This window comes from Eucalyptus grandis, chromosome 1, assembly GCF_016545825.1.
Source record: "Eucalyptus grandis isolate ANBG69807.140 chromosome 1, ASM1654582v1, whole genome shotgun sequence".
NCBI classification, from domain to species: Eukaryota; Viridiplantae; Streptophyta; class Magnoliopsida; order Myrtales; family Myrtaceae; genus Eucalyptus; species Eucalyptus grandis.
The window spans coordinates 12,792,078-12,935,180 of NC_052612.1; the positions used below are offsets into that span (position 1 = coordinate 12,792,078).

Consider the following 143,103-nt stretch of genomic DNA (forward strand, 5'->3'; position numbering starts at 1 on the left):
GTAGAAGGAAAGGGAAGCGGCGTTTCTGAAGAGTCGAGAAGAGCAAACAGAAGGGAAAGGAAGCGGCGTCTAAAGAGTCGAGAGTTGCTTGGAAGAGTTAGGGTTTTTTTTAAAAGGGTCACACTTGGAATTTTAGTAAAATTTTAAGGGTAAAAAAGGAATAACGAATTTTTTTTTTAAGATTTACTGTTGCTTACCGAGAATGCTAGAAAGCCAAGGCAGCCAAGGGGCTGCCTTGGGCTTTTAGCCTTCAAAAGGCTGGCATTTGTGCAATGGGCATTCAAAATTTTTTGCCAAACACTCTTTATTTGGCCTAAAGGCCTTTAGGAGCCTAAAGATCCTTAGCAAAGCCGGCACTAAACGCACCCCGAGTAAATTTGTCACAAGTGTACTGGTTTGAGGTTTTTTGTGGTCAAAAAATTAGTTTTTTGTAAATTTATCACGGGTGTACCAGTTTGGGGTTGTTTAGATATTAACCTTTATAAATTTGATGTAAGAGCTAGTGAGCTTACAATTTTCGTGAACTATCTTGATAAAACATATGAGTTGTTACATAAAGTGATAATTTCAAAATGACCAAATGGATAGTGAGAAGTTGCTCAAATAAGAGTTGATGATTTAATGCTAGATGGTAAATTTTCATGTTATGGTTTTTAAGGAGTTAGCAATTGCAACAAATTAGTAACCTTTGCAAATAAAATTTAGTAATTTATGGGGACAATTTTTTAATATGAAACAATCAAGTCAACCAGAGTAATTTCAAATCAAAGTTGATAGCTTACTAATAATATATTATACAAATAATTTATGCCAGTCGCATTTTTTTTCTCAAACATTGTTATTTATGACCTAAAACATTCTAAGAAATTCGTTAACATGGAAAAAAAATTCTCCTATTGTGAGTTAGTATATCTATTGTAATTAACCTGGTTTTCCCTAGTTCTAAATATAAATCCCCTCACTAGTATCACAAGAGCTCGAAAGCTTTGTTGGGGCCATCCCAAGGGTAACTTCCACAATGAAAAGGTTATTTGGATTGTGAAAATGTTTTCCACTTTTTGAAAAGTGGCAAACATTTTTCCCACCTTTGATGTTGTTTTACCATTAGCCTTTGACGCTATAATTGAGCCTACAAACTCTAAGTTTTCCGGCCATACCCACATTTTCGCAGCTCATATTGGAACAAATTAATTTTGTGAAGTATTCAACATCACGTATCATTTACTACCAATTCCTAGTAGTTGAGCAGATTAAAATTCTCTCTCTCTCTCTCTCTCTCTCTCTCTCTCTCTCTCTCATGTTGTAAAAGCTTGCAATTTTTATCACATATCCATTTACACTTTGATATGTTAGGATTTGCCACACAATCACAAAGAAAATAGAGAATAAAAAGGAGAAAAGAATTTTAAAAATAAGTTTTTATCCTAGTTCACCTTTATACTAGGCTATGTCCAGTTAAAGATTCCATTGTAATTAACACATCGCACTCTTTGTTATAAATATATGTATATGTATGAATCGTGAGAATTCTTCTATTGCTATATTAGATGGAGTAGCTCCGGTATGATATAGTTCTTTTGGATTTTTCCATGACAATTTATTAATTTTGGGAATAGGTTCATCATTTGAGTCATTTGTGACCTTATCAAGGGTATTAATTTGATTAGGTGAATCTTTTACAGCTAAATTTTTTAATGTTAGTGTATCAAAGGTTGAAGTTGATTCCTCCATTGGGGATTTTAATAATTTCTTTCTATGTTCTAAGGCTTTAGTAAATTCTGGAGATAATTCTTTTGGTAATTCAAAAGTCTTGAATATAGGTGATCTTAAAGTTTTATTTTTGGATAAGTAGCTACTTATGAGTCCAAACCCAAACTACTAATAAAATATGAAGTCAAACTATAAAAAGCCTTTAGTATTGCAAGAGCGCTACCCCCCAATGATAGAGAGTATGAACCACACCCCAATATTATCTTATTTGGTGAATATTCTACATGCTTCTTTAAATCTAATATAGTAGTACACAATTCAAACTTTTCTACACGCATTGCCTTGGTAAAAAAAAAAAATTGTTCATCTTTGTGTCAATTTTTTCCAACACTACAACCTTTTGTTCCACTTTCTTCGGATGAAGTAATATCAAATGTTGATATGCTTTATTCTTTGCTTGAAATTCAAGATTCTTAGTCAATAATATAGCACTTTGGCTATCGTATCCAATCTTCACTCCTTCTTGTGTAAAACCAAGTCCTTTACACAATCTACGCAGCCACATCATTTTTTAGTAGGATGATTAAGGGCCATGTGCTCTGCCTCAATAGTAAAGCAATTGTGCTCCATTTCTTGCTCATCCAACTCACGGCTCCATTGAATAAGGAAACAACATGTTTGTAGGTTGATCTCCTACTATCAATGTTACCTTCCAAATCAATGTTGACAAAATACTTCAGTTTTAACATTTACGGTCCTTTGAGATTTTCATGCCTTCATAGCATGGCTCATAATCAAATAAATCGTGAAGATAACAAAGCACTCGCTTTGCCACCATTCGATGCTCTTTCCCCAAATTGGACATATATGTGCTCTTTCATAGGATTTACTCCTCCTTGTGTATAACCAAGTTCTTTACACAATTTGTGTAGCCACATCACTTCCTTAGCAACATGATTAATGGCCATATACTCCGCCTCGGTAGTTGAAAAACCAACCATGCTTTGTTGCTTACTCATCCAACTCACAAATCGTCAAATAAGGAAACAACATATTCATTGGTTGACCTCCTCTTATCAATGTCACCTCCCCAATCAGCATCCACAAAACACTCAGTTCTAACACTTGTTAACATTTGAGCTTTTCATGCCTTCATAGTTAGCTCAAAGTCAGATTACCATGAAGATAATGAAGCACTTGCTTTGCTACCATCCAATGCTCTTTCTCTAGATTGGACATATATCTACTCAATACTTCATTGCTTGAGCAACATCTAGATAAGTACATACCACGTCATACATCTAGATCCTAATTGCACTTGCGTATGGGAGTGTTGTCATCTCTTTAGCTTCCTTTTCAGTGTCTTAGGACATTGAAGTGCCAATAACTTGGAACTTGTGGATATGGGGATCTCATGGATTTACAATTGCCTATGTTGAACTTTGTCAACACACTTTCAACATATTTCTTCTAACTTCACCACAACTTCCCATTTTCATGCTCCCTTTTAATCTGCATGCTCAAGATGAAGCTTATTGGGTCTAAATCTTTCATCTTAAATTGTTTTGTCAACGATCATTTCATAGTGTTAATCATTCTTGAACTATTCCCAACTAGCATCATAACATCAACATACAAGGTTATGATAGAAAAGTCATTATCTAAACTTTTCACATACACCCAATGATCAACATCATAACAAACAAAGCTAAACTTCAAGACATAAAGGTCGAACTTCTAGTACCATATCCTTGAAGATTGTTTTAGGCTATACAAAGACTTGTTTAATTTGCAAACAAAATCTTTTTTTCCTTTGATCACAAACCCTTCTGGTTGCTTCGTGTAAATATTTTTGTCCAAGTCACCATGGAGGAGTGATGTCTTCACATCAAGTTGCTCTACCTCCAGATTGTATGCATCTGGTACAAATAAGACAAGCCTTATAGAATTTAGTTTTACAACGGGAGAAAAAATCTCACCATAATTGCTTCCATCTATTTACAAGTATCACTTCGTAATTAAATGAGTTTTCTATTGTTTTATCTCTCCATCTGTAGATATTTTCTTCTTGAATACACACTTGCAATTAATTGCCTTTTGATTTACGGGCAGTTTTACCAAATTTCATGTCATGTTATTTTATAGTGAGTCCATCTCATCTTTCATAGTTTTCGCCTACTGCTTGGCATCCTTCACGCTTCCTTCTTCCTTGTTAGTACTTGGATTATCACATAGTCAAAGCACAATTTTAGTATTTAAAACAACATATACCTCTCTTGTGGTCTTCTCAACCTTGTGGACCTTCTTAAGACTAGTTCAGGTTGTGCTTCATCTTCAAATTTAGTTTCAGAATCTACTACATCATCCATTACATTAGGTTCATCAACATCACAATTTGAATTTTTTGTTCCAACTTGTGTAACATTTGTCTCTTCTTTCAAACTAACATCTAACTTAACCATTCGTGATTTTTCAGGATCTTGTGAAACAATTTGATTTCACATCCCTACTATAGATGATACCATTAGACACTATTTGCTAGCCATCCAAACAGCGCATGATTCTGATTTTTTGTTCCTGGGAGTTTAGAACAGAATCGCGTTTGGTAAAATTTTTGTTCCTAGGAACAAATTTCTATTTTTTTGTTCTCGAAGTAGATTTGGAACAGAATCAAGAATAATAAAAAAAAATTGATTCTTGTTCCGGAAACAAATCTAGGAATCAAAACCAATTCTTCTTCTTCCATTTTCTCTTCTTCTTCTTCTCTTTTCTTCTTCTTCATCAACCGTCATCCTGCAGTTGCTGTCCGCCGTCGTCGCCGCCAATCCGGCGAGCTCGCTGGAGGCAAGCCTAGCCACTAGCGAGCTCACCAGAGGCCCACCTAACCACTAGTGAGCTCACCGGAGGGCTCGCCGAGGCCCACTTGGCCACCGACGAGGCCCGCCCGGCCTCAGCCCGAGGCTCGCCTAGCCACCGGCGAGGCTCGTCAAGGCCGGGCAAGTCTCGCAACCGGTGAGGCCGAGCTCGCCGTGGCTAGGTAGGCCTCGCCCGGCCCAGCGAGCCTCGCCCGGCTTGACAAGGTCGACCGGCCATCGGCAAGGCTCGGCCAACAAAGGTCGGCAACGCTCCGGTGAGGTCCCGACCCTCGTCTGGCCGATTGCCGGATCGACAACCAGCCACCAGAAGAAGAAGAACATGAGAGAGAAAGGAAAATAAAAAAAGAAAAGAAAAAAATATTTAAAAATTAAAAGAAATTGATTTGAAACAGAATTAATGATGACGGTACTAAACGCAATACTATTCGTAATCGAAAATTTTGGACAATTACTAAACGACTTAAAATGCTTAGAAATTATTCTTGGGAACAAAATCAAAAGAATTTTTTAATAAACACCACATCCCTACTGTAGATGATACCATTAGTATCAGGACTCCATAGTTTATACCCTTTGACATCATCCTTGTACCCAATGAAGGTGCACTTCTTTGACTTGCTCTCAACCTTGTTCCTCTTTTCTTTTGGCATGTGCATATACGCTTCATAGCCAAACACTCTAACATTGGATATGTTTGGCTTTTCCCCCACAATGCCTCAAACAACATCTAATCCTTCAAAGCTGTTGTGTAGGACCTATTCTTCAATTAACATGCAATAGCCATTGCTTCTGCCCAATATTCAATTGCTAGCTTGCATAGCATACTCTTTGCCTTCTACACAAGAAACTAATTAGGCCTCTGCCACCCCATTCTGTTGAGGTGAATGGGGCATTTTTTCTACCTTGCAATGCCATTATTCATAGAGAATTGATCGAATTTCGCTAAACAAAATTCTTCTCCGTTATTAATTCACAAAACTTTGATTTTTCTGTCCAAGTGATTTTCCACCAAAGTTTTGAACTCGCAAAATTTTTCAAACACATTTCTTTTCCTCTACAAGAAATATATACATACATATTTGAAATAATCATTAGTAAAAAAACATAATATTTTAATTTTCCAAACAATGCTATAGGTATAGGACCAAAGACATCACTATGGATCAAATCCGAAATCCCTCTAGCTCTCCTTTATGTGGAATCAAAACATACCCCATAGAACAACTTGAGATTCCATTTGCCATCTTCTTTGAGGTAATGGTCATTAGTCCTTTCTCACTAATATGACCCAATCTTCGATATCATAGCATCGAAAGATCTTCTTCCACCTACTTTGAGATACAATTGTCTCCACCAATCACTATGCTTCTTAATAACTTCCATAATTTTCCACATTGTTCACCTTTGGCAATCACTATAGATCCATGGGTTAGCTTGCATGAATATTTATTGCTAGTGAAAGTAATGTTAGCATCTACCATGGTTTCCACAAAAATAAGATTCCTAGTGAGACCAGAATATGCATTATATTCGGAAAGATTCTTAATTGTCCTATCTTTCATATTCAACTCCACCTTCCTACAACCAACAATATCAAGCATCATGTCATCTCTCATTTGTATTGTGCCTCTTTGATGTAGCTCATAACAGCAAAGTGAGGCATCATGTAGAAAGATACTCTGGTATCAATTATCCCCACACTACAATCACCCTTCAATGAATTGCAAACGAGATATATGTCTCCTATTTTGTTGTCATCATCCTTCTTTGTACTAGAGCATGATGCCTTCTCTCACTTCTTTGGACTTACACTTTTGCTTCTGCAATCTTTCTTCAAGTGTCCAAGCTTTTTGCACCTCTAACATGTTATATTCGATCGATGTTGGCTTTTAAATCTTCCTCTAGGTTATTCCTACCATCAATTTTAGATTTGGATCGTTTACTATTCCTTCCTCTTATGAAAAGAGCCTCTTGCATTGCATTGTCAGAAGTTGCTCTCTTTATCTCCTCATATATTAGAACAGCTACAACACCCTCAAAAGATAACACATTAACGCTAGCATCAATCAAAACAATGATATGGTCCCATGAGTTTGACAATGAACATAGTGAAGTACATGTTTTATTTTCCTCATCTAAATTGACATCAATCGATGCAAGTTGCCCACAAATAATATTAAATTCATTTAAGTGTGTAGAAAAGGAATCACATTGCTTATCCGAAGGTTGTACAATCACTTCCACATAAACAACCTATTTCCAAGTGACTTGCTCTGGTAAATGTTTTCCAACTTCATCTAGAGATCCTCGCAGTCTTGAAGGAGTGGAACATCAACCATCGAAGATGTTATTAGCAAGACATAGCCAAATCAGCCAAATCAATGGATGTGGATTCCTTCGACTCATCCTCCATCGACTTCCCCTTGGTATTGTCCTTGGGCTTATCATCTTCGATCATGTGCCACATATCTCTATTTACAAGTAGAGCCTCCATCTTTAATTTCCATAACTCGAAATCATTTCTTATGGATTTCTCTACTTCAATCCATGATTGATCAGCTGATGATATCTTCCAAAGATTTGTTTTTTCTTTTTCTTTTTAATCTCTTTTCACCAAGAAACCTTAGCCTCTTTGCACCCTTCTGTGACATCTCTCATTTTCAAGAGAAAAAGAATATATATACATACACATATATCCAGTAGCTATTTATGAGTTCAAGCCTAAACTACCAATAAAATATGAACTCAAACTATAAAAACCCTCTAACATCACGAAAGTGCTAACCCCAAACGGTAGGGAGTATGAACCACACCGCACAAAGTACTTTTTCCAATTATTTATTTTTAAATTATCATTTCAATTTTTGGCTTTTTTTTTCTTAATGATATTTATTAATTTGATAAAATTTAGGACACAATGGCATTTGATAGAAAGCTTTTGATAGCAACTGAACTTTACCCCTTAAAAGTCATAGCCGTGCATGCTAATGGAAAAGAGGCTAGCAATTGCGACAAAAATGCAAGTTTGGGTTTATATTGGCATTTTTTGATTTTTCCATTTCACTTTTTACTTAATTTGGATCTTGCGATTTACGTGCTTTGACTTATTTTGAAACCCGAAACACTTTGAAACTTTCGCAAAATATGAATATCGATACGTAGTTTATTTTATTTCTTCATAAGTTTTTGAATTTTGTACAACACTTTAGACTTTTGGTGGGAAATTTTTTTCGTTTATTAAGAATGAACAAATAAGTTAGGTCCGTGATTGATGTGTACTTACATTAATATTCAAAGTTCTAAATGGAAGCCCACCCCCCTTCTTTTTCAGTAAAAGTTCCTTCCATTAGCATGTGCCAGAAAATTGTTAAGGTACAAGTGATTTGGAGCCCTTGATCACGTACTCAAATCCCCTAATTGAACACAATATCAGGAAATCTTGATTGGTTATGTAGGTTTGGCTTATGTAGTAGCCGTAGAAATCACTCCGGCCTTTTATTCAACTTGAATTCGATGCTGCGGCGGTCGCTCAAAATGAGCGCTAGTTACGCTCAAACTGAAAATTCGGATCAAATGCGTAAAATTCTATGGTAAAATGGAGTGGTGTTGCCAGTGCTGATCTACTCCACCCTTTCACACCAACAAGACGAGGAGTCATACTCCCAAAATGGATGACCTAGCCAGCCCGAAATCTTATATTTTAAACAGCAAGAGAACAAACAAACAAAAGAAAGGTAAAATTTCCCTAAAGGAAAAAGCAAATATTGTCATATAAAGTGCATGTTGCAATAGCAGCCAACGGCACCTTAACTGAGTAATCCTCCATACATCTCCTTTTCACCTTCACGGGAGCCCACCCTTCATCCTTGATCGTCAGCGACAGCACAAGCTCGGGACACCTATCGCGGTCCTGCATGTAGATCTTGAACCTCTCTAGCACAGTCGTCGCACAGGACCAGCGAGGAATACCTGGCCCAGCGAGGAATACCAGGTACTTCAACAGGCTCTCCACCAGGCATGACCCATTGTCACTGATCCACATCGTGGGCAAACACTCGCGGCAATCCTCGCGCCACGGGTTCTCTATCCTCTCCCGTCGCGTTCGTGTCCTACGAGACAAATTAGCCTTTCTTGACCGGTGTGCTATCGAGCATGTTAGGATATATGTATAAATTATGTTAGAAAAATCACATATCAAAGAGTTAATATGATATTAAGTTGTTAATATATCTTAATTAGCTTATAATTTATTGATTTAAGTTTTTAAATAAAGGTATCTCTAACTAGATATGTTAATTGGCTCGGACTTTGGCTCTCCTTTGCGATCTTCTTAAGTGAAGGTATTGAGCTTCTAGATAAAGACCATAGACATTTGTTTGAGGTGAAAATTGCTATCCCAAGTTAGCGATTGATGTAGTTGAGATATATCGTTACTATTGATACTTTGGGGGAGATTGGTAGGATTCGTATGGTGTTTAACAATTAATATATCATAATTGACTCATAATTTTTATCTCTCAAGTTTTGGGCTTTTGTTGATCTCCTGTGTAATATTGGGTGAAGTTATTGGGCTTTTGATTTTGCACAAATTAGAGGGACTTAACTTTCAACACAGCAGTATGTCATTAACCACAGTAGTATGTCATTAACCCGGCACACCTTCATGCCCGTATAAATAGGTGGGTAGAGGAGCATGGACTCCGAGATCACCGCTTGTAAATAGTAAATGTCCCTCATCTTGTCGATATGACATGTCGTAATTAGTAAATGTCCCTCAGCTCCTGAAGCTAATGTAAGTCTCCTTGATGTTCTTGTTGCGTTCCCGGATCCTTTCGAGCTCGGCCCAGATCTTCCCCTTTGCTTGTGGTTATGCGAAAGTACCCAGAAGAACAAGCTCAGGGCTAGCGATGTCTGGTGATGCCTCATGACGAAGAAGCCGATCACGATGTCTTAGAAGAAGAACTTCGTCAGAGCCATGCCATCTTCGTAGGCTTGTCTATTCGAATGTAAACTTTAAGGGGTGAGTACCGGTCTAGAGTCAACCTTGGACTAGCCCAACTTGGCCAGTCTTAGTCCGGCCCAACTCAGCTAGTCTTAGTCCAACTCCTAGAGAGGTTGAATCAATCCTTAGTCCTAAAACGTTTGGATCCCGCGTCACGTGAGTTGGTTATCGGTCCTGGGAGTTTAGGATTGATCTTGTATATAAAACATATTAGATATATTAATTATCTAATATATTATATATCATATGCTTTTATCTATTTTAAACCCTAGCATCTCCTAATATGTTCTCTTCTTTCTTATGCAATTCAATTTGCCATGTAAATTAGAAAGTAGAAAAAAAAACTGCTATAATTTGACCAAAAAAAAGTAGAAACCCTCTTCACTCGATTGCCTCTTGCCTTTATTCGCTCACTTCACTGCTCACCTCTCTTCACTCACCTTGCTGCTTGCTTTTGTTCACTCGCTTCGTTGCTTGCCTTTGGCCTCTCCTTGCTTGCCTCATGTGTTCTTTTTATTGTTTATTGCTTTTAGCAACTATGGAATTCCTATTGTTTTCTTATCTTATATTTATGTTTGATTTGTATTGGTGTTGATAGTTTGGTTGTCTAATATCGAGTTGTTGATTGATATGTAATTTGAAATAGTATGTTTGTCTTTTCAATGAATACACAAAATGAAATAAAAAATAATCAGTTGGTCCTGACTTTGGCCTTGGAACTAGACTGACTTGATCCAATCCTCGGTCTCAAGCTTAATAGAGTCAGTCCTCATTCCCAAAAATTGGGGACCAACATTGTGCAATTTTTTTCTAAAATTCAACTAATTTTTCAACAAACTATTGACGTGAGTAGCACGTGGCCGAACTTTTTGTGATCCACTTTGTTGATAATGAAAAAATTTTCATTAATTAATTATGAATTGCAATTAGCAAGTACTATAAGAAAAATGTTTTTGGAATCACTCACTTTTAACGAAACAAGCAGAGTGTTTTTTGACTTGAGCTGTAATCACTTAGTTAATCTGTGAGAGAACATGAGCCTAGCCGCAATGAAAATGGATGCAAAACCAATGCAAGGCACATTCACAATTCTCAAATCAACCATTCAATAAAATTAGGGAGCGCCTCAGTCCATTACACTGAAAAACTCGGCCAGAGGCCCCACCGTAGCAAATCCCCTCTTTCAAGAAGAGCAAGGGCCAGCTCGCATTCGTGCCATCCCCACAGCCCACGGGCCAACCTCACTAGCGTCTCGTGCTTCACTTCTCGAACCCACGCCGGTGAGAAGCTCACGACGAGACCCACCAAGCAAGAGATATAAGCCTTCCAGCTGACCGGGTCGCACCCGAGGGTCACGTTCCCGACCAACACCCGTGCCATAAAGTCCATGTGCACCCCAAAGATGCGAGATCTCCGGGCATGCGCGCATGGGGCTGCTTTCACCCTACTACCGAATAAGAATGTGCCCATCAGGTACGCGAAATATGCCATTGCATATCCCTCAAACATGCGGGATGCAAAAGTTTCCTCACCATGTTTCTCTTCCCGAATCGTGAGGAGCCAGGTCGGAATGATCCCCCGGAACAGGTCTTGGGCAAGATGCAACCCGCCCGCCGAGGCCAAGAGGCTGGCACCTAACAAACCCACTTCCTTTATCCGAGCAGCCGCAATGGACAAGGATGCCTGACCAGATTTCAAATGGGAAGAACTTGTCTCGGCCCATCGGGTGGCTAATTTGGAACCATATTCAACCACTAGCCTCAAGATGGTTTCACTTAGGTGTTGCTTGTCTTGGACGAACCTACAAGAGCGTAGATAAAGAAATCCCGGAGCCATGAGGGGAGGAACACCATGGGCTGAAATCTTGCTGCCCAGCAGCCTATTTATGCAAGGTTGATTAGTCAATGGACTGCTTAAATCATCGAGTGGTCCAAGAAAAGATGTGAAGCAACTCCTAACGAGCTGGGCAAGGGCTTCTTTGTTTTGTCGGAAAACAGACTGAGAACACATCACAACAATGAAGTTATGCCACCGTCGAACCTTTTGCGCCCACAGGGAACCAAATATGGGGATGCTAGGCCAAGGGCAATATGATGCGCAGTTCTCCATAGACGGTCCAGCAACAGCAAGGAGGTACTCGAGGCTCTTGTCAAGTTTGAAAGTGATGGTCAAACTAACCAGAGCTGCCATCGGAAGTGGAAGCGTTGTCGCGACACCTACAAAAGCAAGCAGTCAAAGAGTTATAAAAGGCGTGTACCAAGCAACCACAAGATGCAAAATACTCTCTTAAGAGATAGTTGGAGGTTTGAGTACACTCGCATAACATGCATTCATACTTGTTTTCATGTGAATTAATGAGGACCGCCAAAACCACCGAAAGAACCCCCAAAAAACAAGAGAAAAGTTTGAAATAAAAAGGATGTTGAGGAGTAGTGTATCCACAAATCACAAACATGGATTGCTATTTACCTGAGAACTCCATGGGGAGCACATAGCTGCCAACACGAAGTCGAAACACCCCTCTCAAGTCGCAATAATCAGCGAGTAAAAATATAATTTTATCTAACTAATTAATGGTGTAATCAAGTATGTAACTATTAATCATGAACAAAAAAGTTTCCAGAACCAAAGTAGTCCCTCCTCTCCACTTAATAACTGGATGAATGCATATGACAAGCATGAACATCAAAGCATCTTGTACGATGTTGACAAATGGTAAAACACGGTTTTCTACCGGGGTAATAGCTTGGTGTTTGGACGCCTGCAGCTGCAAGGATTTCCTTTATCTCGGATTCAACTGATCGAATAGTCTGTGTTGGACTAGGCCAGTCGATACCATTCATTGGAACTGGCCCCCAAATACCACGGGTGACTTCTGCAGAGAAATAGCTAATAATAATGGCTAGTGATGCAGGTAGAAAGTCAATAAGGTCCCTGAGACCTGCAAGCAAGCAATCATTCCTTCAGAACTGATTTATTCTATTCCCGTATTTTCTACGCAAAGTTCACGACTTTAAAGCTAACCTGTGGTCAGGTCCCGGGAAGAAAGCTTCCCATGGGCACAGGCAGTTAAAATTGCTTCCAGGACAAAAGGTATTGCTTCCAACACTTCCCATGCACAAAGCACAGGTCTCTGATAAGGTTCCTCTCCAGCAGATGTTGGGGACCCACCCAAGCTGCTGCTTGTCAGTGTCATTGAAGAATTACCAGATGAGGAGGTACTTCCAGTCATTTTCCAGTAAATCATACTAAGAATTTTGTTCGCAACCTGATGGACAGGACTACCACTACAGAGATTGGAAAGTGGTGAAGCTACACAACTTCTGTTTTGATTATACCAAGCTCGTAATCTCGGGTAGTTATCAATATATACGGGTTCATCTGATGCATAAAAAGTCTGATTCATACTGGAGTTCACTTCATTCTGAGGAGCAAAATCTTGTGATGCTAACGATATGTGACTGTTGTGTAAAAGCATAAGATGCTCCAAAGTTAGTGCAGCTTCAATAGTTCCTCCTCCTTCAAGCGGTGGCTTATAGAATTTCCATAGACGGAGAAGGAGGAGAAAGGCGGCAGAGAAAACCATGTAGACTGAGGGCTCCTCGCTGGTTCGAGATTCACTGCTTGACAAGGGATTTAGTGAACCATATACCTCACAAAAAGGCATCAAAGCCGCAGCAACTTCAGGAACCTGAATTAATGCAATCAACTAAAGCATCTAGATTTCAAGTCGCAACAGGTGGCTTTGATAAGTCAAAAAAATCCAGTGTACGGGCGAATGGATAATTAGCAGCGATGGCAACAGATTAATGGACGACTGATCATGGAACAAATGCAAACCTGTTACTACCACCCAAAATATCCAGAAACTGGACCCACACAATATACATAAACCAATGACTCTAATTCTTCAAAAACCCGAAACACAGGCATAACCTTAGTGAAAAAGAAAAGTAATAATGAACTCTAGGATCAGAATTCAATCTTGAAAAAAAAAAATGATTGCTGAGTAAAGGGTTATTTACAACGGGAAAGTTTAGAGCTGTTTGAATCTAGGTCAAATATTATCTTTGACTGAATATGTTTCTTTTTTTCTTTTTCTTTTTTTTTTTTGGGGGGGGGTCTTGATTTGACTGAATATGGGAAAACTAGTAAATATAGTAAAAATGAACTTACTTGACCGGATATTCAACATCGATGATGAAATAAACAAGATGAAGATTTTCTTCGGTATAGAAGATGCCATTCAAAATCAAAAACAGAAACTATACATTGTCTGACATTCATTCCGATGTAGATGGCATCAACGTTGCAAAATATTGACAAATCACAACCTAGAGAATTGTTTGAATTACGGTGCCAATTGCTCTGTCATTCATAATATGCACATAGGACTATTATAATTAATATATATATCACAGTACGATGCAAAAATAACACATGAATCAGAGAATCAGAACTATAACTTACCGCCCCATGCAAAGAAAGTATATGAACAGTATCAATTGAGGAAACTCCAAATAGAATAGCACTTAGCATGGGCATAGAATCCATGAAATAAGACTGCGGTCCATTATGACGCACAAGATGAGAAAGAAGCTTGACCACAAATTTCACCACGTGTTCCTGCCAAATAGAATAAGAAACTTTCATATGCTGAGAAATCAGCTTTTCATGGAGAGTTGCGTCCAGTACAATCAACTGGATTTCTTCCTAGGTTCATAAAATAGTACACTGATAAGGTTCCAACTGCAGAATCTGTAACTTAAAAAATACACAGAATGAGGTTCAAAATGGAGCTAAATTTCTTCTATCGCTTTTACTGACAGCAGATGTTCGCACTCCATAAAGCTCAGGGGAAATGATTAAAGGACGGAATAAAAAAAGGAAAAATGAAAAAAATATATATTGTCAGGGTTGGCAATTCCACAAACTTCTCCTTGCTTCAAAGCAGATGCTTAGTTCGGTCAGAAGGATATAAGCCAAACAAGTAAAACAACAATTTATGGAAGCCACCACTGAAGAAAAACAGAAATCTCGACATAATTTGGTGAGGAGAGACCTGAATGTTCCATCCACGACTGAGAGATGCACCACATATAATCCTTGCAGCTGCTGATTTCTCCTCATTTGACCCGTTCAACGCAACATAATATAATTTCTCTATCTCTGAAAAACTTGAACAAACAAAGCAAAAGAGAATTAACCATAGTACCTGACATGATCTCCTTTTTTATTTTGTTTCACATGACATCAGTTCCTCTATTTATTTTCTTCCTTATATGAAGTAAATTGCAACATGTTTTCTTATACCTGGTAGCTGGAGTTGCAACTAGTGAACTTATTAGAGAAGCAGTTAGTACACCACCTTCCATAAAAGCTGACCAAGGAGACATTTCTTTCATTGATGAATCAGGGATTGACAATACAGAAGTGTGCACATAACCCGGCCAGAAATATGCAGATGTGTCTATTAGTCTTCTTGCAATGCAAGCTTCCACTATTAAGTGCCACATATTACCACCTGAAAAGAACCAGAAGTGAGCACCAAAATCACTGGTTGATATTCTCAAAATAGCTATTAGACCATGAATGTGCAGCATTACCACATTTCACCAAAACATCATGATCCCCTACACTTATGCTGTCACTCCCATTCATTTGTTTGGAAGTAAAAACTGCTGCTTTTGCAGCTGCACTATTGGCTGAATCTTGGACAAGTTCTGGCGGGTACAAGAGACCAGAAAATTGTCCCAGCAACTGAAGGGAAGATATAAACCCATTTCTCCTTAGTTCATGGACTTTCTCATCTATCATGTGTCCATGCCCTGGATCCGAAAGAATAGAAGCAGACAGATCACAAGAGGAGGTGTAACTCAAATCGATATCATCCATCAGAACACCAGGGATTGCCAAGGGGACAATACACAAAAGGATGCAAAGACGGGTCTCCAGATGCGGAATAGGACCTTCAGGAGGATCACGCTCCTATAATTATGAATGAAATTTTGAACTATCAGCTGTACTGCACGTTAGAAGGGACAGAATTAATGAGATCAACTTAACTCTTTGCACAAGCCGGAGGGCAGAAAGCCAGAGCGCTAAGAATGTTTCCTGCCAACTTGCCCGATTTAAGGCTTGGAGAGTAACTGTTAATTCTGCAATTTGATATAAAGAGTTGAATCCATGAAAATCCTTCCAGTTTTAAAGGATGCTTCTTGTCCCTTTAGTTGAAGAAAAAAAATAATGAACCACTAAAAGTACAAGTTTAAGAAAGAGTCTTTAAGGGTCACCTGTAAGTATAGCAGTCGCTGAGGTTTCAGGAAGTAGTCTTGCATCCATTGCAGTCTCCATGTAAAGATCAAAAGGCACCCAACATGCAGACAGCGCAGATGGAGAGTCAGAGCAGGGTACACTCTTGTTCGATTTCATGTCAAGAAACATCCCAATGAAACTCCTCTTCAAATCAGATTCAAAAGCCAAAACTTTGTGGATATTGGAAGACAATCTTGCCAGAACCTCCTTCACAGATATTAAATTTGGTGATGGTAACTTGCAGGTTTCAAGAAACTGCAGCCTCTGAAGGAGCCCATTGAATTTATCAGGCCTATCAGAGAAGGGGGGGGAAAAAAAATTGTCAACCAGACAGACAACCAAATCCCACGGAATAATAAGATTAGTAGCTTATGTTTATAACAGGTGTAAGATCATATGAGATCATTAAGCACAGCCACATCTACAACACCACCAGGATACTCACTTGGTCATCCATAACCATCACAAATCAATGACCCATGGACATTATATAGTAAAAAATAAGGTGTCCTCATCCGATGCATCAAAGAGTAGAGAAACCAATGTGCCATCCATAAAATGGAAGTAGATACGCACTATGTGGCTATGCGATTAGACGAGAACAATGGAACTAAGCACATCGTCATTAATCCAGTATTCCATCAGAAACATTGTCTTAAACCACATTCCCGCAAAAAGCCTTCTGTGTTCCACTTTGGTTATCTAAAATTTAGGAAAAATCTAGAAAAATAGGACCTGTTCATAGTAGTAAATTTATCAACATAAATATACTATGTTCTACTAGTCATTGTGGAGAACATATACACAGAAATAGCAGCTACTAGAAGACACCATCACCAGTCACAGATTAACAGTTATGTCTCATGAAACAGGCTGAAAAGTGGTATGGACTAAAAGGCACACATTGTGAATAATGCGCATACTGAGAATTAAAGTGTACACTAAAAAGTCTAAAGACACCAACAAATTTTAAAGGGTATGAAGCTGTTACAGAAAATAAAAGACATAGATCTCCCTAAAATTGTTTAGAGAACATGAATGGAGGAAAAGTTAGAGACAGATTACGAAAAGAATGCCAGAGCTTACATATCCTTGTGAACAAGGCGAAGTAAAGCTAAAGCCTTCCTGCTTCGTGTTAGGTTCTCTAACACCTCCATTGCAATAAGTGAATTCGTGTTCCTTATGTATTCACGGTGTCCACTTCTCCTGTAATCTCTGCTGCCTCTTATATCTACATTCCTTTGGTGGTGTTCCATGCTTCCAAATGAGCCACTCAGTCCGCCCACAGATGCAATTTGTAATCCCCAATCGTCCATAGTGCTATCTATCAAACTAACTATAGTGCTGAAGAAGAAAATCACTAATGTCTGTCCAAGCTCCCCAACATTGATCCCATAAATTCGGGAGAGCTGAAGATTGGCATCAATAGCTCTTACAATCCTGCACACTTTTATAGGTATTCTGTTAGCATTTCCCATGCAACAAAAACCACTATTATTGGCACTACTTTAACAAGTCAAAAACAAGTGAGCTGATGACAAGCGGCAAAACAAGCTGGAAGACAATGATTTTGATTTTCGTGGAACCCTCCCAATTAATGTATTCAGCAATGGCTGGAAAGCAATATGGTTATATAAAACAACTCGTACTCCAAGGTTGAGGAAAATGAATGGAACCAATCCAGGTCAACCTTTGCTTCAATGTAGAAAGCTATGTCTTTTCTTATGCATCCAATCATTATCTAGTTCCACATTCTCCTTCCAGTCTTTAATAGTAGAAGCAGAAAAACTAGGGAGACTATGCTGAGGAAAAGAATCGGCTGTTCTGTGAAGGAAACTTGCATAACGCTCCTAGGAAATCTAGATATTGAACAAAAGGCCTACATGTGAAGCTATACATAAATACTGAGAGTACTGCTTGAAGTAATGTCTTCAAGCATCTCATGAACATTGAATCATTATCATGTACAATCCAAAAAGTCCCCTCAGTTACATATCCATGCAATGAAGAAACTCAAAGCATGTTTAGGGTGCATTTGGTTGGACATTTGGGAAAGCTTTGGGAAAATGTAAAGGATTTTAAGTTAAAAGGAGTTTTTTAGAATGCAAATTGTGTTTGGTAAATTGTAATGTAAAAGTCCATTGTGAAGTATCTTTAGGCAAAATAGTGTTGGGAAAAATTTACATTTACAAATAACTTTTGTAATAAAAAAATAATAATTGGCCATCGAAGGGTAGGCGGCGACCACAAGTCCTTCTCCCTCATCTGATGTTCCTTCTAGGCTGTTGACCTGCCACCGCAAATCCCTTGGCCTCCTCCATGCCGAGCACCTCCCCACCACCCTTGCCCACTACCCCAACGCCACCACCCTCGACCTCTCCCTCTGCCTCTGCGTCACCGATGCCTCTCTTGCCGTTGTTGCCGTCACTCACAGGAACGTCCTCCATTCCCTCGACCTCTCCAAGTCTCAATTCTTCACCGCCGCCGAGCTGCAAGCAACCCAAATGAGGTCGCGCGACCTCGCTACGACCCATATTTGGGTCGCCGGAGGTTGCACGGCCTCGCTGCAACCCAAATCTAAGTCCACTGAGGACACATGACTGGCCGTCGACAATCGCTATGACAACACCGGCCTCATGCAAACCTTTGTCCAGCTCGTTGCCAGCCCCTTGCAACTCCACACAACTTCGCCGGCCAACCTCAACGAAGAAGAAGGTGAATAGTCATGAGGACAAAACCGGAAAAACGAAATGTTAGTGAGGATATTTGTGGAAGAAATTTTTTTGACTTATTCTCCCCGCAGCATTCCGAGAAGGCTAAATGCCCAAGGCAACCCCATGGCAGCCTTGGGCTTTCAGCCTTCCAAAGGCTCACTTTTCCCCAAATTTTTTTACAAAAGAAATTTCCGGACACCATTTTTTAGCCCAAAGGGCTTGGCAAAGCCACTCCCAAACGCACCATAGGGTGCGTATATTCAGCATGACAAAGTAAACACTTCAAGGGCATGCTTCCATCTTAATCATCAACAAAGTGTGCCAAAGCCATTTCGATGTCTCCAACTTGGAGTGCTGCAAAGAGAACATTGAGAAACCCTACCACCCTTCATCTAAACACAAGTGAACACTTCAAAAAAGGGACAAGTATACCAAAAGCTCTAAATCTTATAAAAGTGCATAACCGAGTGCTAAAACTTTCAATTGCTGCAATCAAGACATAAACATTTTTTGACAAAAAGGCCATCAAATTTTCTGATATATTCAGCGTAAAGATCTTGAAATTGCCATATAAACAGTTTTTTTCCACCAATAGAGACATTTTCCAGCATGACAACAACGCACTTTTTCAATTTCATGAAGTAGTTGCGTAAACTAAACAACTTAGAACTCGATCACATTGAGCATGTGAGACGAGGACTTCCCATGAACTTTTTGCCTAATAATAATAACAGTTAGAACTACTTCTGTCACGGATTCAGCAAGTGCCACATCATGAATGAAGGTAATAAATCTAGTATTCCACTAAGTAAAATTGAAATCAAGAAACTAAAACTTACTTGTCCCTAGAAGCCTTTGAGGGAAAATCTTCAGGGCAAAATGTATATCTAGCTAAGAGATCGAGATAGAGTCTGTATGCTTCTGGTTGACCCTGCCGACACGAGAGGACCCTGTTGCAAAATGTGAGGTTGGGGACAAGAAACTTTTGTGGAAAATGCAAGATGGAGCAACTCTCTCATACATAGGTCACAAATCCAACTTAACAATCCATCGAATTAGTGTCTGAGCAAAGCCATAGAGCAAAAGGCCTAAAAGCCGAGATAATCAGACAACTGCACTTACTTCTTAAACCTCCCCTGAACTAGCCATCAAACCTGTCGAAAAAATTAAATCGCAAAGCCGGAGCCGAAATTTGGGAATCAGTCATTTACAAGTACACGCAAAAAAGAAGTCTCGGCATTCATTCTTTCCAATCTTCATTGAACTGTATTAACATGACATCTTCCTAGAAATCACCAAATCTATTGCCGATTCATTTGTCATGACATTGATCCATCACAAACAGAGTATTGCTTCCCCTTGCATGCGTCATTTCTTCATTCACCGTGTCAGATTCTTAGTTCCACGCCATTATAATTCAAAAGAAAAGCACCACAACGTTCACCATTTTCCACTCCTGATCTCAGGCATTGGAACAAATTCTCCTGCACTCCTGGATCGCCATTCTCGCAGTTTGTTCCAACTCAGCGCTCAGCGTCACGAAACCAGAAAAACCGATCGCAGGCACATAGAAAACACCGCCTCAGCGAGAGAGAGAGAGAGAGAGCAGGCGTACCTGGGAGTGAGAAGACAGAGGACGTGGAGGGAGGAGATGAGGCGGGAGGCCATGGCGTAGTCCAGGAACTTCCAGAGGGACGGTTCGCCAAAGTTGGAGGAGAGGTGAGAGACGAGGACTTGCCCCAGCTCGGCGCTCGGCAGCTCCAGCCCCCGCGAGACGACGCATTTGGCGACCTCCGCCGACCACACGGCCGGAGCCTCCCCCCTCGCTCGGCACTGCTCCATCGCCTCCAACACTAGCCTCTCGAACTCCGCCGCCTCCGCGCCGCCACGACCATCGCCGCCGCCCTCGCTTCCCATCGCTCCGTCGCTCTCACTTTTCGGAGAATGAAGCGTCGGAAGAGAGCCAACGGAGAAGAGGTTGGTGAGTCGGTGCATGGGCAAGAGTGATGCTATTCTGGAGGTCGTTTTGTACCGTATCCGACAGTTGCGGGAAAACAGAGTAATATTGTAGAAAATCTGTTGCATGTCGATTTCACGGTCACAAATTATAATCTCTTGCTGTATCACTACTAATAAAAGACAGACACAAACATTAAACATATGTATAAAATTTAAAAAAAAAAAAACGGTTGAAATTGTTGTGAGATGAACATAATTCGATTTAGATTTTAAAACTTGCTAAAGTCTTATGAGATAATAAAATTATTATGTTTGACCAATCATTCTATTGATCGATTAAAGTTATAATGTTTATCATTTACAGCAACTAAGGATATATTAGAGAATTCTTTTGGCCAATTTTTAAGGTCGAAAGTTGTTTCGGATTTTCTTCAACATATAACTTGAGGTGATTAATGAATTAAAACTATCAAATCTATTTGGTTAATGAACTTATCCAATACAAATTATGTTCATTTTGGCTTAAAAATTCTAAAAGGAGCTTCTTCTTCTTTTTTTTCTTAACTTTTCTATCGAAATAAGAATATTAGCGAAATATAATGGGAAAATTCCAAATAAAGACCTAAAGTGAATCTATTTTCTCAAATAATGACCCAAAGTGAACTTTGTGCCAAATAAAGATCTGAAGTAGACCCATTGTTTCAAATAAGGACCCGAAGTAAATTTTGTGTTAAATAAGGATCTAAAGTGATCAAGTTAATCTCTATTGAAGACCTTAGCTCGCAGGCATTTTCCGGTGATTAAAATAGGGGCAATTTTGTCATAAATTTGTTATTGGAAAAAAAAAGGAAAATTCTATATTAATTAAGTTTAGATTATTCATTTAGATGTTTACGTTTTCTTCTTTCTTCTCCTCCGCTGCTCCTCAACCAAATCGCTACCCAGTCATCGTCGTGACTCGATTCTCATCGCTCCTCGCCTTGCTCAAGGCGGGCGGAGAATTTGGGTCTCCACAAACAAAGAAATAAGCATCTGGTTTTCTTCTTGTTTTTGAATTCATGCCTCAACCAGCAGAGAATTTCGACTTTGCGAAGGATGGGTACAAGGAATGGGGAGACTGTATAAAACCTAGGGTTTTTTTTGTTTCTATTTTAAGATTTGTTAATTTTCCCTAGATTTTTTTTTTGACAAAATTGCCCAAACTCTAGTCATTGGAAATGTTGCATGCTTGATAACTGGCGAATATTTGGCTGACTAACAAGCTCAAGTCTTTATTTGGAATTGATTTAACCACTTCGGGTCCTTATTTGAGACAATAGATCCATTTTAGATTTTTATCTTATACAAAGTTCATTTCGGATCCTTATTTGAGAAAGTTGATCCACTTCAAGTCCTTATTTGAATTTTCCCAAATATAATTGAAGACTAAACAATTTATGAATCTATATATTTCATATAAATACATTTTAGAAAATTTCAAGCCTTTTTATAATAAAATATAAAGTATGTGCACTGTAAAATTATGAAAAAGAAAAAATTAAAAATCATAAGAAACGCTCCACACTTTTTAATTGATGGACTCCAATGGAGGTTCTACCTACTGTTCTATAAAAATAGAAATGGTAGGGCATGTGGCAACGATGTGGTGTTGAGAAGGCTGTTTCGAGGGCGCTACATTAGTTTCGTTAAAGAATTAAGTCTCTTTTTTTTTATGACCGAGGAACCGCCGGAGATCACTCTATCAGTTAATAACTTGTAAAATGTATCAAAATTTGTTGACATAAACGGAAAATCAATGGTAGGGCTATTTACACCCCTATTTTTAGCTAAAGCACTCCTTTTATCAAGTTAACTAACCAAAATACCCTCCTCTCTATCTATTCAATTTTTTTTTTTTTTTAATCAGGCTAGTCCACAAATCATATTTATTTCTATTGTCTATCCCATCAGTTTGATAATATAAATGCTCCCTTACACCTTATGCATCTTTTTATCACTTTGCCTAGGGAACATTGTCAATTTTAATTTAGGAAAAAAAGCCACGAAAAACCCTGAAGTTTACCCAAAGTGACACATTTACCCCAAACTTTTTTTGTGACGTGAAAAATCCCAAACTTTTCAAACCGTGACACATTTACCCCATCAAGGGCATTTTTATCTTTTTATTCTATTTTTTCCTTTTTCTTTTTTTTCTTCTTCTTCCCTTCGCCGGCCATGGCGGAGCCGGCGGAGAGAAGTCAGCGTCGGGCGAGGGCCTCCCTCGCCGGATCTGGCGAGGGCGGCCCTCACCGGCGTCGGGCGAGGACGGCCCTCGCTAGATCCGGCGAGGTAGGGACATCCTCACCCGCAGCGAGGGCGGCCCTCGCCGGCGACAAGCGAGGACGACAGGGACACCCTCGCCCACATCGGGCGAGGGCGGCCCTCACCCGACACGGCTTCCCTCCGCTGACCAGCCCAGCGAAGGGAAGAGAGAAGAAAAAAAAATTAAAAATGAAAAGACCAAAATGCCCTATAATTTTGGGGTAAATGTGTCACATAACAAAAGTTCAGGGTTTTTTGTACAAAAAAAATTTTGGGGTAAATGTGTCACGGTTGGCAAAGTTCAAGGTTTTTCACGTCAAAAAAAAAAAGTTTGGGGTAAATGTGTCACTTTGGGCAAAGCTCGGGGTTTTCGTGGCTTTTTTCCTTTAATTTATGGTCTTATTTTTTCAATTATAAGATATTTATATTTATGACAGCGTATGAACACATAATTAGTATCTTTTTTTTTCAAATAGTATGAGCAGAACTATGTTTCAAAGTCAAAAATTAAAAATTTAATTAAACTATCTAGCCAATCTCGATAAAAAAAAATGGAGAAAAATTTACCAAACTATAAAAAAAAAAAGGTTAAATTGTCAATAGCATGATCAAATGTTAAACATATTTATATTTAGATCAAGTCTAAATATTAGCAAAAGATAAGCACATAAAGGAAGGAAAAAAAAAAACTTCTTGCTTTTCTACTTCCACTATAAAGAAAGTAACTAATATCAATTGTAAATTCAATCTCATATTGAGTAGATCAAAACTTTAAAATATGTTTAAAACTTTCGTCCAAAAAAATCAAATATGAGTTTGAAGGTGTAAATGAATTTTCTACCCCATATTTAAAATATTCACAAAACAATGATGTTTATATTTAAAAACCTACAAACTTATTCCGGAAAAACACCCACAATGTCTAGATCCATTAGATAATTAGATTGAATTTTAGTTCTCAATTTTTAAAATAAAGTTCCCCTTATACTATTTGATCAAAAAAGGCAATAAATTATATCTTCGTAAGCCGTTATACCCAGAAATTGCTAACCTTCTATATAACTTTTGTGATTAAAAATATGAGATCATAAATTAAATTTAAGAACCATCTCTAGGCAAAGTGATAATAGGATGCATCTGACATTTCTATTGTGAAACTAATAATATAAATGATAGAAATAAAGGCAATTTTGTGGGTTAACTTGATAGAAAAAATAAAGGAACAATAAATTAAGAGAGAGAGGAGGGTTTTGTGGTAAGTTAACTAGAAAAAGGGGGGAGAAATACATAGAAGTGTCCTAACTTGTGTGCCACGCTCAATTTAGTGCTATAACTTTTCGCTGACTTACATAAGTGCCAAAATCAGGGAAAAAAATTATCACTTAAGTGCCTCCGGCAAAAAATTTCGGTTAAAGAAATTACATGACTTTTGTAATTAAAAATTTTATCTAAGATAGCATTTTTTTTTTTTTTGGCATTGAAGTAATCACTTTTTCATTAAAATTGACATTGAAATGATCATTTAAAAAAAAAGAAAAAAAAATTTGCACTAAAGTGATCTTTTTTTACAATGACTAGCACTAAAGTGATCACTTATTAACTTGTTACACGACATTGTTGAAGGGGTTTTTTTACACTGAAGTGATCATTTTTCATTTAGATGGACACTATAGTGATCATTTTTTATAATGACTGACACTAAAATGCACTTTTTAACTTGCTCCATGACATCATTTGGAGATTATATGCTGACTAGACACACCGGCAAGTCAAATAGATTAAGAAATTAATAAAATATTGTTATGTCAGATTTTCGGTGATTCATATTAGAATTGGCACTTAAGTGATCATTTTTTTTTAAAGTGGCACTTAAATGAGCCGGCAAAAAGTTGTGGCACTAAAGTGAACGTCGTACACAAATTAAGGCACTTCTAATGTACTTCTCCTAGAAAAAGGGAGTGTCTTGCCCAAATTTAGTCCTAACATTTTGTACAAAATTTCAATATAATCATTCTAACTAATTTTTGCCTGGAATCGCCATTGTTGCATTGTGCAATGTAAAACGGTCTATGATAACTAAGCTGCCATATCGGCAATCTTACAAAAATTGACTGAAAAGACTACATTAAATTTTTAGTCAAAGATTTAGAATTAAATTGAAAAAAAAATTGAAAAGTTTAGGATTAATTAGGTAATCCAATAAATAAATTTAGATTTGGGTTGACGAAATAAAAAACCCCAAACCGGTATATTCATGACATATTTACTCTACATTAGCTTCTTTCTAATTTACTATTAAATTATTGAATTTAATGACACATGACTATTACTCAACTATCATGATCGGTCCACATGGAAATCTATATTAATTTAGGGTATATTTGTTACAAGTATACCTATTTAGGATTTTTTATCCCAAAAATTAATTTTGAATAATTTATCATAGATATACCGGTTTAAGGTTTTTTGCAATAAAAAAATTAATTGAGGGTAAATTTATCATTTAGTTTGGATTTTGTGATATTTATATTTTGATTTTCACAAATGGTGCAATAAATGTGCATTTCTTGGCTAGTGATACATTTTTCCCCACAACTCGACTAGTTCTTCGATGAGTGACTAACACATGGCCAGATTTTTGTACTCCACTTTGTTTTTTTTTTTTTTTTTATGATCAAGGGACCGCCGAAGATCATCCTTCGGGAATCACACGACCCTCCAGTGCTCGATAGCACCGGTGGGGCCTCACCACAAGCCGCTATTTAGACGTAAACCCTCGGGGGCTGGCCTAGTAAACTACCTCTGGGACCCCCACTTAAGTCGCGAGCATCCGGAGATTCAAACTCGTTCTCGGCAATGAGATAGTGAAGCCCAACCATCACGGCTACCTACGGGTGGATTTGTACTCCACTCTATTGTTATGCCGGAATGCCGCTACTACATCATCACTTTGCTATAAAGTTATGGCGGGATTCTATCAAGCCATCTCGATTACAAGACACTCAGTATATTTTACTAGGGTGATAACATCTAATTCAATGATTTAATTGTAAATTTTGCTTAAATTAAATGTCAATATGTGGAAATTACCGATTATATGAGATTTATTCCACCATGGACAAAATTGGTGCATTTTCATTGAATAACACGCATTCAGAAAACTGACCCAGTAATTTCTTAATCATGTCGAGTGTGGGTGACAAAAAATAGTCTTTACATTTTGGTGGCGGATGAACCGGGAGAGCAGATTCTCGCCGCGGTTCCCTCCTATTTGCTTCCGTAAGATATGATCTGCGAATTCTTGGACGGTGGCGATCAAATCCTTCATGTTTACCGCGAAGGCATACATGAAGCTTTCGGAGATTAGCATCGCCGCGTCCCTCAAAGGTGCGCATGAACTCATTGTCAACCTTCCAACATGGAAGGGGGAGGTGGGGGTTTGAATCCCCACATTCTCAGGAGGTTAGGGTGGGAACGAATTAGTTTGAAGTATGGGTTTCGACTCCCACGTCCTGCAATGAGGTAGGACAAAAGTCTGAATGAGAGTTAGAATAGGAATACAGTAAAGTAGAACCGCCCAAAAAAAAAAAAAACTTCTATAACATCTTCCAGATCTGCGACCTAACCCAACTTGTCAGCGGCTGCAGCCAAAGCCAGGATGAGCCGGGTTTCGATCTCCATGGTCACATTCCACATGACAAACTACCGCAGTGACCTCGTGTTGAACTCATAGCTCGCCATCTTTCGCTAGAGGCCTCCAAGGCTTGCCGTCGGAGTTGAGGATGTCACGGCCAAGAAAGTCACGGGGGAGAGTGGTGAATTGGTCGCCCTTTCAGAAGTTGTCAAAGTTGGCACGGAGTACGTGTCAATGGTGGCGGGTTCACGGTGAGGAAGCCGCAAGCGACACCCGGGAGGCAGAGGATGGCGGTGTTGGCGGGGGCAAGCGAGGGCACTTAAGGCTGCGTTTGGGAACTACTTTCCCAAGGACCTTTGGAGGGCTAAAGGCCTTTGGGCCAAGGAAAGAGTGTTTGGGAAGATTTTTTTTACTTGCCTTTGGGAAAGGCAAGCCTTCCCAAGGCTAAAAGCCCAAGGCACCCCAGGGGCTGCCTTGGGCATTCAGCCTTCTCGGAAGGCTGATGGTGAGTAAGATAATTTTTTTCCATAAATGTCCTCGCTAACATTTCGTTTTTCCGGTTTTGTCCTCGTAACTATTCACCTTCTTCTTCGTTGAGGTTGGCCGGGGAAGTTGCGCCGAGCTGTGAGGGGCCGACGACGAGCTGGACAGAGGCGGCAAGAGGCCGGTGTGTCACGGCGATCGTTGGCGGCCAGTCGCATGACCTCGGTGACTCCCTGCGAGTCGCGTCGCGCGACCGCCGCAACCTCGGCAACCACCCGGATCTGGGTCGCGGCGGACAGCGCAACCCCGGCGACGTTGCGGACGCCGGCAGATCCGGGTCACCGCAGGTCTCCGCGACCCAAATCGTGTGCAAATCTGGGTCCCCGGAGGTCGCCGCGACCCAGATCTGGGCCGCGCAACCTCCGGCGACCCAAATCGAGCGATCGGGATCGCGCGATCTGGTCGCATCGGGGTCGCCGCAACCAGATGGAGCGGCCCCGGCGACCTCCGCACCGAGGTCGATCCGGGTCGCGGCGACCCTCGCCGGAAGGTCGCGCGACCCGCCGCGCCGCGACCTCGGTGCGGAGGTCGCCGGGGCCGTTCGATCCGGGTTGCGGCGACCCTCGCCGGCCGGCCGCCTCTCGCCGGACCGTCTGCTCCTTGCCAGACCCTCGCCGGACCGCCTGCCCCTTGCCAAACCCTTGCCAGACCACCTGCCCCCACCTGGCAAAGAACCAGCCAATTCTCTTTTTTTTTTTTCTTTTTTTTTTTAATAACACAAGTCCTTTACACAATTAATATTTCCAAACACTATTTTGCTCAAACATACTTTACAATGGACTTTTACAAATACAATTTACCAAACACAATTTGCATTTCCAAAAACCCTTTTAGCTTAAAGGCCTTTACATTTTCTCAAGGACTTTCCCCAAAAGTCTTTCCAAACGCACCCTTAACTGTCCAATCGAGGAAGCAGTGGCGGTTCTTGAGGAAGCCTTGATAAGGCTTCGACTATATGGTGGTGGGTGAAGCTAGAGTTGGCAAAATGGATCCTAAACCCATATTATGACCTATTTTTAGTTAAATGAGTCATATATGGGTCAAGTGAAAGTTAAATATGGATTAAAAATAGGTCAAGTGAAAGTTAAATATAGGTCAGAAATGGGTTTGAAAAAGTAAAAGAAAAAAATGAGTCTAAATAGGTTAGTAGGAAACCCATGAGCCATGGGCTTTTTTAACTTTATAAAAATGTTTTTTAATAAAAATCGAAATTATAATTTTTTTTTCATATTTTAATTTCTTTTCTTTTTTTCTTTTTCTTTTTTTCTTTCTTTTCTTCCTTCCTTAGCCAATGGCCGTAGGGCAATGGCCGGCGACAGCCGGGCAAGGCTCGAGCTCGTCGGCGAGTCGCCGATGACTGGCGAGGCTCGGCCTCATTGACGATCGGCAAGGCTTGAGCCTCCAACGGCAAGGCCGAGGCCCCGCCGACACCAAAGCAAGCTCAAGTCTCGCCAAATCCGGCGAGGCTCAAGCTCGCCCGGCGTCGAGAGGGGCCTCGGCCTCGCTAGATCAGCAAGATCAAGCCTCACCCAACGCCAGTGTGCTCGATCTCGCCGGTCGTTGGCCGTCGTCGTGGCCAACTGGTCGACCAAAGAAGAAGAAAAAGAAAAGAGAAAAGAAATAATAATTAAAAATTATATTTTTAAAAAGAATTATAAAAATTTTCCATTCAATTTATAGGTTTTTAAATTTTTTTATTTTATTTATTATTTTTAAGTTAATTTGAATTTTTAATCCAATTAGCATATAGTAGAAGTGGGTTTTCTTATAATATTAATAGGTTTTAGCAATACGAGTCAGATCGGGTACGAGTCACTAGATTTATACTACAAGAATATGGGTCAAAATGGGTTAAATATGGGTCGACCCATTTTCGACCCGATCCAACCCCACCCATTTGCCACCCTAGGTGAAGCTAGGGAGGAGGAGACGGAGATGACGAGGAAGAGGATGGGTTTGTGAGAGAGAAGAGTGAGTGGGGGAGAGGTGATCTTTTAAGAAAGGGGTGATGACACAAATGGCTTGAACTTTAGTCAAATATATAATGTGGCCATTGAATTTAAGTTTTATATATAACGTGATTTCTGAACTTTTAATTCATTTGATATGATCTGTAGATTTTTTATGTTCTTCTTCTATTGATTCAAGATTAGGGACAACATTGAATATTTTATATTATTCAAGGGCTAAGTTGAATATGTACTAAAAGTTCACAAACCAAGTTAAATAAATAAAAAATTTAGGAATTACAAAATCAAAATTCAAAAACCACTTGTGTCATTCTTTTTAAAGAAACTAATCGTGGCTTCATTTCTTATCCTAAACTATGCTGGAGTTTTGTCTACTTTTATGGAAAGATATTTCATGGAGAGTGATACTGCTGGTCTTTTGTTCTCTTGGAAGCCATTGATGCTGAACAAAAACTACACATTGAGCCAAAAAGTTAGATTTGGAGTAATAACTTCGCGGTATAAGTTTCACTCAGCTCGCAATGAAATATTTAAGCTTCATTCAGTCCACAAAAAATAAAAAATAAAAAAATTATAAAAACATTTCCAAATAATTACTTACATCACTCGTAAAAATGAATGAACCAACATATTTTCACCATTTACAAAAATATTTAAATATAAATTGTCATTTACAAATAAGATACTTTTCAATAACTAATTATTTCAAGTAATATTAGCAATTATTATCAGAAAAATATTTTTCGAATCATCCATTTTTTACGAAATAAGCGTAGCCTTAACTTCAGATATAATCACTTAGTTCATCCATAAGCGAACATGAGCCTAGCCGCAGTAAAGAAATTGGGATGCACGGCAAATGCAAAGGCACGTTCACAACTCTCGGATCAACCTTTCAATAAATTAGGGAGCGCCTCAGTCCATTACACTGAAAAACTCGGCCAGAGGCCCCATGGTCGCAAAGCCACCTCTTTCGAGAAGAGAGAGGGCCAGCTCGCACTCGTGCCATCCCCACAACCCGCGGGCCAATCTCGCCAGCGTCTCGTGCTTCACTTCTCGAACCCACGCCGGCGCAAAGCTCACGACGAGACCCACCAAACAAGAGACGTAAGCCTTCCACATGACGGGACCGCAGCCGATGGACATGTTACCCCCCAACACCCCCGCCAGAAAGTCCATGTGCATTCCGATGATCTGAGGTCTCCGGGAATACGCCCACGGGGCCGCCCTCGCCCTAATGCCGCATGCGAATGTGCCTGTCAAGTACACTAAATATGCCAATGCATATCCCTCAAACATGCGGGATACAGAACCTCCCTCTCCGTGTGTCTCTTCCCGAGTTGTGAGGAGCCAGGTCGGAATGGTCTCCCGCAACAATTCTTGGGCAGAATACAACCCGCCCGCCGAGCATAACAAGCTGGCACCTAACAAACCCACTTCCTTTATCCGGGCAGACGCAAGGGACAAGGATGCCTGACCAGATTTCAAACGGGCAGAACTTGTCTCAGGGCATCGGGTGGCTAATTTGGAACCATATTCAACCACTAGCTTTATGATAGTGTCACTCAGGTATTCTTTGTCTTGGATGAACCTACTAGAGCGTAGAAAAAGAAATCCCGGAGCTATGGAAGGAGGAACACCAAGGGCTGAAATCTTGTTGCCCAGCAGCCCATTCAAACAAGGTTGATTAGTCAATAGACGGTTTAAATCATCGAGTGGTCCTAGAAACGATGTGAAGCAACTTCGAATGAGCTGGGCAAGGGCTTCTTTGTTCTGTCGGAAAACAGAACGAGAACATGACACAACAATGAAGTTATGCCACCGTCGAACTTTTTGCGCCCACAGAGAACCAATTATGGGCATGCTGGGCCAAGGGCAGTATGATGCGCAATCCTCCATAGCGGGTCCAGCAACAGCAAGGATGTACTCGAGGCTCTTGTCAAGTTTAAAAGTGATGGTTAAACTAACCAGAGCTGCCATCGGAAGTGGAAGCATTGGCTCGACACCTACACAGCAAACAGTCAAGGAGTCACAAAAAGGCGTGTACTGACCACCCATATGATGCAAAATACTCACTAAGAGATAGTGGGAAGTTTTGAGTAGACACGCATAAGATGCACTCATACTTGCTTTCATATTTTTATATGAAGACCAACAAAACCACCGAAAGGCCACAAAAAACAATAGAAAAGTTTCAAATTCGAAATAAACAGGATGTTGAGGAGCCTCCCACAAGAAAATACATGTCCAGTGTATCCCCAAAACACAAGCACGGACAGCTATTTACCTTAAAACTCAATAGGAAGCACATAGCTGCCCAACATGCAAGTCGAAACACCCCTCTCTCAAGTCGCAAATCAGAAAGTAAAAACATAATTTTATCTAACTAATCAATGTAGAAAGTAGGGATTAATTGCTGTAATCAAGTAAATTCATTATGAAAAAAGAAAAAAATGTTTCCAGAACTAGAGTAGTTCCTCCCCTCCGCTTATTAAATGGATTATGAATGCATATTACAGCATGAACAGCAAAGCATCTTGTACAATTTTGACAAATGGTAAAACACGGTTGTCTACCAGGGGGATAACTTGGTGTATTAACACCTGCAGCTGCAAGGATTTCTTTTATCTCGGATTCAACTGATTGAATAGCTTGCGTTGGACTAGGCCAGTCAATTCCATTCATTGGAACTGGCCCCCAAATACCACGGGTGACTTCTGCAGAGAAATAGCTAATAATAGTGGCTAGCGATGCCGGTAGAAAGTCAATAAGGTCCCTCAGACCTGCAAGCGAGAAATCCTTGCTTCAGAACTGATTTAATCTATACCCATATTTTCTACACAAGTCATGATGTTAAAGCTAACCTGTGGTCAGGTCCCGGGACGAAAGCCTCCCATAGGTGCAGGCACTTAAAATTGCTTCCAGGACAAAAGGAATAGCTTCCAACACTTCCCATGCACAAAGCACAGGTCTCTGATGAGGTTCCTCTCCAGCAGATGTTGGGGACCCACCCAAGCCGCTGTTTGGTGGTGTCGTTGAAGAATTACCAGATGAGGAGGTACTTCTAGTCATTTTCGAGTAAATCATGCTAAGAATTTTGTTTGCAACCTGATGGACAGGACTGCCACTACAGAGGCCGGAAAGTGGAGAAGCTATACAAATTTTGTTTTGACAATACCAAGCTCGTAATCTCGGATAGTTATCAATGTATTCGGGTTCATCTGACATAGAAAATGTCTGATTCATACTGGAGTTCACTTCATTCTGAGGAGAAGAATCATGTGATGCTAATGATTTGCGGCTGTTGTGCAAAAGCATGAGAAACTCCAAAGTTAGGTCAGCTCCAATAGCTCCTATTTCAACCGGTGGCTTATAGAATTTCCATAGACGGAGAAGAAAGAGAAATGCAGCAGAGAAAACCATGTAGACTGAGGGCTCCTCGCTGGTTCGAGATCCACTGCTTGACAAGGGATTTAGTGAACCATATAGCTCACAAAGGGGCATCAAAGCTGCAGCAACTTCAGGAACCTGAATCAATGCAATCAACTTAAAGCATCCAGATTTCTAGTTGAAACAGTTGGCTTTAATAAGTAAAAAAAATCCGATGTATGAGTGAATAGATAATTAGCAGCAGTGGCAACAGATTAAATGGATGACTGACTATGGAACAAATACAAACCTAGTATTCCTAACCAAAATGTCCAAAAACTGGACTTCCACAAGATACATAAAAGAAATCCCGAAACATGGGTACACCTTCGGCACAAAAGGAAAGCAATAATACACTGTAGGATCAGAATTCAATCTTTAAAAAAAAAAAAAAAAAAAAAAATATGATGGCTGAGCTAAGGGTGTATTTACACCAGGAAAATTTAAAGCTGTTAGAATCTAGCTCAAATATTTTCTTTGATGGAATATGTGAAAACTAGTAAAAATAGTAAAAAAGAACTTCCTCAACTGGACATTCAACATTGATCATAAAATAAACATGATGAAGATTTTCTCTGATATAGAAGATGCCATTCCAAATCAAAAATAAAAACTATACATTGTCAGACATTAGTTCTGATATGGATGACATCAATATCAAAAGATGTTGAAAAATAAATTAATCAAGTTAACAAGACACCAGAATAGTATACATTATCACACCAATTGCTATGTCACGTTCACTAGATGCCATTAAAAGTCAATTACAAAAATTAGTCAAGACAAAGAGTAGTGCTGATATAGGTGGCACCAACGTTGCAAAAAATTGACAAACCATAAAGCAACAAAGCTAATATAACACAGAGAATTGTTTGCATTGTGGTGCCAATTGCTCTGTCATTCGCAATATATGTAGGAGTATACATATCGCAGTAAGGTGCCAAAATTACACTTGAACCAGAACTATAACTTACCACCCCATGCAATTGCATTATGGTGCCAATTGCTCCGTCATTCACAATATATGTAGGAGTATATATATCGCAGTAAGGTGCCAAAATTACACTTGAATCAGAACTATAACTTACCACCCCATGCAAAGAAAGTATATGAACAGTATCAATTGAGGAAGCTCCAAATAGAAGAGCACTTAGCATGGGCATGTAATCCACGAAATGAGAATGTGGTCCGTTATGACCTGAAGGCACAGGAGGAGAGAGAAGCTTGACCACAAATTTCACCACGTGTTCCTGCCAAAGAGAAAAAGAAACTTCATATGCTGATAAAAGTAGCTTTTCATGGATAGATGTGTCCAGTACATTCAACTGGATTTCTTTCTAAGTTCATAAATAGGTACACTGATAAGATTCTAAACAGCAGAATCTGTAACTTAAAAAAGACAGCATGAGGTTCAACACGGAGCTAAATTTCTTGTATGGCTTTTGTTGACATCAGATGTTCGTACTCCATAAAGCTCAAGAGAAATGATTAAAGACAAAAAAAAATAATAATAATAAATATAAATAAATAAATAAATCTGGAAAATCAATATTGTCAGTGTTGGCAATTCCACAAACATCTCCCTACCACAAAACAGATGCTTAATTCGGTCAGAAGGATATAAACAAAACAAGTAATGCAACAATTTATGGAAGCCACCACCGAAGAAATACAGAAAGCTCGACATAATTTATTAAGGTGAGACCTGAATGTTCCATCCACGACTGAGAGATGCACCGCACATAATTGTTGCAGCTGCTGATTTCTCCTCATTTGACCCATTCAACGCAACATTATATAATTTTTCTGTCTCTGCTAAACTTGAACAAACAAGGCAAAAGAGAATTAACCATAGCACCTGAGCTGATCAATTCCACTATTTATTTTCTTCCTTATATAAAAGTCAGGTAAAGTAAATTGCAACATCTTTTCTGATACCTGGTAGCTGGAGTTGCAACTAGTGAACTTACAAGAGAGGCAGTTAGTGCACCGCCTTCCATAAACACCGACCAAGGAGACATTTCTTTCATTGATGAATCAGGGATTGACAATACAGAAGTGAGCACATAACCGGGCCAGAAATATGCAGATGTGTCCACTAGTCTTCTTGCAATGCAAGCTTCCACTATTAAGTGCCTCATATTACCACCTGAAAAGCACTAGCAGTAAGCACCAAAATCACCGGTTGCTATTCTACTATTAGATAGTGAATGTACGGCATTACCACATTTCACCAAAACATCATGATCCCCTACACCAATGCTATCATTCCCCCTCATTTGTTTAGAAGAAGCATTTGCTGCTTTTGCAGCTGCACTGTTGGCTGCATCTTGCACTAGTTCTGGCGGGTGCAAGAGACCAGAAAATTGTCCCAGCAACTGAAGGGAGGATATGAGCCCATTTCTCATTAAACCGTGGACTTTCTCATCTATCTTGTGTCCATGCCCTGGATCCGAAAGAATAGACGCAGACAGATCACAAGAGGAGGTGGAACTCAAATCAACATCATTCATCAGAACACCAGTGATTGCCAAGGGGACAATACACAGAAGGATGCAAAGACGTGCCTCCAGATGCGGAACAGGACCTTCAGGAGGATCGCGTTCCTACAATTATGAACGAAGTTTTGAACTATCAGCTGTAATGCACATTATAAGGGATCGAATTAATGAGATCGACTTAACTCTTTGCACAAGCCGAAGAGCAGAAAGCCAGAGAGCTAAGAATGTGTCCTGCCAACTTGCCCGATTTAAGGCTTGGAGAGAAAATATTAATTCTGCAATTTCATATGAATAGTAGAATCCAATAAATTTTTCTAGTTTTAAAGGATGCTCCATATCTGTTTAGTTGAGAAACAATGAAATGATGAAGCATAAAAAATGCAAGCTTAAGAAAAACTCTTTAAGGTCACCTGTAAGTATGGCACTTGCTGAAGTTACAGGAAGTAGTCTTCCATCCATTGCAGTCTCCACGTAAATATCAAAAGGTGCCCAACATGCAGACAGTGCAGATCCAGAGTCAGAGTAGGGTACACTCTTGATCGATCTGATGTTAAGAAACATCCCAATGAAACTCCTCTTCAAATCAGATTCAAAAGCCAAAACTTTGTGGATATTGGAAGACAATCTTGCCAGAACCTCCTTTGCAGATATTAAATTTGGTGATGGTAATTTGTAGGTTTCAAGAAACTGCAGCCTCTGAAGTAGCCCATTGAATTTATCAGGCCTATCAGAGAGAAAAAGAAAACAAAAAAGTTGTCCACCAGACTGACACAATCAAATCCCAAGGTATAATAAGATTAGAAGCTTATGTTATAACAAGTGTAAAAATAAGATTAGGAGCTCATAACAAGTGTAAAATCATATGAGATCATTAAACACAGCCATGTCTACAACTCCACCAGCATACTCACTTGGTCATCCATAATCATCAGAAATCAATGAACCATGGACATTATCTAGTAAAAAAATAAGTTGTCTTCATCTGATGCATCAAAGAGTACAAAGACCAATCTGCCATCCATAAAATGAAAGTAGATATGCACTATGCGGCTATACACAATGTGATTAGACGAGAACAATGGAACCAAGCACATCATCATTAATCAGGTATTCCATCAGAAACATTGTCTCAAACCACATCCCTGCAGAAAGACTTCTCATTGTGTTCCACTTTGGTTATCTAAGATTAAGAAAAATCTAGAAAATAGGGCCTGTTCATAGAAGTGAAATGATCAACGCAAATATACTGCATTCTACTAGTCATAGTGGAGAATATATACACAGAAATAGCAGCTACTAGAAGACACCATCACCAGTCACAGGTTAACAGTTTTGTCTTAAGAAACAAAAATCTAGAAAATAGGGCCTGTTCATAGAAGTGAAATGATCAACACAAATATACTGCATTCTACTAGTCATAGTGGAGAATATATACACAGAAATAGCAGCTACTAGAAGACACCATCACCAGTCACAGGTTAACAGTTATGTCTTAAGAAACAGGCTGAAAAGTGGTATGGACTAAAAGGCACGCATTGTGAATAATGTGCATACTGAGAATTAAATTGTACACTAAAAAAGTCTAAGACACCAACAAATTTTAAAGGATATAAAGCTGTTAGAGATAATAAAAGGCATAGATCTCCCAAAAATCGTTTAGAGAACTTGAATGGAGGAAAAATTAGAGATAGATTGGGAAAAGAATGCCGGTGCTTACATATTCATGTGAATGAGGCGAAGTAAAGCTAAAGCCTTCCTGCTTCGTGTTAGGTTCTCTAACACCTCCATGGCAATAAGTGAATTCATGTTCCTTATGTATTCACGGTGTCCACTTCTCTTGTTATCTTCACTGCCTCTTATACCTACATTCCTTTGATGGTGCTCCATGCTTTCAAATGAGCCACACAGTCCACCCATAGATGCAATTTGTAATCCCCAATCATCCATAGTGCTATCTATCAAACTAACTATAGCGTTGAAGAAGAAAATCACTAATGTATGGCCAAGCTCCCTGACATTGATCCCGTAAATTCGGGAGAACTGAAGATCGGCATCGATAGCTCTTACAATCCTGCATACTTTCATAGGTATTCTGTTAGCATTTTCCATGCACCAAATAAGCACTATAATTTGGCACTACTTTAAAAAGTCAAACACAAAGTGAGCTGATGACAAGCGGTAAAACAAGGCTAGAAGACAATGATTTTGCTCTGTGCGGGACCCTCCCAATCAATTTATTCAGAAATGGCTAGAAAGTAAAATGGTTATATTAGGCACCTCGTACTACAAGGTACAATCATTATCTAGTTCCACATTCTCCTTCCAGTCTTTAATATTAGAAGCAGAAAAACTAGGAGACTATGCTGAGGAAAAGAGTCAGCTGTTTTGTGAAGGAATCTTGCATAAAGCTCCAAGATATTGAACAAAAAGCCTACATGTGAAGCTATACATAAATACTGAGAGTACTGCATGAAGTAATGTCTTCAAGCATCTCATGAACATTGAATCACTTTCATGTACAATCCAGAGATTCTCTTCAGTTGCATATCCATGCGATGAAGAAACTCAAAGCATAATTATTATCAGCATGACCAAGAAAACACTTCAAGTGCCAACTTCCATCGTAATAATCAAGAAAGTGTGCCAAAGCCATTTCGATGTCTCCAACTTGGAGTGCTGCAAAAAGGGACATAGCGAAACCATACGCCCTTTACCTAAACACTAGTAAACACTTTAAAAAGGGACAAGTTCACTGAAAGTTGTAAATCTTATAAAATGTGCACAATCGAGTGCTAAAACTTTCAATTGCTGCAATCAAGCCCTAAACACTTTCGAAAAAGGAAAAAGTGGACAAGTCAAGGGGCCATCAAATTTTCTGATGTATCCGGCATAAAGACCTCGAAATTGCCAAATGAGCAATTTTCCCACCAATGTAGACATTTTCCAGCAGAAGAACAATGCACTTTTCCAAAGTTCATGAAGTAGTTGCATCGACTAAACAATTTAAAACTCAATCGCATTCAGCATGTGAGTTGAGGAATTCCCATGAACTTTTTGCCTAATAACGATAACAGTCAGAACTCCTTCTGTCATGGAATCAGCAAGTGCAAACATCATGAAGGAAGGCAATAAATCGAGTATTCCACTTGGTAAAATTTGAATTCGAGGAACTAAAACTTACTTATCTCTGGAAGCCTTTGAGGGAAAATCTTCAGGGGAAAATGTATATCTAGCTAAGAGGTCAAGATAGAGTCTGTATGCCTCTGGTTGAGCCTGCCGACAGGAGAGGACCCTGTTGCAAATGTGAGGTTAGGACAAGAAGCTTCTGCGGAAAATGCAAGATAAGAGAGTCCAAACTCCCTTACACATCAGTTAGAAATACAACTAAACAATCCACCGAACCACTGTCCAAGCAAAGCCATAGAGCAAAAGGCCTAAAGCAGAGACAATCAGACAACTGCACTGACTTCTTAAACCTCCTCCCCTGAACTCGCCATCAAACCTCTCGAAGAAATTAAATCACAAAGCCGCAGCAGAAATTTGAAAATCAGTCAAATCTATTTCCGATTCGTTCCGTCGCAGACAGAGCGCTGCTTCCCCTCGCACGCGTCATTTCTTCATTCGCCGTATCAGACTCGAAGTAAACCATAACGCTCGCCATTTCTCAACTCCTGATCTCAGGCATCGGAACTATCTCTCCCACACTCCTCGGCCGCCATTCTCGCAGTTCGTTCCAACTCAGCGCTCTGCTACACGAAACTAGAAAAAAAAAAAAAAAAAAAGAGGACTGCCGGCATACAGAACAACCGCCCGCAGTGAATTCCACAAAGTAAGAGAGAGAGAGTAGGCGTGCCTGGGAGTGAGGAGACAGAGGGCGTGGAGGGAGGAGATGAGGCGGGAGGCCATGGCGTGGTCGAGGAACTTCCAGAGGGAGGGCTCGCCGAAGCCGGAGGAGAGGCGAGCGACGACGGCCTGCCCCAGCTCGGCGCTCGGCAGCTCCAGCCCCCGCGAGACGACGCACCTGGCCACCTCCGCCGACCACGCGGCCGGCGCCTCCCCCCTCGCCTGGCACCGCTTCATCGCCTCCGACACCAGCCCCTCGACCTCCGCCGCCTCGGCGCCGCCGCCGTCGCTCCCCATCGCTCCGCCGGTCGCGGCGCTCGCGGGAGAGTGACGCGTCGGAGGAGGGGAGGGAGTAGGAAGATGAGGAGGTAGGTGAGCGAGTCGGTGCATAGGGGGCAAGAGCGCTGCGATTTTTGGAAGGCGTTTTTGAATCGCAATCCGACGTTTTTGGAAAAAAGCAGGACAATATGGTAGGAAATCAGTGCTTCCTAGATTTAGGCGCATCGAACGGTCGACATCCGTTGAATATCGATCTTACGGTCGCAAATTAATAACAGACAAACGCACATATTATATCTTATATAATATATATATATGTATGTACATATATATACTTTTCAAAAAAATAATGGAAACATCTACGAAAGTCTTACGGGATAAAAAGAATTATTCCTTTTGATCCTTTGGAATTATCATTTTATCAATCGATTAAGGTCATCATATTCTCATTCTACAGTAGACGATGATATATTAAAGAATTCTTTTGGCCAAATTTTGGGGTCAAACTTATTTTGGCTGATGAATTTATCCGATACTAATTGTGTTTATTTTGGATTCAAAAAATTCTATTAAGAATATTATGGAAGTAAAGAAAATATATTTATGAAGCTATATATTTCATATACACACATCTTTAAAAGTTTCATGCATTTTTGTTATAAAATAATAAAGTGCGCGTGTCGTAAAATTTTGAAAAAGTCAAATATAAAAAAAAAAATTATAATTGATCAAAAGGCTATTTACATTAAAGAATCGAGTGGGACACCTTGTAAAGCGATGGACACGAACGGAAAATTAATTATGGTTTTCATTGAAATTTACTCATATAACGTCTTAATCTTAAATAGGATTCTTTCTCTATGAGTTAGGAGGAGAAAAACGGCTGAGGGAGTTAACATCATATCATAATAATGATCTCTCTTAACGAATGAGCAAGAAAATTAGCAAAGATATATTATGAACTTTCAAACAAGTATTGCCTACTAGTAGAATTAGCAAAGTATAATTTTTCTTATCGATTTACACTTTAAAAAAAAAATCTCTCTAACATATATTGAAAATATGAATTGACCTCAGTATTTTGTAATATGGCATCCAAACCTTTTGACTTGACCGATTCTTGCTAATTTAATTGAATCATCTTGACTACTCAAACCGTCCCATCCATCAAATGACAAGCATGTTTCCTTATCAATTTACACTTTTTTCCAAAAAAAAAAAAAAAAATCTTCAACATGTACCATATGAATTGAACTTAGTCATTTTTATCATATGGCATACAAACATTTTGACTTGACTAATACACGCTGCTAATGTAATTATTCCATCTTGATTGCTTGGCTATCCCCTCCATCAAATGACGAGCACATTTCCTTTTCAATTCACACTTTTTTTTCCCAAAAAAGGAAAAATCTCTAACTTGTACTACAAACTATGTAGCACGGACACTCTCCGGAAGCTTTCGTGTCGTATCCGACACTCCGACACGTGTCCGACACGCTCCGACACGTCCCGACACGCGGTCAACGAGTGTCGAAAAATCCGACACGTGGTCAACTCTTTCCGACACGCTCCGACACGCGAGTCCAGAATTTCGACACGCAATTCCGACACGCACGGGATCAATTTTAAAAATTTATAATACTTGAGGGGTCAAAATATAAATATACATAAAAGAAGTAATAAAATTGTTATAAATATACACACACGGGGTCAATTTTTTTTTTTCAGTTTTTTTTTTTTTAGTTTTTTTTTTAAAAGTCTTTTACTATGAAAGAAGTAATAAAAAATGCTATATATGATAAATAAATAAATTTAAAAATATCATTTCAGCATTTTTCTTTAAACAATGTTTTTTTCCTCTAAGTTTTGTGTATTATTGTAACAAATTAAAATAATGAATGATATTATTTAATATTTTTGTGTAAATTAATTCTAGGCTATTTTTATTATTATTTATTTATGTATTTATATATAAAAATATATCTAATATATAACGTGTCGGAACGTGTCGAAATTCTCTATTTTTAAGAAATGACGTGTCGACGTGTCGTGTCGTGTCGTGTCGTGTCACGTGTCACGTGTCACGTGTCCGTGTCCGTGCTACATAGACTACAAATATGAGTGAACTTAATCATTTTTATAACATGGCACCTTGACTGCTCAAACCCTGAGCACCGTCTCTAAAGTTAATTTAACAAGAGACTCATAATTCAAATATTCTCTCGTTCGGATGAGACATCAAATTACTCGATCAGATTTTGAAAGTTCGGATGTAAATGAGTCTAGAAGGTTTTATCTCACACTCTACCATTCCCACCAACCAACTTTCCATCTTTCTTCCTGTCTCCTGGCGATCTAATTCCCATTCCACGACCACCCGCCGGCATGTATCGGGCCACGAGGGGTCTTGATCTTGGCTCAATCCTCGTTCAAAGCATCGGCGGTGGGCTAGGGCGGCAAAGCTCTCTCTAGCAGGGACCACTCTCCGTTACGCGGTGGTGGTAGCTAGAGAACTAGGACAGCAGCCATCTGCACGATGAGCTATCATCTGGTTGTGGGGCTGCTGCTGCTAGCCTGCTACTAGTGCTGCTGCTCGTTTCACGTTGTACCTGGGGGCCACCGTTGCAGGCGGGCACCTACCTCTCTTCCTGCACTTTCACCTAACCCCACACGAGCAAAGTCGCCTTGCCAAACCTTGGGCCAATTCACAAGCCGTGTGGATTTTCTCTGTCGTCACGTCACGTCAAGTTCGTTCTGAGCTATGATGTTGGGTCCACGCGATCCGATGGGATTCCCTGGGTGAAAGCGACGTTGCGTGACGGGAGGAGAGTGATTTTACGGGCTGTCGATCAGGGTGGATAGGCGCATGCCACGCACTGCGTGACGAATTTGATGCCGTTGATGCGAGGGGCGAAATTACCAAAGTACTTCCAAATATATTAAATGAATGTCAACGACCCTCAATTGTGGCCGGCAAGGGTCGGCTACCCCTCGCTTGTGGTCAGCAACTCTTGCCAAACTTATTAGAAAAAAGAAAAAAATTCATTTAAAAAAAATTACAAAATTTATTCACATGAGATGCCTAACATCCATGTTATTAATTTTCATCCAAAATTAACCGGAAGGACCATGTTGGGAAATTATCAAAAAATTTGGGACTCAATTAACAAAATTCAAAGATTTTTGGATTACATTGATATTCATATAATGATTTCTTTTTTATTATCTAGTCGTGTGCAATTTCAACTGGATTAGCTCGGAGCCTTTTCTAGTCAAGAAAGAAACTTGGATAGAGGAGGATATTGAGTGTTGATTTTTCACTTTGTTGTTCCCTCTGGTCAAGCAGGGGAGTTCATAAGATTTAGATGATGTGTCCATCCTGGTTTTTAGGATACAAAGGAAGATCTGTCCAAAAAATCTTAATTGATTATACAGCGATCAATTCAATTCTAAAATTTTAATTTTATTAATTTAGTGCTAAATTTTTTGACAACTTGTAAATTCAATCATAAACTTTTTTGATTATATTAATTTAATCATAATATAATTTTCCAAACTAGTCTTAAACCTTTTATTGAATAGCAATTTAGTCCTATCGGCTAATTTTGATCAAACATCACTGATGTAGTAACATAGTAAATATTAGTCATCTTATGTGATGTGACCAACGATAACATGAACAATTTTTTATTAAATTATTAAATTTTGTGTTTTCTTTTCTTTTTTTCCCATCTTTCAACATAGGGCCGATGGGGTCAGCAGCCATTGAACAAGAGCCAATGACCTTCGCCGACCACTAAGCAAGGGCTAGTGCGGTCACTCGGCCCTAGGAAAGGGCTGGGAAACCCTTGTTGGGCAGCAAGCAAAGGCCATAGCCCTTGTTGGATCTAGCAAGGACCGCGATACAGCCCTTGCTATGGCCAATGAGGGCGTTGTAAGTCCTCACCTAGTGACGAGGGTGGGCCCATAGCCAATGAGAGCTTGGTGGTCTCGTTGGCCCTATGTTGAAAGAGGGGGAATAAAAAAGAAAAAAGAAAATTTAAAATTTAAAATTTACAAAATTAATTAAATTTTGAATTTTTTTAAAAATTAAAAAAAAAAATTGTTTACATCAAGGATGACCGTACCACATGGGATGGTCAACACTGATTAAGATGTCACATCAGCGATGTCTAACCAAAATTAGCCGTATAATAAATTTATGATTTTTGGACAATTCTCCTAAATACAAATATGGTGTAAGTTTAGCTAAGCTTTGTAACCTCAAGGTTTACTCAACACATAGGCGTAGGCGACCACCAATGTATGTAACAAATGATGATGATGATGATGATATTTTATATATAAAAATTATAAAATTTTATAAAAGTGTACATTAAAAATTTTCAAAAAATATAATTAAATTTTAAAAATTTTCACGAAGGTACATTTGATAACTAAAAATTTCAAAAGGTGTATTGAAATTGCAAAACTTATCGAATTGGTTCAATCAAGTCCTTCTATTGGTTACACCTTTTAAAATTACATAACTCAATTACACTTTCGTGAAAAGTTGTAGAACTTTTGTGATAAGTCTTGCACTTTCTTTTTTTCTATTTTCCGAAAAAAAATTACTTTTGTGATAAGTCTTGGGATTAGAACCCTTTCTTTTTTTTCTACTTCCGTTTGTGACGTGTTTTAAAACTTCAAGTTTTGGACTTTTGATTAAATTGCACATTTTAAAAGTTTTATAACTCAATGGTACTTTCATTTGGAAGAGTGACATGGGCGAATCCCAATGGTTAAAACTTCTAATTCACTTATGTGTTTTGCTTTGTAATAAACTCTATCAAAACTCAACCAATCCAATGGCTAATACTAAGTTACTAACTAAGGCACCGAATCGCCCATTTAGCCTTTCAGCATCTTCGTCCTCGTTTTGCCTGAATAGCAATTACCTCCGACTCTGCCTCTGAAGCCTTGAAATCATCCTAGGCCTTAAAGGCCTGCGCGCCTTCCTTAGCTTTCGGCATTGCATCTCATGGAAGAAGCGTCGGCCCCTCCGATGCCCGACGAGCAGCCGAAGGAAGGTAAGCGGCGCAACAAGCGTAGGAACATCTGCATCGCGGTGTTGGCAGTCGCCGTGATCCTCTTCCTGGTGATTTTGATACTGGCCCTGACGGTTTTCAAGGCCAAGAGGCCGGTGATCACGGTGAAGTCGATGAATCTGACGGACCTTGGCATCTCGGTCGACATGGCCCGGATGAGAGCGTTGCTGAACATGACGGTAGGTGCAGACATCTCCGTGAGGAACCCGAATGTGGCGGGAGTCAGGTACACGGACTCGTTCGCGCTCCTGGGCTACCGAGGAGAGACCGTTGGCGATGCTCCAATCCCTGCAGGCAGGATCTCAGCCTACAGCACGGAGGCCATGAACATCGCGGTGGCGGTAATGGCGGATCGCCTCGTGTCAAACCCGCAGGTTTTCGCCGACGTCATGGCGGGCGTGCTTCCCTTGACTGCTAACACGAAAATATCAGGCAAGGTTTCCCTCTTGAGCATGTTCAAGATTCACGTGACGTCCGCCGTTTCCTGCGACATCAATGTGTTCTTTTCCAATAGAACCATTGATTACCATCAATGCACATATGATACGAAGCTGTAAGCTAAGGCCGAAAGCAGATCCAGAATCCCATGTACGCAGAAACGGAAAAGATAGAAGAAGACTAAACAGGAATTTTCAAAACTTCGGCCATAGCCCATCGCTTTCATTTCCTGAAAATTTGCTTCCTCTTATCGTAATTGCATCGATATCGACATCGTCAATGGCAGAGTCGTATAGCTACATGCACTCCATGTTTTTAGTTTTCGAATAACTTCTGATTGTTTTCGCATAAAGAAAGATGAGGCTTCGATCATGAGGACGTTGTTCTTCTTTCAAGCATCTTTTTGTTTCGAGCAGCTTCTTTCATCTCGTGTTTTCTTTCTATTCCTTTCTCTTTTCTGTTTCCACAAGACCAGTGAAGAGGGAATGGTCGATGCTGATCCTATTGAGGGTCCTGAAAGAATTTGTTCCCTCAGAAGAAGGATTATACTTGAATCTGATTACTTTCATTTGTAAAGAACAGTGAAAATCAAACGAACAGCTCAAGTACATTCGGATCGGGGAAATCTGACTGGTTTTGTAGAAGCATTTCATTTTGGTTTGCTGATGAATCAATCAGAAAAGCCAGCACATTTGTGCTGAACCCATGGATTCATTTTCAATCACTCAAGATCAACAATGGAAAGTGTAGAGTATCGAAGGGGACGATTACCAATCCCAATTTATTCGAAAAGAACCGTCTCTTATGCAGGAAAAACATTTTGCAGACTCGTTTTTATCCTTTTCGCGAAGTTAACTTTCAGCGAAAATTAGATGATTGGGGAACTTCGTGAATTTGACAGCAACTCATCCGACCGTTGTAGCATGTGAGAAAGTAAACAGTTCAAATGGGCATGTGAGAAAGTAAACAGTTCGAATGAGCAAGACGACCTCTCTCGCTAACCTTTAAGTTCTGATTACTTGCGGAAAAAAGCTATCTGTTGGTCTCGAAGCTATGGATGTGCTGAAGATGATAAAGGATCTCAGGTTTATTTTCAGTAACTTGGCGAGTTTGTCCTGTCCTGGCATCTGATGTTGGTTCAGTTAAAATTGCAGACGGATTGGTTTTGCTTCGTGAGCCATATGCTTGACCTTCATCCAGAATCGACAGCCTGATCTTTTTGATGAGGAACGCACGAAATGCTTGACCTTCATCCAGAAAAGCTAGTTGTCGAAAACTTTCAGAGGCTTTCAATCGCCTCTAAAAGAATTTCTGATTTCCTCTTCAGTGAACCATAACCAAGAATCAGAAAACAACCTCAATGGCCTTAATGCGGTGCAGCAGGACGTATATCACTGTAATATTCACATATACATCTCTTACACATGATACACGATAACAAACTGCAAACTAGAAAGGAAAGTCTGGCGAAAAAATTTCACTCACTTCAATTGTTGAAAAGAAGAATAGAGCATGCATAAAATTGCAATTCTATGACTCAGATGCAAAATGCTACACTTACAGTAACAATCCACTCACCCAAATAAACAAAAACAAATACATCCTGAATTTACACAAATTCAATCCAAACAGCAGACGGAGCAATTTTTCTAACTAAAGAATATTTAAGGACACATTTTTCTCCAGAGAGAAAAAAAAAGCTTCTGCATGATCATATGATATGAATGGAATATATGTTACAATCCCAAATTAGCATATAGTTGTTTGGTTCATACCAAAAGGAGAAGAACCTGTATAAGTCTCAACGCTCAACAGCCCAGCAGTCAAAAATATCAAAACTGAAGCTTTCTGCATAAACCTGAACCGACATTCCTCGATTGAGTGATGCGTTTTACAGGAGCGCCAGGACAACTTTCTACAGTGTCATTTAATTGTGGTGCGGAAGGAGGCGTCCTGCAATCGTTGTAATCCCCCTTTGCCTCCGACTTTTCAGCAAGAAGATCCTCAGTCTTCTCAAGCAGAATCATCTCTAGCAAATATTGGTAAATTAATTCGACCATCTCCTCATCTGACAGCATGGCAAAATCCCTCCCATGAATTCCACCTCCCCAACCATCGGTTGAGGAGCCGAAATTAAGCAGCCGAGGAATGCTGCCTCTCCATTCATCTGTATGCTTTAGCTTTTGATAAGTCATTTGTACATTGTCACGACCATCAATGACCCTGTTGCCCAATGCATCATCCTGAGGAGTGTGGCAAGCCATGTCTTTCTCCGACGCCATAAGGGAGATTCGATATCAAGGAATGCATCTCTGGTCTGGCCTTTAACATCCGAAGTAACTCGGCATTGAGCATTTGACTTGTCATCCAAAATCAACGCAACTCGCTCTCTAACACCCTTCTTAGTGTCCTCAACACTTAAAGATTCAAACTTCTGCACTGAATCTGTACATTGACGCTCAACATCATCGAAAGAACCAGCCTTCGTTTCAGAACCCATGAAAACGAGCATAAAAACCGCACCTGTTAAAACACCAGCACATAGCACCATGAGCATTTGCTAGACCACAAAAACCTCACTCCACCCTAGCTCCAAGATTGAACCCGGAATCTCTAAAGGAACAATAAAACCCCCAAGAACGAAAACCCAAAACGAAAAAGAGGGCAAATCTCAAAATGGTCTTATCAAGATCAAATCTTGACGCGGAGCACAAACTGGGTCCATCGATAAAACCGACAATCTCGACATGAACAAAACGATTACAGAGTCCAACGACGAATCTTGAAAAAGACCATCGAAAGAGCAGAAAGAAACGCGCGGCGAAAAGCGCAATGCAGATGCATTCCCACGAGAAACCAAAGGAAAACGACAAGAAACCGAGGTAAAACTTGCAGGTCACACGAAATAAAGTACCTTTTGCTGTTCTGCAAAAAGGGGTCTTCACAAGGGAAGAAAGAAGAGAAGAAGAAGAAGAAGAAGAACGAGAACGAGAACGAGAAGGGTCGCCGGAGTTTTCAAGGGAAGACGGGATGATGGGCCGTGGGCGGCGGCGGAGGAGGCTCCAAACTCGGAGGCGTCGGTCGCTCCGGTCAAAGTGCGCAGAGGAAGTAACGCCTGACTGACACAGAGCTTTTTTACCTTCTTTTATAATTGCCAAAACTTCAGAAGAGATGCTTTTCTATGCATCTCTAGTTTCGAAGTGGCAGTCTGGCATAAGGCAAAAAAACACCGACCAAAAGGAAAAATAAATAAATTGCCGTACAGCTTCCAAGCATGTGGTCGGGATGCATGTGAGCCTAACTTACGTCACGATCTTATATGCACCTGGATCATCTATATGCCTTCCAATTTTATTTGTGGTGACTATATGTTGATGCAATTTCTGATCGTGTTCGTTAGATTTTTATTTCGATTATGGAAAATGTTTAAGAGTGTCGTTTCGACACTTATTAAGCCTTATTAGAATGTTAGTTGAAAATTTGAAATTATTTATGATATGAAGTAAGCGATTTATTATGATGTGTAATGTCTTCATATTTTTAAATTGTCTTGGAAAAGGTTATTTATGCTGTTAGTTAGCTTAACTGATGCTGTAGAGGCACTTACTTATCAACAAAATCCTTCAATTATTAAGACTTTGGTCGGAGCAATTTTACCTTTCTCTCTTCTTCTTAATCTCAATCTTGTGACTTTTCTTGAAAGTAATACTCCTGAATTTTCCTAATACTCAAATGGCATGTAAAATGCACATTTAATTATTACCATTTTTTAAATCTTAATAATATTTTAATTGTCTTATGATAAAATAAAAATGTATTTTTTAGGGTTAATACCATGAAAAACTTCAAAATGATACACGTGTGACAAATTTATCAAAAACTATTTATTTTATCATGAAAAGCCCCAAACTAGTACACATATAACAAATTTGCCCCAACTGATCATAAAAAATCATAAATTGGTGTATTTATGACAAGTTTACTCAAATTAATTTATTCGACCGCCAAAAACTCTAAGTTGATATATTTATGACAAATATCACAAAAAAAAATCACAAAAATTGTAAACTATGACAAACGAAGAGAAAAATCTCAAATTGATATACTAGTCAATTTTTACGTGTTATTTAATTTAATAATTTGACAATAAAATTTAACGGAAACTAACAGAGAGTAAATTTGTCATAAGTTCGAATTAAACAAAAGTAAAACACATAGTCAATTGGGTATGTATAGATGCGTAATTTCGCTATTCAATACTTGTGCCGTAGTGAGATGTAATGTATTTCAGTATAATTTTCAAAGTTAATACATAGTGTCCTTCCCATAAATTTGCTGCCTGTATATTCCGTGGAGCATTGCTGTGCCCCATGCTGGAATAACTTATCATTAGCTGGAACCATCCTATTGAATTGCTTAGAATCTTTTGACTTGGTAAGCTCAAAGTAGAGCTCGTTAGGAATGACGTGATTTATATAATAATCGTTTTCAGTTGACCTATGTTCTTGTAATATGAAACAACCCGTCATTTGCTCGTGTCCTCATGACACGTTTGGTAGCAATTATTAGCCTGTGTCACCGACAACCTATCCACCGCCGATTCCCTATATCAAGATTGCCACGTGGTATAATCTTATCCGCTAGCCATTCTAATCCTTTGGTTACAAATGCACCATCAATTCATTCATTTTTGGTACTTTCTGATGTCTCGATAAGGCAATTTTGGACTTTAGTTCTCAAACTCCAAAATTTTTAACGGATTGAACTAGTAAAAACTCTCCATAACTCACTATTTTCGTGACTTCCAGCTAGTCATCACTCCTCACTTGCCGTCTCGTATTCCAAACCCCACCTTACATTTTTTAGTTTCCTATTATATACCATTTCTTAAGACCTCATGTGGCTAATAATCCAGGGTAGATAATGTTTTTTTGGCACAGTAATGCCTAAGTCATCTACCGTGAGAAGTATAGTAATGCCCAGGTGCATTTTGGATTGAAAGTAGATTAGATAGTAGAAATAGTCATTGCTATGGCAAAAAAACTAAGTGTATTGAGTGTTAAAACTAAAGTTCATTCAATTAATCGAGAAAGTTACTGTCGATGGTACTTATGACCCAAATCGAGGCTAAAAAACAAAATGACAAAACATATGGTATGTTAATTCAAGTGCAAAAGAAGTAGCCTGAGATTGAGTGAAGATACTAGCGGGCTCTGCCTTAGAGAAGATGAATACTAAGAATTCTTGTTAGCATCGGGCATCACGTTCTAAAATTTGGATGAGAATAAAGAGCTGTAAATTAAAATGGATGAGGAAAATTACCAAAAAAATTCTAAATTTAAATATATTTTTTTGGTCAATTGAGTTTTAAACCTTTTACATATGTGTTAATTCGGTCCATCCGACCAATTTTGTCCAAAAATCGAGGACGTTGACGCCAGCTATACTACGTGATACGATCGGCGTTGACGTAGAAAGTTTTAATAATATTTCAAAATGTTTTATTAATTTTTCTTTTCTTTTTCTTTTCTTTTGTTTTTCCCCACCATGGCTAGCAAGGATCGACAAAGCTCACCGGTTGCGGGCTAAGGCAGCCTCGCCTGCGGTTGGTGAGGCCATGGCCGCCTTACCTGCGGCCACGCCTTGTGAAGGTAGGTATTTACCAGCATCGTTCTCTCTGTCAGCGAACACATTCTGATGCACTCATTAGCGAGTTCCTTCTTGTCCGCTGGGCAAAAAGAAGTTCTTCTCCTTTAGGTATCTACTAGCATTGTTCTCTCTTCCTCTTTGGTATTGTTGGCCGCCGACAACCACTTTGTTGCTGCAGTTCAACGTTCCGGCGTGATCCAGAGCCTTCCCCGACGCCGGTTCAATGTCATGAAGCCTCGGCAGTCACTTGGTGAATCTCTAGCAATTCCAGACGACTTTTTTGCAAATGCCCGGCGACTCCAGCAGCGTTGCACCTGCCAACACCCCTGTTGCACCTCGTGCCCAAATCTGGGCGGCGGCCTTGCCCGGCAGCAACCTTGGCCTTTGCCGGCCATGGTGGGGAAAAAGAAAAGAAAAGAAGGAAGGAAAAGGAAAAGGAGAAAGAAAAGAAAGAAAAGAATGAATAGTAAGGAAATTCAAGAAATTATTAAATATTATAAAATATTGTTCATGTTAATACCGATCGTGCCACATCGACAGTGCCATGTAGGACGATTATCAGTCATGTTAACGATTTTCAGTTAAAATTGATCGGATGGATTGAATTGGCATAAACATAAAAAATTTAAGATTTAATTGGCAAAAAAAAAAGAAATTTAATGATTGAATTAACACAATCACAATAAATTAGAAAAAAGTTTAGGACATTTTCCCTAAAATGGACTATTGTTGCAAGACACTCGTTCGAAGGACAATAAGTATGAGACAGTTGCAAATATCATTATAATCGAAATTGACGAATAAGTATGTAGTATTTAACGGCAAAAGAGACAAAGTTCCTGATCAATTTATTGAGGAAACACCTTACATGCCAAAAAGCACCAAACAAGACTTTCTTGATCTTCAGAAAAGAAAAACGAGAGACACAACTATAAAAGCAAACATTTTCTCTCAAAGCTAGTTATGTCCTTATTACATAGACAATCTTCCATGCGTAGAAGCATGTAGAAATAGGCATACACAAAGGCATCTAGAATATAGCATAATGTTCTATGCTATTGCAAAGCAACGGAGGAACCGAAGAGAAGTAGCTCTCTATTTATTGCCATCAAGTCATGAGCAAGAAATAAAGGAGGAGGAAAAGCAGAAGGAGGTGTTGTGGCTGAGCGCTGTAGTCACTTCCATTGCGTTCATTTGGATGTTCATCATGGCTTTAGGTGACCTGCCTAGCACCATCATACATGACATTTGCAACACTGCAATTCATGCAAGCCGCGATCCCTATGGGAACAACGTAGCTTATGTCCTCAAGGATATGATGCTCATCACGGTAGCCCAATCGGTTACAACTACTATACTCAGTCGCCTTTTCCAATTGCCATTGCATACGGCCATGCCGTCTGCAACAAGACGCTTTCTTTCTACCGCTGCAGCTCATGTCTCACTTTTGCTAGGTTACAAATACTTAGGGATTGTCCTAATAGCATCGAAGTTCGGATGGTGCTCCAAGGCTGTAAAATGAGATATGAAGAGTATTTTACCGATAGCTAAGGGTGCGTATGGTAACGTTTCTGTTTCCGGTAACATTTCTTTTCAGAAACACTTTTTTTCTATTTCCGTTCTCAGAAATAGTTTCTGAGTATTTTAAGGCGTTTGGTAATTATAAAAAAAAAATTGTTGTGGGAAAATAAATACATTTGGTACAACCAAAAAAAAAAAAAAAATTGTGACTTAAAATTTCTTTTAATATATTAATAATTTTATTACATTTTCTTTTTTTTTTTTTTTTTTTTCCTTCTCCTTCCTCTTATTCGGTTGCTGGCTTGGCCATGGTCAGCGGGGGACTAGCTAGACAAGGGTCGGCTCAACCTCACCGTGGATGGGCGAGGCTAAGCCTCACTCGGCCACCGCGAGGCTAGGCGACGTGGATCTCACGGTGGCCGGGCGAGGCTTGAGGGGCCTCACCTAGCCATGGTGAGGCTCCCCCGAGGCTTGTCGAGGGCTGACGAGGCTCTGGCGAGGTCGTCAGGTCTCGTTTGGCTGGAGGGGAAAAAAGAAAAAAAAAAAAAAGCTTGTTTCTTGGGTTGTTCTCGGAACAAGAAATGATTTTTTTTTCTTGTTTCCATTTTAAATCTATTTCGGGAACAAAAAAATTACTAAACGCGTTTCTGTTCTATTTTTGTTCTGGAGAACAAAAGAACGTCGGGGTGGTGGTTCCTTTGCTAGCGTCGCGCAGGGGTTTACGGGAACGGCTGTCGGCCCAGTAGCGGTTCCTCCAGCACCAAAAAAAAAAAAACAGAAATGAGTGTTTCTCAGAACGTTACCAAACAAAACCTAAGTAGTTAGCCACCGTATTATCAAATCCCGTTATTATCACTGGTTATATGAGTTATTTTATGCGCATTGTCTTGCGATCAAACAAGTTCTTAGAGCCTAACTGTCTTCTTTTTATTCGTTGTAATAGCATAAAAGTGACTCCACCAATTTTATCTTTTGAGCTTATGTTGATTTTTGTAAAGTTCAATAATGTTTCTTTATTTAGTGACAATCTCGAATCTGTTTGATTGACTTTGAAGTTAGTACTAAATTCTAGTGCAATCTTTATAAGCACAAATCATGAATGGGAAAAAACGAACCTACTATAAAGTTTCGACGATGTATAGGTTGATGATGCAAATGAAGAGCAGCATTTTTCTTTGTATTTTGTCCTCAAGCTGTCGTGTTCGATCGATCATCGATATTAACAGCAAATAGCTCATCTACGTACAAGCTTCAAGTGACAAAAATTCAACTTTCCTTGGTCAATCAACCAGTCAATACATATTCGACCAAAAAAGAAAAAAGAAAAAAGAAAAACAGTCAGTACATACTCCAAGGCAAAAAGGCAATGTTGACGAGTTGACTACGGTGAAGAACCGGATTAATCGAAGAAACTAGAATCCCACGTGCATAGAAAATTGGGACATTAATTATCGTTTGCATTTAATGATCCGGCGGTGCAAAGTAGCAATGGGTGGAACCACAAAGGAACCCACTTCTTGTATAGCCCTGAAATGGGTGTTTTAGCAGCAATTAGAAGCACAAAGAATTAATTAGCAAGAAATTAGTAGTATGATGGGTACTAGTCCAGGAACTGCACGTATTCTAATTGGGTTCTATTGGATCTTCAATTTTGTAATAGGCAAGTACCCAGGTATAGTGGGAAAATTATCAAAAAAATCTTAAATTTATTGTAATTGTACCAATTCAATTTTAAATATTTTACAATTGTATCAATTTATTTTATCCTCCCAATTTTGGCTCGTGCCAATGTTGACACGAAAATTTTCAATAATATTTTAATTTTTTCGAACTTTTTTAATTTTTATTTTTTCCCTATTCTTCCCATTTTCCTTTTTCCCCACAATGACCAATGAGGCTCGCCTAGGTCTGGGGGAGGCTTTGGGGAGTCCACGAGAGCCTTGCTCGGAGCCTTATTGGCCACTGGGTTGGGGGACAAAAACTGAGAATAAGAGGAAAAATAAAAATTTTAAAAATAAAAGGAAATATAAAAAAATTAAAATATTATAAAAAATTATCCACATCAACAAAATTGACGGCTAGTGTCAACCAAAGGTGTCTATGTTAGCATTGATTGGTTGGATAAACTTAGTTAACATAATTGCAAAATATATAGGATTGAATTGATAAAAAAAGGTTTAAGACTAAATTGTATTTATGACTTTTTGGTAATTTTTCTAAGCATGGTATAGTGTTTTTAGGAAATTATCAAAAAAATTATAAACATATTATACAATAGTTAATTCAATTATAGATATTTCAATTTTATCAATATAATTTTAAATATTTTGACGAATTGTCAATTTCGTAGAAAATTAGTGATCAAGATCTTTGTTGATCTACATGACATGATTAATATTGACGTTAACAATTTTTATAATTTTTTTCTCTTTTTCTTAACTTTCAATTTTTTCATCTATGGGCCAGCAAAGGGGTGGTCTAGGTGGGGCTCACGGCCCTCCCCAAGTGGGAGGCTAACAGTTGTCGCTAGTCATGCAGAATCCTGCCGCCTAGATATCCGAGGAAGAAAAGGAAATGAAGAGAAGAGAAAGAAAAAAGGGAAAAAGAAAAGGAGAGAAAATTTAGATTTTTTTCAAAATTGTAAAAATTCTTCACGTCGATCTTGATTATATCATGTAGGATTGTCCAATCTCCATGTTAGTGATTTCTAACCAAAATTAGCCTAAAAAACCTAAAGGAAAATTCATCAAAAGGTTTAATTAAATATGTAAAATTAAAAGCTTTGTAACTAAATTAACTATCATATAATAGGTTAATAACTTTTTTTTGGTAGTTTCCGTATTTATTCATTCCATGTAATGAATTATATAACACTATGGAAAGAAGATTAGCTTAGAAGGAAAGAATCATCTCCTCAAATACTCAATTCACAATAATTTAAAAGGACCAAATCCTACCTTTGATCGTTAAGGACATTCTCCATGATAGTATACCATATTAAGAAAGTCAAACCCAAAAACTTAAATAGGCAAGCAGGAAAAACACTATATATGTACATAGAGAGCATATGGATACTTTAACGCATGTCCACACCCCTCTTATATGCAAGATAATAATAATGCGGAGGAGAGAATTGTGTAATTCTTGTGTATTGCAATGACGGTGGTATAAGTCCACTTTATTGTATCAAGGATATGCATAATTAAAGGGAGATATAAAAAGATCTTCTAAATATATGCACAATCACTAGAGATATAGAAAATTAAGGAAAATATCATAATCATCACTAGCATTGCTTGAACGAGAACAATGAAGGAGGGATGTTACCTATGAAGATTCTCCCATACCTCGATTCGGCCAAATTTGGCTAGCCAGCGCTAACATGGATGCCAATTGATGTAAATAATTTTTAATAATATTCTTTTTTAAAATTTTATCTTTTATCTTTTTTTTCCCTCCTTCCTCTTCTTCTTTCGGCAATCCTTGTACCGAGGCAAGGGCTGGTTGCTAGACTGAGATGACCTCGTAGGTTAATAATATTCTTTTTTGAATTTTTATCGTTTTCCTTTCTCTCTCTCTTTCCTTCATTCCTCCTTCTTTGGGCAATCCCTTGACCAAGGCAAGGGCTGGTCGCGAGACTGAGATGACCTCGCAAGTTAATAATATTCTTTTTTGAATTTTTATCTTTTTCCTTTCTCTTTCTTTCCCTCATTCCTCTTTCTTCTTTGGGCAATCCCTAGACGAGGCAAGGACTGGTTGCTAGATTGAGATGACCTCGCAGGCCAATGACAAGGCTCGTCTCGCTGTCACTAGGCAAGGGCGAGCTTGCCTAGCCACTGTTCATTCATGATAAAATGAGTTTATTCCCAATTACGAAGATTCTCCCATACCTAAATCGGGGCACCATATCTGACCCCTCCCCCCCCCAAAAAAAAAAAATCCCAGGGCACCATAGACAAACTCCATAATTTGATCGACCAAACTTTCCCGGACTTTGTTTAATGTAACGTCTGATCTGGCTATGGTCATCACCATGTGGTCTGAAGTAACAAAAAGGCAAACCCTAAATATAATAAAGGAAATTCCGAAAGATATGGTCGGCCAATAATTTCACATGATCATGATCCTTTTTTCCATTTCCACGTGCATGACAAACCAAGAAACACGCCAGGAAAAGAAGAAGATACAGAAAAAACCTTTTTTTTTTTTTTTTTGGTCATGGGAAAAAAAAAAAAATTCAAATGCTGGAAAATTGCATATCGCATCAAGAACCGACGGTGGCAATGACGCCTCGCATCATGTCCTTGAACTCGAAGAAATCGACCAGCCCGTCCTGGTTCCGGTCGACCGACACGATCATCTGCTGGACCCGCGCGATCTCCTGCCCCTCCGGCAGCCCGAGCTTGCCGAGGACCGCCTGCAGCTCCGTCGCCGATATGAACCCATCGCCGTCCTCGTCGAACACCTTGAACGCCTCCGACAGGTCGCTCTCCTCCTGCGAAGAAGACTCGGAGGAGCCGGAGCTGCCGCTGCTGCCAGAGTCGTCGTCGCCGTTCTCACACGGATCGGGAAAGATGCTGTCGAGGGACTGGTGGAGGAGGACGAAGCCGTCGAACTCGAGGCCGGGGAGCCAGGCTTGACGAAGGAGGCGACGGCGGCATCGACCTCAGCGGGGTTGGCCTCGAGGCCGAGGGTGGCGAGGGCGTGGCCGAGCTCGCCGACGGTGATGACCCCGTCGCCGTTGCGGTCAAAGAGGTCGAAGATGCGGCGGAGGCGGAGGGAGTTGAGGCTGGGGCTGTGGAGGCGGAACGAGGCGGACTTCTTGCTCAGGCTCCTCTCGCACGCCATCGCTGAAGGAGGAGGGAGGAGGAGAAAGAAGAGCCTCGTTTTGGAGAGAGAAAATTCTAGAGAGAGAGGGCGAGGGGACGTGCGGGGAAGGTTAAATAAGGTAGGAATGGAGGACGGAGGGTTCTCATTGACTAGGCGCGTTTGGCGGCCGTTGGCCGTTGGCGCAGTCGTTGCGCGACTGTTTCCTCGTTTCTAGATCTTGACAAAGCCCACACACACTCTTTCTCTCTCTTGGATTCAACGTTGAATTGGAGGGGAGAAAATATTGGCTGCAGCTCCGACTCCAGCGTGTCTTCCTCCGAGTCCATTCACCGGGCGACACGTGTCGCCCGGCAGCCACGCTGGAGTCCGAGCGCCTCCCTAGAGGAGAGAGAAAGAAGATTATTTTACCGAAAATATAAGGAGGCGCTCGGACTCTAGCGTGGCTGCCGGGCGACATGTGTTGCCCGGTGAATGGACTCAGAGGAAGACACGCTGGAGTTAGAGCTGCAGCCAATATTTTCTTGGAGGGGGGAGGGAGGGCGTTGACCAAACGGCGGCTTCTCTCTCTATGTTCTTTTTTTTTTTTTGATCCTTTTCTTTTTTGGGAGAGATACCATGGCTTCGAATATGCGTCGCGTACCATTCGTTCCACTCGATCAAATCACTCTCGAAATTAGAACATTTATGATGCCGGACTACGTCGGGAGGCACGGCTTCTCGAGAGTTGACAATATCAACACATCTTTAGTGCGAGGAGAAGATCGAATCACACTTGACCCGCATATCAGCTAGATCTCTCAAATGGGTGGATCGTATTGGATGCGAATTAATTCAAATTGACCTATTTAACTTGTTCTGATCCATTTTATGTGCTACAAATTTTGTAACCTATATTCAATCTTGATCCGACTCGACTCATAGTACTAAAATATTTTTATATTTTAATCTAATATAGGAAAACTTATACCTAAACTGAAATAATAACACGGAGGGAGTAAGCGCCGGATTCAATGAGGGAGACTGAGAGAGTCGTAAAATTGGGTTGAGTTTAAATTAATTGTAAATTCATTTAATAGTTGTATTATTTTGGGTTTTACCATTTGAAGTCAATTTATGATCCATTTATTGAATATAATTAATTCATATAATAACTCGGTTTATCAAATATGAATTAAGAAAATGATTCTACAACCCATTTTGACTTATCTAAATCGATATCAGAATTAGCGCGATCTGGCGGGCGGGGGGTCGATTATTTTGCTAATAAAAGCGGAAAATACTAAGCTTGACATCATAAAAAGTCAATGAAAAAGTGGACGGAGACTTCCGTAACGCCGCGCCGTCCGGCCGAGTGCTCCGCCACGTGCGAGAGCGTGGACCAGCCACAGCCCGATTTGGCTAGCGGAAGACTTGGACGGTGCAGCGATGAGTTGTCCATTTTAATAATCATGCCCGGAGCTAAAATAATTTCCGTTTGGAAAAATAATCCAAATTTCGGGATCCCTCCATTTCTTGAAAAATCAATTATTGGTCTTTCACATTGCATATAAAAATGTACAAACAAAAGATGTTTTTTATCATGCATGAAAATAATCAGACGTAATTACCATTGATGATGGAAATGTTTTTATCGATTAATTATTCAGAAGGATATAAATGATCATTTTTAAGAAAATATTTTCCGAATCATTTATTTTTCGCGAAACAAATGAATCCACATTCACTTTAATTCTGCCAAAAATAAATAATTCGACAAATATTTATTTTAAAATGATCGATTGTCTCGTTAAACAAAATTAGTCGACAAAACATATTTTCGTTCTCAATAATAATTTACGTTTCGATATTTTCGTTGATGATGTAGATGTATTTCATTCATTCATTTTTAAAAATAATAGGAGTGATGATTTTAAAATCATATTAATTTGGCACTGTCCTCGTTCAAAAGTCATTCATCACGTCTTATTTATTTGAAAGACAATTTACCATCACATGGTTTGTCATCGCGTTCCTTTTTCGAGCTGGGAGAGTCGATTCGAAGCTATTCGTTTTATTTTATTTATATTATTTCAAAAATCTAAGGACTCCATCGCATGAATATGTAAAATATAGAGAGGAAGAAATACCGGTTAACTGTTGAATTTTTTATACACGGAGCTCTAAAAATTTATAAAAAACTTTCGTGTCATCATCACTTGTATCACTAGACATATTGATATGATCTTATAAATTTATTTAAACATTCTTGTTTGCACAATACAAAATAAGTGTATCGGACGCTTATACACGTATTTCGCAATTTGTCATGCAAAAATATGATTAGATCGAAGTATGAAACATTTTAGCATTAATACGATGTGATTTTAATGCATCGTGTTAGTCAAAAAATTTACGCATGAAAACCAAAACATCAAAGTGCAAAGCAACTAATTAGTAAAACAAAAATTCACAAATGTAATGTAAAACATTATATAACAGTAAAATGTTATACTATTAAAATCATCCCACCTTTGATTAAATAAAGGATAAAAATCATCAAAAACTCTAAACTATACTTACCATGATAAATTTATCCTAATTTCCTTTATGATATGAAAAATTCCAATAACTTATACATTTGCAACACATTTACCTCCAGTCAAAATTTTGTCAATGAAAACCGTTAAATATTTTCTTACATGGACGCTAGAAAGCAAACAGTATTGATATGTCATTCTGTTTTTGCTAAAAATTCATCTAACGAAATTCTAACGAAGCATAAATGTATCATATAAGTACAAGTTTGGCTTTTTTATATTTCAAAAAAAGTTTAGGGTAAATATGTCATAATTCGTTTAGTTTCGGGTTTCGATGCACAAAAAAAGTTCATGGTAAACATTTCGTGAGATAATTTAGAATTTTATTTTTGGTGGCTTTTTTTCCTATGAATAAATGGCGACAAAAGTGTGAATTTTGTCCCTTGAGTTTGACTTTTAGGCTATGAAATTGTGATCTTGTCGACTTAGGGTATGCGTGACCTAAGGTGACGAATGTAAGAATTCATTATTTTTATTATCGACTCGAAGAGGAGAAACTCACGAATTTTATGCCCTGACACAGCAAAAACTAGATGTAGTCGCCTTTGGGTGACCAATAGCGACCGAAAGTATGCCCCCGGGGAATGCCATATAGAAAACTTACGGTCGCGAAATGTTTTATTTTTTTTTAAATCCGATCCGCAATTTCTTTTTTTTTTTATACTCTTTAATTCGATTTAGGGCTCTATGTTTTTTTTTTTTTTGGGTCAAGATTTAGGGCTCTATGTTGGCTCATCGAAGAATTTCGGGCCTTATTTTTGCTTAATTCACATGACTGACACGTCAGCAATTCGACGGGAAACGGGCACGTGACTGTCACGTGCTCGCCCCGGGGGGGCAGTTATCCAATTTTTCATTTTCATTTTCATTTTTTTCCCAATTTGGGGATAGGCCCGTCGCGCCCTCAGTTCTCTCTCGCCCTCGCCGCCACTCTAGTTCTCCTCTCTCGCCGGTTACCGCCGCCGCCGGAGCATTCGTCGCCGCCGTCCTCGCCTGCTTCTCTCCCGCTCGGTGCTCGTCGGCGATCCCGCTCGAAACGATCTCTGGTCTCGCAACTCTCGCCGGCTCCGACAGCGATCGCCGCCGCGTTCGATAGTCCGTCCCCGCTCAGGTCCTTCTCTCTCTCCATCGCACTGTTCATCTCGCGAATTCTCTCCGGCGTCGCTGACTAGCTCCTCGGACGGTTGTCATTTTGTCTCGAAAGATTGCTGTTTGTGGAGCGGAATGCTCAAGTCCTTGTAGTCGAATTAGGAATGACCGAGTCAGATATATATGTGAATGAACTTGAAATGTGCCTAGAGACTACGGAATCTAATTTGCAGAATCTTTTCTGTGTTCATGTTGTCGGATTGAATTTCAGCTGTTTAGCTTAAGAATAGAGCGAGCTAAATTGCGCGCTAGATGGTATGCTTCATTCATATGTCGTGAGTTAGAATTATTGATGGTTCGATTTCGTCATACGGCGATGCGGGGAATCGCTTGCTAGTTTTTAAGTCGTAAGAAGCTCTTTTACCGGCTCTGTGGCCGTCTTCGTCCAGGCAGGAGACGGGCAAATAAAGGGTCATGTTTGGGACGGCGATTAGGCTTCTTGCGAGGAAGCCAAAGCCGAAGATGAAACCGATTGAGCTCAAGATGCCACCGGAGCAGACACAAACCATCACGAGGGTCATCTTTGATATATTGAAGGAGCATGGTCCTCTCACGATCGCAGGCACCTGGGAACGTGTTCAAGTAATGTCCTTTTCATTCTTGAAGGTTTTCAGCACTTGTTGATTCTCATCCCTTATTCTTTCCCTCTCTTTGGCATACTGCATCAACACCTTTGCATCTCTTAGGTGTCATCATTCTTATTGTCATCTTGGTGCGCTTAATTTGCTGATCATCGTTTTAAAACAATTCAGGAAGTTGGTTTAAGAGGACTGACTAGCAAAAGGCACATGAAAATAGTGTTGAGATGGATGAGAGAGCGACAGAAGGTGCGGCTCTTATGCAACCATGTTGGTCCGAATAAGCAATTTCTCTACACAACTTGGTTCACAAAAGTGCGACAAGAAACGGAGAGAACAGTGAATGCTGCTTCAAAACCTGAACATCCACGATTTGTTGCAGGTAGGCCTATTGTAAATGTGGAAAGCACACACAAAGATGTGTAGCTTTGACTTTTGAGTCATCATTGTATTTTAACCCTTCTTTCTAGTTCAGTTTTGTCTTGTTAGAAGAGAACTGTACTTGCGTTTTTGAGGTTGTGTAAATGAAGTTTAATGTTAAAGTATTACCTGATATGCATAATTATCGGATGCCTCTTGACTGGAGGGGTAGCAACATTCTTGGGGTGGATAGACAAATTCTTTGCTTCTCAATCATGATACATTGCATTGCTGGGGTTGAATTTGTCTGAGAATTCAGAATACTGCAGTTTTTCAGTTGCTTTGACTTGAATTTAAGAGATGAGCTTCGTTGGATTCTTATCTAGCTCAATCAAGTCAAACAAGTAATTCTCAAATTTATTCACTATGCTTTTGCTCTAGAGGTTACAAAGCTTCTTATCTCTAAATAAAAAACCTTCTTGTTGGTTGAGAAAATGTTTTTCAGGGCAAATTGTGAATAAGGTATGATGATGAGTTTTATTCTTGAGCATTCTCATTCCAGTAACTAATGTGCCAAATTTGCCCACTTGTTCCTTGCAACACGTCTCTGTATACAACCTCAGAGGCATCCACTTTTCTTCTTGTCGATCTGCCATTATCCCATGCAATGTGAGAAGATTATGCTTGCTCTGAAACCAATTTCAATTGCCTTCACGATCTGGTGGTGCTTCTCCTCTAGAGCACAAAATTTTGCGCAAAACATTTTTCTTCCCATTTTTGCTGTTGGTGCTTTATCTTCCACTATTGATCCTAATAATTACAATCAAGCTGGAATATTCGAGTACGTGGAAAACTAGCCAGGTATATTTGTCTGGTCCCGATAACACTAAAAAGTGGTCTCTTACAACTTTTCTTCTGAATAAGAAACACATTTTATGTAGATGGGTGTGCAAAATTGAGAAATAATCAGATTATCAGATGGTGTAAAGTGATATGAGGTGCATACACATTGGTTGAAAGGGCTGATTATCACAACACCTTTCGTCCTGTTGTGTGGCTGGCCATTTGTATGTGTTTTGATGGTAGGTGGTGTTAGGTGTTATCTACGACAACTTGACATTGCAATCTTTATTAACTTGATGTGCAGATTCCTTCTTACATTATTTCCAAAAAGAGGAAGTTTCTGTATCATCCCTGCTTGGTCACACAACGTTGGTTTCTAAACTATTCTCTAACTGCGATATTAGAGGCTGGTTTGATTCAATCTTATACTGATAATTCCATTGTGTTTTATGCATTAGCTCATCCTCTGTATTCATTTTTGCTTTTTGTTGATGACATGGGTATGATTGGAAATGACCACTTACTGCTCTGACATGTGAAATGGTTTTGATTCCATAAATTTTGTTTTCACGGATTTGAGTTCTATGAAATATTTTCTGGGCATTGAAATGACCTTATCCATCCACCCTCGGTGTAATATGTTCTCGAGCACCTTAATAGTTTTGAGGCGTGATCCCTACGCAAATATCGGGGCCAAAGTCCTGGTTTTCTTGCTGCATTTCAACATGGTTTTGTGCTTCGAGTTCAACATCTGGTAAATTCACAAGCAGCTTTATCAAGGTTATAACCACTACTTTTAGTAGGCAGCGTTTCCTTCAATTCACTTAGACTTTTGGTTTTGCACTATTTAGCACGTCGTCTTATTTGTGTCTCCGGCTGCTCTCTTGAAGACTCACTTGAGAATTATAATAACAAATCCAATGACATAAGTGGGATTTAGATACACCACACACGTTTAATTTTTCGCACTAGTCATTAGCTCTTAGCTATTTAGTTTTATTTTTTTGTCATAACAAATCAGTATTATTTTGAGAACTTTAAGTAACAAAGAAAGCATAACTTCTATCATATCATTCCCCACAAAAGCGAACGTGGGTACATGCACGGTAGAAACAACCGCATACAATCGAACAAGGTTCTCTGGTTTGGCAGCAAACTACTTAATTGGTAAACGAGTAGGTTTCATACCTCATACTACAATCTCCAAGCACCCAGTCAACACCAAGACGGTATGGACAGTTCGCTAGAATCTGGGATTTAGCAGAGCTTGTGCATATGCCGCAATCACTGTAAGAAAGCGCTGGGTTACAGGTGATGGGACCATAGGCAACCGCTGTTTGATAAGGAGACGTGGTGTAGTAGTTTTAGTTCACTTGATTCGGGGTCACAGTCTCCAAGTCCGCGAGCACATAATCCACACTGTTCAAGTAAGGGTCACTGCTCGAATAGGTGCCGGCATTGCAAGCCCTATAAACTTTGCTGGTGTCCAGAGCACCTTGAACAACATGGAACATCAAAAGGGACTCAACCAGCGTAATTGCAGCTCCTGAATGAGTATGCATAACATAATATCCTTTACTTAATCTTTATGCTCAATCCTGTATTGCACCTAGAGAGGCTCTAGTCTTGACTATTTATAGTGGTTGTGCCCAGTAGGTTTTCTTCTATGATTAGCATACGAATCTTTCTTTGACGGTGCCAATGCATGAGCATTCTTAAAAGCTTCTGCTTGTTTCGGATATAGGGCGGAGACAATGCAATTTGTTCTTTTGCTAAGGACCAAGTATGTAGTTTAATCTGTTCGAGTATTTCAATTTATTTCTTAATTGTACATTGGTCATTTTTTCTTGGGAAAAACCAATAGATATCCCTCAATTTTATTCCGGATAATAAATTTACCCTAAATTATTTTTTATGATACAAAAAAATCCCAAACTTACATTGGTATGATACATTTATGTTAAACTTTTTCTGTGACACAAAAGACCTTAAACTTTTATCTATATGACACATTTACCTAAAATTGTTTTCTTGTGAGACTAAAAAGCCCCAAATTTTTTTTTTGACATTAAATTTTTGTATTAAATATGCCATATGGATACGAGATTGAGGCTTTTGATATTACAAGAAAAAGTTTGGAATAAATATGTCATACCATACAACTTTAAGGTAAATGTGACACATAAATATAAGTTTGGGATTTTTGATGTCACAAAAATTAGTTTAGAGTAAATATGTTAAGTGGGCAAAGTTTGGGATTTTTGGTCATTTTTATCCTTTTTCCTCTGGCTAACTTGTTGATTTGCTAATTGGCAAAGAGTTAAATATCATTCAAGTTTAAAAATTTAGATGTAGACAATAGTACAATTCGAGCGTCTATAAATTTGCTGCTCTCTCTTTCGCGAATCTATGGTAATCTTGGTTTTCTCCTTTGGGAGTTCTAACGATTTTGTAATGTTTCGTTTGTCCCCCGATGTTTATGTGTATGTCGTTTATGTCGTTCCGTCCTTTTTCATCTCGTAGTTTAATTAAGGTACTTCTATTTTTATGAAATTATCGTTCGCTGAGTCACTGAATAATAGACAAATTAACCTAGAAGATTCTCGGTACTTTTTGTTGTTCATTGCTTTCTCGTATCTTCTTTCTCATCCTATTTCCTCTACAATTTCTCTTTGGATAATATTTGAAATTTTCACATCTTTAGCTTGACTAGCACCTACAAATGTACCTAAGAAGATACTTATTTTTTAAGTAAGCTATCATGTATGATTTTATGTCAAACGTAATTTGGGTCTGTAGAAAAATCCATTTTCTCTAAAGAAGAAATATCTTGATGTGGCTAGAAGAATAAAATATTTACGTCGGGAATATGACATGCGAATTCTGCACTTTGACATGAAACCGCATGATATTCTTCTGTATCAAAGTTTTGCTAAGAAAATTTTTGATTTTGGGTTTGCAAAACTTTTCCTTTGGACTATGGCAAAGTGAAAAATAAAGGGATACATGGCTCCCGAGCTATTTTACAAGGACATAGGGGGTGCAGTAGGAGGAAAAACATAAATGCAAATGTTGAAATGGAACAATCAGAAAAGAAAAGAAAGAGGAGAGATGAAGATGATAATAGTTGCCATTTAATGAATACCCGAGACACGTTTCAGAGACAGAGGGAGAGCCCAAAGCAGGAAGCTCTGTTTCAGTTTTCAGATTCATAGTCTGCTGATGAAGCGCGCCAGTCTCTTCCTGCTTCCGTCTTCCTTCTTCTTCCGGCTCTTGAGTTACGTGAGGAAAATTTGCAGAGCTGGTGGCGGTGGCGGTGGGTTTACGGGTGTCCGTGATGCCCTGTGTTGCTTCGGTATAATGATAAAGTCGAACCCTCTGCCTTCCCCCGGGGATTTTAGTCTTGCTGTAGTGAGGATGAAGCACTACTCCACTGCCATCCGCTTGATTGAACGGCTGCATTTGTCAGGGATTGAAGTTGATCATGTCTTGCTGACGATTTCCCTGAATTGCTTTTCCCGGTTAAGGCGGGTTGATTTGGGTTTGTCTATCCTAGGCAGAATCTTGAAGCTTGGGTTTCCCATCAATGTCGTGACATCGAGCACCCTGATTGACGGTCTCTTTATTCAGGGCAAAGCTGATCAAGCACTGAGGTTCCTCGATGATATGCAACGAAACGGCCCCGAACCTAATGAGACCACGTATGCGATAGTCGCGAAGGGGTTGTGCAGGGCGGGTAACACCAGACTGGCGATTGAATTGCTAAGGGACTGGAAGAGAGAAGCTGCAGGCTTGATTCCTTCACATACAACATAGTGATTGATAGTCTTTGCAAGGAGGGATTGATTGCAGAAGCGTTGAGACTCCATGAAAGTATGAGTAGGAAAGTGATCAAACCAGATGTTGTTACTTACAACTCCTTGATTCATGGTCTGTGCAATGCAGGCCAGCTGGAATATGCTCTCGCATTGTTGAAAGAGATGACAAGCAGAGCAATCCAACCCGATTTACCCACTTATAACTCCTTGGTTCATTGCTTATGCAACCTAGGCCAATGGAAAGATGCTACGGTCTTGTTGGAGAAGATGACGAAGGCAGGAATTGAACCGGACGTCGTTACTTATACCTTGGTCATTCAAGGAGTGTGCAACTCTGGCCAATTGACAGAGGCTCAAAGACTGTTGAGTCATATGGTGCAAAGCAGAGTAATGCCAAATGTTAGAACCTTCACTGTCCTGGTGGATGCATATTGTAAAGAGGGAATGCTTGTAGAGGCTGAGGCCATAGTCGACCAGATGATACAATTAGGTCAAATGCCTTCTAGTTTCATTTATAATACATTGATGAATGGTTATTGTTTGCATAATAGAATGGACAATGCTATGGAAGTACTTAATTTGATGGTTGAAAGAGGCTGCTCACCTGATGTTGTTAGTTATAGCACGTTGATTAACGGATACTGCAAAGTGAAAAGAGTTGACAAATCAAAGATGCTTTTCCAAGAAATGCTTCAAAGGGGCCTGATTCCTGATGTCATGACATATAGCACTCTAGTATATGGATTTTGCCAGGTTGGGAACCTTGAAGCCGCGGAGGAGCTAATTAACGAGATGCAGTCTTGCAATCTATCACCAAATCATTATACCTTGAGTGCTTTACTCGATGGCTTGTGTAAAACGCAGCAGATTGACAAGGCCATGATATTGCTTCGAAAGATGGAAGATACCAAATTCGCCCCAGACATTGTGACTTACACTATTCTAATAAACGGCATGTGTAATGCTGGAAAGCTTGACGATGCTAAGGGGCTGTTCAATTGTTTGCATGCTCAAGGGTTGCAACCTGATGTGTGGACGTATGGTATTGTCATGCATGGGTTGTGCAAAGGGGGATGCACGGAGGAAGCATATCAGCTTCTAAGGGAAATGGAAAGAAAGGGATGCCTTCCAAATGGCATCACTTATAACACAATCATCCAAGGACTACTAAGAAATAAAGAAAATACGAGAGCAGCAGAACTTGTCAATGAAATGGTTGAAAGGGGTTTTTCTGCAGATGTAGTAACTACAGAGTTGTGGGTTAAATATGTTGTGACAAATGGAACTTCTTCCTTTATGAAGGCAAGCATGATGACAGCATTTGATCAAATTAAGTGTAAGTTATGTTCTATTCTATGCTCTCAAAGTAAGTTTAGATCTGCAATACTTGGCTATGATTCATATTGAATTTGTGTACTTGATGAAGGCGTTGATCATTGTTTATAACAACCATGGAATTATAAGGATATATTTCTGTTTATACTCTGCAAAATTTCTCTGCTTATGTTGTCAGATCAAATTTCAGTTGTTAACTTTGGAGTACGGTGAGTTAAATTCGATGCCAAATTCTATGTTCCATTCATGCATCGTGTTCGCTGTTAGATCTTCATTATCAAGTTATCACATTATTCATCACATCATCCATAATCCTGCAAGTCTCAACTACTTGCAAGAGATATAAAACTGTGTGCATGAATCTCACTTCTTCGAACAAGAAAAAACACAAATTTGATTTCATCGTGGGTCAGAATTACTGATAGTTCAATTTCGTCATATGGGCAATACCTGGAATTGCTTGCTAGTTTTTAGGTTATAAGAAGCTCTTTTATTGACTCTGTGACTGTCTTCCAAGCAGGAGACAGGCAAATAAAGGGTAATGTTGGGGACAGCAAATACTTTTTGTGAGGAAGGCGAATCCAAAGATGAAACCGATTGAGCTCAAGATGCCTCCAAAGCAGACACAAACCATCACGACGGTGACATATTGAAGGAGCATGTCCTCTCACGATTGCAGACACCTGGGAATGCGTTCAAGTAATGTCTATTTTGTTTTTAAAGGTTTTCAGTGCTTGCCAATTCCCATCCTTTATTCTTTGCCACTCTGCTGTATAATGCATCAACACCTTTGCATCTCTTAGATGTTGTCATTCCTGTTGAAATCTTGGTGCGCTTAATTTGCTGATCATTGTCTCAATACAATTCGGGAAGTTGCTTTAAGAGGATGACTAGCAAAAGGCACATGAAAATAGTGCTGAGATGGATGATAGAGAGACAAAAGGTGTGGCTCGTATGCAACTAAGTTGGTCCAAATAAGCAATTTCTCTACACAACTTGGTTCACAAAAGTGTGACAACAAATGGACAGAACAATGAATGCTGCTTCAAAACCTGAACGTCCATGACTTGTTGCAGGTAGGCCTATTGTAAATGTAGAAAACACGCACAAAGATGTGTCGCTTTGACTTTTGAGTCTTCACTGTAGAAGAGCCATACTTGCGTTTGCAAGGTTGTGTAAATAAAGTTGAATGTTATGGTATTACCTGATTTGCATAATCATTGGATGCTTCTCAACTGGAAGGGTAGCAACATTCTTGGGGTGGATACAGAATTTCTTTGCTTTGTGGTTGAATTATGATAAGTTGCGTTGCCAGTTTGAGTTAGTTTGAGAATTCAGAATACTGCAGTTTTTCAGTTGCTTTGACTTGAATAAAAGAGATGAGCTGGATTGGATTGTTATCTAGCTCAATCAAGTCAAACAAGCAATCGTCTAAATTTATTCGCTATGCTTTTGCTCTAGAGGGTTCCAAAGCTTTTTATCTTGAAATCAAAAACCTTCATCTTAGTTGAGAAAATGTTATTCTGGGCAAATTGTGAATAAGATATGAGGATGACTTTTTCCTTACGCATTCTCATTCCGGTACTAAAGTGCCAAATTTGCCCACTTGTTTGTTGCAACACTTCTCTATATACAACCTTGGAGGCATCCAATTTTCTTCTTGCCGATCTGACATCATCCCATGCATTGTGACTAGATTATGCTTGCTCTCAAACCAATTTCAATTAACTTCACAATCTGGTAGTGCGTCTTCTCCCCTAGAGCACAAAATTTTGCGCAAAAATATCATTCTTCCCATCATTCAATTTAGTGCTTTATCTTCCACTATTGATCCTAATAATTATGATCAAGCTGGAATATTTGAGTACCTGGAAAGCTAGTCAGGTATATACGTGTGCTTTGGAGAGTACTAAAATGTGGTCTCTTGAAACTTCCCTCCTGAATAAAAAACCCATTTTATGTAGATGGGTGTGCAAAATTAAGAGGTAGTCAGATCATCAGATGGTGTAAAGTGATATAATGTGTATACACATTGGTTGAAAGGGTTGATTATCACCACACCTTTCGTCCTGTTGTGTGGCTGGCCATGGCCCATTGTACGTGTTTTGCTGGTGGTTGGTGTTATCTGCTACAACTCATTGTACGAGTTTTGCTGGTGGTTGGTGTCATCTGCTACAACTGGACACTGCGATCTTTATTAACTTGATGTGCAGATGCCTTCTTACATTGTTTCCGAAAGAGGGGGTTTGTATATCATCCCTGCTCAGTCTCAGAAAGTTGGTTTCTGAACTATTCTCTACTGCTTTATTAGATGCTGGTTTGGTCAATCTTATGCTGATAATTCCGTTGTGTTTCATGCATTAGTGCATCCTGTCTTCATTTTGGTTTATGTTCACGACACAGATATGATTGGAATTGACTGGTGACTGATCCAACATGTGAAATGGTTTCGACTCCATAAATTTTGTTTCGTTGATTCGGATTTTATGAAGATTTTCTTGGCATTGAAATGAGCTTATCCTTGTATGCCATCTACGCATGGTGTAATATGTTGTTGACCACCTTTGTGATTTTGAGGCGTGATCCTTAAGCAAATATTGGGGCCAAAGTCCCGGTTACTTCTTGCCGCACTTCGGCATGGTGTTGTGCTTCGAGTTCAACATATATTTACATGGTAAATTCACAAGCGGCTTTAGCAAGGTTATAACCATTTCTTTTAGCCTATAGGTAGTGTTTCCTTCTATTGATTTAGGCTTTTTTGGTTTTGCACTATCTAGTACGTCCTCTTATTTGTGTCTCCAACTACTGTCTCTTGAAGACTCACTTGAGAATCGTCATAGCAAATCCAATTACGTAGATGTGGATTAGATACACGACACAAGTTTGATTTTTTGTACTAGTCATTTGCTTTTAGCTATTTACTAAGGTTTTTCATCATAATAAATCAATATTATTTTGAGTACTCTAAAATAAGAAAGAAAGCATAACTCCTAGCAAATCGTTTCCCACAAAAACGAACATGACAAAAAAATAAAAATAAAAATAAAAATGTCCGGCAGAAACAACTGCATACAATAGAACAAGGCTCTCTGGTTCGGAGACGAACTACTTAACCAGTAAATGAATAGATTTCATACCTCATACTACAATCTTCAAACACCATATTGACGCCAGGACTGTTTGGACAGTTCGCCAGTATACAGGCCTTAGCAGCGCTAACGCATATGCTGCAATCGCTGTGAGAAAGCGCTGAGTTACAACTTACAGGTGGCACGACCATAGGCAGCTGTTGTGGGATAAGGAGACATGGTATAGTAGTTGTAGTTCGCATGATTTGGTGCCGCAGTAGCCATGTCAGTAAGGACATAAGCTACAATGTTTGCGTAAGGGTTGTCACTCGAATGGGTACCGCCATTGCAACCTCTACAAGTTATGCTGGTGTCTGGAGCACCTTGAACAACATGGAACATCAAAAGGGATCCAACTAGCATAATCTTAACTCTTGAAAGAGTATCCATAACGTGATATCCTTTACTTAATTTTTGGGCTCAATCCTATTTTTTGCACCTTGAGAGGCTCAGGTCTTGACTATTTATAGTGGTTGTGCCCAATAGGTTTTCTCCTATGATTAGCATATGAATCTCTCTTTGATGGTACCAATGCATGAGCGTTCTCAAAAGCTTCTGCTTGTTTCGGATATAAAATGGAGACAATGCAATTTGTTCTTTTGCTATGGACCAAGTATGCAGTTTGATCTGTTACAAGTAATTCAAATTATTTCTTAAGTGTACATTCGTCATTTTCACTTTGGCTAACTTGTCGATTTGCTAATTGGCCAAGAGTTAAATATCATTGAAGTTTTTAGATTGGAAAAGAATTTAGATGAAGTAAAGAACAGTACAATTCTAGCATCTATAAATTCGCCGTTCTCTCTTTCACGAATCTTTGGTAATCCTGACTTTCTTCTTTGAGAGTTCTAACGGTTTTGTAACGTTTCATTTTTATGAGTATGTCGTTTATGTTTGTTTCTGTCCTTTTTCATCTTGTCGTTTCACTAAGGCACTTCTATTTTTCTGAAATTATCGTTGGTTGAGTCAATGAGTAGTAGACAAATTAATCTAGAAGATTCTCGATGCCTTTCGGTGTTTGCTGCATTCTCGTATCTTCTTTCTCATCCTATTTTCTCTCCAATTTCTTCTTGGACAACATTTGAATTATTCATATTTGGCTTGACTAGCACTCGAAAATGTACCTAAGAAGATGACAACTATTCTATAAGTAAGCTCTCATGTATGATTTCATGTTGAATGGGGTTTGGGTCTTTGGATGAGCACATTTTCTCCAAAGACAAAGATCTCTCTTGGTGTGGCTAGGGGGATAAAATATTTCATTGGGGATGCGACTTGCAAATTTTACACTTTGACATCAAGTCACAGAATATTCTTTTACATCAAAATTTCGATATGAAAGTTTCTGACTTCGTGTTTGCAAAACCTTTTCCCTCGGACCATAGAATGGTGTCATTGACCGTTGCCAAAGGAACAAATGGATATATGTATGACATCCTGAAATTCAAGTTCTGTCTTCGATTGAATAAGTTGGGTTTTTCATTAATGCGTCTATAGTTCTTTTTCTTGAATTGATCACTCATGGGATAATTAGTCTATCAGGTGAAGTCGTTAAGGGATTTTAACACAATAGACTTGAGAATTCGACTAGGAATCGGTTGTTTGACCGTGCTAATCTGCAAGGGTCACTGTCAAAATTGATTAGAGACTGGAGATAGATTGATTCAACAGAGATGTGTAATTAGTGTGTGGGTGATTCCACCTAATTGCAAAATTTCCGTCAATCGACATTAGACCAATTTTTCTATCATTTATGTACCCCGTGTCTGTATTTGAAACCTTGAGGTTTTTATGACAACTGAGAGTCACAAATGCATTGAAGATGCATGTTGTGGCTTGAAAATAATCAACCACGGGTCAATTACACTAAAAATTCTTAAAAGCTACTTGGTAGGCTAGGTCATACCAAAATCATGCCAAATTGAAATTAACCGCGAATTTGAACCTGATTTTAGAAATTGAAAGCTCTGTTATGTCACGAGTTATTTTAGGAACGTCGACTCGTCCTTTGAAGATTTTTCTGCAAACCGAGATTTTTTGTGAAAATTCAAGATGGAGCTGTTTTTGTCCGGGAAATTAAGGGGACCGTTTTTTATCGCATTTTTGGGATGCAAGTTGGTTCAATTGGCGAGGAAAAATGTTAATTTGGTCGAGGACACCTTGGTGGAATTTATAGGGACCAAATTGAATCCAATTTAAGAGAATTGAACTCAATTTGGGGGAATATGTTTCAAAATTCGTAGGCCATGGTCCCCTCAACCTTTTGGACCACTTGGGGAGTATTCTAGGGAGAATTTAGTGCACAAAATTGGCTGAGGATAGAGCTGAATTAGGTGGGGCCTTGCCTGGGACAAAGATGATAAATAGGAAGACTTTGGGGCCAATGGGGTCCCTCTAAGTGCAGCTGGCTTCCTTCTTCTTTTCTTCTTCAGTAGAGCTGCTTTCTCCATTTTCAAGCCTTTGAAGTTCCAAAAATTGTAGAGAAGCCAGCCAACTCCCTCCCCTAGCCTGTCGCAAGCCGCCGGAGTCCCTCCGCTAGTTGCTGCTCGTCGTCGCGCCCCCCCGCGAGCGCTAGCCGCGCCTAGCCATTCGTCTCGCTTGTTCTGTCGTCGTGCCACTCTTCTTGAGCCTCCTTAGGCCACGTCGGAGCCCCCTAGCCGCCGTCTAAGTCGTCGGAGCAGCCATCGTCGCCCCTGCTCACCGCTACAGTCGTCCGCCAGCTAGTCTCATCGTTTCCAGCTCAAATCGTCGCTCAGCTCACCCTCTTGGCCCAACAACCAGTTCTGAATTCTAGCAAGGAATCGTGCGCTTCAAGGCCCATTTTGGACCACTTTCGGGCCTTGTCGGGCTCCACCGCCACGAGATTTATCGCCCGTCTCTGCGTTGTTGTCGCTGTGGACTCACTAGATTGCAAAATCGGTGAGTTTACTTGCTAAAATCTACTTAGGGAATTAATTATGCTTAAGGGATTATTAGTTTAAGTTAATTAGGGATAATGTGGTTAGTTAGAATTGATTAGTGATTTAATTATTCGATTTTGCATGTTAGGTGGTTAAAGTAGTGTAATTAGATACTAGATAAGTTATATTATTTATCTATATTGGTTCGGAAATTTTATGGACTTGTTTCAGTATTTAATTAGGCATTTCCGGCCTAAGTTTCTATTTTTGGCATTTAATTGTATTTAATTAATTAATTTTGGTATTTATTTAATTATTTATTATTTTCCGGAAATTAGACCAGAATAGCTGGTGATTAGAATTTCGTCTTGATTGTAATTGTGTGCTTGGTTTATTTAATTGAGTGATGATTTTTGCAAATTGAGTGGAAATTATAATTTTGGATATTTATTTCAAAATTGAGTAATTTCGATATTTAATTAGAAAATACTAAGGCGTCGATTTTTAACGCAAAAAATATTTTCAAACACTATATAAATAGTGGGATTTTTTAAAAGAAAGATATTGCATTTTTGGCTTAGGCCGACTGTGTACCCACATACGATTATTTTTATCAAGTATATTTTATCATGATGAAATTAGGCCAAGTTCGTTATTTAATTGAGGAACTGGTGTGCTAGGCACAAGATCCTTGGCTCAGGATTGATTTATCGTATTTCAGCTTGTGTGAGTAATTTGATATGTCAGCTTGTGAGAGCAGTATACTATATCAGCTTATAAGAGCTTGATATGTCAGCTTATGAGAACAGTATACATTATCAGCTTGTGTGGGCAATGATCATTTATCAATTTGTGAGAGCAACAATCCGTATATTAGCTTGTGTGAGCTACTATCTATCTATATTAGCTTGCGCGAGCTATTATTGATCCATTTCAACTTGTGTGAGCATTGACTGTGTTGATGGTATTGGATAGATAGTATTGAATTGATATATAGTATTGATTGGATCAAATGATCGTTGAATTCAACGATCGTTGGTATTGAATGATTAATTGGTTGAGATTATAAACTGTGCTAACGTGTAGGAGAGAATTGAGGTAAGGTAAGTCTTCTGACTTGTGTGTGCATAGACCGACTCTAGGCGTATTTCCTTCCTAGTTGGAGTTTAGGGGTGGACTTGTTGGGACATTGTCTCACCTCGTCGTGGGCTTAACCTTTTCAAGTCCGTAAATAGCTGCTCCTCTTGAGTTTTTTGGCCGGCTCATGAGGGTTATCGAGCGGGTTTTTAGCTACCCCGATCCTGGAAGCCACTGGGTTTATGAGCTAGTAGTGACCACAGTCTGGGTCGAAGAGGACCTACCTTATAGGGTATCTCATCGATTCGAAGTTTGGTTTCGCTACGGACCTAATGAATTCATGGTGGTTCCCTTAGGGGTTTTGGGATTCCCGCTGTGGTAGTCGATGACTCTTTAGATGAGGATGCTGTTGACCCTCTTGACGGTGTTGTGTAGGGGTGTGCAACGGAAACCGCCCGGGGCAGGAACCGGCCGGACCGGACCGGACCGGTCGGTTTCGGGCGGTCCTAGAGTGTCTCGGTCCGGTCTCAGGTTCCTATTTTTGGAACCGGTGACCGGTTGGTTCGGTTCTCGGTTTCGGGGTCGGAACCGGATCGGACGACCGGACCGGACCGACCATTTATATATATATATATATATATATATATATATATATATATATATATGTATATGTATATATTTTAATTTCTGAAATAATTTATAGTACCCATTACCATCATATTTATTTCTTCTCTCATAACTCAAAGCTAATAATCCCTCCCCTTTTTTGCTTCTGAACTACACTCAACATAACCATCACATCAGCTTTTATTTTCCAAAATTTTGCAATTCTCCTCACTTGCCTTTCCCTCTTGAAACCTAAACGAATGGCTAAACCCCTCTCTTTTTTTTTGTTAGTTTCTGCTTTAATATACAGTAACCATCACATCAACTTCTATTTTCCCAATTTTTGTGATCCAACTCGGCGGTAATTCGATTCAACTTTCATTTTCCCAAACCCTTCCTAATTCCTCCCCACAGCGTCATCATCTCTTCGCTCTCTCCCGTCTCCCATCGCTGCCCCGACGATTCCCAAGGCTCTCTCGTTCTTTGAGGTGAGTCCCGAGTCCCGTCCTCGATAAGCTCTTTTGCTATGTTTTCATTGCTGCGCGGCTTCGTTGTTTGATCATTTATACTCGTAGTCCCATCTTCGTTTGTTTCCGACATGCGATTGTGCTGTATTGATGTCGCATTTGGGAAGGGGGGCGGTGGGTGGTTGGATTTCGTCTCCTCCGCGCATTTTGGTGTGGGTAAGAGCGCTTCGTTAGGGGATTTCAATCTCTTGGCTCTCTATTGAGATTTCAATCTCTTGGCTCTCTTTGTTTCCACAAAGTTGATGTTTTTAATTTAATAGGGCGTCACTTTGTTGGTCACAAAGTGAATAAAAAAACTTGACCAGATCATAATCTCGTGCATTACTTTACTAGTAATTACTATTTATTTTTTTGTTAAATGAAATGAAAACAAGTGATGGTTCATTGGAACCGGACCGGTTGGTCCGGTCCGGTTCTCGGTTCCAAGATAGCCGGTCCGGTCCACGGTCCAGAAAAGTGGGAACCGGTCCTCCCGGTCTGGTTCCCGGTTCTTGGATGGAACCGGACCGAACCGGGAACCGATCACCCCTAGTGTTGTGGAGAACCCGCTACCCTCGGAGCCGGTGGAGATTGAAGAATCGGTGAATGAGTCTGGCTAGCTGGCCTTAGGACAATACCCTTTTGTTGAGCCGGTCTTTTGTAGACCTTTGTCCTTAGACTAGTGCTGTATATAAACTAGTTAGCTATGTATAAATGTGTGTTGTGGTTTGTGAATTTGTAGCTCTGCTTTTCTATCCCATCTTTATGTTGTATGGAGATTTATTTATATGTTTCCGCATGCGTATTAAAATGAATGGGTTGGCGACGCGTCCTGGGACGTCGCAAATTTAATCAACCACCAAGGGATGGGCACGCGCTCAAGGATCAGGGCGTGACAATATGGCTCTCGAGCAATTTTACAAGGACATAGGAGGTGTAAGGTGATGTTTATAGTTTCTGGACGTTGATGATTGAAATGGCCTGTAAGAGGAAAAAAACATAAATGCAAATGTTGAAATGGAATAATTAGAAAAGAAAAGAAAAGAAAAGGACGTTTACTTTTTCCTTTTGAGTCTGATGAGTTCAATCTGATACAAATTTAACTCACTCATGTGCCATAGCAAGTTTATGGTGCTACATCTTGAGGTCATCTTAGATTATTTTGTTTTGTTTCAGCTTTGTAGCACAGGATAGTTGGATGATCTTATGCTTTTCGTTTTTCATTTCTGGCCTGTTGGCTATAGTTGCATAGGGTATGGTTCTCTCGTTCTGACATGTTTATATTCATAATTCATGCAATTGCCGTTAATCATTGAACATCCGTGCGATGACATTACCAAATGTAAGTACTGTGATTAACTGCCAGTACATCCTGAGAAGAAAATTTTCATGTCACACTGACTTGGGGGCAGGAATTCTTCCACCCATTTTATCACGTACTTCGCTTCTCCTGTGATTGAAATGAAGAGAATTCTTGATATGGTAGAGTGATAGATGGATGAAGACATGCATGAGAAGAATTCCATGCAAGAAAAGGGAAAATTGTCCAAAAATTCCTAAATCTATTACACTTTTGCCAATTCAATCCTAAACCTTTTAACTTTGCCAATTGAGTCCTAAAACTTTTCACTTCTTGCCGATTCAGTCCATCTGGCTAATTTTGGCCATAAAATGCTGACGTGGACATCGGCGGTGCCACGTAGGATTGCTGGCATTGACGTGGACAATTTTAAATAATATTTTAATATTTTTAAATATTTTTGATTTTTTTCTGTTTTTTCCCTTTTTTTTTTTTGGCTTTTTCCTTGGCCTTTTCCGGTGGCCGGCCATCGCTTGTAGCCAGTGGCTGGCCATCGGAAAAGGCCAAGGAAAACCGAAAAGAAAAAAAGGGGGAAAAATAGAAAAAAACAAAAAATTCAAAAAATTCAATTTTTAAAAAATATTAAAATATTATTAAAAATTATCTACGTCGCGCCGACAGATCCTACGTGGCACCGTTGGTGTCCATGTCAGTATTTTCTAGCTAAAATTGACCGGATGGATTGAATCGGCAAGAAGTGAAAATGTTTAGACTCAATTGATAAAGTTAAAAGGTTTAGGACTAAATTAGCAAAAGTGTAATAGGTTTAGGACTTTTTGGATAATTTTCCCTGCAAGAAAACAATAGATTGTCAAATAATCGACATGTGACCGCTTAACTTGAGCAAAGTAATAGAAAAATAGAGACCCTACAACATGGGAGTATCAATATATACATGGAGAAGAGCAACTAGCATCTATATTATGCTTAAAAATTAGCATTATGAGATACATGCCCTTGCCCCTGCCCCCAGCCCCACCCCCAAACTGCTAGCAAAATTAACGGGACCTGCATGAATAATGAATATAAACATGTCTCAGAACGAGAGAACCATACCCTATGCAAATGGCCTATAAGGTGATGTTTATAGTTTTCGGACGTTCATGATTGGATGGTATATTTGTTATAAATTTACTAGTTTTGGATTTTTTAAGGTCGAATAAAATAGATTGTGGTAAATTTGTCATAAACGTACAAGTTTAGGGTTTTTTTATGATCAATCGGGGTAAATTGGTCAAAAGTATACTGGTTTTGGGTTTTTGGTGGTCAAAAAAATAGTTTGAGGTAAATTTGTCACAAGTGTACTAGTTTGGGGTTTTTCAAGGTATTAACCCTAAAAGTAAAAAGATTATCCGAGGCATTTTTTTTTTTCCAAATTTTCTGGAGATTTACTATGAGAAATTCTTGAACATTTGGTAAACTAGCTTACTGGTGCCAGGGACAAGATGAGGTACATTGTGAAATCCCCTTTTTCCATCATGCTGACCCTCTCCAACCATTCAAGATATGAATAGCCAAAACAAGCACCTCATCAATCTGGATCATTCAATCTAGTGGCTCCACCACTTTCCACATTGAAATACCTAATTCAATGTTCAGTTGGATACATCCACTTAATAATTTTTCCCTTTGAAGAGAGAAAGGGAGGGAATCTACTAGAGGTAAGAGAAGTTCGAAAACCTATTTGGTCTAGAAGTCAACTTCTCCAATTTGAAAACAAGTTTGACAACTTTTGACCCCTACTCAAAATTTCTGATTAAGAGAGATCTAATCGCAACCAAATCTAAAGATTTTATTAAAACAATGCCAAGTAGCTGCCCAGGTTAAGCTGAAAAACCCAAATCAAATGGAAAAATATATGTGCAGGCACAACACACTCTAGACATTAGGGTGAGTAAACCACACGAAGAAAAATGTGCGAACCAGGAGATGCAGATAAGATGGGGCAGAAAATGATGCATACTTTAATCCAACTAAACCACACAAGAATTTCAACCAAAAAATAAAACCACACAAAAAACAAGGAATGAAAGAAAAGTTGTTACCTGCTCATGTAGATGCTCTATCTTCTGAGTTTGCTGCATCACGTGTAGAAATGAGGTGATTCAATGCAGACATTTCCACCATCTTCGTTTCCATTTGTTGGACTGCATCTAGAAGGCTCATCAACTCTACCTGAACAATACATATACCAGAACAAAAGTCTGAGTGACTTGAATGCCAGAGTAAAATAACCGATCAACTTCATCAATAATCAGTTTTCCCAAGAAAAAAAGTGGATTGTGTGATTACCAGAAGGGCACCTGTCTCACATCCATGTGTTCTTGCTGGACTCTTAGAAGCTCACTTGGAACTTCATTAGACTTTTTGAATTCTACATTACCATTTGAGTTATCTACAGGAATTGAATTGGCAGACTGATTAAGTTTTCTTCTAGGTCTCACCATATTAATAGCCACCTGGAAGCTTATGGCTCTTAGCTGATCAAACTGTGTAGTGACAGAACGAAGCTTCTCACTTAAGATCAATACCTACAGTACAAGAGAGTAATTAACAGCAAATTAATCCGCCAGCCAATGCATGTCCCGTGCCACAGAAACCAAAGTGTAAACCACAATATCCTAGTCAAATCTGACAAGAAAACAGAGATTAGAAGTCGTCCCCCCCTCGGGGGCTGCGGTCTCTCTCTCTCTCTCTCTCTCACGCGCGCGTGCATGGAAAACCAGAAAAACCAAATTCCTCTGACTAAGCATAGGAAATTCATGCCAAAACAGAGAAAAATACCAGCAACCTTATGGCATTAGATATGTTACAACAAGAAAGAATGGACTCCTTTCCACGCAGAATGATTCATCAAAATCAGCACCGCACATGCGGACCTCAATATTATTCTACTGCAATGCAAAAGTCCCCCCACTTTCTTTAAAAAAGAAAGAAAAGAAAAGTGGTGAAAAATATATCTGTGCTAGGAGAGAATTCTTCCTAGCTGTAGTATCTTATTTAAACATCAGTCTCCAACACCCATACAGAGGCTCAACCATGAAAAATCTCATAAAATATAACAACAAACTTATGTCCTTTCTCGGAATCTAAAGACCTAAAGCATCTCCAGCCTCACTAGATTAATATTATATGTTTTGATCTAAATAAAGAGTAACTGGACAATTAGTTTCCTTAAAAAACCATGCATGGTCATAAGATTATACTGCCATAAGATGCATAAAAGATAGAATTGCCTCACCACTCCCTGTTTGTGTGCTACAGTGTCAGCATTAGAGCCTCAGAGTTACATTATGTAAAATGAATCAACAATAGCGATCATATTTATTTCAATATTGAGAGTACCGTTTATAGTGCTGCCTTGGTAAAAGCTGATCTTTCCCGCTGCTTGTGCATTATGAAAGATGCCATGGTAGCAGCCAGCTTGGACGTTGAAGGCATCCATGACACCAAGGCAATAATAAGACTTATAGTGCATTTGGTTCAGTTTTCCCAAGGAGTTCCATTGGGAAAATGCTGTAGTATTTGGCAAGCCTATCTAAGGGGCTTTTAGTCAGATGCTAGCTTTGAAAAAGTTGAAAGCCCAATACTGATAGAGATCAGCTTTGGGTTTTCAGATCAAATACTGAAATTACATTTTTTTTTCCAAAACTACTATCATAATTTTTTTTAGTTTTTTGATTTTATTTCTCATTGTTCCAAAATTACCTTTACCATTATTAGGGTTGGTAAAGAGTTTAATATTTTTTAATAAAAAGAAAAAGAAAATCCAAAGTCCTTAACATATAGCTTTGTAAAGAATAGTTTACCAAAAGCAATTTGTATTTCTTCAAAACCCTTGGCCTAACCCTTTAGGTTAAAGGTATTTGGGCAAAAAGAATACCTCAAATGCCAAAACTTGCAGACAGACTTAAGTGTCAAAACTTACGAAAAAAACATTTAAGTGTCACTTTTTATAAAATAAGACACTTGAGTGCCACATCCGACGAATCCGTCAAAAATCTTGTGGCAATTTTTTATTAATTTTTCGCTTATGTGGCCAACTCAAAGAAACCATACACAAAAACGACGTTGTTTTGGTATAATTCGAATTTTCATATAATAACTAATTAAATTAAAATTTTAAAAAATAAATAAATATTTAATTAAAAAAGGAAGGGAGGAGGAGGAGGGAGGCGGCCGGCGGCCACGCTCCTCCTCCTTCCCTTTTTAATAATTAATTATTATTTTTAATTTAATTTAATTAAATATTATATTAATTATTTATCACGTAGTACTAAAATGACGTCGTTTTGACACTATTTAGCTACATTAGCGTACAACTCACTTGAAGATTACAACATTAGTGTTTTGATTGGATTTTCTCAATTTATTTTGTTTTGATTTTGGCGTATTGTGTCGCTTTCGTAATTTTGACACTCCACGTGTTCCGGTGTCAAGGTATTTGCTAAAGGCCGTTTTCAAAACTGAAACAAATGCGGCAAGTAAATAGAGGATTGACATCTGCATCTCGGTGGAAACTGTCCGATTTTTAGAGAGAGAGAGAGAGACCGCCGAGCAAAAGCAGAGCTTCCAGTTTTCAGATTCATCAGCAAGCTGCTGATGAAGCGCGCGAGCCTCTGTGGTGCTCCCGTCTTCCTTCTTCTTCGTGCTCCAGCTGCGATGTCCAGCGCTCCTCGGAGGTTCTGTTCGATCCCTATCCCTATTCTCCACGACCCGAACTGGTTCTTGAGTTACGTGAGGAATATTTGCAGACCTGGTGGTGGTGGAGGTGGTGTGTTTACGAGTGTCGGTGATGCCCTGTGTTGCTTCGGTAAAATGATAAAGGCGAGCCCTTTGCCTTCCTCCAGGGATTTCCGTCTACTGTTGGGCGCTATAGTGAGGATGAAGCACTACTCGACTGCCATCCGCTTGATTGAGCAACTGCCTTCTTGCTGACCATTTGGATGAATTGCTTCTGCCGGTTAAGGCAGGTCGATATGGGTTTGTGTATCCTGGGCAGAATCCTCAAGCTTGGGTTTGACATCGATGTGGTGACATTGAGCACCCTAATTGATGGTCTCTTTATTCAGGGCAAAACTGATCAAGCCTTGAGGTTCCTCGATGATATGGGACGAAATGGCCCCGAACCTGATGAGACCACATGTGCGATAGTCGCCAAGGGGTTATGCAGGGCGGGTAAAACCAGATTGGCGATTGAATTGCTGAGGGACTGGGAAGAGAGAAGCTGCAGGATTGATTCCTTCACATACGGCATAGTAATTGATAGTCTTTGCAAGGAGGGATTGATCACTGAGGCCTCGGGACTTCACGAAAGTATGAGTACGAAAGGTATCAAACCAGATGTTGTTACTTATACCTCCTTGATCCAAGGTATGTGCAATGTAGGCCAGATGGAAGATGCTCTCGTATTGTTGAAAGAGATGACGGGCAGAGGCATACAACCCGACATATTCACTTATAACTCCTTGGTTCATTACTTGTGCAAGCTAGGCCAATGGAAAGATGCTACGGTCTTGTTGGAGAAGATGATGAAGGCAGGAATTGAACCGAACGTCGTTACTTATACCTCTGTCATTCAAGGAGTGTGCAATTCCGGCCAATTGAAAGAGGCCCAAAGACTGCTGAGTCATATGGTGCAAAGCAGAGTCATGCCGGATGTTCAAACCTTCACTATTCTGGTAGATGCACATTGTAAAGAGGGAATGCTTGTAAGGCAGAGGCCATAATCAACCGGATGATTCAATTCGGTAAAATGCCTAATAGTGTCACTTATAATGCATTGTTGAATGGTTATTGTTTGCAAAATAGGATGGATGATGCTCTGGCGGTTCTTAATTTGATGGTTGAAAGAGGCTGCTCACCTGATGTTGTTTGTTATAACACGTTGATTAATGGATACTGCAAAGGGAAAAGAGTTGACAAATAAAAAATACTGTTCCAAGAAATGCTTGAAAGGGGCTTGAATCCTGATGTCATCACGTACAACACTCTCATAAGTGGATATTGCCAGGTTGGGAACCTTAAAGCCGCGGAGGAGCTAATTAGCGAGATGCGATCTCGCGATCTGTATCTAGATCATTATACCTTGAATTCTTTCCTGGATGGCCTGTGTAAAACGCAACAGATTGACAAGGCCATGATATTGTTTCAAAAGATGGAAGGTTCCAAATTTGTCCCAAACTTTGTGACTTACAATATTATAATGAATGGCATGTGTAATGCCAGAAAGCTCGACGATGCTAAGGGGCTGTTTGATTGTTTGCATGCTCAAGGCTTGCAACCTAACGTGTGGGCATGTAACATTCTCATGCATGGGTTGTGCAAAGGAGGACGTACAGCGGAAGCATATCAACTCTTAAAGGAGATGGAAGGAAATGGATGCTTCCCAGATGGGGTCACTTATAACACAATAATCCAAGGACTACTAAGAAATAACAAAAGTACTAGAGCCGCGCAACTTGTCGGTGAAATGGTTGAAAGGGGTTTTTCTGCAGATGTAGCAACGATGGAGTTGTGGGTCAAATATCTCATGACAGATGGAACTTCTTCCTTTTCTAGTAGAACTCTCCATTGTCTCTGAGATCTGTCCACTTTTTCATCTGAAATGTGATGCAGAGTAAATCAGATTACCACCAAGTTTTCTTCCAATCGTCATCTCACTGAGTCTCATGTCCCATTAATGAAGTTGTTTTAAATCTGGGAGACAGTTCACTATATCGAACCCGCCAAGACAGCAAATATTTGGAGGGGTGGAAGGTGGATTTTGATACTCGTATATGTAGGTTTGGTACGAAATCTCTGTATTTAACTGGTATGTATACTTGTCTGTTAGTGCTTTTGGTGCCTAATGTTATTCAAACAGGTGAAATTCATACAAATGATTAAGCAGTCTAAGGATGATATTGAATTAAATAGATGTTAATAGCAATAACTTTACTTTGTAATGAAGTATATTATGTCATAAATCCTGATTAGCCTATTGTGTATGTGCTTTGAGGGAGAGATCCTAGTTTTCTGTTATAAACTTTCTTTTTTCACAATCTGATCCTTACAATGTCCTATTCACCATAGATAGTTCAAAGAAGAGGCATACCTCGAAGTGGATGGTATTTGAATCGGTAGTGGAGAATATTTGGGTCGAGCTGTGTACTCAGATTATCACCACAGGTCGATTACACATTTGGTTTATTTGCTCAGCTTCTTACGTGCAAATAACATAGGGATGGCTTCCTGACTGGGGAACGTGGCTGCAAGTGTATGAAAGCTACTTGAAGTATCTTACCCTTTGCACTGCAAGGGATTTTCCAAAAAGCATTTGATGATGCGTGAACATGAACGCCATTGTCAAACATTTCCAATGCTAGACGTCTTGAGAACAACAATCAACTTCATTACAGTCAGGCCCAGATGATGTAAATTCCGTTGTCTTTTCCACTGCAGCAATTGAATTACTTTGCCGATCAATAGGTTGGCTCTCAAAGGAGGTACATTCCTTGGCATTTTTATCTGTTTTAATTACTCTCTCGGGAACACATTTTTCTCTCTCTCTTTTTTTTTTAAGTTTCTCACGTACAACAGGGGGACTTGCCTGAACCATCTGCCTCTCGTCATGCCCTCTACTCTTTGTCTGCTGACCCAATCATGGTAGCGTGCAAGCATTTTGGAGACCAGTCTTTGAGATAAGTTCACGATTGGATCCCGCGGGAGACATGATCAATTGAAGTCAGGAAAAATAATTTGAAGTTGTGCATATATCACAAGAGGATCAACTCCTTGGCTGTCTCTTTTGTCCATTTCCTGATTTAGAAAAGCAGACTCATGGGCTTAGCAACTGAAGCAAGGCCACTTTTATGATGACTCGTTAAATCTTCAAAGAAGGTTGGTTTCTTAAGTATCTCCTACTGCATTAGTAGACGCTGGTTTGCTTCAATCTTATGCTGATGAGTCCATTTTGTGTTTCATGCATTAGCTCATCCTCTGTACTTATCTTGGTTTATGTTGAATACACTTATATCGTATGATCAGTAACTGATTTAACATAGTTTCTATTTGGCTGATTTGGCTTCGTTGAGATATTTTCTTGGCGTTGAGATATTTTCTTGCATTGAAATGACTGGATCCTCGCATGGCGTCTATCTTGTGTGCTGTAAATATGTTCTTGACCTCCTTAATGATTTTGGGTATCGATCCTTATGCAAAAACTGGGGGCAAAGTCATGGTTATTTCTTTCTGAATTTCATCAAGGAGTTGTGCTTAGAGTTCAACATATATGGTAAATTCACAAGCGGTTTTGGCAAGGCGGTGGCCATTTCTTTTGGCCATTGGGTAGCGTTTCCTTCTATTGATTTAGGCTTCTGGTTTTGCACTATCTTGCAAGTCCTCTTATGTGCGTGTCTCCAACTGCCGTCTCTTGAAGACTCTCTCTTAAGTATCGTAGGAACAAACCCAATGATGTGGGTGTAGCTTAGATGCACAATGCAAGTTCGAATTTTCATAATAGTCGTTAGCTTTTAGCTACTTGCTTAGGTCTTCTCGTCATATAGAAAGAAAAAAAGTTAGAAAACTTTAAAATAACAAAGAAAGTATAGGAAAGATATATGATATCATTTCCCACAATAAACATGACAACATGTATAGTAGAAATAACCACGCACAACAGAAATTAGGATACGTGATTAAAGAACTTATTTTTCAACAAACTTAAACAACGCATGTCCTGGGGATTCTACCATTCGAACAAGGTTCTCTCTATTTGGTGCCACACTACGTAACCGTTGAACGAGTAGTTTTCATACCTCATTCTACAATGTTCAAGCTTCACTTGAGTGCCAAGACTGTTTGAACATATCGCCAGTATTTGGGATTTAACGGAGCCCATGCACATGCCACAATTGCTGTAAGAAAGTGCTTGGCTACAAGTTGCGTGACCATAGGCGGCTGCTGCGGTATAAGGAGATGTGGTAGAGTAGTTGTAGTCCTCGTCACTAGGTGTCACGGTCACCATGTCCTCAAGAATGTAAGCCATGCCGTTTGCGTAAGGATCATTGCTCGAATAGGAGCCGATATTGCAAGCCCTATTAACTATACCGGTGTGCAGGGCACCTTTGATAACATTGAACATCAAGAGGGACAGCATTAGCATAATTGCAACTTTTGAAGTAGTATCCATAATGTGATATGCCTTCAATTTTTTTCTCAACCCTACTTTGTACTTTGATAGGCCCTAGTCCTAACTATTTATAACAGTTGTGCCCAATAGGTTTTCTCCTACGATTAGCATATCAACCTTTCTTCCATGGTACCAATGCATAAACAATCTTAAAAGCTTCTAGTTGTTTGTATTCAGAATGATAACAACGCAGCAATTTGACCTGCTTAAGTAATTCAAAATATTTCTTTAGTTTGCAATTTGTCCTTTTTCTTTGGCTAACGTCTTTTTTCTACCACTTGGACAACAGTTGCACACAATTGTACAATTTGAACACACAAATTTGTCTCCCTTTCACAAATCATCGGTAATTCTGATTTTTTCATTTTTTGGAATTAATGAGGGTTTTATCACATTTCAATTGTCTCTTAATGTTCATTTGTATGTCGTTTATGTTGCTCATCCTTTTTCATCTTGTACTCTCATTTATGTCTCATCTATTTCTCCGGAGTTATCTTTTGTTGACTCCAATAACTCTAGACAACTTAATCAAGGGAGATTCTCGATTCCTTTGCTTACTCGTTGAATCCTTGTTTCTGTTTTTTTTTTTTTAAACATCCTATCTTGCATAACATTTGAACTATTCAATTTTGAGCTTGACTAGTACTCCCAAATTTACGTAAACTGTTGCATTCACATGCATCACTTGAGATCACTCATTGTTGCTCACGAAATACATGAGATATCTAAAGAAATAGCCAAAAGATTTATTCATTGGATCATGTTACCGATTATCTCAATGAATACTTGGCAAACATGCTCACAAGAAATTTTCTTATCTTCAATGCGTCAATAGGTATTCCTTAGAAATTGGCAAACATGCTCTGTTCTAGTTCTAGAATCTAGAAAGCCCAGATTTTCACGTGAAGCCTTTCTACTTGTGTCACTTTCTTTCGCGGATGAATGTTGAAGTTTTCTTCCTTGATTAATAAAAAATCTAGCTTCATATCGTTTTGTGATCAGGTAATTTCATTGCTCCTTTTTTTTTTCCTTTGTTTTAGTGATTCACAAATTGAGATGTGTTGACACCTATTTTTAGCAAATCTAGGAAAATAAAGAAAATAAAAATTGCATTGGAACAAATAAAAGGAAAAAATGAAAAATGAGGGAAATTGATTTGATTGATTATGCATGGAAATTTGAAATTCTGATGAGCATTCAGAAACAATTTAAAAATCAAGTAAATAAGAAGCAAGAATTTTGCAAAATGGAAAAAAACGAGTAGGATCGGGCGATTGCGAAATAAATCTTTATGATTCTATTTCTACGATTTAATGCGACAGAAGATGGAAACTTGAAAAATGTCATATAAAGCAGCCATTCGGAATTAGTATAAAAGAGAGCTTCATTTTTCGTAACGAGGGGGTGGATTTTCAAAAAAATCGAGAGTGAACTCAAGAAAAATTTTCAAAGCAAAAGTGAGGAAGTTTTCTCCTTCATTTCTTTTGAGTTCAATTTTCTGGGTCAGGTCAAAGGGGCTGTTTGCTCCTTTTGACTGAAGAAAAGTACAAAAGTCAGCATACGTGCGAGTGGACGTGAGGTGAGAGAAAAACCAAAAAAAAAAAGAAAAAAGAAAGAGACGTGCACTGTGCTTCTTCTTCGTGGGTTCCCTCTCCGCAAAGCTGCACGACGTCCCGCCGCTCGCCTCCACCCTCTGTTCGAGCACCTGCAACACTTGCCCGCCGATCACAGCACCTCTGCCCACGACGTCACTGTCACTCCGCCGGACTCGCCCGCATCTGCAGCTCCATCGCCGCACCTCCGAACGCCGGGCGCCCCGACGACCGCGCTTCCGCCCTCGCCGACGCCGCGCCACTGCAACACTCCTGATCCGCCCGCGACGCACCCGTCGATCTCCGAGCTCCGCCGCGCCTCCGCACCGCCGCCTCGCTGGTCCGCTCGCTGACGCCAGCGCCGCCCCCACTGCTCGCCGCGCCACCGCACCGCCTCCGCCGGTGATCCCTGCTACCCGGATCGACGCCCACTGCCCCGGAGCTCGACGCCGTCGCCGCCCAGCAATCCGCGACGCCCCGACGCCAGCCGAGCCCCGCACCGCTGCCGACGTCGCCACCCAGCGACCCGCGGTCCAGCTCCGCCTCCGCCGCTGCTCCGAGCTCGAGCCCCTCACTGTCGCCGTCCGCCTGCTCCCGCCGGAGTCCCGACGCCGGCCACCGTCCGTGGCACCTGCCGCACCTCTGAGCACCAGCATCGTCACTGCCCAAGCGCCCGCGCTCTGACCCCTTTTTTATTTTAAAAAAAGAGAGTCAAGGTAGTTTATTATTATTATTATTATTTATCATGTTTAGTTGTAATAGCTTAAATTGAAACATTGGATGTTTGTTCATTTTATGAATATTGTAGACATTATCCGCTAGGATTTTTTCCGGAATTATTATAATTATTAATTTAATCGAGAGACATCGGATTATTTTTTTAATTATATTAATTTTTGGGTATTTTGGTAGAATTTTAATTGTTAAATCATTATAATTATTAATTTGATCCGTAAGACTTCGGATCAGATTTTTAATTATCTTGAACTTTTGTCGTAATGTTTAGGATTAGAGTAATCGTTAATTTAACCTTGTGAGACAACGGGTTATTTTTTCGATTATTTTAATTCTTTATTTGTTGAATATCTTGATAGTGTAGATGTAAGTTTTATTTCATAATTGCTTGTCTTGGAAAAACACTAAAAAATAATAAGAAAATAAAAAATAAAAAATTCTGCATGAGCACATAGGTTTAGTAAATCGGACATGTAGGTTTAATAAATTAGAATTTCCTTAGGATTACTTTTTAGGATTGCATTGGTAAAAATAAGTTAGGGTTGAACTTAAATAACATTTTTTACAAAATAAGGTTTTAGATAATGTTCGCACATCTCAAATCTCTTTTTAAAAAAAATAGTTTTCTAAGATAGGATAGGGTTTAAGTCAAATTAATCCCTAGAATAAATTAGAAAATCATCCTTTTTAGATAGATTAATTAGGACATTTATAAATTCTGAATTTCAATATAAAAAAACCAAAAATACTAGGTGCATGTTAATTAGTTTGCATAATAGGATTATTTAATCAGAATTTGTTCATTAGTGAAGTTAGGTCATGAGGTGCATAATAATTAGTTTGCATAATAGACCCATTTAATTAGAATTTGCATATTAATAGGATTAAGTCATTTAGTTTAGAAATGCATTTTTATAAAAGAACTCCAATTTTTAAGAAAATCCAAAAAAATGATTGCTTGCTTTGTATGATGCAATTTATTTATTTGAATGTTTTAAATAATGGATGAGTGCCCGTGTGGTCACCGCATTTGCATGATAGTAATTTAGGTTAAAATAAATCACTGCCGCAAAAATAATTTTGAAAAATTAAAAAAAAGAAATGGTAGAAAGGGTATTAGAGAAGTCTAATGTAACCAAGTCCCCGTACCCATAGTCTCTGGTTCGTAGGAGTAAAATAAATCTCCCTTTATTTTACTTAGGTGTAGTTAATAATCTCTTGCATGTTAAAAAACTTAAACCTTAAGTCGCGAATTGGTATGGGTTTGGGAGAGCCCGAGCTAAGTGTAAAAACTTAGCAGTCCATTAAGATGTATCCATATTGTTCTAACGTAAATCACTAAGAATCTGAATTATCAGTCTTCTTTTAATGATTTTTGTTCTTACTTTTTGATTTTGTTCTAAATCTATTCTCGAGAACAAAAAATTTACCAAACGAATTATTTTTCTGTTCCGAAGAACAGAAAAATAAAATTAGATACTTTTTGGAGCGTTACTAAACAAGGCCAAATTGACTCTCGAACACATTTTTTCTGTTTTTTTTTTTTTTTTTTAAGTCTCACGTACGGCAGGAGGATATGCTTGGATAGTCTGCCTCTTGTTACACCCTCAACTCTTTGTTTGCTGACACAATCATAATAGCATGCAAGCATTTCAGAGATAGGTCTTTATGCTAAGCCTGCTAGTGGATACCTAAACAACATCTTGTTTTATGTTGTCTTGTGAATTGGTGGTAATTTGCACCTCAGTGGCCAGTTCCGCATTTCTAGTTCTTATGACAGATATTTAGAAAGAAATATAATTTGAGAATGTTAGTTAGGCATTTTCTCTTTGCTGTTCATATAAATGATTGGAAGTGCATCATGGAATTTGAAATCCCTTGCACATGTGCCGGAGAATATGGAACTAGCCTTTGATGTCCTAATTATGCCATGATCCTATTAAGGGACGCTGCATTGTAGGAAATCTATCAAGTGGTCCTATGTACCCTTCTTTAGTGTTGTATCTTGCTAATGGAAACAGCTCACAAGTACCATCGCTACTAATCACCATTGTGGTACCTTTTGCTCTATGCAATAGTGTTTTCAAATCCGAGCCTATTGGATATTAGGTCAAGTCTACCTAAAATCGATGGACTCAATAAACCCGACCCATGTTCTTTGAAGTTCTTTCTAAGAGAATATGCAATGTGTATAAGTAGGGGTGAGCATGGTTTTAAGGTAGATCCTGGAACCGAAAAACCAGATTAGTGGGAACTTGTTCAGTTCTAAGTTTCAAGATATACAGGGTAAGTTTCAAGTTTAAAAAATTAAGGAATTTATTTTGATAACAGATTCCAGTTTCTTGGTTGGTAGAAGCTAGAACAAATTTTTGTATTTTTCTTTATTTATGTCTTTGTATGATTCTACATTATTCCACAGCGTCTATTGAATCACTAGTCTGAATTTCTATTTTACGACCGAGATTCTTTTACTTTGTTAATGTGTCATATTATTCGTGTATCTAAATATAAGTTTTGATAAGTGAATTGTAATAGCATGTAGTGATCATTAAAAGTGATGATTCACTGTAATCGTTCAATTAATAATACGAGTGGAAGCTGGGTAGAATTTGGATCCGACCTTAGAACATATTACAAGGTACATTGCAGGTTTTAAGGTATGCGGAATAAGTTTTAGGTTCCAAAATATAATGAATCTATTTTAGCGGGTAGGTTCTATGTCCCAGGTGGAACCTCTACAAAATCTGGAATTGCTCACCCCTGTGTATAAGTACCACTCTCCTCAAAACAAGTTATCATGGCTTCGAAAAAGGAGATTGGTTGGATAAAAGAGATAATTATTTTGTATTTGCATACGAAATGTTATTATTCAACTTGAGAAAAGAGCAAGAGAGGAAGAAGACAATATTTGTTTTTTTTTGGAAGAACAATATGCCACATCTATATTAAAGCATTGATTGTTTTCTATTCATTGTATTTGATAATTTGGATGGCAGAGTGTCTTTTAGTGAAATATCATGATTTAGTCCTAGTGAGTGTAGATATGGCGCCTTTTGAATGTGATCTTCTTTTTTGTCCAATTTTCGTATCAATTTTACCCAATATGTTGTTCATTGAATTGAAAAAGTGAACAAAATTTGTACCATTAGAAATTATTTGAAACAAGCTTTTAAATGACACATTACCGGGATTTGGGGGGCTTATTTTGTGCAATTTACTAGGACTTCACGTGAGTAATTTTGAGGGAATGGAAGTTTTGGGACAAATTAAACCCTAACCAATGGTGGAGATGGCCATGTGACCATCGAGTGCTCGTTCGATAGCTATTTTAGCATCGGTGATGAGCATAGGGTATAGCTCACTTCATGAAGAATTTGAGAAAAGTCCATTCTAAGGGTCCTTTAAGAAAAAGAGTCTAACAAGGTATTTTGGCTTTTTTCTGTTTTTTTTTTTTTTTTTGGGTTAATACAACTAAAAAAAAATCTCAAATTAGTAAACACATGACATATTTATTGCAAATTAATTTCATCTCACAAAAAAAAAACCCCCAAATTGGTATTCAAACAAAAATCTATTTGTAATGCATACCTATCAACACAAATGGCAGATGGCTATAAGATGAATGAGAGGTGAAGAATGATTGATCCGATGTGGAAAATTCATATATGTTGACATGTATGCATTTTAACATAGCATATATTTGGGTGAGGGATATCGATTTGGGATGTTCTGTGAGATGAAATTACTTTGGATAAATATATCATGAGGTATTAATTTGGGATATTTTTTCAAAAGACTAAAGCTTTGGGATAAATGTTTAAGGCACTACCAATTAGAGTTTGTTAATGAAAGTAAACTCATTTTGTTTTTCATTTTGGGTAAGCTCGTTGCCCTCGATTCACTCACGTTTGATGCCTCTCTCGCCGATCGTAGCCACCAATGACTAGCCCGAGCCGATCGCAGCCACCAATGACTAGTCCTAGTATCGCCGTCCACCAATGGAGTATTCGTTGCCGTCCACATTGCTTCTCTCCCGCTCTATGCCCCACTCAAATCCATCCCAATTTTTTGCTAGTTTTGCCTCTCCAACAACATTCTCCGTGATATACATTGGGACGTGATTCATAATCTTGATTTGGGAGCTTTTATAGTTCAAGCTTGTATTTTATTGATAATATGGGTTTAAGCCCATGAGTAGCTACTGGGTATATATAGGTCCCCTTTGGTTTGGTTTTGAGAAAATGTTCTTGGGAAAATGCAAACACTTTTGGGGCAAAGGGGTTTTCCAAAATGTAAATAGTGTTTGGTGAATTGTAATTTTAAAGTGCATTAAAAAACACTTTGGTTTAAATATCGTTCGATAAAAATTACATTTATAAAGGACTTTTAATAATTTTTTGTTAAAAAGTTTTTACATTTTTTTTTTTTTTTAAGTTTAGCCATTGGCGCCAACGATTGGATCTCGTCGTTGAACGGCCTAGGCGAGTCGTGCGACCTCAAGCAACCCCAAAATAGCAGTCGCCAATGTGCACAACCCCTTGACTAGCAATATAAGATAAATCTTGTGTTTCAATTCTTGTTTTTCTTTTTGGTAATCAGGAACCCCGAGCAGTGGCGGCGGCGGAAATGAGGTAAACCCAGGATGAAGCCAGGCCACCACCACGGACTCGGCCACGGGTGAGTCGCGCGAATGCTTACGCGGAGTTTTGAACCCCTCCCCCCTCGGTGGGGGAGAGAGCGCGAAACCACTGCGGCCACCACGGGCGGTGGTTTGTGTTTCAATTTCTTTTCCTCGCTTTTTTTTTTTTTTTTTTTTTTTTTGTAATTGTGCGTCGAATCCTTACACCATAGCTCGTTCTTGCTCATGTTCTTTCCCTCTGTTTAGCTCGTGAAAATGGTCATTTGTATCATTTATAAAAAAAAATTTATAAAAAATATTTGTATTGTCGCTAAATGATGATATAAGATAAATCCGCCATTGCTTCTCTCCTGCTCTATGCCCCACTCAAATCCATCCCTATTTTTGCCACTTTTGCTTCTCTAACAACAACTTCCATACTATATGATATATTGGGGAAGTGATTCATACTCCCAATTAACAGGAATGCACACAAGAGTTTGGAGATTTTTATAATTTGAGTTCATATTTATTAGCAGTTTAGGCTTAAGCTCATGAATAGTTACCGAGCATATATAATTTCTTTCTCTTGTAATTGAAAATTGTAACATAAAGATGCAATATGCTAATTATAGTAGAGTTATTTGCTAAATGTACTCCTAGTTTAGGAGCAATTTGGGATAAATTTTGTGTTTCAATTTCTCCTTCTCGCTTTTAATTTATTTTCTTGTGATTGTGCGTCAAATTTTAACGCCATAGCCCATCACTACTCATGCTCTCTCTCTCTCTCTTTCTCTCTCTCTTGCTAGCTCATGAATCGTCTTCGGCATTATTAGTTAGGTCCTTGGACAATTATATTTCTAAGAAGGATTGTTGTTTCCCTCTCTCTCTTTTTAGCTTGTGAATCATCTCTGGTATTATTGTTTAGGTCCTTGGACAATTATATTTCTAAGAAGGATTGCGGTTTATGAAGCAGAATGCTCAAGGCCTTGTAGTGAAATTAGGAATGATTGAGTCAGAAATATTTGTTAAATCAAATTTCAATTGTTGGATCGGGACATGAAATGAGTTAAATTCCACATTACATGCTATAATTTATTCATCCGTACAAACATACGTAGTCGTAGATACAAGTTAAGCGGATTGAAATATATTGTTAGATGCTCCTCATCAAGTTATCACACTGTTTATCAATATGTTCAATGATCTGGTAAATCTCAATTAGTTGGAGAAGTAAAACTGTGCGCATGAGTCACTACTAACAAAAAAATGAAAATCTGATTTTGCGATTAATTGTATCACTTATTAAAAAAATGGATAAAAGAAATATTCGTATTGTCAGTAAATAATGATGCGAAATCATTTGAAATCATGTCCTATCCAGATCTACATCTTTCTGTTCGATATCATAACCAAGAAACGGTAGAGCCAAGCCCGAATATGAAAGCTTGATAGAGAGAGAGCCATAAGCTGAAGCTTTTCAGCTTTCAGATTCATCATCAACCGATGAAGCCAAAGAATGTCTGCCCTGCTTCTTCCATCTTCCTCCTTCTTCGTGCTCCAGCTGCGTTCTCCAGCGAGTCGTCATCCCATTCCATCCTCCATCTCCCTCATCCTTCTCATCTCCCTTTCTCGTCTCCCCGTCGTCGGAGGTTTTCCTCGACCCCTAACCCTAATTTAGACGATCCCAACCAGGTCTTGAGTTACGTGAGGAGAAATTGCAGAGCTGGTGGTGGTTTGTTTACGAGTGTCGGTGATGCCCTGTGTTGCTTCGGTAAAATGATAAAGGCGAGCCCTTTGCCTTCCTCCAGGGATTTCAATCTACTGTTGGGCGCTATAGTGAGGATGAAGCACTACTCGACTGCCATCCGCTTGATTGAGCGGCTGCCTTCTTTGGGGGTCGAGGATGATGTTGTGTTGCTCACTATTTGGATGAATTGCTTCTGCCGGTTAAGGCGGGTTGATTTGGGTTTGTCTATTCTGGGCAGAATCTTCAAGCTTGGGTTTCCCATCACTGTGGTGACGTCGAGCACCCTGATTGACGGTCTCTTTATTCAGGGCAAAACTGATCAAGCCTTGAGGTTCCTCGATGATATGGGACGAAATGGCCCCGAACCTAATGAGACCACGTATGCGATAATTGCCAAGGGGTTATGCAGGGCAGGTAACACCAGATTGGCCGTTGAATTGCTGAGGGACTGGGAAGAGAGAAGCTGCAGGCTCGGTTCCTTTGCATACGGCATAGTAATTGATGGTCTTTGCAAGGAGGGATTGATCACAGAGGCGTTGAGACTCCACGGCATTATGAGCAAGAAAGGCGTCAAACCAAATGTTGTTACTTATAACACCTTGATCCACGGTCTGTGCGATGTAGGCCAGATGGAAGATGCTCTCATATTGTTGAAAGAGATGACAAGCGGAGGCATCCAACCCGACATATTCACTTATAACTCCTTGGTTCATTACTTGTGCAAGCTAGGCCAATGGAAAGATGCGACGGTCTGGATGGAGAAGATGATGGAGGCAGGAATTGAACCGGATGTCGTTACTTATACCTCTGTCATTCAAGGAGTGTGCAATTCGGCCAATTGAAAGAGTCCCAAAGACTGCTGAGTCATATGGTGCAAAGCAGAGTCATGCCGAATGTTCAAACCTTCAATATTCTGGTGGATGCACATTGTAAAGAGGGAATGCTTGTAGAGGCAGAGGCCATAATCAACCGGATGATTCAATTAGGTAAAATGCCTGATAGTGTCACTTACAATGCATTGTTGAACGGTTATTGTTTGCAAAATAGGATGGATGATGCTCTGGTGGTTCTTAATTTGATGGTTGAAAGAGGCTGCTCACCTAATGTTGTTACCTATAACATGTTGATTAACGGATACTGCAAAGTGAAAAGAATTGACAAATAAAAAATACTGTTCCAAGAAATGCTTGAAAGGGGCTTGAATCCTGATGTCATCACGTACAACACTCTCATAAGTGGATATTGCCAGGTTGGGAACCTAGAAGCCGCGGGGAGCTAATTAACGAGATGCGATCTCATGATCTGTATCTAAATCATTATACCTTGAATTCTTTCCTGGATGGCTTGTGTAAAACATGACAGATTGACAAGGCCATGACATTGCTTCAAAAGATGGAAGGTTCCAAATTCGTCCCAAACATTGTGACTTACAATATTATAATGAATAGCATGTGTAATGCCGGAAAGCTCGACGATGCTAAGGGGCTGTTTGATTCTTTGCATGCTCGAGGCTTGCAACCTAACATGTCGACATGTAACATTCTCATGCATGGGTTGTGCAAAGGAGGACGTACAGAGGAAGCATATCAGCTCCTAAAGGAGATGGAAGGAAATGGATGATTTCCAGATGGGGTCAATTATAACACAATAATCCAAGGACTACTAAGAAATAACAAAAGTACTAGAGCCGTGCAACTTGTCAGTGAAATGGTTGACAGGGGTTTTTCTGCAGATGTAGCAACGATGGAGTTGTGGGTCAAATATCTCGTGAAAGATGGAACTTCTTCCTTTTCTAGTAGAACTCTCCATTGTCTCTGAGATCTGTCCACTTTTTCGTCTGAAATGTGATGCAGAGTAAATCAGATTACCGCCAATTTTCTTCCAATCGTCATCTCACTGAGTCTCATGTCCCATTAATGAAGTTGTTTTAAATCTGGGAGACAGTTCACTATATCGAACCCGCCAAGATGGCAAATATTTGGAGGGTGGAAGGTGGATTTTGATCCTTGTATATCTAGGTTCAGTACAAAATCTCTGTATTTAACTGGTATGTTTACTCGTCTGTTAGTGCTTTTGGTGCCTAATGTTATTCAAACGGGTGAAATTCATACAAATGATTAAGCAGTCTAAGGATGATATTGAATTAAATAGATGTTAATTGCAACAACTTTACTTTGTAATGAAGTATATTCTGTCATAAATCCTGATTAGCCTATTGTGTATGTGCTTTGAGAGAGAGATCCTAGTTTTCTGTTATAAACTTTCTTTTTTCACAATCTGATCCTTACAATGTCCTATTCACCATAGATAGTTCAAAGAAGAGGCATACCGTGAAGTGGATGGTATTTGAATCGGTAGTGGAGAATATTTGGGTCTAGCTGTGTACTCAGATTATCACCACAGGTCGATTACATATTTGGTTTATTTGCTCAGCTTCTTACGTGCAAATAACATAGGGATGGCTTGCTGAGTGAGGAACGTGGCTGCAAGTGTATGAAAGCTACTTGAAGTATCTTCCCCTTTGCACTGCAAGGGATTTTCCAAAAAGCATTTGATGATGGGTGAACATGAACACCATCGACAAACATTCCCAATGCTAGAGGTCTTGAGAACAACAATCAACTTCATCGCAGTCAGGCCCAGATGATTTAAATTCCATTGTCTTTTCCACTGCATTAATTGAATTACTTTGCCGATCAATAGGGTTGGCTCTCAATGGAGGTACATTCCTTGGCATTTTTATCTGTTTTAATTACTCACTCGGGAACACATTTTTCTGTTTGTTTTTTAAGTTTCTCACTTACAACAGGGGGACTTGCCTGGACCATCTGCCTCTCTTCATGCCCTCTACTCTTTGTTTGCTGACCCAATCATAGTAGCGCACAAGCATTTTGGAGACCAGTCTTTGAGCTAAGTTCACGATTGGATACTGTGGGAGACATGATCAATCGAAGCCAGAAAAAATAATTTGAAGTTGTGCGTATGTCACAAGAGGATCAACTCTTTGGCTGTCTCTTTTGTCTATTTCCTGATTTAAAAAAGCAGGCTCATGGGCTTAGCAACTGAAGCAATTCCACTTTTATGATGACTCGTAAAATCTTCAAAGAAAGTTGGTTTATTAAGCATCTCCTACTGCATTAGTGGATGCTGGTTTGCTTCAATCTTATGCTGATAAGTCCATTTTGCATTTCATGCATTAGCTCATCCTCTGTACTTATCTTGGTTTTGTTGAATACACTTATATCTTATGATCAGTAACTGATTTAACATAGTTTCTATTTGGCTGATTTGGCTTCCTTGAGATATTTTCTTGGCATTGAAATGACTGAATCCTTGTGCGGCATCTATACTGTATGCTGTAAACACGTTCTTGACCTCCTTAGTGATTTCGGGTAGTGATTCTTATGCAAAAACTGGGGGCAAAGTCATGGTTGTTTCTTTCTGAATTTCATCGAGGATTGTGCTAAGAGTTCAACATATATGGTAAATTCACAAGCGGTTTTAGCAAGGTCGTGGCCATTTCTGTTAGCCATTAGGTAGCGTTTCCTTCTATTGATTTAGACTTCTGGTTTTGCACTATCTTGCACGTCCTCTTTTGTGCGTGTCTCCAACTGCCGTCTCTTGAAGACTCTCTCTTAAGTATCATAGGAACAAACCCAATGATGTGGGTGTAGCTTAGATGCACAATGCAAGTTTGATTTTTCATAATAGTCGTTAACTTTTAGCTGCTTGCTTAGGTCTTCTCGTCATGAAAAAAAAAAAAAAAACAATTTGAAAACTTTAAAATAACAAAGAAAGTATAGGAAACAATATCATTTCCCACAATAAATATGACAACATGTATAGTAGAAACAACCACGCACAACAGAAATCAAGATACGTGACTAAAGGACTTATTCTTCAACAAACTTAAGCAACGCATGTTCTGGGTTTGTTGCCATTCAAACAAGGTTCTCTATGTTTGGCGCCAAACTACGTAACCGTTGAATAAGTAGTTTTCATACCTCATTCTACAATGTTCAAGCTTCACTTGAGTGCCAAGACATGTCCACTGTTTGGACATATCGCCAGTATTGGGGATTTAACGGAGCCCGTGCATTTGCCACAATTGCTGTAAGAAAGTGCTTGGCTACAAGTTGCGAGACCGTAGGCGGCTGCCACGGTATAAGGAGATGTGGTAGAGTAGTCGTAGTCCGCGTGATTTGGTGTCACGGTCACCATGTCCTCGAGAATGTAAGTCATGTTGTTTGCATAAGGATTGTCGCTCGAATAGGAGCCGGTATTGCAAGCCCTATTAACTATACCGGTGCGCGGGGCACCTTTGACAACATTGAATATCAAGAGGGACAACATTAGCATAATTCCAACTCTTGAAGGAGTATCCATAATGTGATATACCTTAATTTTTTTTCGCCCTAGTCCTGACTATTTATAGCAATTGTGCGCAATAGGTTTTCCCCTACGATTAGCATATCAACCTTTCTTCCATGGCACCAATGCATAAACAAAAGCTTATAGCTGTTTGTATATAGAATGAAAAAAAGAAGAAGAACGCAATTTGATATTTTGTTGTTCTTCCATGGTTCCAATGCATAAATAATCTTAAAAGCTTCTAGCTGTTTGTATACAGAATGAAAACAACGCAAATGCAATTTGACCTGTTTAAGTAATTCAAAATATTTCTTTAGTTTGCAATTTGTCCTTTTCTTTGGCTAACGTGTTGTTTCTACTACTTGGACAACCGTCGCACACAATTGTACAATTTGAACACACACAAATTTGTCCATCTTTCACAGATCATCGGTAATTCCGATTTTTCATTTTGGAATTAACGAGAGTTTTATCACGTTTCAATTGCCTCTCAATGTTCATTTGTATGTCATTTATGTTGCTCGTTCTTTTTCATCTTGTACTCTCATTTATGTCTCGTCTATTTCTCCGGAGTTATCTTTCGTTGACTCCAACAACTCTAGACAAACTTAATCAAAGGAGATTCTTGATTCCCTTGCTCATTCGTTGAATCCTTGTTTTTGTTTTTCTCTTTTTACATTCTATCTTGCATAACATTGAATTATTCAATTTTTAGCTTGATTAGTACTCCCAAATTTACGTAAACCGTTGCATTCACATGCATCACATGAGATCACTCATTGGTGCTCACAAAATACATGAGATATCTAAAGAAACAGCCAAAAGAAACAGCTCACTAGTACCATCACTACTAATCACTGTGGTGGTACCGTTTGCTCTATGCAATAGCATTTTCAAATCCGGGCCTATTGGATATTAGATCAAGTCTACCCAAAATGGATCGACTCAATAAACCCAACCCATGTTCTTTGAAGTTCTTTCTAAGAGAATATGTAGTGTGTATAAGTAGGGGTGAGCATGGTTTCAAGGTAGATCCTAGAACTGAAGAACCAAATTAGTGGGAACTTGTCTAGTTCTAAGTTTCAAGGTATATAGGGTAGGTTTCAAGTTTCAAAAATTGATGAATTTATTTAGATAATAGATTCCAGTTTCCAGGTAGGTACAAGCTAGAACAAATGTGTATTTTTGTTTGTTTATGTCTTCTTATAATTCTATAGTATTCCACGGTGTCTATTGAATCACTAGTATGAGTTTTCATTTTATGACTGAAATTTTTTATTTTGTTAATGTTTCATATTATTCATGTATCCAAATATAAGTTGTGGTCAGTGAATTGTAACAATGAGTAGTGGTCTTTAAAAATGATGCATTGTAATCATTCAATTAATAATACAAGTGAAACCTGGGAAGAACTTGGAACCGACCTTGGAACATACAACAAGGTAGATTCTAGGTTTTAAGGTATGTGGGATAGGTTTTAGGTTCCAAAAAATAATAAACTTATTTTAGTAGGTATGTTCGATGTTCCAGGTGGAACCTATAAAAAATCCAGAATCGCTCACCCTTATGTATAAGGGACCACTCTCCTCAAAACAAGCTATCATGGCTTCAAAAAAGGAGATTGGTCGGATAAAAGAGATAATTATCTTGTATTTGAATACGACATGTTATTATTCAACTTGAGAAAAGAGCAAGAGAGGAAGAAGACAATATTCGTTTTTCTCTTTCCGAAGAACAATATGCCACATCTATATTAAAGCATTGATTGTTTTCTATTCAGTGTATTTGATAATTTGGGTGGCATAGTACCTTTTAGTGAAATATCATAATTTAGACCTAGTGAGTGCAGATATGGCGCCTTCCGAATGCGATCTTCTCTTTCGTCCAATTTTTATATCAATTTTAGCCAATATGTTGTTCATCGAATCGGAAAAGCTTGGTTGATTTTGGGTGCACTGTGTGTGGAACAAAATTTATACCATCATAAATTATACAAAACAAGCTTTTAAATGACACATTACCGGGATTTGGGGGCTTATTTTGTGCAATTTATGGGACTTCACGTGAGTAATTTTGAGGGTAATGGAAGTTTTGGGACGAATTAAACCCTAACTGATGGTGGAGATGGCCATGTGACCGTCGCATGCTCATTGGATAGATATTTTAGCATCATTGATGAGCATGGGGTATAGCTCACTTCTTGGAGAATTTGAGAAAAGCCCATTTTAAGGGTCCTTCAAGAAAAAGCGTCTAACATGGTATTTTGGCTTTTTCTGATTTTTTTGGGTTAATAAAACTAGAAAATCTCAAATTAGTAAACACATGACATATTTATTGCAAATTAATTTCATCTAACGAAAAAAAAAACCCCCAAATTGGTATTCCAAACCAAAATCTACTTGTAATGCATACTTGTCAACACAAATGGTAGATGACTATAAGACGAATGAGAGGTGAAGAATGATTGATCCAATGTGGAAAATTCACATATGTTGACATATATGCATTTTAATAGAGCATATATTTCGGCGAGGGCTATCAATTTGGGATGTTTTGTGAGATGAAATTAGTTTGGATAAATATATCATGAGGTATTAATTTGGGATCTTTTTTTTCAAAAGACTAAAGCTTTGGGATAAATGTTTAAGGCGCTACCAATTAGAGTTTGTTAACGAAAGTAAACTCATTTTGTTTTTCATTTTGGGTGAGTGAATCGCATTTTAGATGCCTTTCTCGCCTCTAATTCTTGTTTGCTTCTCTCGCTGATCGCAGCCACCAATGACTAGCCCAAGCATCGCCATCCACCACTGGAGTATTCGGAGTATTCGTTGCCATCCGCCACTACTTCTCTCCCGCTCTATGCCCCACTCAAATCCATCCCTATTTTTTTTGCTAGTTTTGCCTCTCCAACAACAGTCTCCGTAATATACTATATATTGGGACGTGATTCATAATCTCAATTCGGGAGCTTTTATAGTTTGAGCTCGCATTTTATTAAAAACATGGGTTTATACCCATAAATAGCCATTGGGTATATATAGATCCCTTTTCATTTAATTTTGGAAAATGTTATTGGGAAAATGCAAATACCTTTGGATTAAAGGGATTTTTCGAAATGTAAATAGTGTTTGGCGAATTTTAATTTTAAAGTGCAGCAAAAAACAACTTTGGTTTAAATGCTGTTCAATAAAAATTGCATTTGTAATGGACTTTTAATAAATTTTTGTTAAAAAAATTTTTTACATTTTTTTTCTTTAAGTTTAGCCATCGGCGGCCAATGATCGAATATGGCTGCTAAGGGCGCGTTTGGTTGTGTTTTGTTTAAAAATTGTCTAGGGAACGAAATAGAAAAAGGTGTTTCATTAGGGGAACAATTTTTGAACAAAACAACGCGTTTGGTAAACTTGTTCCGGAAATAAAAAATAAACGAAACATGTTTGGTAAATTTGGATAATTTTTTTATTTCTTTTATTTTTTCTATTTTTTTCTTTTTTTCCTTTTTTTTCTTTTTTTCTTTTTCATTTTTTTCTTCTTTTGGCCGGTGTAAGGCCAAGGCCTTGGCCGTGACCCGTGGCGAGGCCGAGCTCGCCCGGCGGGCGGCGCGGCCTCGCCGGAGCCACCGCCCGGGCGACGCCGACTCGCCCGGATCCGGCGAGGCCGAGGCTCGCGGCGGCGGGTGAGCTCGGCCTCACCGGATCGGGCGAGATCGAGCTCGCCCGAGCCGCGAGGTCGGCCTCGCCTTGATCCGGCGAGGCCAGCCGCTCGCCCGGCGGGCGGCGCGGCCTCGCCGGGCCACCGCCCGGGCGAGGCCGAGGCTCGCCGGTCGGGCCGGGCAAGGTCGGCCTCGCCGGATCGGGCGAGATCGAGGTCGCCCGGGCGGCGCGAGCTCGAGCTCGCCTAGCCATGGCGAGGCCGACCCTTGCCCGGCTACGGCGAGCCTCGGCCTCGCCGAGGGCCGGCGAGCCTCGCCGTGGCTGGGCGAGGCCGCCGATCCCTCGTCGGCCGGTCGCCGAGCCATGGCGGCCGGCGGCCGGCCAAAAGAAAAGAACAAGAAAATAAGAGAAAAAGAAAAAGAAAATAAGTGTTTCTCAAAAGTGTTTCAGAAACAAGAAACACAAAATTTGTGTTTCTTGTTTTGTTTCTTTTTTTGTTCCTGGGAACAAAAGAACAAAAAAACGCTTCCAAACGCATTTTGTTCCTTTTTGTTAAAAGAGAACAAAAAAACAGAAAAAGTGTTTAAAAAAAAAAGAACACAACCAAACGCAGCCTAAACAGCCTCACTTGAGTTGTGCGACCTCAAGCGACCCCCAAGCAGCATTTATTGTTGTGCGTGACCCCCTTGCTTGGTGATATAAGATAAATCTTGTGTTTCAATTTCTTCGCTTTTATTCTGTTTTCGTTGTAATTGTGCATCGAATCCTTATACCATAGCTCGTCACTGCTCATGTTCTTTCTTACTATTTAGCTTGCGAAAATTTTTTGATAAAAAAATATTTGTATTGTTAGTGAATGATGATGTGAAATCATTTGAAATCATGTCCTAACCATATCTACATCTTTTTGTTCGATATTATAACCAAGAAACGACACCAGGACCCTAGAGTGTCAAAAGTTGGCACAAAGGATATTTAAGTGCCAAACGTTACGAAAATGACATTTAAGTGCCAAAATTGGAGCAAAATAGATCACTTAAGTGCCAATTCGACAAAAATTCAGTCAAAATGCTGATGTGTCGATTTTCAGGTGAATTTAGTGCAAAATAGCGTCGTTTTGATGCGCGTGATAAAAAATTAATATAAAAATTAATTAAATGAAATATAAAACTAAATTTATTTAAAATATTTAAAAATAAAAATACTATTTAAAAAAATTAACAAAATTAAAAGAAAAAAGGAGGGAGGCGGTGAGGGCTAAGTTCTCGTCCCTGCCGGGAAGGGCCGTTACGGGGGGAGGGTCGGCTGAGGTCGCCAGGCCCTGGCCAGGGGTCGGTGACCTCGACAACTGATGGCTAGGGCCCACAAGCCCTCACCCCGATCTGGGGCAAGGGTGGCGGCCCTTGGCCCGGCGGCGAGGATGGGTGGTAGCCCTCGCCTAGATTGGGGCAAGGGCTCGCGAGCCCTTGCCGTAGGCCGGCCGGGGTCGCCGGCCCTTCTCGGCGGTAGTGGCGGCAAGGGCTCAATTCTCAGCCGCCTCCCTCCCTTTTTATTTTTAAATGTTTTAATTTTTATATTAATTTTTTACCATGTTAATATTAAAACGACGCCGTTTTTTGCATTGTCCATCCACATCAACGCAAGACGACGCCGTTTTGCATTTACTTTCGCTGGAAATTGCGCAAGTTAACATTTTAGTCAGACTTAAATAATTTATTTTGCTCCGATTTTAGTACTTCACTTTGGTAACTTTTAGCGCTTTATAAGTGTCTATTTGTACCAATTTTTAACACTATCTTTTGCCACCAAAAAACCAAGCCCGAATATGAAAGCTTGATAGGGAGAGACGGAGAGAGGGAGCCGTAAGCTGAAGCTTTTCAGTTTTCAGATTCATCATCAACTGATGAAGCCAACGAAGTTCTGCCCTGCTTCTTCCATCTTCCTCCTTCTGCATGCTCCAGCTGCGATCTCCAGCGAGTCGTCATCCCATTCCATCCTCCATCTCCTTCATCCTTCTCATCTCCCTTTCTCGTCTCGCCGTCGTCGGAGGTTTTCCTCGACCCCTAACCCTAATTTAGACGACCCCAACCAGGTCTTGAGTTACGTGAGGAGAAATTGCAGAGCTGGTGGTGGTGGGTTTACGAGTCTCGGTGATGCCCTGTGTTGCTTCGGTAAAATGATAAAGGCGAGCCCTTTGCCTTCCTCCGGGGATTTCCGTCTACTGTTGGGTGCTATAGTGAGGATGAAGCACTACTCGACTGCCATCCGCTTGATTGAGCAGCTACCTTCTTTGGGGATTGAGGATGATGTTGCCTTGCTGACCATTTGGATGAATTGCTTCTGCCGGTTAAGGCAGGTCGATATGGGTTTGTGTATCCTGGGCAGAATCTTCAAGCTTGGGTTTCCCATCACTGTGGTGACGTCGAGCACCCTGATTGATGGGCTCTTTATTCAGGGCAAAACTGATCAAGCGTTGAGGTTCCTCGATTATATGGGACGAAATGGCCCCGAACCTAATGAGACTACGTATGCGATAGTTGCCAAGGGGCTATGCAGGGCGGGTAACACCAGATTGGCCATCGAATTGCTAAGGGACTGGGAAGAGAGAAGCTGCAGGATCAATTCCTTCACATACAACATAGTAATCGATGGTCTTTGCAAGGAGGATTGATCACAGAGGCCTTGAGACTCCACGAAAGCATGAGTAAGAAAGGTATCAAACCAGATGTTGTTACTTATACCTCCTTGATTCACAGTCTGTGCAATGTAGGCCAGCTGGAAGATGCTCTGGGATTGTCGAAAGAAATGACAAGCGCAGGCATCCAACCTGACATATTCACTTATGGCTCGTTGGTTCACTGCTTATGCAACCTAGGCCAATGGAAAGATGCTATGGTCTTGTTAGAGAAGATGATGGAGGCAGGAATTGAACCGAACGTCGTTACTTATACCTCTGTCATTCAAGGAGTGTGCAATTCCGGCCAATTGAAAGAGGCCCGAAGACTGCTGAGTCATATGGTGCGAAGCAGAGTAATGCCAGATGTTCAAACCTTCACTATTCTGGTGGATGCACATTGTAAAGAAGGAATGCTTGCAGAGGCAAAGGCCGTAGTTGACCAGATGATTCAATTTGGTATTGTGCCTGATATTTTCACTTATAATACATTGATGAATGGTTATTGTTTGCAAAATAGAATGGACGAAGCTATAGAAGTGCTTAATTGGATGGTTAAAAGAGGCTGCTCGCCTAATGTTGTTTGTTATAACACGTTGATTAATGGATACTGCAAAGGAAAAGAGTTGACAAATCAAAGATGCTTTTCCAAGAAATGCTGCAAAGGGGCTTGTATCCTGATGTCATCACATACAACACTCTTGTAAATGGATATTGCCAGGTTGGGAACCTTCAAGCCGCAGGGGAGCTAATCAACGAGATGCAATCTCGCAATGTCTCTCTAGATCGTTACACCTTGAGTGCTTTCCTGGATGGCTTGTGTAAAACCCGACAGATTGACAAGGCTATGATATTGCTTCGAAAGATGGAAGGTTCCAAATTTGTCCCTAACATTGTGGCTTACAATATCCTAATAAATGGCATGTGTAATGCTGGAAAACTCGACAATGCAAAGGGGCTGTTTAATTGTTTGCATGCTCGAGGCTTGCAACCTAATGTGTGCACATATAACATTCTCATGCGTGAGTTGTGCAAAGGAGGACGTACGGAGGAAGCATATCTACTTCTAAAGGAGATGGAAGGAAATGGATGCTTTCCAGATGGTGTCGCTTACAACACAATGATCCAAGGACTACTAAGAAATAACGAAAATACTAGAGCAGCGCAACTTGTTGATGAAATGGTTGAAAGGGGTTTTTCTGCAGATGTAGCGACAACGGAGTTGTGGATCAAATACCTCATGACAAATGGAACTTCTTCCTTTACTAGGAGAACTGTCCATTGTCTCTGAGATCTGTCCAAGTTTTCATCTGAAATGTGATGAAGAGTAAATTAGATTAACGCCAAGTTTTCTTCCAAACATCTTCTCATTGTGTCCCATGTCCCATTGATGAAGTTGTTTCAAATCTCAGAGACAATTCACTGAATTGAACTGCCCAAGACGGCAAATATTTGGAGGGGTATAAGGTGGATTTTTATCCTCGTATATCTAGGTTCGGTACGAAATCTCTGTATTGAACTATTATGTGTACTCATCTGTTAGTGCTTTTGGTGCCTAATGTTTTTCAAACAGGGGAAATTCATACAAATGATCAAGCAGTCTGAGGATGATATTGTATTAAATAGATGTTAATAGCGATAACTTTACTATGTAATGAAGTATATTATGTCATAAATCCTGATCAGCCTATTGTGTATGTGCTTTGAGAGAGAGATTCTAGTTTTCTGTTATACACTTTCTTTTTTCACAATCTGATCCTTTTGATGTCCTATTTACCACAGATACTTCAAAGAAGAGGCATACCTTGAAGTGGATGGTGTTTGAATCGCCAGTGGAGTATATTTGGGTCAAGCTGTGTATCAGATTATCACCACAGGTCGATTACATATTTGGTCTATTTGCTCTTCTTCTTACGTGCAAATTAAAAGCAAAGTTTGGGGGACGGCTTGCTGACTAAGAAACGTGGCTGCAAGTGTATGAAAGCTACTTGAAGTATCTTCCCCTTTGCACTGCAAGGGATTTTCCGAAAAGCATCTGATGATGGGTGAACAAGAATGCTGTTGACAAACAATGCTAGCCGTCTTGAGCGAGCAACAATCAACTTCATCGTGGTCAGGCCCAGATTATGTAAATTCCATCGTCTTTTCCACTGCATCAATTGAATTACTTTCCTGATCGATAGAGGTGAATTCCTTGCCATTTGTGTCTGTCTTAATTACTGACTCGGGAGCACATTTTTCTGTTTGTTTTTAAGTGTCTCACTTATGACAGGAGGATTTCCCTGGACAATCTGCCTCTCGGCATGCCCTCTACTCTTTGTTTGCTGACCCAATCGTAGTAGCATGCAAGCGTTTTGGAGACAAGTCTTTGAGCTAAGTTGACGTGTGGATACCATGACAGACATGATCAATTGAACTCAGAAAAAAGAACTCGTCAAGCAAAAGGTTCAAATTGAAGTTGTGCATATATCACAAGAGGATCAACTCCTTGGCTGTCTCTTTTGCCCGTTTCCTGATTTGACAACGCAGGTTCATTGGCTTATCAACTGAAGCAAGGCCACTTTTACGATGAAAAGTAAAATCTTCAGAGAAAATTGGTTTCTTAAGTATCCCCTACTGCGTTAGTAGATGCTGGTTTGGTTCAATCTTATGTTGATAAGTCCATTTTCTTTTTCATGCATTAGCTCATCCTCTGTACTTATTTTGGTTTATGCTGATGACACTCATGTGGTATGAGCAGTATTTGATTTGACATAGTTTCTGTTTTGCTGATTTGGCTTCTTGGAAATATTCTCTTGGCAACGAAAAGACTGAATCCTCACGTGACATCTGTCTTGTATGCTGTAAATATGTTCTCAACCTCCTTAATGATTTTCAAGTGGTGATCCGTATGCAAATACTAGGGACAAAGTCGTTGTTATTTCTTTTGGAATTTCAACAGGGAGTTGTGCTTCGAGTTCAACGTATATGTCAAATTCACAAGCGACTTTAGCAAGGTCGTTACCATTTCTTTTAGCCTTTATGCAGCGTTTCCTTCTATTGATTCCGGCTTTTGGTTTTGCACCATCCTGCACGTCCTCTTATTTGCGTACCGCCGTCTCTTGAAGGCTCGCTTAAGTATCATAGGAACAAACCCAATGACGTGCAAATTAGACAATGCAAATTTGATTTTTCATACGAGTCATTAGCTTTTAGCTGCTTTCTTAGGTTTTCTCGGTAATAAAAAGGCAATTTTGAGAACTTTAAACTAACAAAAAAGGTATAGGAGAAACATATCATATCATTTCCAACAATAAACATGACAACATGAATGGCAGAAACAACTACACAAAATATAAGTTAGGATACATGACTAGAGCATTTATTCTTCAACACACTTAAGCAATGCACATCCCAGTGCCATTACAATTCAAACAAGGTTCTCTATGTTCGGCGCCAAATTACAGTGAACGAGTAGTTTTCATACCTCATTCTACAATCTTCAAGCTCGACTTGAGCGCCCTAACTATTTGGACAGATGGCCAGTATTTGGGATTTAACAGAGATTATGCATATGCCACAGTCACTATAAGAAAGTGCTTGGCAACAGGAAGTGTGACCATAGGTGGTTGTTGCGGGATAAGGAGATGCAGTGGAGTAGTTGTAGTCCACGTGATTTGGCATCACGGTCGTCATGTCCTCGAGGACATAAGCCATGCCGTTTGCATAATGATCGCCACTTCAATGGGAACCAGTATTGTAAGCCCAATAAACTATGCCATTTTTTGGAGCACCTTTAACAATATTGAACATCAAGAGGGACAACAGTAGCATTATTAGTATCCATAACGTGATATACCTTAATTTTTCTCTCAACCCAACTTTGTACCTTGATAGGCTCAAGTCTTGACTATTTATAGCAGTTGTACCCAATAGGTTTTCTCCTATGATTAGCATCTCAAGCTTTCTTCCATGGTACCAATGCATAAACAATCTTAAAAGCTTCTAACTATTTGTTTATAGAATGGAAACAATGCAATTTCATATTTTGCTGAGGGCTAGATATGCAATTTGATCTGTTTAAGTAATTCAAAGTATTTCTTTAGTTTGCATTTGTCCTTTTTTCTTTGGCTCACGTGTCCTTTTTACTATTTGAGCAACAGTTGCACATAATTGTACAATTTAAGCATACACAAATTTGTCGCTCTCTCCCACGAATCATTGCTAATCCTGAGTTTTCTTTTTTGGAATTATTGAGGGCCTAGCCTTGTTTCAATTGTCCCTCAATATTCATGTGTATGTTGCCGATGTTGCTCCTGTCTTTTTCATCTGGTACTCTCATTTAAGGGTCGTCTATTTCTCTGGAATAATCTTTCATTAACCACAACGATTCTAGACAAATTAATCAAGAAGATTCTTGATTCCTTTGCTTATTCCTTGAATGCTTGTTTCTTCTTTTTATATCCTATATTGGATAGCATTTAACCTATTCTATCTTAGCTTGACTAGAACTCACAAATTTACATAGACCATTGCATTCACATGCATCCCATGAGATCCCTTGTTGGAGCTCACGAAATAGATGATACAAGGACAAGCATGCCCTCGCTTCTTCTAAAACTGTTGATTGGTTAAAATTCAGGGAGTGGCGAATTCATCATTCCTTCCTCCTCAGCTCTTCCCTCAAATCCAAACAGAATACCCCGCAGGTGCAGCCGTACAAAAAAAAAAAAAAAAAAAAAAAAAGGTCATGGAAGAGCGGTGTTTCTCTTGCAGAACAACTGAATGCCCAGGGACAATTTACATCTACTCCACAGATTGGAACTTCACCCTTTTTGCCTCCAATCTTCCTCTTCTAACTCATGAAAGCAGCACAACATTCAACAAGAAATTAAGTTCAATGTTTTCCCTGCTTCAGCAACATCAGCAACGTTGATAGAAATAAAAAACACCACCTCCAACCACGTCATAAAATCCCCTTTTTCCATCGTGCTGACCCTCTCCAACCATTCAACATATCAATAGCCAAAACAAGCACCTCATCAATCTGGATCATTCAATCTCGTGGGTCCACCACTTTCCACATTGAAACACCTAATCCAATGTTCAGTTGGATACATCCACCTAATAATTTTCCCTTTGAAGAGGGAAAGGGGGCGTTCGAAAACCTAGTTGGTCCAAAAGTCAACTTCTCCAATTTGAACACGAGTTTTACAACTTTTGACTCCTACTCGAAATTTCTGATTAAAGAGATATAATTGCAATCATATCTAAAGATTTCATTAAAACAATGCCTAGTAGCTGCCCAGGTTAAGCTGAAAAACCCAAATCAAATGGAAAAATATATGTGCAGGCACAACACACTCTAGACACTAGGGTGGGTAAACCATGCAAAGAAAAATGTGCGAAACAGGAGATACAGATAAGATGGGGCAGAAAATGATGCATACTTTAATCCATCTAAACCACACAAGAATTTTAACCAAAAAATAAAACCACACATAAAACAAGGAATGAAAGAAAAGTTGTCACCTGCTCATATAGATGCTCTATCTGCTGAGCTTGCTGCAGCACGTGTAGAAATGAGGTGATTCAATGCAGACATTTCCACCATCTTCGTTTCCGTTTGTTGGACTGCATCTAGAAGGCTCGTCAACTCTACCTGAGCAATACATATGCCAGAACAAAAGTCTGAGTGACTTGAATGCTAGAGTAAAATAACCGATCAGCATCATCAATAATCAGTTTTCCCAAGGAAAAAAGTGGATTGTGTGATTACCGGAAGGGCTTCTGTCTCACATCCAAGTGTTCTTGCTGGACTCTTAGAAGCTCACCTGGAACTTCGTTAGACTCTTTGAATTCTACATTACCATGTGAGTTATCTGCAGGAATAGAACTGGCAGACTGATTAAGTTTTCTTCTAGGTCTCACCGTATTAATAGCATCCTGGAAGCTTATGGCTCTTAGCTGATCAAACTGTGTAGTGACAGAACGAAGCTTCTCACTTAAGATCAATACCTACAGTACAAGAGAGTAATTAACAGCAAATTAATCCGCCAGTCAATTCATGTCCCATGCCACAGAAACCAAAGTGTAAACCACAATATCCTGGTAAAATCTGACAAGAAAACAGAGATTAGAAGTCGTCCCCCCCTCGGGGGCTGCGGTCTCTATCTCTCTCTCTCTCTCTCTCTCTCTCACGCACGCGCGTGCATGGAAAACCAGAAAAAGCAAATTCCTCTGACCAAGCATATGAAATTCATGCCAAAACAGAGAAAAATACCAGCAACCTTATGGCATTAGACATGTTACAACAAGAAAGAATGGACTCCTTTCCACGCAGAATGATTCATCAAAATCAGCACCACACATGCGGACCTCAATATTATTCTACTGCAATGCAAAAGTCCCCCCACTTTCTTTTTAAAAAAAAGAAAAGAAAAGGAAAGTGGTGAAAAATATATCTGTGCTAGGAGAGAATTCTTCCTAGCTGTAGTATCTTATTTAAACATCAGTCTCCAACACCCATACAGAGGCTCAACCATGAAACATCTCATAAAATATAACAACAAACTTATGTCCTTTCTACGGAATCTAAAGACCTAAAGCATCTCCAGCCTCACTAAATCAATATTATATGTTTTGATCTAAATAAAGAGTAAGTGGCCAATTAGTTTCCTTAAAAAACTATGCATGGTCATAAGATTATACTGCCATAAGATGCATAAAAGATAGAATTGCCTCACCACTCCCTGTTTGTGTGCTATAGTATCAGCATTAGAGCCTCAGAGCTACATTATGTGAAACGAATCAGCAATAGCGATCATATTTATTTCAATATTGAGAGTACAGTTTATAGTGCCGCCTTGGTAAAAGCCGATCTTTCCTGCTGCTTGTGCATTATGAAAGACGCCATGGTAGCAGCCAGCTTGGACGTTGAAGGCATCCGTGACACCAAGGCAGTAATAAGACTTTGGTGCATTTGGTTCAGTTTTCGTAATGAGCTCCGTTGGAAAAATGCTGTAGTGTTTGGCAAGCCTATCTAATGAGCTTTTAGTCAAATGTTGGCTTTGGAAAAGTTAAAAGCCCAATGCCGATAGAGATCAGTTTTGGGCTTTTAGCATTCGATTAAATACTGAAATTACATTTTTTTTTCCTCAAACTATTATCATAATTTTTTTGGTTTTCAATTTTATTTCTCATTGTTCCAAAATTACATTTACCTTTATTAGGGATGGTAAAGAGTTTAACATTTTTTAATAAAAAAGAAAAATGAAATCCAAAAGCCCTTTATAAAAAAATTTACCAAACATTCATTACTCCAAAATAGCTTTGCAAAGAAAATTTAACCAACTTTTGTATTTCTTCAAAACCCTTGACCTCTAAAACCTAAAAGGGTTTTAGATAAAAAAAAAAGAAAAAAAATTAGCTTAAAGATATGTGCATTTTCTAAGAGCGTTTTCAAAATTGAACCAAATTCAGCATTTTCCACCGCCAGGTGACACCATCTTTGGAGGTGGCCTGATGAGGCCGAGCCTCACGTGGCCATCGTGAGCCACGGCGAGGCTCGGGCGACAAGTTTTTGCGTGGCTCGGCCTCTTCGGGGGCCGACGACACTTCGATGAGGTTTACCCACCCTAGTGTCTAGAGTGTGTTGTGCCAAATCTATGGCTCGGCCTCTTCGGGAGCCTCGACTAGCCTTGCTGTGGCTTGGCCTTTTAGGGAGCCTCAGTGGCTCGGCCTTGCAAGAAATAAGTTTTTCTACTTTTTATTTTTGTTCCAAATTTATTCTCGAGAATAAAAAATGTAAATAAATGCGTTTCTACTTTTTTTTGTTTAATTTTCCGAAACAAAATAATAAATATTTGTGTTCAGGACAGAAACACGTTTAAACAAACGCGCCCTAAATAGAGGATTGAAGTATAGAGACTGTCCGACTTTGAGAGAGAGAGAGAGAGAGAGAGAGAGAGACCGCCGAGCAAAAGCAGAGCTTCCAGTTTTCAGATTCATCATCAAGCTGCCGATGAAGCGCGCGAGCCTCTGTGGTGCTCCGTCTTCCTTCTTCTTCGTGCTCCAGCTGCGATCTCCAGCGTTCGTCGGAGGTTCTGTTCGATCCCTAACCCTATTCTCCACGACCCGAACCGGCTCTTGAGTTACGTGAGGAAAAATTGCAGAGCCGGTGGTGGTGGGTTTACGAGTATCGGCGATGCCTTGTGTTGCTTCGGTAAAATGATACAGACGAACCCTTTGCCTTCCGCCAGGGATTTTAATCTACTGCTGGGTGCTTTAGTGAGGTTGAAGCACTACTCGACTGCGATCCGGTTGATTGAGCGGCTGCCTTCTTTGGGGATCGAGGGTGATGTTGCCTCGCTCAATATTTGGATGAATTGCTTCTGCCGGTTAAAGCGGGTTGATTTGGGTTTGTCTATCCTGGGCAGAATCTTCAAGCTTGGGTTTCCCATCAATGTCGTGACATCGAGCACCCTAATTGATGGTCTCTTTATTCAGGGCAAAACTGATCAAGCACTGAGGTTCCTCGATGATATGCAACGAAACGGCCTCGAACCTAATGAGACCACGTATGCGATAGTCGCAAAGGGGTTATGCAGGGCGGGTAACACCAGACTGGTTATTGAATTGCTAAGGGACTGGGAAGAGAGAAGCTGCAGGCTTGGTTCCTTCACATACAACATAGTGATCGATAGTCTTTGCAAGGAGGGATTGATTGCAGAAGCGTTGAGACTCCATGAAAGTATGAGTGGGAAAGTGATCAAACCAGATGTTGTTACTTACAACTCCTTGATTCATGGTCTGTGCAATGTAGGCCAGCTAAAAGATGCTCTCACATTGTTGAAAGAGATGACAAGCAGAGCAATCCAACCCGATTTACCCACTTATAACTCCTTGGTTCATTGCTTATGCAACCTAGGCCAATGGAAAGATGCTACGGTCTTGTTGGAGAAGATGACGAAGGCAGGAATTGAACCGGACGTCATTACTTATACCTTGGTCATTCAAGGAGCGCGCAATTCTGGCCAATTGAAAGAGGCTCGAAGACTGCTGAGTCATATGGTGCAAAGCAGAGTAATGCCGAATGTTCGAACCTTCACTCTCCTGGTGGATGCATATTGTAAAGAGGGAATGCTTGTAGAGGCTGAGGCCATAGTCGACCAGATGATACAATTAGGTCAAATGCCTTCTAGTTTCATTTATAATACATTGATGAATGGTTATTGTTTGCAAAATAGAATGGACAATGCTATGGAAGTGCTTAATTTGATGGTTAAAAGAGGCTGCTCACCTAATGTTGTTTGTTATAACACGTTGATCAACGGATACTGCAAAGGGAAAAGAGTTGACAAATCAAAGATGCTTTTCCAAGAAATGCTTCAAAGGGCCTGAATCCTAACGACATCACATACAGCACTCTAGTATATGGATTTTGCCAGGTTGGGAACCTTGGAGCTGCGGAGGAGCTAATTAAGGAGATGCAGTCTCGCGATCTATCTCCAAATCATTATACCTTGAATGCTTTCCTGGATGGCTTGTGTAAAGTGCAGCAGATTGACAAGGCCATGATATTACTTCGAAAGATGGAAGATTCCAAATTTGTCCCAGATATTGTGACTTACACTATCTTAATAAATGGCATGTGTAATGCTGGAAAGCTCAACGATGCTCAGGGGCTATTTAATTGTTTGAATGCTCGTGGCTTGCAACCTAATGTGTGGACATACAATGTCATTATTCATGGATTGTGCAAAGGAGGATGCATGGAGGAAGCATATCAGCTGTTAAGGGAGATGGAAGGAAATGGATGCCTTCCAAATGACGTCACTTATAACACAATCATCCAAGGACTATTAAGAAATAATGAAAATACCAGAGCAGCAGAACTTGTCAATGAAATGGTTGAAAGGGGTTTTTCTGCAGATGTAGTGACTACGGAGTTGTGGGTTAAATATGTCGTGACAAATGAAACTTCTTCCTTTTCGAAGGCAAGCATGATGACGGCCTTTGATCAAATTAAGTGTAAGTTATGTTTTATTCTATGCTGTCAAAGTAAGTTTAGATCTGCAACACTTGGCTATGATTCATATGGAATTTGTACACTTGATGAAGGCATTGATCATTGTTTATAACAACCACGGAATTATAAGGAACATATCTATTTATACTCTGCAAAATCTCTCTGTTTATGTTGTCAGATCAAATTTCAGTTGTTAACTTAGAAGTACAGTGAGTTAAATTCGATGCCAAATGCTATAGTCCTTTTATGCATCGCGTGCCCTGTTAGATGTTCCTTATCATCACATTATTTACCAGGCCATCCATAATCCTGCAAGTCCCAACAACTTGCAAGAGATAAAAATGCACACATGAATTCTCACTTCTTCGAATAAGAAAAACACAAACCTGATTTCGTCGTGGGTTAAAATTACTGATGGTTCAATTTTGTCATATGGCAATACCTGGAATTGCTTGCTAGTTTTTAAGTTATAAGAAGCTCTTTTGCTGACTCTGTGACTGTCTTCCAAGCTGACTCTTTTGCTGATTCGGTTAGGAAGCCGAAACCGAAGATGAAACTGATTGAGCTCAAGATGCCTCCAGAGCAGAAACAAACCATCACGAGGATCATCTTTGGCCTGTTGAAGGAGCATGGTCCTCTCACGATTGCAGACACCTGGGAACGCGTTCAAGTAATGTCTTTTTTGTTTTTAAACGTTTTCAGTGCTTGCTGATTCTCATCCCTTATTCTTTGCCTCTCTGCTGCATAATGCATCAACACCTTGGCATCTCCTAGGTATCATCATTTTTATTGTTATCTTGGTGTGCTTAATTTGCTGATCATCGTCTCAAGACAATTGAGGAAGTTGGTTTAAGAGGACTGACTAGCAAAAGGCACATGAAATTAGTGTTGGGATGGATGAGAGAGAGACAAAAGGTGCGGCTCCTGTGCAACCGTGTTGGTCCAAATAAGCAATTTTTCTACACAACTTGGTTCACAAAAGTGCGGCAAGAAATGGACAGAACAATGACACTGCTTCAAAACCTGGACATCCATGACTCGTTGCTGGTAGGCGTATTGTAAATGCAGAAAGCACACACAAAGATGTGTCGCTTTGACTTTTGAGTCATCATTGTATCTTGACCCTTCTTCCTAGTTCAGTTTTTGCTTGTTAGAAGGGCCGTACTTGCATTTGCGAGGTCGTGTAAATAAAGTTTAATGGTATGGTATTACCTGATTTGCATAATCATTGGACCATGGGGTGGATAGAGAATGTCTTTGCTTTGTGGTTGAATCATGATGAGTTGCATAGCTGGTTTAAGTTAGTCTAAGAATTAAGAATTTGCAGTTGCTTTGACTTGAATAAAAGAGATGAGCTTGATTAGATTGTTATCTAGCTCAATCAAGTCAAACAAGCAAATGTTTAAATTTATTCGCTATACTTTCGCTATACTTTCGCTCTGGAGGGTTCCAAAGCTTCTTATCTCTAAATCAAAAACCTTCATCTTTGTTGAGAAGATGTTTTTCTAGGCAAATCATGAGTAAGATCTGAGGACACAAGGTCACTGCCCTCGCCATTTTGCTCAAGGGCTTGCATGCCCTCACTTTCATCGGCGAGGGTCAGCCGGCCCTCCCGTATGGTTGGCAAAGGGGGTCAGCGGCCCTCACCTATGGCTGGCGATGGTTGACCGACCCTATATCCAACCCCCAAAAAAAAGCAAAAAAAAAAAAAAAAAGAAGAAGAAAAAAAACCTTCAAAATATTATTAAAATATTATTTAAAAAATGTCACGTCAACCCGGCCTTCACTGTCAGTAATTTTCGGCCAATAGAATCAACTGGTGAGAAGTGAAAAAAATTTAGGAGTCAATTGGTAAAATTAAAAGATTTATGACTGAATTGCTTAAAATGCAATAGGTTTAGAGTTTTTTTCAATTACCTTCACAATTTGGTGGTGCTTCTTCTCCTCCAGAGCACAAAATTTTGCCCAAAACATTTTTCTTCCCATTTTTGTAGATAGTGCTTTATCTTCCACTATTGATCCTAATAATTGCAATCAAGCTGGAATATTCGACTACGTGGAAAGCTAGTCAGGTACATCGCGTGTTTTTATAATACCAAAATGTGGTCTCTTGCATCTTTTCTTCTGAATAAGATGGGTGTGCAAAATTAAGAAATAATAAGATTATCAGATGGTGTAAAGTGAAGTAAGGCACATGTGTCGTGGTCCAAGGAAGTGATACGATCTAAAAGGTTTCTGTCCATGAACGAGCAATCCTTGATTATCTCCAGAGACAAGGGCTTTCTCGATTATTCTATAGAACTTTTGGAAGAGGCATATAATAATTGCATACTCTTGTGATAAATGTAGGTAGTTGGAATAAGGGGAAGATGTAATTTTTACTGTTGATCTATGATTATGATTAGCCTTATACTTGTATATAGAAGGGTCTTTTTCCCTTATTTATATCTCCAGAGTTTCACTTTATAGAGTTGCTCTTTAATGTCCTCCTGAGCAATTAAGGTTGACGGTTAAGTTTGATTATCACCACACTTTTTGTGCCATCATGTGGCTGGCCATTGTACGTGTTTTGCTGATAGTTGTTATTTGCTGCAACACGACATGGCGATCTTTATTAACTTGACTTGCATATGCATTGCAGATGCCTTCTTGCATTGTTTGAGGGATTATATATATCATCCTTGCCTAGTCACAGAAAGTTGGTTTCTGAACTATTCTCTACTGCGTTGGTTTAGTTCAATCTAATGCTGATAATTCCGTTGTGTTTTATGCATTAGCTCATCCTATTTATTCATTTTGCTTTATGTTGATGACACAGATATGATTGGAAATTACCAATAACTGATTTGAGATGTGAAACAGTTTCGATTTCACAAATTTTGCTTCGGGGATTTGGTATCTATGAAATGGTTTCTTGGCATTGAAATGAGCTTATCCATGTGTACCTTCTTCGCACGGTGTAATATGTTCTCAACCACCTTAATGATTTTAAAGCATGACCCTTACGCAAATATTGAGGCCAAAGTCCTGGTTATTTCTTGCTGCATTTTGGCATGGTGTCATGCTTCGAGTTCAACATATAAATTATATGGAAAAATTCATAAGCGGCCTTAGCAAGGTTATAACCATTTCTTTTAGCCTATAAGCAGCGTTTCCTTTTATTGATTTAGGATTTTTTTTTTGGTTTTGCACTATCTAGCACGTCATCTTATTTGTGGGTCTCCAACTACTGTCTCTTAAAGGCTCACTTGAGGATCGTAATAACAAATCTAATGAACGTAAGAATGGATCAGATACACAGCACATTTTCGCACTAGTCATTAGCTTATGGCTATTTTGTTAGGTTTTTTCATCATAATAAATAAGTATTGTTTTGAGAACTTGAAAATGACAAAGAAAGCATATCTTCTAGGATATCATTTATTGCAAAAACAAACATGGCAACATGTGCGGCAGAAACAACCGATACAATAGAACACGGCTCTCTGGTTTGGCGGCGAACTATTTAATCAGTAAATAAATAGTTTTCATACCTCATATTGCAATCTTCACACCATATCGACGCCAAGACTGTTTGGACAGTCTGCCAGTATTCGAGTCTTAGCAGCGCTAACACATATGCCGCAATCGCCGAAAGAAAGTGCTGTAACCCAGGTGGCATGACCATAGGCAGCTGTTGTGGGATAAAGAGACGTGGTGTAGTAGTCGTAATTTGCATGATTTGGTGTGACAATCGCCATGTCAGCGAGGACACAAGCCACGCTGTCTGCATAAGATTTGTCTTAAGACTTGAATTTGTTCTTGATCATGCTTTAGATAATAAGATATTCAAATGGAAGCATGAAAAAAGAAATAATGACCAATCCCCTGTGGTAGGACCAACCGGTTTAGTCCCTAGTCCTGGTCTGATTTCCGATTTCCAATTCCACATTGGAATCGAACTGAATCAGGAGTTGATCACCTTAAAAAAGAGTCCTTAGACATGTTTGAAGGAGATATTGATAAAGTGTCTCCTCTGCTGTGCTTTTGTATTCATTTCGAGCGAGTTGATGATGTGGATCACGGCAAAATTTGAATCGATTCTCAACTACATCAAGTGTCCCAACAACTTAGGTATAACAATAAAATTACGAGATCGTCCACCGTTTGATTATCTTTCCTCTAGGTAAGAACGTAATGCAAAAGAAAAGTAGTTCAATCATAAGCATAATTGACCACGTAATTCATGAACCTATCTATTTACATTTCTTGATGTGGCAGGCCATGCTGGTCATGCATGGAGCAATGAATCTCTCTCTCTTCCCTCCACCGTCCACCGTCAAGCTCTCTCCTTCCCGCCAAAACCTTCCCCCCTCGCCCCTCGACGGCCGCCGCCTCGTCGCCCGCCTCGACGGCGGCGACCTCCGCGGAGCAATCACGCGCCTCGAGCTCGCGTCCCGCGACGGGTCCCACCCCGACGTCCTCACCTTCTCTCTCCTCCTCAAGTCATGCATCCGCTCCCGCGCGTTCGCGCTGGGGAGGCGCGTCCACCGCGCGCTCGCCCGGTCCGGGCTCGAGCCCGACTCGGTGATCCTCAACTCGCTCATCAGTCTCTACTCGAAATCCAACGACTGGGCTGAGGCGGAGAGGGTTTTTGGGGACATGGGCGATAAGAGGGACTTGGTTTCTTGGAGTTCCATGATCTCCTGCTATGCCAATAATCACATGGAGTTTGAAGCGGTGGATACGTTCGTTCATATGCTCGAGGATGGGTTTTCCCTAATGATTATTGTTTCGCGGCGGTTGCTCGGGCTTGCTCGGTCCCGGAGAGTGCATCTATTGGCGATACGGTTTTCGGGTTTATTATCAAAAGCGGCTATCTTGATTCTGATGTGTGTGTTGGGTGTGCATTGATTGACATGTTTGCAAAGGGTAGTGCTGATTTGGTTTCAGCTCGTAAGGTGTTTGAGAAAATGCCCGAGAGGAATGTGGTTGCTTGGACTTTGATGATGACGAGATGTACTCAGTTGGGTAGTCCAAAGAAAGCTGTTGATTTGTTTTTGGATATGCTGGTGAGTGGGCCTGTGCCAGATAGATTTACACTCACGGCTGTTTTGTCTGTATGTTCAGAGTTGGAGTTACTATCGCTCGGGGTACAATTGCATTCCTGGGTTATACGGTCTGGATTGGCTTCGGATGTCTGTGTTGGATGCAGTTTGGTGGACATGTATGTCAAGTCTGTAGATGGTGGATCGCTTCATGATTCGAGAAAGGTGTTTGATCGGATGCAAGATCACAATGTGATGTCTTGGACAGCGATAATCACAGGATATGCACGGGCTGAAGAGAATGAGGAGGCTATCAAGCTCTTTTGGGAAATGACAAAAGGTCCTGTGAGGCCAAACCATTTCACATTTGCTGGTGTTCTCAAGGCATGTGGAAATATTCGTGATGTAGATATGGGGATACAAATATACGCACTAGCTATAAAATTGGGCTTTGCCTGTGATACTTGCGTGGGTAATTCTCTTGTCAGCATGTATTCCCGGTCGGGCCACATGGAAGATGCTCAGAGAGCTTTTGATGCGCTATTTGAAAAGAATCTGGTTTCTTATAATACCCTTGTAGATGCCTATGCCAAAAGTTTGGAGTCCGATGAAGCCTTTGAACTACTACATGAGATTGAGGAGAGAGGGATCGGAACAAGTGCTTTTACATTTGCCAGCCTTTTGAGTGGAGTTGCCAGTGTTGGCGCTATTGGTAAGGGGGAGCAAATCCATGCGAGGATGGTAAAATCAGGGCTTGATTCAAATCAGTGCATTTCTAATGCTTTGATCTCTATGTATTCCAGGTGTGGAAACATAGAAGCTGCTTTTCGAGTTTTCAGTGAGACAAGAGAGAAAAATGTCATAACTTGGACTTCAATGATTACTGGTTTTGCAAAGCATGGATTTGGGACGAGAGCTCTAGACACATTCCATCAAATGCTTGATGCTGGTGTGAGGCCAAATGAGATCACCTATGTTGCTGTTTTATCCTCTTGTAGTCATGTGGGTTTGATATCTGATGGATGGAAACACTTTAGGTCAATGTACCCAGAACATGGAATCGTGCCTAGAACCGAACACTATGCATGTATGGTGGACTTATTGGGCAGATCAGGATCCCTTGTCGAAGCCCTTCAGTTTATAAATTCAATGCCTTTCCGGGCTGATACACTTGTCTGGCGTACATTTCTCGGAGCTTGCCGAGTTCATGGCAATGTTGAACTTGCAAAACAAGCTGCAGCAATGATTTTGAGCAAGAACCAGATGACCCTGCGACTTATATTTTGCTATCAAATATTTATGCCTTGGCTGGTCTATGGGAAGATGCTGCAGCAATCAGAAAGAAGATGAAACTGAAAAATCTTACAAAAGAAGCTGGTTGTAGCTGGATTGAAGTGAAAAATACAGTTCACAAGTTCTATGTGGGTGATGCTTCACATCCGAAGGCACGGGAGATCTATGAGGAACTGGACCGATTGGCTAGTCGAATAAAGAAACTGGGTTATGTTCGAATACTCAATTTGTTCTTCATGATGTGGAGGAGGGACAAAAGGAACAATATTTGCTCCAACACAGTGAGAAAATTGCTGTTGTTTTTGGCCTTATAAGCACCTCCAGTCCGAAATCTATTAGGGTATTTAAGAATCTTCGCATTTGTGGAGATTGTCATTCTGCGATCAAATATATCTCCATGGCAACTGGAAGACCTATAGTCGTAAGGGATGCAAACAGGTTCCACCATTTTATGGATGGAACATGCTCATGCAATGACTATTGGTGAAGATGCTTGCTTGACCCATTGACCGAGTATGCTGGGCTGATATTGCTTCGAAAGATGAAAGACTCCAAATTCACACCAGATATTGTGTCATACACTATTCTAATATAAGGCATGTGTAACTCCGGGAAGCTTGACGATGCTATCGAGCTGTTTAATTGTTTGCATGCTTGAGGCTGGAACCTGACGTGTGGATGTATAGCTCTGTCATGTGTAGATTGTGCGAAGGAGGATGTGCAGAGGAGGCGTATCAGCTGCTGAAGGAGATGGAAAGTATTGGATGCTTTCCAGATGGTGTCTCTCTTAACATCATAATCCAAGGACTACTAAGAAATAAGGAAGACATGAAAGCAGCATAAGCTGTTGGTGAAGTGGTTGAAAGGGGTTTTCTGCAAGTATGGCAACGATGGAGTTGTTGGTTAAATATCTGGTGACAAACGGAACTTTTTCCTTTTCTGGTTGAGCTATCCATTTTTTCTGAGGTCTGTCCACTCTTTCCATATGAAAAGTGATGAAGAGTAAACTCGATTGAGGGCAAGTTTTACTCCACAAATCATCTCATTGAGTCCCATGCCCATTAATGGAGTTGTTTTAAGTCTGGGTGATCTTCTCTTGCTTTATTATGAGGATTTTAGGAGGGTTTTGTTTCTCGTGTATTCTAAGTTATGCAAGAAATCTCTGTTCATACATGGTACATGTACCCGTCGGTTTATGCTTCATATAAACAACCAAGCGGCATGAGGATGCTCCTAAATTAAAAAGATGTTAATACTTTAGTTTGCTAAGCACAAAAATCCTTTTTGTTTTTTTTTAAATTTATGTTGAGGTCATAAATCCTGATTAATCTTTTGTGTATGTGCTTTGAGGGAGAGATACTGGTTTTCCTTTTTGCTCTCTTCCTAACACAGCCTGATCCGTGATCCCTCCAATGTCCTACCTACCCATATTTACTTCAGAGAGGATGCATATGTGAACGTGAATATCTGTTTGAAGTGATTGAAGGTACAAAAGTTATTTCCCATTCAACTTTAGTATTTTTAGACTGTCGTTCATGGTAGTAAATTTCACTAGCAGAGGATAGCATTTAATATTTTGAAGGATTAATATCACGATAAATTCCAAAGTGAGTGTAAGTTTTTTGGTGCCAAGAACCCCTGTTGTATAGTTTTTGGTTAAAAGTCAATATATTACTTACCTTACCAAAATAAATAAATAAATCTCAAATTAGTAAATACATGGCACATTGATCGCAAATTAATTTCGTCTCACAAAAAATAAAACCTCAAATTGGTACTCCAAACCAAAATCTACTTGTAATGCATACTTGTCAACACATGATGAATGAGAGGAGAAAAATGACTGATTTGATGTTGAAAATTCATGTATGTTGACATGTATGCATTTTAATGGTGGATAGATTTGTGTGAGAGGTATCGATTAGGGATATTCTATGAGATGAAATTAGTTTGGATAAATATATCATAGGTATTAATTTGGTTTTTTCTTTTCAAAAGACTTTTGGGAAAAATGTTTGAGTTAGTACTAATTGGAGAGTCTTAATGAAAGTAAACTCATTTTGGTTTTCATTTGGGTAAGCCCGTTGCCATTAATTCACTCACGCTTGATGCCCCTCTTGACCTCTAGTTCTTGTCTACCTCTCTCGTCGATCGTAGTCACCAATGACTAGCCCGAGTGTCGTCATATGCCACCGGAGTATTCATTGCCACCCACCATTGCTTCTCTCTCACTCCGTGACCCACTCAAATCCATCCTTATTTTTTGCCACTTTGCCTCTCTGACAACAATTTCTGTACTATATGATATGTTGGGGATGTGATTCATACTCCCAATTAATAGGAAGGCATAGAGGAGTTTTGGGGCTTTTATAGTTTGAGTTCATATTTTATTAATAATTTAGGTTCAAGCCCATGAATAGTTACTAGGCATATATGATTTCTTTCTCTTGTAATTGAGAGTTGTAACGTAGAGATGCAATGTGCTAATTATAGTGGAGTTATTTGTTGAACGTACTCCTAGTTTAGGAGCGATCTAGGATAAATTTCATGTTTCAATCTCTCTCTCTCTTTTAATTTATTTTCTTGTGATTGTGTGTCAAATTTTAACGTCATAGCCTGTCACTACTTATGCTCTCTCTCTTTCTCTCATCTTCTTTGGAATTATTGTTTAAATCCTTGAACAATTATATTTCTAAGAAGGATTGCAGTTTATGAAGCAGAATGCTCAAGGCCTTGTAGTGGAATTAAGAATGATTGAGTCAGAAATATTTGTCAAATCAAACTTCAATTGTTGGATCGGGACATAGAATGAGTTAAATTCCGTGTTTACATGCTATAATCTATTCATCCGTACAAACATACGCAATCGTAGTTACAAGTTAAGCCGATTGAAATATATTGTTAAATGCTTATCATCAAGGTATCACACTATTTATCAATCCGTCCAATGCTCCAGCAAATCTCACCTACTTGTAGGAAAAGTAAAATTGTGCGCACAAGTCACTACTAACGAAAAATGAAAATCTGATTTTGTGGTGAAAATGATTAATTGTATCACTTTTTCTAAAAAATTGGATATAAGAAATATTTGTATTGTCAATAAATGATGATGTGAAATCATTGTATAAAAGCTTGATAATGAGAGACGGGGAGAGAGATGGAAAGAGAGCCATAAGCTGAAGAAGCTTTTCAGTTTTCAGATTCATCATCAACCGATGAAGCCAACGAATTTCTGCCCTGCTTCTTCCATCTTCCTCCTTCTTCGTGCTCCAGCTGCCATCTCCAGCGAGTCGTCATCCCATTCCATCCTCCATCTCCTTTCTCGTCTCCCCGTCGTCGGAGGTTTTCCTCGACCCCTAACCCTGATTTAGACGACCCGAGTTGTTTCTTGAGTTACGTGGGGAGAAATTGCAGAGCTGGTGGTGGTGGTGGTGGTGTGTTTACGAGTGTCGGTGATGCCCTGTGTTGCTTCGGTAAAATGATAAAGGCGAGCCCTTTGCCTTCCCCCTGGGATTTCAGTCTACTGTTGGGCGCTATAGTGAGGATGAAGCACTACTCGACCGTCATCCGATTGATTGAGCAGCTGCCTTCTTTGGGGATCGAGGGTGATGTTGCCTTGCTCAATATTTGGATAAATTGCTTCTGCCGGTTAAAGCGGGTCGATATGGGCTTGTCTATTCTCGGCAGAATCTTCAAGCTTGGGTTTCACATCGATGTGGTGACGTGGAACACCCTGATTGATGGTCTCTTTATTCAGGGCAAAACTGATCAAGCCTTGAGGTTCCTCGATGATATGGGACGAAATGGCCCCGAACCTGATGAGACCACGTATGCCATAATCGCCAAGGGGTTATGCAGGATGGGTAACACCAGATTGGCGATCGAATTGCTAAGGGACTGGGAAGAGAGAAGCTGCAGCATCAATTCCTTCGCATACAGCATAATAATATTTAGTCTTTGCAAGAAGGGATTCATCATAGAGGCGTTGAGACTCCACGGCATTATGAGCAAGAAAGGCGTCGAACCAAATGTCGTTACTTATAACACCTTGATCCATGGTCTGTGCGATGTAGGTCAGATGGAAGATGCTCTCATATTGTTGAAAGAGATGACAAGCGGAGGCATCCAACCCGACATATTCACTTATAGCTCCTTGGTTCATTACTTGTGCAAGCTAGGCCAATGGAAAGATGCTACAGTCTTGTTGGAGAAGATGATGAAGTCAGGAATTGAACCGAACGTCGTTACTTATACCTCTGTCATTCAAGGAGTGTGCAATTCCGGCCAATTGAAAGAGGCCCAAAGACTGCTGAGTCATATGGTGCAAAGCAGAGTCATGCCCAATGTTCAAACCTTCAATATTCTGGTGGATGCACATTGTAAAGAGGAATGTTTGTAGAAGCAGAGGCCATAATCAACCAGATGATTCAATTAGGTAAAATGCCTGATAGTTTCACTTATAGTACATTGATGAATGGTTATTGTTTGCAAAATAGGATGGATGATGCTATGGCGGTTCTTAATTTGATGGTTGAAAGAGGCTGCTCACCTAATGTCGTTTCTTATAACACATTGATTAATGGATACTGCAAAGGGAAAAGAGTTGACAAGTCAAAGATGCTTTTCCAAGAAATGCTTCAAAGGGGCTTGAATCCTGATGTCATCACGTACAACACTCTCATAAATGGATATTGCCAGGTTGGGAACCTTGAAGCCGCGGGGGAGCTAATTAACGAGATGCGATCTCGCGATCTGTATCTAGATCATTATACCTTGAATTCTTTCCTGGATGGCCTGTGTAAAACGCAACAGATTGACAAGGCCATGATATTGCTTCGAAAGATGGAAGGTTCCAAATTCGTCCCAAACATTGTGACTTACAATATTATAATGAATGGCATGTGTAATGCTGGAAAGCTCGACGATGCTAAGGGGTTGTTTGATTGTTTGAATGCTCGAGGCTTGCAACCTGATGTGCAGACATATAATATTGTCACGCATGGATTGTGCAAAGGAGGATGCATGGAGGAAGCATATGAGCTGCTAAAGGAGATGGAAGGAAATGGATGCATTCCAGATGGTGTCACTTATAACACCATCATCCAAGGGCTTCTAAGAAATAAAGAAAATATGAGAGCAGCACAACTTGTTGGAGAAATGGTCGAAAGGGGTTTTTCTGCAAATGTAGGGACGATGGAGTTGTGGGTTAAGTATCTTGTGACGAATGGAACTACTTCTCCTTCTTCTTCCAGTCGGACTCTCCATTGTGTGTGAGATCTGTCTGCCTTTTCAGCTGAAATGTGATGCAGAGTAAACCAGATCGACGGCAAGTTTTCTTCCACACATCATCTCATTGAGTTCCATGTCCCATTAATGAAGTTGTTTTAAGTCAGGGAGATGCTCTCTCTTGCTTCATTACGAGGCTTTTGGAAGGGTGGAAGGTGAAGTTTGTTTATTGGATACCTAGGTTCTGTAATAAGTCTCTGTATCTAACTGGTACATGGACTCATCATTGGTGCTTCTGGTGCCTAATATATATCAACAGGTGAAATTCATACAGATGATCAAGGGGTGTGAGGATGTTCTTGAATTAAATAGATGTTAAAAGCAATAACTTAACTGTGTACTATATGCAATTCAGACGTTATACACAAATATCTTGGGCCTCTTCCTCAAAATGGAACTAAAGAAAACAATGTTCTTTCCTGGGGTGTAATGTATGTGCTTTGAGAGAGAGAGAGAGATAATGTAATGTAATGGCTTATTTACCGTAGTTCTTAAAGAAGATGCACAGGTGGAAGTGGATGGTATATGATCATGGTGATGGGCAGTTTGAATCAATAGTGATGAATATGTGTGGTGAGCTGGGTACTCAGACTATCATCGCAGGTCGATTACATATGTGGGTTATTTTCTCTGCTTCTTACATCGTAGTTTGAGGGATGGCTTGCTGACTAAGGAACATGGCTGCAAGTATATGGAAACAAGTTAAGGTATCTTTTCCTTGCTCTGCGGGGAATTTTCTGAAAAGTGTCTAGCGATGGGTGAACTTGAATACTGCTGACAGACATTGCCAATGCCAAACCACGTGGATATCTTGAATGGCGCCAATCAACTTCGTTACAGACAGGCCTGTAGGATGTAACTTTCTTTCGCTCTCAATAGAGTACATTCATTGCCAATTTACTGTTTTAATAACTGACTGAGGAAGACTGTTTTGGTTTGTTTTTGTGTGTTCCACTCAAAACAGCAGGTTTGCCTGGACAGTCTGCCTCTCATCGTGCCCTCTGCTCTTAGTTTCTTACATGGCAAATAATAAGGAAACTATCTCCTCTGCTTCTTGCCGACAAGGTAACATGGCAGCAAGTGTATGAAAACTTCTTGCAGTAACTTTTCCTTTGCCCTGCTAGGGATTTTCAGAAAAGCCTCTGCTGATGGGTGAACATGAACGCTGTTGACAGACATTCCCAGTGGCCAATGCCAAACCACATGGAAGTCTTGAGCGACACCAACCAACTTCATTGCAGTCAGTCAACACAAAAAACCCGACCCAAGTACTTTGAAGTTCTTTCTGGAGGGACAGTTAGGCTCCGTTTGTCAACCACTTTGCCAAGTATCTTTGCGCCCCTAAAGATCTTTGGGCTAAAGTAGGGGTGTTTGGCAAAAACATTTGAAGCCCCCTTTGGAGAAGGCCAGCCTTGTGAAGGCTGAAAGCCCAAGGCAGGGGAGGACCTGCCTTGGGCTTTCGGCTTTTCCGGCATGCCCGCTCGGGGTACTGTTCATTCATATATATATATTTCCGAAATTATCCTTACGAACTTTTTGTTTTCCATTTTTTGCCCTTATGAGGAGCACCATTCAACTTCTCCGTCGAGGGTGGCCCTAGCTGTAGCTGCTCAAATCAGTGTTCATCTTCTCCATCGAGGGTGGCCTCGGCGGTAGTTGCTCGGGTCGCACGACCCAGGCGCAACCCTCGCCGAGGTCGCACGACCCAAGCACGGCCCTCGCCGAGGTCCTCCAACCTCAAGCAAGGGTTGCGTAGCCTCGCGACGGCCAATCGGGGTTCTCGGAGGTCGAGGCGGCATCGTGCGACGCGCGCGACCTCGCCGGCCTAGATCCGGGGTTGCCGAAGGTTGCCGGGGGTCGCCGTCGGATGCCGCCTGCCCTTGCCGGTTTTCATTTTTTTTATTTTTATTTTTTGATAATATTTTTTTTCACAAAAGTCTTTTGTCTTCCAAACACCATTTTGCTCAAAGGTACTTCACAAGGGCTTTTAAATTACAATTTACCAAAAACAGTTTGCATTTTGAAAAATACCATTAAAAGGCCTTTGCATTTTCCTAAAGACTTTCCCCAAAAGTTTTTCCAAATGCACCCTTAGTGTATGTAAGCATTGCTGTCCATAAAACAAGCTATTACGCTTCAATGTAGCAGGGTTATAACATGTGGATCAACATGTTGGCCTCTTGGAAGTGCAGGGTTCATTATTTCGTGCACTGAGCAGCCATGTTTATCAGCATAGACTTTTTCAATATATAAGATTTACTTGTATTTTCCAACGTATTGGAACTGCAAGTCAAATCAATTATTTGATTAGTCTTAGGTTAGCTTGTTTTGTGAAAAATCACAATTTAGAAAATATTTTTTTCTAAATATAATCAATTGTATTGCTAACAAAAATATATGAACGAAAAATATTTTTATCGTCCACAATAAAGTTCAGGCACAAATTATTATCGATAATGAAAATATTTTTGTTGGCTAATTATTTAGAGCAACATAACCAATCATTTTTTAGAGAAATGTTTTTCAAGTCTTTCATTTTCTTAAAACAAATAAATCCTTAAATTAAAAATATTGACTGTCTTTTCAAGGAAAGTATATTCAAGATAATACTGATATTTTAGTCATTAGAGTTGGGGAAAATTCCAAAAATGGCTCGAAGTAAATCTTGTGTCAAATAAATGCTTGAAATGATCATGATTATTTTAAATAAAGACATAAAGTGGCTATGGTCGTTTCAAATAAAAGCTTGACCTCATCCGTCTTCGGCTTCAGCAGACTAAACATTTCGACCAATTAAGGGTGTTTTTGTCCTATTACAATTTTAATTTTAGATTATTTATTATTATTATTTTTTCTGTCCTTGTTTAACTTTTTTTTTTTAATGTGACGATGGCGAGCGGCCGTCGGTAGGGTGTCGCTAGTAAGGGCTGGCAAGAGCTTGGCCACCCTTATCGGCCGCCGGCAAGGGCGGCAAGGGATATGCTAACCTCGTTGGTTGTGCTCAAGGCCACCCTCGCCAAATGTGGCAAAGGTTAGCCTTGCCTAGGGCCAACGAGGGCTTGGCGACCCTTATCGGCTGTTAGCGATTGGGTGAGGTGACTCTCGCCTACCTTACCTAGCGCTAGTGGCTGGTGAGGGTCGTTGGGCCCTCGTCGCCCTAGGTCAAGCCGACCCTCGCTAAATCTAGTGAGGGTGGCCTCACTTGTGGCCGATGAGGGGCCCTTACTAGCAGCGAGCAAGGGCAATCCTTGCCCAACCCTTTCAAAGCATCATCGATGGCCATCGGCGGCAATGAAGAAAGAAAAACTAGAAAAAAAGTAAAGGAAAACGGGAAAAAGAAAGAAGAAAGGAAAATATTCAATAAAAAGATAAATGACCAAAATGCTCTTGACTAGTCGGAATATTAGGCCTTGAAATAGATATAATTATTTCAGGCCATTGTTTGAAATAAGATCTACTTTGAGTGCTTACTTGAAAAAATGATTGCACTTCGTGTTGTTGTTTGAAACAAGGTTTACTTCGGACTTTATTTGAGAAAATAAAGGCACGCTAGGCTTTTATTTTGAATTTTATCTTAAAGTTGCTTAGTGTTAAAAAGTCAATGGAGATGATGAGAAGCGATTTCTCTCATTTTCCTTTCTCCTGAAGTTTTTTTAGCTACTTTATTTGATTAATTGACCAAATATTTTAATAAAAGATAAATGAAAAGGGTACGTAATTGCTAGTAGGATTATTCTCGTATTGTGACAATGACACTAATAGCTCCATGGATTTTTGTTCAATATGCAGAATGTCCATGTCTTCCCAAAAATTTTAATAGGTGTAGTTAGGTTTTTCAACTATGTCTAATGTATGAAGTCATCCATGAACTTTAAAGTAGCTCAAATTGGGTCTTTAAATTATTTCTTTTTAATGTCAATGCGATCCTTGTTTTGAATAAAAGACTCCAAATTAGTAAAATTCACGGACCATCGGTTGTGTTATCTATTTTCAAATAAATTGAATTCCATATTTTCCCCTGTAATTTTTCAGCTACTACCGTCGCATTGGGAGAAACTCTCGTGGTTCGAGAGAGAGAGAGAGAGAGAGGCCCCAGAGCAATGAAGCCGACGAGTCTCCGCCGCCCTGCTTCTTCCATCTTCCTCCTTCTTCATGCGATCTCCAGCCAGCCATCATCCCCTTCCATCCTCCCTCTCTCGTCTCGCCGTCGTCGTCGTCGTCGGTTTTCCTCGACCCCTAACCTTAATTTAGATGACCCAAGCGAGGTCTTGAGTCACGCGAGGAAAATTTGCAGGAATGGTGGTGTGTTTTCGAGCGTCGGCGATGCCCAGCGTTGCTTCGGTGCATTGATGAAGACGGACCCTTTGCCTTCCCCCCGGGATTTCAGTCTTCTGTTGGGTGCTGTAGTGAGGATGAAGCACTACTCCACTGCCATCCGCTTGATTGAGCAGCTGCGTTCGTTAGGAGTTGAAGATAATCATATTTGGCTGAATATTTCGTTGAATTGCTTCTGTCGGTTACAGCGGGTCGATTTGGGTTTGTCTATCCTGGGCAGAATCTTGAAGCTTGGGTTTCCCATCGATGTGGTGGCATCGAGTACCTTAATTGATGGTCTCTTTATTCAGGGCAAAACTGATCAAGCACTGAGGTTCCTCGATGATATGGGACGAAATGGCCCCGAACCTGATGAGACCACGTATGCCATAATCGCAAAGGGTTTATGCAGGGTGGGTAACACTAGATTGGCGATTGAATTGCTGAGGGACTGGGAAGAGAGAGGCTGCAGGCTCAATTCCTTCGCATACGGCATAATAATAGATAGTCTTTGCAAGAAGGGATTCATCACAGAGGCATTGAGACTCCACGGCATTATGAGCAAGAAAGGCGTTGAACCAGATGTTGTTACTTATAATTCCTTGATCCACAGTATGTGCGATGTAGGCCAGATGGAAGGTGCTCTCGTATTGTTGAAACAGATGACGAGCGGAGGCATCCAACCCAGCATATTCACTTATAGCTCCTTGGTTCATTGCTTATGCAACTGAGGCCAATGGAAAGATGCTATGGTCTTGTTGGAGAAGATGATGAACGCAGGAATCGAACCGGACGTCGTTACTTATACCTCCGTCATTCAAGGAGTTTGCAATTCCGGCCATTTGGAAGAGGCCCGAAGACTGCTGAGTCGTATGGTGCAAAGCAGAGTCATGCCTGACGTTCTAACCTTCGGTATCCTGGTGGATGCACATTGTAAAGAGGGATTGCTTGTAGAGGCAGAGGCCGTAGTCGACCAGATGATTCAATTAGGTAAAGTGCCTGATATTTTCATCTACAGTACATTGATGAATGGTTATTGTTTGCAAAATAGGATGAAAGATGCAATGGAAGTGCTTAATTTGATGGTTGAAAGAGGCTGCTCACCTACTGTTGTTACTTATAACACGTTGATTAACGGATACTGCAAAGCGAAAAGAATGGACAAGTCAAAGATGTTTTTCCAAGAAATGCTTCAAAGGGGCCTGATTCCTGATGTCATCACATACAACACTCTCGTGGACGGATTTTGCAAGGTTGGGAACCTTGAAGCCGCAGCGGAGCTAATTAATGAGATGCATTCTCGCGATCTCTCCCCAAATCATTATACCTTGGGTGCTTTCCTCAATGGCTTGTGTAAAGCGCAGCAGATTGACAAGGCCATGATATTGCTTCAAAAGATGGAAGATTCCAAAATCATCCCTAACATCGTGACTTACAGTATCCTAATAAATGGCATGTGTAATGCCGGAAAGCTCGACGATGCAATAGGGCTGTTTGATTGTTTGCATGCTCGAGGTTGCAACCTAACGTGTGGACGTATAGTATTGTCATGCGTGGATTGTGCAAAGGAGGACGCACAGAGGAAGCATATCAGCTGCTAAAGGAGATGCAAGGAAATGGATGCCTTCCGGATGGTGTCGCTTATAACACAATCATCCAAGGACTACTAAGAGATAACGAAAATACGAGAGCAGCGCAACTTGTTGGTGAAATGGTTGAAAGGGGTTTTTCTGCAGACTTAGCAACAATGGAGTTGTGGGTTAAATTTCTCTTGACAAATGGAGCTCCTTCATTTCTCCATTGTGTGTGAGATCTGTCCACTTTTTCATCTAAAATTTGATGGAGAGTAAGCCAGATTAACAGCAGGTTTTCTTCCAGACATCACCTCCTTGAGTCCCATGTCCCGTTAATGAAGTTGTTTTAAGTCTGGGAGATTTTTCCTCTTGCTTGATTATCAGGCTTTTGGAGGGGGGAAAGGTTGATTTTGCTTTTCGTATGCCTAGGTTTTGCAAGAAATCTGTATTTAACTGGTAGATGTACTTGTGGGTTAGTGCTTCTGGTGCCTACTATTTATCAAACAGGTCAAATTCATATGAATGATCAATTGGTGTGAGGATGTTCTCAAATTAAATCAATGTTAATAGCATAACTTTACTGTGTACTATATGCAATTCAGACATTATAGACAAGTATCATGGACCTCTTCCTCAATGGGACTAAAGAAAACTACTTTTTTTTCTTTTTTTTTCAGGGTGTAATGTATGTGCTTTGAGAGAGAGATACTGGTTTTCTTTTATTTTCTTTTCCTAACACCTCTGATCCCTTCAATGTCTTATTTGCCATAGTTCTTCAAAGAAGATGCATGGGTGGAAGTGGATGGTATATGATCATGGTGATGGGCACTTTGAATCAATAACAGTGAATACTTGTGGCGGGCTGGGTACTCAGATTGTCATGCAGGTTGATTACATATTTGGGTTATTTGCTCTGCTTCTCACAGCAAAGTTTGATGGACGGCTTGCTGACTAAGGAACATAGCTGCAACTGTATGGAAACAACTTTCAGTATCTTTTCCTTTGCACTGCAAGGGATTTTCCAAAAAGCATCTGTTGATGCGTGAACATGAATGCCTCTGACAGACATTGCTTGCCAAACCACATTGACATCTGGAGTGGCACCAATCAACTTCATTACAAACAGGCTCATAGGATTTAACTTTCTTTCGCTCTCTATAGAGGTAAATTCATTGCCAGTTTTCTGTTTTATCATCAGACAAACAAATGTTTTGGTTTGTTTTTGCATGTTCCACTCACAACTGCAGGATTTGCCTGGAGAGTCTTGTTACCCCCTCTACTCTTTGTGTCTTGACACAAATATAATAATAGTAGCGTGCAAGAAAATATCGGGGACCTATATATTTACTTTGTATGGTGTCAGGATGCTCTTGAGTTAAGTTGATGTTAATGGCAATACATTTACTTTGTACCAAAGATCTGCAATGCAGACGTTATGCACCAATATCAGGGACCTATATATATAATTTTTTTTTTTTTTGGGGGCGTTGGGTTCAAAAAATTATACCATAAATCCAGATTAGCTTGTTACTTATGTGCTGGAGAGAGATATACTAGTTTTCTTTTATACTCTTTTCCTGACAATCTGATCCCTTCAATGTCCTGTAGTTACTTCAAAGAAGATGCATAAGTGGAAGTGGATGGTACCTGATCATGGTGATGTGCACTTTGCATTAATAGGGGAGAATATTTGTGGCGAGCTAGTTACTCAGATTATCATCTAAGGTAGATTACACGTTTGGGTTATCTGCTCTGCTTCTTGTTGACTAAGGGACGTGGCAGCAAGTGTATGAAAACTACTTGCAGTATCTTTTCCTTTGCACTGTGAGGATTTTCAGAAAAGCCTCTGCTGATGGGTGAATACCATTGACAGATGCCAAACCACATAGACGTCTTGAGCGACACCAACCAAATTCATCACAGTCAGGCCCGTATGATTTACCTTTCCATTGTCATTTCCACTCTATCAATTGGTTTACTTTCCCAATAAATAGGGTTGCCTCTCAACGGAGGCTCATTTCTTGCCTTTTTTATCTGTTTCAATTACTGATTTTTCTGTTTGTTTTCGCATGTTTCGCTTAAGGCAGCAGGATTGCTTGGACAGTCTTCCTCTTGTCACGCCCACTCCTCTTTGTTTCCTCACATAATCATAGTAGCATGGAAGCATTCCAGAGAACGCTCTTCTAGCAAAGTTCACGTGTGGATATCATGGCCGATATGATCGATTGAACTCAGAAGAAAGAACCTTTCGAGCAAAAGGATCAATTCGAAGTTCTGCATATATAACAATTGGATCAACTCAGCTCTCTGTTGTCCATTTTCTTGTTTACAAAAGCTGGTCTATGGGCTTACCCACTGAAGCAAAGCCACTGTTTTTGCGATGATGGTTTTAATTTCACTTTTCGAGATTCTTCGCTGACTAGAACCATGTGCAAGTGCATCATCAGGCTTCAGTTTCAAAAGAAGCTTTATGATTTCTTTTGCTGGAAAGTCGCGGGCATGGTGTATCCTTTACTGTAAATTATGTCGACTCACCTCAGATTGATCCTTTAGTGTTAGATATCGATATCAACTAGAGGCCTTGAAACCTTCAATCTTTGCAAGAATTGAGAGTACAGTCATTAAGGGAACATCATTTTCAAAATAGATTCACGCTGTGGGCCATCAACGAAGGAATACACCAGGCATCAAGACATTATTGTAAGAGCACAGCCAAACAGCTTGCGTTACATAGTCACAAACTCAATGGATAGCTTAATGCAAGCAAGCAATGTATAGGATTGTTTTCTTCCTAAATGGAAGTTCCTTGTTTGAGAGGATAGTACTTATCATAAAGCAACATGCCTCCATGGGCAATGTTTTACTATGGAATTGCACTAATCGAATTTTGCAATTTTGAGGCTTAGTTGGCATTCGATACTAAGCCATTGGTGCATTACAATCGTGCCACCTTATTCTGTGAGATGTCTTGAGTTGGGTTTTGTGGTTGGTTTCTTTCTATCCTTAGATTGGTTGCTATGAGGAACTATTAATGCATAGAATTTGATTCACACCTCTAGGTCGATAGTGGTGGCAGCACACCGTCGAAGGTCCAAGCAGTAGTGGACAGCAATGGACGAGCACCAGAGGAGCTCTAGCCAAGCGAATGCAAGCTAAAAGATGATGACCAGTAAGTTTGAAAGCGACGTCATCTCGATGAAAATAGACCACGTCATGTCGTCGCCATTACATAGGATAGAAACATTACATAGGATAGATGGCGATTACTGGATTGCCACATTAGATAAATCAAACAAGACTTGGATGAGAGGACTTGATTGCATTTTCCCACAAAATTTTAGGATTCTATTATTTCAATTGAAAGGTTTAAGACTCAATTGATTTATGTGCTAGAGGTTTATGACTAATTGTAGAATTTTTCCGCACAAAATGATTGTGTAGTGTGTTGGACGTTGAAATGTCACATGTTCTCTCAACTTCAGTGTTTCCATGGCAGTCAGTTGAATCCTTACGTATGAAGGCTAAGTCATGAAGGTTAAATTAAGATGAGAATGATATGCATTTTGGGTCATCTTGCTCAAGAGTTCCTCGAGCAAGGAGAATGTGATCCTTTTGTCCTTCTTTAAAAGGTGATGCTTATTTTTCTAGCAATTTTTGCCCTAAGAAACTTTTATTCCTTCAGAGCAAATAAATTATCATACTGGAAATTTGAAAATCTTGTGAGGAAAATCATTAGCCATTTACTTTATTCTTCTTAATTTTTTTTTAATTTTGTTTTTTGAGAAAATTCCAAATAATGGCCTCAAGTGCCTTTATTTTCTCAAATAAGAGTTTAAAGTGAATTTTATTTTAAATAAGGGGCCGAAGTGCATTCATTGTCTCAAATAAGTGCTTGAAATGCCAATATTAGTCTCAAAGAAGAGTCTATATATGACAATTTTGTTTTTTAAATTTTTAAATTTTTTTCCTTTTTTCTTTAGAAAAAAACTTTTAGAAAAGGAAAACAGAAGTGAGAGGGAGAGGGTGCTTATTCTCCCCTGTGGCTACCGCCCCCCATTGCCAATGGGACGGCAGCAAAGGCCGACTAGGTCACCGAAGCTTAGACGAGGGCCTACCAGAGGTGAGGGTTGCCCGCCCTCGCCTCGACCTTCAAAATATTATTAAAATATTATTTAAAAATGTCACGTCAACCCAGCCGTCTATGTTAGTAATTTTTGGCCAAAATTGGCGTAATAGAATCAACTGCTGATAAGTGAAAAAAAAAATTAGAAGTCAATTGGTAAAATTAAAAGATTTATGACTGAATTGCTTAAAATGCAGTGGGTTTAGAGTTTTTCAATTACCTTCACAATTTGGTGGTGCTTCTTCTCCTCCAGAGCACAAAATCTTGCCCAAAACATTTTCTTCCCATTTTTGTAGATAGTGCTTTATCTTCCACTATTGATCCTAATAATTGCAATCAAGCTGGAATATTCGACTACGTGGAAAGCTAGTCAGGTACATCGCGTGTTTTTGATTATACCAAAATGTGGTCTCTTGCATCTTTTCTTCATAATAAGATGGGTGTGCCAAATTAAGAAATAATAAGATTATCAGATGGTGTAAAGTGAAGTAAGGCACATGTGTTATGGTCCAAGGAAGTGATACGATCTAAAAGGTTTCTGTCCATGAACGAGCAATCCTTGATTATCTCCAGAGACAAGGGCTTTCTCGATTATTCTATAGAACTTTTGGAAATGGGCATATAGTAATTGCATACTCTTGTGATAAATGTAGGTAGTTGGAATAAGGGGAAGATACACAGCATATAGTAATTGCATACTTTTGGATCGTAATAACAAATCTAATGAACGTAAGAATGGATTAGATACACGGCACATTTTCACACTAGTCATTAGCTTATAGATATTTTGTTAGGTTTTTTCATCATAATAAATAAGTATTATTTTGAGAACTTTAAATTGACAAAGAAAGCATATCTTCTAGGATGTCATTTCTTGCAAAAACAAACATGGCAACATGTGCGGCAGAAACAACCGCATACAATAGAACACGGCTCTCTGGTTTGGCGGCGAACTATTTAATCAGTAAATAAATAGTTTTCATACTTCATACTGCAATCTTCACACCATATCGATGCCGAAAAATGTTTGGACAGTCTGCCAATATTCGAGCCTTAGCAGCGCTAACACATATACCGCAATCGCTGAAAGAAAGTGCCGGGTTACAGGGGGCATGACCATAGGCAGCTGCCGTGGGATAAGGAGACGCGGTGTAGTAGTCGTAATTTGCATGATTTGGTGTGACAGTCGCCATGTCAGCGAGGACATAAGCCACGCTGTCTGCATTAGGGTCGTTGCTCGAATAGGTACCACCATTGCGGCCCCTATAAGTTATGTTAGTGTTCGGAGCACCTTGAACAATATAGAACATTAAAAGGGACCCAACTAGCATAACTGCAACTCTTGAAGGAGCATCCTTAACTTGATATCCTTTACTTAATTTTTGTGCTCACTCCTATTTTGCATCTCGAGAGAGGCTCAAGTCTTCACTATTTATAGTGGTTGTCCCCAGTAGGGATTAGCATATAAATCTTCGTTTAATGGTAGCAATGCATGAGCATTCTCAAAAGCTTCTGTTTGTTTCGGACATAAGAAGGAAACAATGCGATTTGATCGTTTGCTTTGGACCAAGTATGCAGTTTGATCTGTTCATGAAATTCAAATTATTTCTTAAGTGTACATTTGCCATTTTTCCTTTGGCTAATTTGTCAATTTGCTAATGGCAAGAGTTAAATATTATTCAAGTTTCTAGATTGGAAAAAATTTCAATGCCATAATGGTGACTGTAGTTTGTTAGCTAGCTGGTGGGTGGCGTCATCGGCGGTCATTAGTGGTGGGTGGTGATAGATGGCGGTGGCAGCAACGGCAGTCAGCCGACGACAAGCGGCAAAGGGTGTGGTCGCCAACGAATAAGAAGAAAAGAAGAAAAGAAAAGAAAAAGAAAAGAAAACAAACTTATTTCTAGAAATTGTTCGAGAACAAGAAGTTATTTTTTTTTACTTTTTATTTTTGTTCCAAATCTATTTCCGACTACTTTTCTAATATTACAAATGGATTTCTGATTCCGCATCGAAATCGAACTGAATCAGGAACTAATCACCCCTTAAAAAGGGTCCCTAGACATGTTTGAAGGATATATTAATAAAGTGTTAGGAACTAATCACCCCTAAAAAAGAGTCCCTAGACATGTTTGAAGAAGATATTAATAAAGTATCTACCCTCTTTTGTATTCATTCGAGAAACGAGTTGATGATGTGAACACTCAAACAGAACTTGAATCGTTCTTAAATACATTAAGTGTCCCGATAACTTATGTATAACAATAAAATTACGAGATCGTCCATCGTTTGATTATCTTTTCTCAGGTAAGAAGTAATGCAAAATAAAAGTAGTTCAATCAAAAGCATAATTGACCATGTAATTCATGAACCTATCTATTTTCATTTCTTGATGTAGCAGGCCATGCTGGTCTTGCATGGAGCAATGAATTTCTCTCTCTTCCCTCCACCGTCCACCGTCAAGCTCTCTCCTTCCCGCCAAAACCTTCCCCCCTCGCCCCTCGACGGCCGCCGCCTCGTCGCCCGCCTCGATGGCGGCGACCTCCGCGGAGCTATCTAGTGACTCGAGCTCGCGTCCCGCGACGGGTCCCACCCCGACGTCCTCACCTTGTCGCTCCTCCTCAAGTCATGCATCCGCTCCCGCGCGTTCGCGCTGGGGGAGGCGCGTCCACCGCGCGCTCGCCCGGTCCGGGCTCGAGCCCGACTCGGTGATCCTCAACTCGCTCATCAGTCTCTACTCGAAATCCAACGACTGGGCTGAGGCGGAGAGGGTTTTGGGGACATGGGCGATAAGAGGGACATGGTTTCTTGGAGTTCCATGATCTCCTGCTATGCCAATAATCACATGGAGTTTGAAGCGGTGGATACGTTCGTTCATATGCTCGAGGATGGGTTTTCCCTAATGATTATTGTTTCGCGGCGGTTGCTCGGGGCTTGCTCGGTCCCGGAGAGTGCATCTATTGGCGATACGGTTTTCGGGTTTATTATCAAAAGCGGCTATCTTGATTCTGATGTGTGTGTTGGGTGTGCATTGATTGACATGTTTGCAAAGGGTAGTGCTGATTTGGTTTCAGCTCGTAAGGTGTTTGAGAAAATGCCCGAGAGGAATGTGGTTGCTTGGACTTTGATGATGACGAGATGTACTCAGTTGGGTAGTCCAAAGAAAGCTGTTGATTTGTTTTTGGATATGCTGGTGAGTGGGCCTGTGCCAGATAGATTTACACTCACGGCTGTTTTGTCTGCATGTTCAGAGTTGGAGTTACTATCGCTCGGGGTACAATTGCATTCCTGGGTTATACGGTCTGGATTGGCTTCGGATGTCTGTGTTGGATGCAGTTTGCTGGACATGTATGTCAAGTCTGTAGATGGTGGATCGCTTCATGATTCGAGAAAGGTGTTTGATCAGATGCAAGATCACAATGTAATGTCTTGGACGGCGATAATCACAGGATATGCACGGGCGGAAGAGAATGAGGAGGCTATCAAGCTCTTTTGGGAAATGACAAAAGGTCCCGTGAGGCCAAACGATTTCGCATTTGCTGGTGTTCTCAAGGCATGTGGAAATATTTGTGATGTAGATATGGGGATACAAATATATGCACTAGCTATAAAATTGGGCTTTGCCTGTGATACTTGCGTGGGTAATTCTCTTGTCAGCATGTATTCCCGGTCGGGCCACATGGAAGACGCTCAGAGAGCTTTTGATGCACTATTTGAAAAGAATCTGGTTTCTTATAATACCCTTGTAGATGCCTATGCCAAAAGTTTGGAGTCCGATGAAGCCTTTGAACTACTACATGAGATTGAGGAGAGAGGGATCGGAACAAGTGCTTTTACATTTGCCAGCCTTTTGAGTGGAGTTGCCTGCGTTGGCGCTATTGGTAAGGGGGAGCAAATCCATGCGAGGATGGTAAAATCAGGGCTTGACTCAAATCAGTGCATTTCCAATGCTTTGATCTCTATGTATTCCAGGTGTGGAAACATAGAAGCTGCTTTTCGAGTTTTCAGTGGGACAAGAGAGAAAAATGTCATAACTTGGACTTCAATGATTACTGGTTTTGCAAAGCTTGGATTTGGGATGAGAGCTCTAGACACATTCCATCAAATGCTTGATGCTGGTGTGAGGCCAAATGAGATCACCTATGTTGCTGTTTTATCCTCTTGTAGTCATGTGGGTTTGATATCTGATGGATGGAAACACTTTAGGTCAATGTACACAGAACATGGAATCGTGCCTAGAACCGAACACTATGCATGTATGGTGGACTTATTGGGCAGATCAGGATCCCTTGTCGAAGCCCTTCAGTTTATAAATTCAATGCCTTTCCGGGCTGATACACTTGTCTGGCGTACATTTCTCGGAGCTTGCCGAGTTCATGGCAATGTTGAACTTGCAAAACAAGCTGCAGCAATGATTTTTGAGCAAGAACCAGATGACACTGCGACTTATATTTTGCTATAAAATATTTATGCCTCGGCTGGTCTATGGGAAGATGCTGCAGCAATCAGAAAGAAGATGAAACTGAAAGATCTTACAAAAGAAGCTGGTTGTAGCTGGATTGAAGTGAAAAATACAGTTCACAAGTTCTATGTGGGTGATGTTGGATATTTCACTGTTGGATATTTCAGCAGTTTTGAAATATTTACAATAATAGCTTCGATAAAAGTTATGACCGTATTGAAGACCATCATTATTTTTAACGGTCACATAACGGTTTCTTAACGGTCATATAATGGCTTTTTAAATTGTTTTGTAACATTTAATTTATTTCTCAAATAAATCCTCAATTATTTTACAACGGCTCTATTTTGTCTGAATATAAAAATAAGATCTCATAAGACACAATATATTCTCATATATCTTTCATTTCCTATGAGCTGGGTTATACATAAAAATTGTTATGTTTCTTTCTAATATTCAGTGCCGCTGAAGCCTTATGCACCGAGTTTCGTACTCCGAGGGGCGGAATTATCCTTAAGGACAGTGCTTGCACGCCTCAAACATTTGTTTTTCTATTTTCTAATCCTTCTTGTTCCAACAATCTTAAGGATAAGTCCTATGGATTTCCAAGTTGAAGTTGTTGCTGTCGCCACCACCGCAATTGGAATTGAAAGACTGATCGAGATGGTGAAGTACAAGTATCACATATTCATGGGCAGATGTTGTGGGAAATTACTGAGCATCGTCAAAGGTTTCTTGGTCGTTTTGGTAAGGTTATTGAATGTAAGGTAAAATCGTACTTTGAGGCTTTAATACCTAAATTTGTTTCGAGAGGAAGTTGGGTGCTTGTAATTATTTGCTCACTCAAATTCGTGATTATTCGTAAGCTTCAATCCGCATTGGGGTTTCCTATTTTAATTCTGTTCATGATTTGGAAGTTGTAATTTTAGGATTAGAGATTGTTCCTATTGTTTTAATTGGTTGACCGCTTGATATTAACCATTATGTAGTGACCCATTTCATATTTTAGAAATGAAAAAGAAAAAAATGGAAACTTTGGATTTTTGTGAGTAAATTTTACTTTACAAAATGGTTTCAAATTCTTACCATCTGAATGTTAATGACTTCTAGTATCCATCAAGGAATTTTTGTGTTGATAGGACAAGAAGTATGTCTCCAAGCTTGAGAACCACTGCAATGATGTTGTTGTTAGTAGAACCATGTTCTTCTTGTTGTTTAATTTTTTGGAAAATTCATTAAGGCGTCAGTTGCTCTTCCATTAGAAGAGAGCAATAGTGATTGTGATTGGGTGGTGTATTTGATTTAACTTTGAACTGTTATATTAGTAGGTTTTATTTTGACTATTGCTTGGCTTTGACCTTTCTATCTGGTGCAATTGTTAATAATGCAAGCTGAAAATTATGAGTCTCATATTGGCCTTCTTTATGCTCATTAAAAATAGAGGAGGTACAACATACGAAATCAAGCTATATATATTTTTGCATTTTGTCTTTGCCCTGCTTTATATTTTAGGGATATTGGATGAGCACCATTGATGGATGCATGCCGGTAGTTGTTTCTTTCTCAGTTTGAGATTTTGAATAAACTCTGAGTGCCAGTGGAAGAGATTTAGC

General features: G+C 39.7%; 14 protein-coding genes, 1 non-coding gene and 4 pseudogenes across 21 annotated transcripts; 14 read left to right on the plus strand and 5 right to left on the minus strand.

The window, feature by feature from the left end:
• Positions 1-10,722: 10,722 nt before the first annotated feature.
• Positions 10,723-14,127, minus strand: LOC104454232 (mediator of RNA polymerase II transcription subunit 33A). Its single transcript, XM_018876217.2, has 4 exons — positions 14,059-14,127; positions 12,613-13,279; positions 12,323-12,529; positions 10,723-11,804 (listed from the first exon to the last, which is right to left on the minus strand). Exons 1-4 carry the CDS (start codon positions 14,125-14,127, stop codon positions 10,723-10,725), a joined length of 2,025 nt encoding a protein of 674 aa, XP_018731762.2.
• Positions 14,128-29,896: 15,769 nt separating this feature from the next.
• LOC104433338 (mediator of RNA polymerase II transcription subunit 33A) lies at positions 29,897-39,225 on the minus strand. Of its 4 annotated transcripts, none has more exons than XM_010046047.3 (12): positions 38,808-39,225; positions 38,136-38,246; positions 36,672-37,025; positions 35,365-35,678; positions 35,138-35,229; positions 34,681-35,059; positions 34,392-34,602; positions 34,159-34,273; positions 33,542-33,703; positions 31,889-32,552; positions 31,601-31,807; positions 29,897-31,030 (listed from the first exon to the last, which is right to left on the minus strand). In XM_010046047.3, the coding sequence occupies exons 1-12, from the start codon at positions 39,185-39,187 to the stop codon at positions 29,940-29,942; spliced, it is 4,080 nt and encodes a 1,359-aa protein (XP_010044349.2). In that variant the 5' UTR covers positions 39,188-39,225; the 3' UTR covers positions 29,897-29,939. The 4 variants fall into 4 exon arrangements, with proteins under 4 accessions (XP_010044349.2, XP_010044343.2, XP_039166692.1 ...); XM_010046041.3 differs by having other exon boundaries at positions 34,678-35,059; positions 38,808-39,224; XM_039310758.1 differs by lacking the exon at positions 38,808-39,225 and adding an exon at positions 38,320-38,714 and having other exon boundaries at positions 34,678-35,059.
• A 4,898-nt stretch (positions 39,226-44,123) lies between these two features.
• On the plus strand, positions 44,124-44,723 carry LOC104454202. Its single transcript, XM_039316674.1, has one exon. It carries the CDS (start codon positions 44,124-44,126, stop codon positions 44,721-44,723), a length of 600 nt encoding a protein of 199 aa, XP_039172608.1.
• An 11,097-nt stretch (positions 44,724-55,820) lies between these two features.
• On the minus strand, positions 55,821-56,687 carry LOC104433326 (calcium-binding protein CML42). The gene is given in 2 exon segments (XM_010046020.3): positions 55,821-56,400; positions 56,403-56,687. Coding segments are annotated over 2 exon segments (582 nt in total). The 5' UTR covers positions 56,623-56,687; the 3' UTR covers positions 55,821-56,038.
• Positions 56,688-60,073: 3,386 nt separating this feature from the next.
• On the plus strand, positions 60,074-61,504 carry LOC104433315. Its single transcript, XM_010046007.3, has 3 exons — positions 60,074-60,291; positions 60,719-60,911; positions 61,082-61,504. The coding sequence occupies exons 2-3, from the start codon at positions 60,744-60,746 to the stop codon at positions 61,331-61,333; spliced, it is 420 nt and encodes a 139-aa protein (XP_010044309.1). The 5' UTR covers positions 60,074-60,291; positions 60,719-60,743; the 3' UTR covers positions 61,334-61,504.
• A 3,813-nt stretch (positions 61,505-65,317) lies between these two features.
• Positions 65,318-68,412, plus strand: LOC104433301 (pentatricopeptide repeat-containing protein At3g22470, mitochondrial). The gene is given in 3 exon segments (XM_039310577.1): positions 65,318-65,876; positions 65,879-67,264; positions 67,784-68,412. Coding segments are annotated over 3 exon segments (1,932 nt in total). The 5' UTR covers positions 65,318-65,332; the 3' UTR covers positions 67,786-68,412.
• A 9,355-nt stretch (positions 68,413-77,767) lies between these two features.
• Positions 77,768-80,285, minus strand: LOC104454194 (annotated as a pseudogene).
• A 1,087-nt stretch (positions 80,286-81,372) lies between these two features.
• On the plus strand, positions 81,373-85,642 carry LOC120291372 (annotated as a pseudogene).
• An 8,821-nt stretch (positions 85,643-94,463) lies between these two features.
• LOC120295484 (putative pentatricopeptide repeat-containing protein At1g12700, mitochondrial) lies at positions 94,464-95,491 on the plus strand. Its single transcript, XM_039316679.1, has 2 exons — positions 94,464-95,316; positions 95,433-95,491. The coding sequence occupies exons 1-2, from the start codon at positions 94,464-94,466 to the stop codon at positions 95,489-95,491; spliced, it is 912 nt and encodes a 303-aa protein (XP_039172613.1).
• A 3,242-nt stretch (positions 95,492-98,733) lies between these two features.
• Positions 98,734-99,093, minus strand: LOC104454146 (antifungal protein ginkbilobin-like protein 2). Its single transcript, XM_010068911.1, has one exon. The coding sequence runs from the start codon at positions 99,091-99,093 to the stop codon at positions 98,734-98,736; it is 360 nt and encodes a 119-aa protein (XP_010067213.1).
• A 5,451-nt stretch (positions 99,094-104,544) lies between these two features.
• On the plus strand, positions 104,545-105,402 carry LOC104433267 (putative pentatricopeptide repeat-containing protein At1g12700, mitochondrial). The gene has a single exon (XM_010045982.3). It carries the CDS (start codon positions 104,635-104,637, stop codon positions 105,400-105,402), a length of 768 nt encoding a protein of 255 aa, XP_010044284.2. The 5' UTR covers positions 104,545-104,634.
• On the plus strand, positions 105,402-116,639 carry LOC120295490 (pentatricopeptide repeat-containing protein At1g12620-like). The gene is given in 5 exon segments (XM_039316691.1): positions 105,402-106,020; positions 106,023-106,688; positions 107,188-107,282; positions 113,311-115,416; positions 115,949-116,639. Coding segments are annotated over 4 exon segments (2,826 nt in total). The 5' UTR covers positions 105,402-105,431; the 3' UTR covers positions 114,787-115,416; positions 115,949-116,639.
• On the plus strand, positions 114,873-118,076 carry LOC120295493 (putative pentatricopeptide repeat-containing protein At1g12700, mitochondrial). The gene is made up of 3 exons (XM_039316692.1): positions 114,873-115,416; positions 115,924-116,084; positions 118,056-118,076. The coding sequence occupies exons 1-3, from the start codon at positions 114,873-114,875 to the stop codon at positions 118,074-118,076; spliced, it is 726 nt and encodes a 241-aa protein (XP_039172626.1).
• Positions 118,077-119,660: 1,584 nt separating this feature from the next.
• Positions 119,661-122,905, plus strand: LOC104433242 (pentatricopeptide repeat-containing protein At3g49170, chloroplastic). The gene is given in 4 exon segments (XM_010045929.3): positions 119,661-120,167; positions 120,170-121,693; positions 121,696-121,947; positions 121,950-122,905. Coding segments are annotated over 4 exon segments (2,550 nt in total). The 5' UTR covers positions 119,661-119,665; the 3' UTR covers positions 122,222-122,905.
• A 1,959-nt stretch (positions 122,906-124,864) lies between these two features.
• LOC120295704 lies at positions 124,865-128,548 on the plus strand (annotated as a pseudogene).
• Positions 128,549-131,369: 2,821 nt separating this feature from the next.
• LOC120295495 (putative pentatricopeptide repeat-containing protein At1g12700, mitochondrial) lies at positions 131,370-132,065 on the plus strand. Its single transcript, XM_039316694.1, has one exon. The coding sequence runs from the start codon at positions 131,370-131,372 to the stop codon at positions 132,063-132,065; it is 696 nt and encodes a 231-aa protein (XP_039172628.1).
• LOC120286292 (pentatricopeptide repeat-containing protein At1g62930, chloroplastic-like) lies at positions 132,047-132,845 on the plus strand (the record flags this gene model as incomplete). Its single annotated transcript, XM_039316699.1, has 1 exon — positions 132,047-132,845. A coding segment is annotated over exon 1 (762 nt), but the record flags the coding sequence as incomplete, so codon positions are not given.
• An 8-nt stretch (positions 132,846-132,853) lies between these two features.
• LOC104433159 lies at positions 132,854-135,724 on the plus strand. 4 transcript variants are annotated; one of them, XR_005546039.1, is made up of 5 exons: positions 132,854-133,200; positions 133,680-134,071; positions 134,517-134,633; positions 134,782-134,839; positions 134,996-135,724. It is a non-coding gene; the product is annotated as an uncharacterized LOC104433159 (transcript). The 4 variants fall into 4 exon arrangements; XR_005546038.1 differs by having other exon boundaries at positions 132,854-134,071; positions 134,992-135,724; XR_005546037.1 differs by having other exon boundaries at positions 132,854-134,071.
• A 3,708-nt stretch (positions 135,725-139,432) lies between these two features.
• The window catches only part of LOC104454128, a 7,482-nt pseudogene continuing 3,811 nt past the window's right edge, over positions 139,433-143,103 (plus strand).

Bases quoted from the DNA above. Each gene is read 5' to 3' on its own strand.
- LOC104454146 (XM_010068911.1), bottom strand. From the start codon at position 99,093: ATGGATACTCCTTCAAGAGTTGGAATTATGCTAATGTTGTCCCTCTTG.
- LOC104433267 (XM_010045982.3), top strand. From the start codon at position 104,635: ATGAAGCCAACGAAGTTCTGCCCTGCTTCTTCCATCTTCCTCCTTCTG.
- LOC104454232 (XM_018876217.2), bottom strand. From the start codon at position 14,127: ATGCTAAGTGCTATTCTATTTGGAGTTTCCTCAATTGATACTGTTCAT. The intron at 13,280-14,058 runs GTAAGTTATAGT...GCATTAATTCAG, and splicing joins TACTTTCTTTGCATGGGGCG to GTTCCTGAAGTTGCTGCGGC. The intron at 11,805-12,322 runs GTAGAAAACCGT...TTGCTTTTGTAG, and splicing joins AACACCAAGCTATTACCCCG to GTGTCGCGACAACGCTTCCA.
- LOC120295484 (XM_039316679.1), top strand. From the start codon at position 94,464: ATGAAGCCAAAGAATGTCTGCCCTGCTTCTTCCATCTTCCTCCTTCTT. The intron at 95,317-95,432 runs GTCTGTGCGATG...TACTTGTGCAAG, and splicing joins TTATAACACCTTGATCCACG to CTAGGCCAATGGAAAGATGC.
- LOC104454202 (XM_039316674.1), top strand. From the start codon at position 44,124: ATGCCCGACGAGCAGCCGAAGGAAGGTAAGCGGCGCAACAAGCGTAGG.
- LOC104433315 (XM_010046007.3), top strand. From the start codon at position 60,744: ATGTTTGGGACGGCGATTAGGCTTCTTGCGAGGAAGCCAAAGCCGAAG. The intron at 60,912-61,081 runs GTAATGTCCTTT...AAAACAATTCAG, and splicing joins GCACCTGGGAACGTGTTCAA to GAAGTTGGTTTAAGAGGACT.
- LOC104433338 (XM_010046041.3), bottom strand. From the start codon at position 39,187: ATGCACCGACTCGCTCACCTACCTCCTCATCTTCCTACTCCCTCCCCT. The intron at 38,247-38,807 runs GCACGCCTACTC...CATTTGCAACAG, and splicing joins CTCTGTCTCCTCACTCCCAG to GGTCCTCTCCTGTCGGCAGG. The intron at 34,603-34,677 runs GTAATGCCGTAC...AGTGCTTTTCAG, and splicing joins TGATGTTTTGGTGAAATGTG to GTGGTAATATGAGGCACTTA.
- LOC120295495 (XM_039316694.1), top strand. From the start codon at position 131,370: ATGAAGACGGACCCTTTGCCTTCCCCCCGGGATTTCAGTCTTCTGTTG.
- LOC120295493 (XM_039316692.1), top strand. From the start codon at position 114,873: ATGCAGTCTCGCGATCTATCTCCAAATCATTATACCTTGAATGCTTTC. The intron at 115,417-115,923 runs GTAAGTTATGTT...CTGTCTTCCAAG, and splicing joins GGCCTTTGATCAAATTAAGT to CTGACTCTTTTGCTGATTCG. The intron at 116,085-118,055 runs GTAATGTCTTTT...TATGCATTGCAG, and splicing joins ACACCTGGGAACGCGTTCAA to ATGCCTTCTTGCATTGTTTG.